Source organism: Molothrus aeneus, chromosome 10 (genome assembly GCF_037042795.1).
Source record: "Molothrus aeneus isolate 106 chromosome 10, BPBGC_Maene_1.0, whole genome shotgun sequence".
In the NCBI taxonomy this organism is placed as follows: domain Eukaryota; kingdom Metazoa; phylum Chordata; class Aves; order Passeriformes; family Icteridae; genus Molothrus; species Molothrus aeneus.
In genome coordinates this window covers 22,420,970-22,564,444 of record NC_089655.1, presented here as the reverse complement: position 1 = coordinate 22,564,444, position 143,475 = coordinate 22,420,970, and the positions used below count along the sequence as shown (strand labels likewise).

Here is a 143,475-nt window from a genome sequence, read left to right as displayed (position 1 = left end):
AAAACCCAAAATACAAATACACAAATGAAGATATAGAAATGACCGACTCAAACAAAATTCAATTTTCCAATTTTAATTGCGGAAAATTAAAATTTTGTGGAAAATTTTCATTTTCCTCAATTAAAATTAACCTAATTAGGTTCTCAGAGCTGTGGCTGTGCCTACCTGGCCATGGCATCCATGCTGCCATCAGGTGAGAAAGTTGATTTTGAGCCTGGAAAGCTTTTGCAGCTCCGTTCAGCTGACTTTCCAAGACACCTTGAACTACAGAGTCGTCAGCACATTCACTCAGGCTCCTCTCAGAAACCCACTGCTCATCTCCTGAAATCCAACATTATTACAGGAAATTATTGGCAGGTTTTGTGTTAATATGCATTTAAATGCAGCAAATATAGGAACAGTCATGTGCAGATTAAAGAAGACACACAATTTTTTTTACAGACATGCAACAGACCAAAAGCCTGATTTCAAGTGATAGATTTAATCAGATTAATGATGTTCACTTGTTGTTTCATATACACCATGGAAAGCAATAGGAACTTCATGGAACTCTATTATCAGGGGATATACCAATATAAATAATTACATTTGTATTATATTATATATTATACATAATACATACTATAATCAATATAATCATATACAGTTTAATCATAATTATAAAGATTAAATTTATGGCACTAGGCTGCCTCAAAGTAGGGACTTTATTTTCTCCTTGCCCAGCACCACTTATGTGGCATGGCTGTCACCCTGAAGTGACTCCTAAAGCAAGCTGGATGGAAGGGAACTGTAAAAAGATGATAAATATGTATATTTTTGAGGATTTATTCACACAACAGTACCTGGAAAAGGGATACTCCTGTCCCTAGGGCTGGAGGCAGCAGACAGGGAAGAAGGGGCCTCCAGCTTTTCTTGTTTAGGGTTTGCACCTACAACAAAGAAACCTTCAAGTCCCTGATATGATGCAGAACCACATTTCTGTCTTTTGGCTACATCCTGTAACTTGAATAAAACAGAGAGATTACAAACAGGAAACTTTATAATTACCCCAGCAAGTTTAGATTAATAAAATGCTCTTTTCATAGAGCACAGACTGATTTGGACAGCCAGCTGTAATAGATATTCATGAGGATGATGTTTTTGCTCAAGATATATGCTTGAAAATCCTAAAAACTTCTCATGTTGTGAGAGCTTCAGTCTGTTTTTTCACTAGGGACATGAAAAGCAGATTTTCTTTGTGTTCACTTTTAGGTACATAAAGGAAGGTGACCACTGTTTACCAATGACTCCAAATCAATGTCCTAACCTTTTCCATCTTTTGTTTTTGCTTTTAATTTTATTTTCAGCAAATGAGGATCTGAATAATTTGTTAGATAAGATAGAGCACCTTATTTGGTCATTCAGACAAGAGGTGAAGTACTGTCAATACAAACATGGGAAGAGCTGCTCCTCCAACACCTTTTTTATGTCTGAGAAGTTTTTGAAGCTAAACAGAAAACCTGACACCACAAAGTGGAGCCTTTCATCCCCTGCATATCAAATATGGCAGGCAGTGACAATCCCCTAAATCTAAAGGGATAAAGCACCATTCCTAATTTATTCAGCAATTAAAGACACCATCACTTACTGCTGAAGATTTTGCAGTTCCAGGCAGGACCAAGCTCTGGGCGTTGCAGACCCTGCCCAGTTCTTGTGGCTCTCTCCTGCTCTGCTGCAGTTCTGTCTCCAGATCCCTGCTGCTCCTCAGGTCAGCCCCAGGGAGATCTTTGCTCACCCCCTCAGTGGGCTCAGAGATCTCCTCAGCAAGTCCACAGGAGCTCAGGGATCCTCTCCCAGCCTTTGGTTCAATGCTCTCCTCCTGCACTGCATTTATTTCAAGATCGCTGCAGACAATCAGTTTTTCTATAGAAGTACAACACAATCATGAAAATAGCAATACTTGTAATGAATATTAATTATAACCTGCAAGTCAACCATTTTTTCTTCATGAATTTATAAAATACAAAATCTCCACTAAAGCTAAAGAAAGGCAATTGTGGAAATTTATTAAAATTTCCTTAAAAGCACTATAAAGTTTGAAATCCATCTTAGCAGGCTGTGAATGATTCTGTAAGTTGGTTTTCTTTGTTATAGGTATTTATCACAGTGCTCACACAGCCCATCAAACTGCAATCAAATCAAATTGTGATAGCCCAGAGAATGGGACATAATTTAATGATCTTTAATTACTTTTCAGCCCACTGTAGTTGACTACCCCAACCTATATGAGAATGATAAACTGAACACATTTATGTATTTTCATAAAAAGAACTTCTCACATTTACCTTGAGAAATTTCTTTGGGAGAAACAGGATTTCTGTTGAGAGGAAAAAGTAAAAACTATTAAGTTTCAGCTGAGGAAGTGAAATGCAGAGAAGACTTTCCCATTATACCCATTTCACTTTTAAGGGGCTGGTTCTGTGTCCTAGTCTGCAAATGCTGAGCTTTGGTAGAGGAGGGGAAAAGAGCAGAAAGATACAAAAAGCAAACCAGGTCACAGTTAATCCAATAAGTGTTGGGAGATCAGAAGAATTGCAGATGCATCAGTTATTGTTTTTGTCTGGAATTACAAGGTCAGTTAAGTAAGAGTATCTTCAACGGGCAGAGCACTGATCCATGGTAAAGTCTGTATGTATGTGAATTCCTGATCCTGCTGAGGTAAGAGCTCAGAAAAGAGAATTTTACTACAACTCAGGACAGGCAAGTGCAAAGAAATGCATCTTACCCATATGGGTTAGGATTTCAAGGTGATGCCTCTCTAGTTACAGGCAGTTAATATTCCTTAGTGGCTTTGAAACACTGCACACATAACTCAAATCTAACTGCCTGCAGAGGCAAAGAAAAGCCTCCATTTCTCAGGAACTAGCACAAATTTGGGATTATTTCCTCTCCCACAGTCTCTGCATTCCTGATACCTTCCACCCTCCACTGGGTCAGTTTTTCCTTGCTTATTCATTCCCACATCTCCAGTTTCCTCCACTGAAGAGTCTGAAGATTCTTCCAAGTCCTCACTCTGAGACTGAATAAAGAACAAAAATAAAAAATAATATAAAAATTTTAAAAAGAAAGAAAAAAAATTAAGACTGCTGAGAAGCTGCCATACTTTATTTGTGTATAAATCCCATACAGTGCAGGTTCCTGAACACAACAGAAAAAAAGCACAGGGAACTTTTGGAACTATCAGTTTTCCACATTTGTATGGAAAACAAACAATGCACCAGCATTCCTCCTTATTGGAAGTTATTTAACTGCTGCTACTTTAAACATTCAACAGATCAAAACTTGAACAAATCAGTTCATTGTTGAGACTCATCAAGTCCTTTATCAGTACTCACATCATCAAGGAACTCAATTTGCAAAGAGGACTCTGCATTTTCAGAAACAGTGTTGGATTCTTCAGCTCTATAAATAGATGCCCAGTATTTCTTCACCTCTTCATCTGTGAAATATAAATAATTTCATGCATTTCAGTTTTTCCTGTTCAAAACACACTCAAAAATGCAACGTTTTTGTTCATTGTGGAAAACCCACAAATTTCTCCTTTTATTATTGCTTTTGGCAAACTAGTTAAGAGTGGAAATGTTCAGCAATCATAGAAAAATCTCAAGGAAAAGGTATTTTGGATTGAATAAATGGAAATCTGTTACACCTGTTAACTCCTCAATGTCATCATCATCATCATCATCATCTCCTTGTCCTCCTCCTTCAGCCCCATCCTGCTGAACACTCAGGGCTTGCACAGGCCTTGAATCTTTCATGCAACTTGCAAAAAATTGATCAACTGGAGTTCTGAAACAGGGAAAAAAAATAAAAATCAATCTTAAAAAGTCATACTTTTAAAAATATATCAAAGAAAAAGGAAAAACCCTACCAGCCAATTTACTGCAGCAGCATTAACTAACTCCTCCTAACTTCATTGAGGTGACTTGCTTCTCAAGAACTCAGAAAACAACTCTGTAATGCCCACAAAAGAATCCTGGAAACTCCTTTTCTCTATAAAACTCCTGTAGCAAATGCCCCAAAATCAAGTAGCCAAATATCATTACCAGTCTTCAAATTCTACAATAAACTGATAGCAAAGAAAATCTCTCTAAATACTTCCTTTGCAGGAATTCTGAACTATCAAGTGATCAAGTCTGGTATTTTATTAAAATAAATCTCCCTGTATACACTCCCCTTGACTCTTGATAATATATCTAATATTTTAAAAGTTTCACTTGGATTTTTGTTAATTCGGTATTTCTGAATTCTCTCATTAGGAGCAGCAAATGCAACAATACCTTCTGTATTTCTTCAGCAGGAGTTTCTCCATGTAGCTCAGGCCATCCTTCTGGAATTCCACATGGATGGGTTCCTTCAGAGCACTAACACTGGTCTGTACCTCACAATTCCCCACAGCTTCTGTCAGAGTTATTTGAAAAAAGAAATACAGCTGTTTAGCATTATAAATGTCCTCTTTACCTACATTGTTTTTGAATGAACATCACATTGAGCCTGCTTAGTTCAGTCTTCACATAACTCCAAAATTTAAATGGCCAGCAATATTATATTTACAGAACACAGGCAGTATTGGGAGCAGCCATAAAAACTCATCTATTACAGATTACACACTGCAGCCATAGAAAGAGTGGGGGAGATGGAAATCCATGACTCCACAGATCAAAACCCCACAGAAAAGAAGAGAAAAAGGAAAAAAAATCAGTTTAATATTATTTTGTACAAAAAGGCACAGAGAAAAACCACCATCCGTGGACTAGAGGAACAAGACACAGATTGGATTTGCACAAATCCAATCAGACCAGAGGAATTTTCCATATTTTTCCATGCATACTTCAGCTGATTGCAGCTTTTCATTGGGACAAAGAAATATTAAGAGCCTGTGGAAGGCAAGCAGAAAATGTACTTGGATAGAACACACAAAATCCTGAGCCCTGCACATTCCTTGCCTCAGTTTGAAACTGGTTTTATGTTTGAGCATTGCAGCTCATGCTGAAGTGCCACGTGAGACACAAAGCCATGGGAGGGTACAGGGACATGGGCTGGACATCCTGGCCACTGCCAGGGATCATTACAAAAACTGAGCTAAACACCCTGAATATCATTAAAAGACCCTTCAGAGATGATTGTTATTAATGAAGACACACTGAGAAAGAGTAAAATGGGTTTTCTTAGCTTCACATAATATCTGCCTTCATTAATCTAAAATCTAACTCTCCCAAAGGGCTCCTATTGTAGTTAAAATGTCCTAGCCAGAACAAACCATACCTGATGGGACCTCACTGGCACACAGGCCTCCTCCAGGATCACTCTCACCTCTCCTCCACTGAAGCAAAGCTTCCTGGAAAGACTCTGCAGATGCCTTCTCATCAAAGGCACCACTCAGCAGCAATCCTTGGTCCTGCTTCCCAGGGCTCACGCTGGTTGATGCTGAGCCTGGTTCCTAAATCAGTTCCACAACGTTACTGATAATGCATTTCTGAGGAGCAGCAACATTTTTAGTGTCAGCTGTGGAACTGTAGCACTCACTTTTCTGGGCTCTGCTGAGCTACCTGGTAATCAAGATCACTCCTATTTTATAGGATCCTGCTCACAATTAACTGCAAAAACCTATCAAGAACTAAATAAGAAAGGCAAAGTTTTTATTACCAGACACACAAAACCCCTGCTTTTAAAGGTTTCTGGTATCAGAGCAGTGGCCATGGACACCCACATCCCATGTTTTGGATATAAAGCCATGGACAGCACCTGTAGGAATGGATTAAATGAGGCACTTAATGCAGCATGTCTCATTTAAAGGAATTTATGAGCTATGTGCTTTACTAATGAAGAGCTGCTTATTGAAGCTTCCCAGTGGACAGGGGCACATCTGGAGAGGTCAGCAAGAGGAAAATGGTCATTTAAGGGGCTAACTGGGATAGGCATTAATACAGCAGTCCAGGGAAGTCCAAACTGTAATTGATGAGATTGATTGAAAACAGCTACAAAAGGAGAAAAACACTCCTACACTGGGACTTTCAACCCAGTGGTTTTGCAACCTTTATTAGAACAAAGAAAATTACTGTGAAAGGTTTTCATTACCAACTCCTGGATTATTATCAAGCAAAACCATGAAATAATTAATGTATTTATGGGAAAAAAAATCCTTTGTCTACACATTCTCCAAGTGAGTGACCTGCTCTTACCACAACAAAGCAGCAAAGGTACAGGCAGAAAGATGAGAGTCAAACGTGGTAGCCATGATATTTTCTGAAAAATCCTTCCCTTAGGATTTTTTCCTCCTGAGAAGCTGAGAGGCCTCAGGAACAAAATGTAACCAATGGTTATCTGCTGCTGTGGAATGCAACAGGTGCATCTGGGATTGGGCTCATGTGGTTGTGTCTAATTAATGAGCAATCACAGTCCAGCCGTCCAGACTGCCTCGGTCAGTCATAACCCTCTGTTATCATTCTTTCTGATGAAGTCATATCTTCTACTCTTTTAGTATGGTTTTAATATAATATATATGATAAAATAATCAATGAAGCCTTCTAAAACATGGAGTCAACATTCTCATCTCTTCCCTCACCCTAAGACCCCTGCGAACACCATCACAAAACATCAGCAGCCCCTACACCCTCAGGATGTTTTCCCAAACCCTTCTTTCCACCTGCCCTGTGCTTTAACTGATCCAGGGGCTGGCTGCACATCCAATGGCACTTGTGGCTCCAAAAGCAATAAACAGTGGCTGTTAAAGGTGTCAGTATCCGCACATCCAGGGCATTCCCCCATCCCCTTACTGCAGTGCGGGGTGAGCAGGGCACGAAGTTCACTGTGTGAACAGAGGATCAGCAGGGAACAACTCCAGCGACTGGCAGCTCACTTCCCCGCAGCAGCACGGATTTCCAGCCCCGTTCTTGCTCCGGCTGGATCCCTGCCAGCGCGGGGTTCCCCGGGATGCGGGATCCGCAGCGTCCCGCGGGGGCGCAGCGCCCTCGAGCGGCCGGCCCCGGCACTGCAGCCGCCCCCGCGCTCCGGGGATCGCTCCAGGGCCGGGAGCGCTCCCCAAAAACCGCTGGGAAAAAACAAAACACGCGCGATCTGCGCTGCTGGGGGTGTGCCAAGGTCTTTGTTGAGTGAAATTAGGAGCACGGCAAAAAAATCCCCGCGGTTTTTTTGTTGGCAAGTTTTCTTAAATTCCAAATCCGCGCGTATTTTTTCCCCAAAGGAAAAGCGTTACAAAGACACGCACAAAATATCAGTTCCTTTGGAGGGTTAGCAGTTCCAACTGGTTTAATAAAAATGGGGAAAAAAAAAAAATCACATCGTGTATTACAGAGAGATCTCCCTCCACACCCTAAGAGAAATTATTCTTTTTTAGAATAAAAATGTTCTTTTCTTATTCAACCATGGAACTTCACATAAATTACTTTAAAATCGAGTTGTATGAGGCTACACCACACTCTGGAGGCTGGCTTTCCTATTTATTATTTGTTTCCTATTTCCTACTTGCTAATAGGCAAAAATACCCTTAATTAAATAGAAATCACCTCGTACTTGATAATAGAAATTTCCACTATAACACAGCTAACGAGGTGCCAGCTTGGAAATCAGTCAGAATTCAACACATGCTTTACGTAAGGATTTAAAATTACAAAATATTCATGGACCACTTAATTTTGGCCCCTTTGCCTGCAACCACACATCTTTCTTTAATCACAAAGTAGTGTTCTTTAGTTAAGGATGAGATCAGCCTCCTTCAGCCATGGCCACATGCTGGGAAAGTTAATAAAAACAGAGTTTAAATAAATTCTTTAACAGTTACCAGTTAAAGAAGTGGTCACAGTTCTGACAACAGAACCATTTCATCTGTTTCTTGCATTCAGGGAGAGCAGTCTGTAAAATCTCTCTTTACTTTACAGGCACTAAGTAATTATCAGAGAGAGAAAGTGACACAAAAACATTCTACACACATTAAATTGTGTTGCTTGTGAGTTGTTTTTAACCATTTACTTACCAGCAGGCCACCCTTAATTTCAGGTGGTCCATAGCCCACCCCCTTTACTCCCAACTTCTCATGAGCTACCACATTTCCTCTTTTAGGCTTGACTGGTTTTTTCACTGGCTCTGAAACACAACAAACAACAAAAATCTCAACTAATCCAGTGTTCCACTCTCTGATTTCTTCAGTGTTTAATTGCAGCAACCTCTACAAAGCAATAATCGATCAGAATTACTTGGTTAAGGAAGATGTCTTTACCTTGAATCTGTTTGAGTACTTGTAACTTCACTCTTTGTGGAGAAACCTAGAGGAAAGAATATTTCCATATATCTGTACAAGGTTTTAATGCTAATGAACAGACAGCAAGTTTTACAGAATGAAAATTCTTTTAGGGAAATAGGGCATGCATTTAAAGAGAAAACTCCATGTATTGCTCATGACAGCCATGAAGCCCAGGACCAGTTTCCCTCCCCAGACACAAAACATTGTCCACATAGCCCTTCCATGATTTAACATCCCAGTAATTCATAATTTTCAGCATTTTTGCTCCTCAGTTTTCCCCTGCAAACTGAGTTCATCCTGCAGCCACACTACCCCTCACTCACCCCTTATTTTAATTTTGCTGTTTTTAAAGTTCTGCCCATTCATCTCCTCAGCCACCCCAGCTGAAACCTCAAGTCCTTGAAGCAGCAACAGCTACGAGTTCCTTGTCTCAGAGAATGGGGAAGGGAAAGAGGTGTGTGAAGAAAACCTTTTCATTCTGATCCTCTCCTCTCACAGACAAGGAGGCAATTTTATTGAGTTCTCATTTTCTGCCAGTTTAAAAAATTTGCCACAGATTTTTCCAAAATAAGATAAGTACCCCATTTGTACTTACTGAAGAAAAAACCAGATTTTTCAAAGATTTAGCAGGAAAGTTCTACATCCCTTCTTTTTAGGTCTGAGCAAGGATGTCATAAAACAAGAGTCAATATAACTGAGTTAAAGACTTGAACTGTGGTGTATTTTATCTGGGAAGGCAGAGAATTTGCACTCCAAGTTTGCACCCAAAGCCTTTCAGTATTTCAGATCCATCCTGGGCACCAGCCAGCCAAAGCCAGGCTCCTGATGAGTTCCACCACTACCAGTGCCACTCTGACAGGATTAAATCTGTAGGAGCAGGGATAATTTGCTGTTCATTGCAACTGATCACCCAACAAAATTTGATGTTCCTCCAGCTCAAAGGGAATCAGAAGCTTGGCAGGGAAATATAAGCAGTCAGGAATTTTACTCTGATGGGGCTCAACCTTTCGGTGTTGCAGTATTTGAAATTTTCCTGTTCTGCAGCATAAACCCAGTTCTAATTCTTGTTTTACTTTAGATAGCTTCACTTGAAAATACGGTTTCCTACCTTTTTCCTGTTTTCATTATTTTGTGCCACAGTTCGGGTTTGGGGGGTCCTTGGTCCTGCCTGCCCAGATTTCCAATGATAAGCACCCAACTTCCTACAAACCAAGGCAAGAAAATACTTCAGAATTCAGCCTTCTGCAAGCAAGAGAAGCACAAAAATTTTCCTTCAGCTTGTTAAATATGAACAAAACATCACAAAAATAAAATTCTTCTCTACAGGACAATCAAGTTCCCAAAAGCACAAATACTCTCTTCCACTGAAACCTGCTTCAAGTCTCCTTTAAAAGCAGCAAATACAACAAATGTGTGAGAAAGTGCTTATCTTTAAACCATTAAATTGGTCCAAGTTCTTAAACTTAGAAAAAAAACCCCAAACTTGTCAATTCTCAAAGGTTGGTTTCAGAAGAATAAAAACAAAAGTACATTTTGTGTGAGCCTTCATTGTCCCAGTTTACTGCAGGACTTGATCCAGCACTGCTAACAATGCAGGAACTCTCAGATCCTTTCCAGCCCAAACCACTCCATGATTGCAGTGCTGCAAATGCCAAAGCCTCCTGTCCTTGGAGCTCAGCACTGCCACCCTATCAGGGGCTGCAGGGACAAGGCCTTGAGAACAAACCAACAACACCATGGAGACAAAAGTGCCACACATCCCCTGGAAAACACTGCCCCAGCAGCTCAGGGCAGTGTTCACAGAGCTGCCAACAGCTCAGCAGCACCAAGGCATCCAAAGCCAAGGCATTTGCATTCCCAGCAGGCAGAAACTCAAGGAAAAGGAAGCAGGTGTTGCAGGAATCTGCCAACACTCAGAGTGACTCAGATTGAAACCTCACCCCAGCATTTGCCTCGTTACACTGTGCCTGGTTCCAAGCCCTGTTTGCCACCATGCAGGAGAGGCCTCCCTGGGAAGCCACGCAAATGTAAAAGGGGATCAAAAATATCAACAGCATCCTCTGCAGAAACATCAGAAATAAACAAGGAGAAACTACTCTGTCTCCTGTTTGAAAACTAAGGGGACAAATCCAGCCAGCCAGGGGAAAAAGGGAGAGGGAATAAATGAGGAAAACAGATCAAATATCATATGGGAGTTACAAATTAACAAAGTCATAAGGAAGCAAGTTTAACATTGGGAAGAAATAGTCAGTCTCCTCTCTGCAATCTAATTGCAAATTCCAAACTTTACAAAAGATCCCACATGGGGAGTTGGAGGTGTGGAGGGAGCATCTCATTGGATTCCTTTTTTCCAGAGAGAAACTGAACCTACCTCCTCTCTTCTTTTTCTCTGCTCATGTTTGACTGCAGCTGCAATAATCTCCTCTCCATCTCTTTGTTTTCTGCTTCTAACTGAGCTTTCTCCAGCTGCAATTCCTTGACAGTTCTGGAGGAAATAGGGAAATATTCATTAGAAGTCACCTGGAAGTCAGTAAGGTATCTGAAGAACTTTAAAGAAGCTGGAAAATTTGTCATTATAGCCATGTCCCTCCTGTATCTCCCAGCAGGACTGAAAACAGCTCTGGAAAATTTAGGGCAGGTCAAGTGCAAATTCCAACAAACAAACTGATACAACTGTGCCTGTACTCAAAGGTTTGGGGTATAATTATATTAAAATAAACAATCCACTGATTTCTTTAGTATGCTTGTATTATCCAGTGGATACACAGGGTTGGTTATAAAACCTACAATTTAATCAGGAAGTAGATTAAAGCCTGAGAAAAGAAAGGCTTGTGGATAAAAGCATAGAGAAATGCTAGAAAAGAAACACATCATGATTCTTCTTGCTCTTCCATTCTTTCAGTTAATGTTGCATTAAACTTATTAAAAACTATGAAAGCACATCTCAATCCCAATCAGATTGAAGGCACTTACTTTGTTTTTAATCTCACTGAGGTTCCAGCTTTTGAGCCTGGGAGAATTACAAAATCATTGACATTCATGATGCCCAGTACAAATTCTCCTAAAAAAAGAGAATTTCAAGGATTTAGAGTTAGGAACCTGTTGGAATGGGAATTTGATTGAAATTAAAACAGTAAAAAACTCATTACACATCCAAAACCACTCATATATAGAGGGAAATGGAGCACAAAACTTGTTTATATGAAGTGCCAATAAAATCCTAGAGCAACTGAAAATTAAATTTAACTGGGAAAAAAACCCCTTTTTTATTACATTTATGATACCAGGGAAAAGATTTCCTTGGCTGTTTCATTTGGGCAATTCCCTAAAGTTCATGTGCAAGCAGATTAATATTAACTAAAACACAGCTTTCTTGAACCAAAACTATAGAAAGCACCAAGGAGAGGAAAATTGTACCAATGGCTAGGAAGTGAAACCATCTCACCTGATTTGGGAAGATAAATTCCTTCTGTCACAGACAAATTGATACAGAGGAACACAATAACTCACAGAGCAGAGCTAATCCCTCCTCTCAAGACTTCAGTGGTATTTTGAATACTTGATTTTTTAATTTTTTTTTTTTTTTTACCCAGGTTGTAAAAAGAAAATACTCTTCCAAAAAAAGCAAATTCATACAGCAGGGGGTTTAAATTGAGGGTGAACATCCAGAGCCTTGCTGGGCTGGAATGTTTGTGGGATAAATGCAGCTCAGTGCAAAACTGGGCATTTCCTGCTGCTGCTGGAAATAATGGAAAAAGAATGGAATAATGGCTAATGGAAAAAGAAACAAAAGTTGACAGTGCAGAGACTTAGAGCTGCCAGGGTGCTTGGAAACTCTTCTGCAGCTCGTGGATCTCAGCCTCCTGGGGAGAGCAGGACCTAGGGAAACGATAAGGATTGGAAATTTCCCAAATGGAAAACTGCCTGAAATTCAGCATTAATACAGATAAAATGTGCTCAAAAAATCTCCACCCATGGGCCCAAACACCTCAATGGCACGTGGAAGTTAAAACACCTGGTGCCACAGAACCTAAAATGAAGCATTTCAGTGCTGACAAAGCATCAGATTTGTGCACAAAACATTTTTCTTATTGTGTCACAAAACCCAAGCACTCAATTTTAACATCATTTCAAACAATTATTCCTTTATCACTTTCCAAGATAAAAGAAGATTCTATTAATTCTGAATAGAAGAAAGTTTTTTCTCTTGGCTAATGTGAGCTGGCAGGACCAGCACAGCTGGACAGGAGGAGGTCACACACTGGATTTGAGGGGCCCAAAGGCTATTTAATAGTAAAATACAGGTCAGCTGAGCAAGCTCAAGGAGGGAAAGTAGTTAATAAAAAAAAAAAAAATACCATTTATACAAGTTAACTTTAACACATTCCACTGAAAGCAAATATTTAAAGGGATAACTTAAAAATGGTGTGATATCAGAGATGCTGTGTGAGAATATTAGAGATAAAAAGCCCTCCAGATTTGCAAGAACACTGGGTAGAGAGAAAACAGCATCAAATTGTAGATAACAAGGGATAGACAGTGATCAACCTCCTGAAGTATTCTGAGAAAATACAGGAATTATTGAACAGATAAAGCATAAAAACAACTGTTAAACACTGAGACTGGAAGAATCAAAGTTAAACCCCATGGGGAAATGCACACCCTAAAATATCCCTGAGCTGGGCCCTCAGGGCTGCCAGGGAAGTGCAGCAAAGGCAATCCCAAACTCCTCAGAAATACACTTGGAATTTAAACACACAGAGGAGTTCCCTCTTTCTGTCTGGTTTTTCTTTAATGAATCCCTCTTCTCTGTACTAGGCAACACAATTTGCCAGTGAGGCAAACACTAAAGCACCTCATCAACATAAATAAATCAAGCACTAATTAGCCACATCCTTTCTGCCTGCTCCCCTGCCACACTGGTACTCAAATTTCATCATTCCAGCAGGTTCCTCTGTGCTGATAATGGATGTACAGCTAAAAGTAACAATCCAAAACCTGCTGTTTGAGCTAAACAAAGTTTGAGTCAACTTTAAAGACTACATAGCTAAAGAAACCCAAACTCCACATAGTCTGTGTACCCCAGCTTAACTCAAATCTCTTCCTAATCAATTTAAAGACAGGCTTGTAACTTACAGACAGCTGAAGATGGGTGTGGTTTATTTCACACTACAAGAGTTTAACCAGGGCAAATTCCAACAGTTTCTTCACCTCAATAAACCCATCAAATCCCAAGGGATGCTGCTGTCTGTGCAATAGCTCACATCCCATTATCAACACCATGAATGTGGATTTCATGCTACACTAACTTCCATCCACTTACCAATACTCAAACCAAATTACTTCCTTTGAAGAATTATTGCAAGTGCATTAAAGAGCTTGTCTATCATCACTCCTCACCCATTTGCTGTTAATTACAACAACAAAGACGTCTGGTGCTTCCAAACATTTAATATTATGCTAGCTACTTTAAAGAAAGAGGAAAAAGAATGACATTAAAAATATAAGAAAAAAAAATTACACATAAACTTTAATTCAGGTATGCTGAAATAATTCCCGCCTTTCAGAATAAATTCATATTCTCCATGCCCCAGCATCTGTGACACCAACCATTTCAAACTCCACTTTCTATTTTTAAACCAATCATCCATTTCTATGTGCAACACTCTACAACACACATGAAGTCAGATCAGGAAAACAACGTGCAACTTACTAAATGCCACTTTCCCTAAGTCATTTTACCATATGTTGCAGTTTCACCACACTCTGGAAGGATGCATTATCTTGGTAACTCTGCAAACTCAACACCTCTTTCTATGGTTTCTGTATCTTCACTGTTGTGGTGGTTTGAAACAGTTTGGTTTTTAGTTAAGGTAAAAAAAAAAAACATAGTCAACCCACTGCAACTGTTTAACCAAGAATTGTAATTTCAGCTGCGTTGTAAATAACTTCAAACACAAAGGCCATGAGCAGGAGCCTTTCCACACAGTCTACTAAAAAAGAAACAAAAAGTAACCAAAAAGAAAAACCACAACAAAAAAACCCCACAAAACCCAAAAACCCACCCCACATTACAAAGCACATTTCTCAAGAGAAAAATCTTACCCACAGTATGGAGCTACAGCAGTTCTGCCCCGAGCAGAGCAGGGGAAAAAAAGCAGGTGGGGTGATAAATAACAGATGGGGTGCTAAATAACAGACAAGGTGATAAATAACAGATAAGGTGATAAACAACAGGTGGGGTGATAAACAACAGGTGGATGATGGCAGTAGAGTCAGAACTTGCCTTTAAAGCTCCGCTCCAGGCCCGCTGTGGGATGGGTTTGTGGGCTGTACTCGGTTCTGATGGTGGCTCTGGGGAAACAGCAGAGCACAAGGGCAGACAGAAAATAAAAGTGTAAAAAGCGTCGTAGTAAAGCTTGGGGCTGTTTGGGTTTTTTTTTCTTTCATTACCGGCGTCCTTTCAAGGCTGATGAAAACTCGGCGGGGCAGGGAAGAACGAGCTGAAACCTAAAACCAGAAAGGCGTGAGAGGAGCGATGAAGAGAACAGGGCCAGCTTTGCGGGTGTGTGCCCAGGGCACTGCCGGGCACGTTTGGGGCATTTACACAACTCACACCTGCCCCGGTACTCTCAGGGCACACTCTGGGGGCATTTACACAACTCACACCTGCCCCGGTACTCTCAGGGCACACTCTGGGGGCATTTACACAACTCACACCGGCCCCGGTACTCTCAGGGCACACTCTGGGGGCATTTACACAACTCACACCGGCCCCGGTACTCTCAGGGCACACTCTGGGGGCATTTACACAACTCACACCGGCCCCGGTACTCTCAGGGCACACTCTGGGGGCATTTACACAACTCACACCGGCCCCGGTACTCTCAGGGCACACTCTGGGGGCATTTACACAACTCACACCTGCCCCGGTATTCTCAGGGCACACTCTGGGGGCATTTACACAACTCACACCGGCCCCGGTACTCTCAGCCTCCCTCGGGCATGGGCTGCGCGCAGGGAGCTTCGGCTCCTGAGGGGAACCCCCTTAAAGGGGCTGGGGGGCAGCTGAGGGCTCACCCCGGCGGGGTCTGTCGCTGTCCCGGGGGGCTGTCGCTGTCCCTGTCGCTGTCTCGAGGTCTGTCGCTATCCAGGGGCTGTCGCTGTCCCGATCCCTGGAGCGGTCCCGGCCCCGCCGCCCCTCGATCCCTGAGCGTGGCGCCGTTGCCATGGCAGCGCGGGAGCGTCCATTGAGCGCTGCCGTGGGGGGGACAAGGGGAGAGATGATTCCGTGTGGGGAGCGCGGAGCTCGGCTGAGGGCAGAGCTTCATTTATCACAGAACTGCGGAATAAGCTGGGTTAAAAGGAACATTAAAGATCACCCAGTGCCACTGCTGCCGTGGCGGGGGCACTTTGCACTTGTTGCTGGCAGCCCCGCCAAGCCTTGGACGCTTCCAGGGGCGCTGTGGGCGCCCTGTGCCAGGGCCTCGCCGCCCTCAGAGGGAACAGCAATTCCCTCCTTATCTAAACCCGCCTTCCCTCAATTTAAAACTATCACCCCCTTGTCCTGTCATCTAAACCCGCCTTTCATCAATTTAAAACTGTCACCCCCCCTTGTCCTGTCATTCCAGGCCCTTCTAAAAAGTCCCTCTCCCTCTTTTCAATGAGCCCCCTCCCGTCTCATTCCAACCTTTATTCCCGAGCTTCTCAAAACATCCCCCTGTTTGTCTTTGAATGCAGGCTTTTCTGTGGTTTCGTTTTAACCTGTTATTTATTCGCCACTCTGGAGGAAGCAATCTGCTCTTCCTGCTCATTTAGTGCCGTGCTTTAAATAGGTAAAATTTAAATCAACCTCGCTGAGCGCAAGGAGGCTTCAAATGGCTTTTTTTACAAGTTATCCCATTATCCACACTAACCTTTAGTTAGTGCTCAGGACCCACAGAGCTAAACATCCTTGGGATGTTTAATTTTTCACAAAAGCTCTATTTATGCCCAGCCTGTAGATTTGTGCAGTTGTAGATCCATGCATCACATCCAGCCCCAGGTATTTATTTATGTCTCTGCCAATAAATGATAATTTGCATGCCTCCCCCTCAAAGGATACCTGGAGTGCATGGCAATATTCGAGTTTTTATCAGTTATATTGCTGCAGTTTATTTGCTTCGAGTCGTGTCCTTCCAGTTTGGGTGGCCTGACCATTATTTATAATTGATGCTCCTTCAGGGGATAAACAGCCTCCACAGAAAAGCTGGAGTTTCAGGGAAAAAAGCACTACATGATCCAAGCCAGGATTTAATAAGGACAAAGTATTATCTGTTTGAAATTTATGCACTCTAAGCTGTATTTCATTTGGCAAATTTGCATTTGTCCCATATATATTCAGGCTAGGAGGCACACAATAACTTACCCCGTTTTTCTTCACTATATAATCTGTCTGGCAGAAATTTTCCTTCATCATCCTGGTTACAGCACAGTTTTCAAGATTTTTTTACTCTGACAGGCAATTTGAGTGGAGAGCCTGTGGAAACACATATGGATTTATGGATTTTTTGATCTTGAGAAGGAACTCAAGTAGTTTGCATAGTGTGTAATCAACCTGAAAATATTCTGTATTCTGGACCTTGCCTGGAGTGTTCTTTTGTAGCATTATAACATGTTCTTCCCTGCAGGAAAATCATGTTCTTAGTAGCCAGATGAATAGAGTTTTTAATATTTTATAATAATGCCTTACTGAAAGGCATCCCATTGTACATGGGATACTTATCTGTTCTTTTCAAAGAAAGTAGAAGCAATACACCATTTTACATAAATTATGTTACAAAACTCAAGACTGCTTTTAATTGTGAAGTTTCCTCTAGGAAAAATGCAATTTTAGATGTAAGGTAATTTCCTGCAGAAAAATTGGCACTCGGCATCCAAAAATTGAATGATTCATTTAAGTTTTGTGAACTTTGTGAGCTCTGGATCGAGGACCTCAGCTGGAAGAGCATCAAGAGCCTGTTTTGTTGAGGTTTGTCCCCTTAGATTTACATGCATGAGATTTGATGCTGGCATCCTCTACATAATCTTATTTATAATTAGATTATTTAACTTCCGGCCATTTTATGTGTCTCCTCCAATGCTCAGTTGTATTTTTTGTTTTATTTATCAAGCTCTGATTCTCATAAACAGAATTCCCTATTTTTGCAATCAGCTTTCACAAATGCAGATCACACAAAGAAGTCGGGGCTTGCCTGATTTCTCCCACAGTCACTTTTATTGGAAGTAAACATAAAGTTTATAAAGAAAATAAAAACTGAAATTCAACTCAGATCCATCTGGTGGAGTTGTACTATAAGTTATAAACCTTCTGTTGCCATTCTCTTCCTTTGTTCTCATACTGCTCCTGACAAAAATGAGCCAGATTTATTAACTCTGGGGAGGCTTTTCATCCATATTAAAAGATTTTCAACTGGTTTTGAAGCTCTGTATTTACAGCCACTGTTAGAAAGAACTCCTGAGCACAGAGGTGACTGAGGGACTGACCAAGAGTGGCTTTTAGGGGTTGTACCAACCCACATTCCTACTTGGATTTGCAATCCCTCACATTTGTTTGAGGCTTTAGGTGAGGTTCCAGATCAAAATTTCTGAGCTTGCAGGGCTATGAGTTGTATCAACACTGGAAATGAAGAATGATCAGGAAATAGAATTTAATTTTTTCCAAACTGCCTTTGATCACTTTCCACAAACTTTCATGCAGTTCAAATCCCACTTTCATTTACCAAAGGCCAGTTTTAGAACCTTGTGAACCAGGATCTGCAATAAATGAACTTTCAATTTGCTCTGGAACTCAGGCAAGAAATAGAAGCAACATAATTTTACTTACCTGATGGCTTTCAATAAATGCATTTTCAATAAAAACAGGGTATTCTTAATCCTCAGGAGGAGATTGTGTTACCTGTTAGTTGTGAATTATTTGCTCCATTTTGGCCATACAGCAAGAACCTTGTTTTCCCTCTTCCTCCCCTGTTTTTGGCTGCAGAGGCACATTGGAATGACAGCTACCAATCAGATGAAGATCTTTTACCTTTAGGCACATCAGATCCCATTTAAGATGGTCTGGAGTATTAAAGCTATTTAAATCTAGGGAAACCCTGGACAGCTCCATCCCTTTTGGTTGATAGTAGAGGGCTAAATAAGTCCATTGGGGAGCAAAACTCAAGCAGGGTTTGATTTACTGCCAAAATTTTCCATCACACTTCCCAGAGCAACACATTAAATTGCCATGTTCAGTCATTTTTTAGCATTCTTCATTAAAAAAAAAAAAAGATTTCTTTGCTCAGCCAGATCTCCTGGTTTGATCACAAACCTTGGGCTCAGCCAAGCACAGGCAGAAATGAACTCAACACCTCCAAGCATCAGAATTTCCCTGATGAAAAGAGAAGTGTTCACCTTGAGGTGTGCAGTGCAGACCAGGCCATTAATTTGTGCCTTGAACTAAAAACACACAGTGCCTTCATTGGCCCTGCTTGACCCAAAACTCAACAAAAAGCAGCCAAAATTGGAGCCAAGTTGGGGGTTTTCTGTGAGGCCAGGAGATTTTCAGGTTTCATGACCACGTTTCAGGCTCTGTGACCTGCAGCCTGCACATCTGAAGGCAAAGCAGGCTGATACCTCCAAGGAAAAGCACTTTGCTCTAATAAATGGGAGGATTATTTCCAGTGAATACAGCTGCTTGGAAGTGTTTTATTTGCTCACTTTATGAGGGCAAAAAAAAATGAACTCGTTTTAAGCCATTCAGGTTTAAGACAGGCTTTATCTCCCTGGTTGGAGGGAAAGATTAGCACTTATTAGAGCCTAATCTTAATGATATCCATTTATAAATAGGGCTTCAAATTGTCTAAAATATTTAAACACGATGAAATGTAAAGGCTTAAGACAGCCGAAGTCTTTAGAGAGAAAAGAAAAATTTCAAAACCTGAAGATTTATCTACAAAGATTAAAGCAGCTTGAATGGCAAAGCCCTTAAAATAAAAGAAAATACCAGGAGAAAGAAAACAGAATCTTTTGCTGTGTCTGTACAAGGCAAATTAAGTTATAGATGTGGTAAAATGGCTTAATAAATTATAAAAATTTAACCATTTAGCTGCTGTTTCATAGCCAAAGACATCACAACTGTTTAACTTTGTCTAATCCTGTTTTTCTGAATTTTAGACAGTCTTTGCTTTTTGTACAGAAGACTGTTAATGCATTGAGGCATTTTCTGGTTTTAAAAATAGAAATGGTTTCGGTTTTTTTTCCCCAAACTGTAGGAAAGAGAGAACACAACTCTTGTTTGTGTGCAGGTATTGAAGTGAAGCAGCAGGGGAGTTCATGGCTGATCACAGGGTGAGGCAGGTTACAAGCACAGCCTTGCAGACATTTCACACTGAAATTTCCACCTCTGCCCAGGATCATCCTTCCCTTTGACTCAAAAGCTTCCCCATCGTGAGGGAAATGGTGTTTTATGCCCAAACCTCGGAGGAGCCTGGCTATGAAAAGCCTTTTCCTGAAGGTTTTCAGTGGAGGATGGGTGTGAAGAGCAGTGTCTCAGTTTGAAAAGCCAGGTGTCTGCTAAGGAAGGCGGGAGCCTCCCTTAAAATGGAAAATGTAAACCCCCTCCCTCTGAATTATTATAAATTTGAAATTATGGGGTTCTCAGGCAAAGATATGGGAGTAGGAATAACAGTTCTTTACTAGGAAAATTAAAATACAAATGCAATAGTTCAAAAAAAGGAAACAAACCAGTGCCAGGGTCAGAGCAGTCCCTGTCCCCTGTGTGTCAGGGGGTGGCACAGCCCCATCCCATGGGGGCTCAGCCCTCCTGCAGTGCCAGCTGTGGCTCTGCTGGAGCAGGGATCCTGCACAAGGGGGGAGTTTTCCTCTGCAGCTCCAGGGCTGCTGGAGATGGGCCTGGGCTCCCTCTGGCCATGCAGGGCAGCAGGAAGCTGCTCCTCTGGGAATGCAGGGCAGCAGGAAGCTGCTCCTCTGGGAATGCAGGGCAGCGGGAAGCTGCTCCTCTGGGAATGCAGCAGGAAGCTGCTCTTCTGGCAATGCAGGGGGCAGAGGCTGCTGTGCTGTCCCAAAGCTCAGATTGTACCCAGGTAGGAATGCTTGGCTCCTCCCCTGGGCGGAGCATCTCCCCATGGGATGATGGGATTGGATCAGCCATGCAGGGACACTCACTGGCCATGGACAGAAGATAATTACTAATTAATGGCCCATGGACAGGAGATAATTAATCATGAATGGCCCATGAACAGCAGAGATCTCCTGGAGGGAGGATTGGCTGTGGGAGAGATAAAGAAAACTGCCCAAAGAGCAGCAGAGAACTGCCCCAGCTCTGACAGGTGGGCATAGAGCACACACCCAGCTAAACCTGAGACGAGCAGGAAGCCAGATAAGTGCAGGGATCTCCAGATCTGAGAGGGCTTTTCCAGCAGGGTCAGGGCCTTTTTCCAGCACTGCCTTTTTCCAGGTGTGCCCGTCAGGAGATGTCCCCATCAGGCTGAAATCCCCATGGCAGCACACAGAGGATCCCAAACAGAGGGATTTTTCCTGTGCAGGCAGGGAATGGGCAGCTGGGTTTTTCGTGGAAGGCTGGGATGAATTTGCTTTGCTTCTCCTCGCCTGATGCATGATGACACATTTGAAATGCCCAGGGTTATACAGATGTGAGCCTGAACTCACCTTGCACCCTTCCTTCTGCTGCTGGGGCTCACAGCCCTGCTGCTCTTTCCTGATATCCCAAATTCCTCAGTGCTGCTTTTCACAGCCACTGCAAGACTTTTGCTTTCTTTCCAAGATTTGCTGCTAATACAGGTCTCAAAGAAGCTCCTAGGTCATTTAGGGCAGCGTTCACCTAAAATCAGCAGAGAATTCTATTGTTTGAAGTGGTTAGTAACCTTTTCCTTCCATTTTCACAACTCCAGCACCTCCGTTTCTTTGCATTCCACAATGAGAAAAACCAGGAATCGGGAAATTGCTTACAATAAAATGCACAAACTGCTTAGAAAGACTCAAACTGAGAAATCCTCAACTGAACTTTATCTATTGGCATTCACTTGGCAATGTTAGTGAGTGCACCTCACTTCTGCAATTCATCTCTGTAACAGATTTGCAGAGCTTCTTCAGAGCCTTGCCAAGTTATTTCGGGTGTCATCATCAATATTTTCTTCAAAAATTGGATATGAGAAACAGTAAATGGGCAGTTTATATGTGAATAATGATTAGTTTGAGCAGCAATACCAAATCATTTCCCATAGCCCTGGTAGAAATAGTTCAACAACTCAACATCTATAAAAGAGGGGAAGACACAAAAAGGAATGCAGATCACAGCCCAGTTTTACAGCCAGAATGCCAACAGGTCATCTTTTAAAGAACTTTCACTGGAATTGCTTACAAATATGAGGAAATGTTGCTTATTTAGCACATCTATAGCAGAGAGAGAGATGCTTCCCTAGAGAAGAGCTTTTTAATATAGTCATTAAAATAATTCTGTCTTGCAAAAGTTTGCAATTTTAGTAGACTGTGTATGAAACATGGATGTTTTGGTCTGCTTGTATTACATTCCTTTTTGTAGCTAAACCACTGCAGTGGCTTATTGAAACATGAAAAATCAAAAGCTCAGATCCTGCTTTTCTGGGCTGGCAGGGATATCAGCCCCCAGAGGTCATGGATATTACATGGATATTACACTGCTTGGATATTACATGGATATTACATTGCTGTCATTTGTGATTTGCTGAATGATTGTGATCAACAGGCAAACCCTACTGGGGGCATTGGGATACAGGAGGGACAGAAAAGGTGGGGGGAGCAAAGTTGGTTTGTGCATCCTCCAAAATCTTAATGGTGTTAAAAAAAGGACTCGCCTCATTCCTGGTTTAAAACTTTCCATTATAAAACATCTCTGCAAGCTCTGTGATAAAGAGAGGAGGGTGAGAGGAGATGCTGGGAAAAATTCTTCTCTGTGAGGGTGGGCAGGCCCTGGCACAGGTGCCCAGAGCAGCTGGGGCTGCCCCTGGATCCCTGCAGTGCCCAGGGCCAGGCTGGACAGGGCTGGGAGCACCTGGGACAGTGGGAGGTGTCCCTGCCATGGCAGGGGTGGAATGAGATAGTTTTTAATGTCCCTTCCAAAACACTCTGGGATTCCATGAAATTCTTGAGTTTCTTGCTGCAGGCCATCAGAATTCCAAATGTCTGGAGAAATGTCTTTTGTCAGTTCTGTACAAGTTTGCAAGATGTAAACTTTGAAAAGCTTTTTCTCCTATATGAATTTAGTAGCAGAAATGTTTGTTTCATGTAGGCACAGGGCTCCTTGAGTGGAACCTGGAGCTCTGGATAAACCATTTAAGGGCAGTGGAAGGGAGAGGAGAACATCTCAGGAAGCTCATCTGAAGCATTGACTGCAAATTCTTTCATTCCATAAAAGAATTCCTTTCTTGATTTAATTTTAAGAACTACAACTGTCAGTATATCCACCCCTCGCACAGTCTGCTCCATACCCCTCAAAAAAAGGGGGAAGCTTTATCTCTGGATCATCTCAATGGAAGGGATCTCCAACATTTTTGACCTCCCAGCAGAGGTGGGATTCTGTGATTTTGGCTTTAAGGTATAAAGGTACATAAGGTACAAAGCCAGGATTCAGTTCTGCCTGAATCCTGCTGGCAATGCCAGAGCTCTTTCCCAGAGGGAATTCCTGCTGTGCTTTTCACAGAGCACTCCTGACAGGATGCCATAATTAAATGTAATCGTTGTAAACACTGGTACCCCACAGGTGAGCCCTCTTTCCATGTAAAATCCCACAAAAAATGTACTCCCTGTCTCACAGCTACATAAGGAGTGTTTAAATTACACCCTTGCTCATGGCTCCACCAGAATTTTAGGGGAGAAATTAGCACATGGTCAAAGTTTGAACAAAAACGCCTTCATGGTGCAAATGTTGTTGTCTGGTTATTGGGTCATTACCAGGCACAGGCAGAAATATCCATCAGGAAGTTGCTGACAATCCTGCAAATAAAGGAGGAAAGGATTCACCTTGTGACCACAAAAAAAAAAATCAACAAAAAACCAAACAAATACAAAGCATCTGCTGGATTAAGAACAAAAAATGGAAAGGGGAAAGAATGCTTCTAATTTAGAAGAGCTTCAGTGGAGTCCTTTTTTTGTCCCAAAAAGCAATAGAAATTAATCATCTCTGCTGGCATGCCAGAGTTAGAGACTAAAACATTGGTCCTGCAAGTAAATACAAGTGAAGGTCTTGCTGTTAAAAATTCATGTAAAAATCATTCCAGCAGAGGAATAAGATCAGATATTTTCTTCCAGTTCCAGCAAGCTGACAAAGGAAAGAATTAGATACCAAGTCACAGCGTGCATGAATTAATCAATATGGATTTCTAATGCATCTCCCTGAGAGCTGCAATAAGAGGAGCAGGCAATTATTGCATGGCCAAAACCAAGCTGCTACAGACACAGAATTCTTATTCTGACATTTAAGTTCCTCATCTTTTTTACAACTTAATGAATAAAAACTGTAGTTAACTATTAATAATGAGATTTTAATTTCAGAAATTAGACCTTATAAGCTTTATATTTCTTAAAGCCAGTGATCTTTTTCAGCACTCCCAAAAAACCATGGGGCCTACATATTCAAAGGAAAGGGGAAATTATTTAATGCTAATCATTACTGTGAACTTTGGGTTTTCATCAGTTGCTAAATGGCCTTGGCATTAGAAAATATCACAGTGATAGTTAATGTCACAGAACATTAACAATTCCATTTTTCTTATCAATTAAGCTGACCTTACCTACACTTGTTATTTATTTGAACAAGAGAAATCTAAACACATCATGGATATTACAGTCCAGCTACCACAGAGTTCTCTAAATGCTTTTCCTTACCCCAGGCTTTCCATAATTCATCTCTGAAGACCCTAATAAAAACAGCAATTATATAATCAGTAAAAGCAGGAATTCTCCCTTTCCTTTCCTTTCCTTTCCTTTCCTTTCCTTTCCTTTCCTTTCCTTTCCTTTCCTTTCCTTTCCTTTCCTTTCCTTTCCTTTCCTTTCCTTTCCTTTCCTTTCCTTTCCTTTCCTTTCCTTTCCTTTCCTTTCCTTTCCTTTCCTTTCCCTTTCCCTTTCCCTTTCCCTTTCCCTTTCCCTTCCTCATATCCTACAAATGATCTGCCATTTATCCAAGCCCTTAATTTAAGAACTAGCTCAGTTTTCACATCAGAAAATATCTTTTTTTTTTTCATTAAAGTCACTTTGTCAGTAATGGTAGTGTGGAAGGGTGTGGGGAATTTTCTGTCTCCTCTTAGCACCCCTTTGGCAAATGGAAAACATAAAATGGCATAAAATAATGGACATCTAAATGACAGTGGAGATGCTCAAGGAAAGGGGTTCACAACTGAAAATGTGTTGGTTAGAAATGAAAATTTGATACTGGCAAACTCCATCATAAAAATGAAGTTAAATTACCTCCAATTCCCTCCCAGCATCCTTGCTGGATGTAATAAATCATTGTTCAGCTTTAAAACAAGATGAAAAGCAGATTAAGGACCAGAAAACTGAAACAGAAATTAACTTAAAGGCAAAATTTACATTTCCAAGGTGTAACAGAAAAATGGAGGCAGCAGTCATGGGTGTCCTGGAGTTGGAGGTTCTTCCTTAATTAAAAACAAATTATTTGTTTTTAATTAAATTATGAGAAACAACCAGGGACATCCTTGCAATTTCTTTGTCAAACCTTGTATTTTTACACTCATAAACCACAAAAGATAATAGAATGAATTAAAATTGAAAAATATATATATTACGTAAGACTTTTTTCTCTCCTTCCTCCTGAACTCCATTAAGCCAGGCTCAGCTGGACTGTAATTCTTTTGTCCTACCACTCCCACAGCTGAGCCCCTCCTCTTTTTGGGACTGCTGCAAAATTTGATCATTCCCATGATTGTGAGTAAAATGGCTCAAATAGAGGCAAAAAAGGTTTGCCCAGTAATTGATGATGACGAAGGCAGTAACTAATATTTGATAAATATGGAGAACATGCATTTAAATTCATTTAAATTAAAATACCAGTTCTTGTTCTCTGGGAAAAATGCAGCATCTCAGGAAAAAACATTTCAAGTCCATCCTTAGAGACTTTTCCAAGACAGAAACTTTTTGCTTGGTGAATTCCCAATGTCCCAATTCCCAAAGCTTTATCAAACATCATTCTGCCTGACAATATCAAGAAATGTTTCTAAGGGTTGGGAATCTTAAGAAAATCCCAGATGTTTTCTGAGCAGTTTGGAGTCCCTGTCCCCTCCCAGATCAGCTGTTGGTGCTGCTGACTTCCAATTGCACTGGGCAGTGCCTTGGATCCATCACAGACCAGAAATTCATTGCAAAGCAAACATTTAGGACATGGGGGAGAGTGGAGAATGACTGGCAAAAAAAAATTATTCTGAAAAAAAAAGAAAAAAAAAAACTGTAGAGGATTTACCATCTGTTTTGTTTTCCATCCAGGTACTTCTGGGCTCTGAACAAGCTTTTGTGCCTTGGAAATTCACCAGTTCTCTGAAAAAAATCCCTTGTTGCCATGGAAATACCATCCCTTCCCGATGAATCCTTCTTGAAGGTGGAGGACATTGGCAAGAGTAAATGTAAACTTTTTGGGGTTTTTTAAATGATGTGTCAGACAAAAGTGGCTGGAGTAGGGAGAATTCCTCATCCCCCAGAAAACACTCGTGGTATCATCACCTGCATGGGAGGAACATGAAGGAGCTGTGGTGGGGTCATTATTCATCCCCAAAACACAACCAGGGTGCCCAAAACACTCTCCATCCCCACATTATCCACCCCAAACCACATCCAGAGTGCCCAAATATCCATCCCCACATTATCCATCCCCAAACCACATCCAGAGTGCCCAAATATCCATCCCCACATTATCCATCCCCAAACCACATCCAGAGTGCCCAAAACACCATCCATCCCTGCATTATCCATCCCCAAAACATATCCAGAGTGGCCAAATATCCATCCCCTTATGATCTATCCCCAAAACACATCCAGAGTGGCCAACACCATCCATCCCACATTTTCCATCCCAAACCACATCCAGAGTGCCCAACTATCCGTCCCCATATGATCCATCCCTAAACCACATCCAGAGTGCCCAAAACACCATCCATCCCCACACTATCCATCCCCACATTATCCACCCCCAAAACCACATCCAGAGTGCCCAAATATCCATCCCCATATGATCCATCCCCAAAACACATCCAAAGTGCCCAACTATCCATCCCAAAAAAAATCCAGAGTGCCCAACTATCCATCCCAAAACACATCCAGAGTGCCCAAACCACTCTCCATCCCCACATTATCCATCCCCAAACCCCTCTCCATCCCCACATCATCCACCCCAAACCCCTCTCCATCCCCACATCATCCACCCCAAACCACATCCCGAGTGCCCTGGAGCTCCTGGCACGGCTGCTGTGCAGAACTGAGGGCTGGCTCCATGCCCAGAGCTCTGTTTTAATGAAACACAAAGTTGAGAGGGATCAATAACGCTCTCCCCTCCCTAAACAGCCCCTCAGAGCAAGCTTTGGGAAGGTGATGGGGAAGGAAATTAGATGTCTGTGAGAACTGGCAACATTCCTGGCAGGTTCACACCATGGAGGCTGCCTTGTCATCCCGCGGCAAACCTCAGCAGGGGGATAGAGAACAGAGTGAAAGACAAGAGTGTGAAAAGAACATGAGAGAAAACCTCTCTTTTTCTTGCCCTTTCCCCTCTCTCCCACTTGATTTTTCTCTCTGCCTGCATCCCAGCAACCCCCAAGTGAAATTGCCCCAGGTGTGACCCTCAAGATGAGCAGCCAGCCAGAATGACAGACCTGGTGATGTTCAAATGCTTCCCCCACTCAGAGCCCTCCCATAAACACAACCTGATGGCTGCTGAGGATGCTATCGACCCTGCAGGGGTAGAGTGGGAAATCAAACTAAGCCACCCCTTCAGAATTAAGCCCTAATCCATCCTCCTGCAGCTCAGACTTGTGCAGTGATTTATGACCGAGTTCCTCCCTCCCCTATGATGCACTCACCATCACAAACAGGCTCAGGGACCACTCAAAAAAATTAAAAGGCAGCTCAGCATAAGCATGGCAAATCTGCCTGTTAACCTCATGAGTTTCTTCAAAGGGTAATACCCAATGAAAGTCATTTCAAAAGCAACACACAGGAAAAAAAGCAATTTAAAGATGGTGCCAGTGAGATCTTGTGGTTCTCTAATAAATTGATGTCAGGAGCTGAAATGTTCACAGAATCCCAGAATGGTTTGGGTTGGGACATTTAGGATAATACAGCTCTACCCCTGCTGTGGGCAGGGACACCTTCCACTGTCCACAGGCTGCTCCAAGCCCTGTCCAGCCTGGCCTTGGACACTTCCAGGGATCCAGGGGCAGCCACAGCTGCTCTGGGCACCTGTGCCAGGGCCTGCCCACCCTCACAGAGAAGAGTTTTTCCCTAATATCCAATCTAAACCTTCTCTCTGTCAGTGGAAAGCCATTCCCCCTGCTCCTCTCACTCCAGGCCCTTGTAAATTGTCCTTTTCCATCTCTTCTCTCAGCTCCTTTCAGGTACTGAAAGGCTGTGATAAACTCACCTCAAAGACTTCTCCTCTCCAGGCTGAACAATCCCAATTCTCCCAGCCTTAGAGCAGAGCTGCTCCTCCCTCTGATCATCCTGGTGCCTCTTCCCTGTGCTGGGACCCAGAGCTGGAGGCAGCTCTGCAGGTGGGGCCTCACCTGAGCAGAGGGGCAGGAGCAGGGGGACACAGGTGGGGTTTTGAATCACTTTGGCTGTTTTTATTGAGAACACTCCTGTTTTGAAATCTTCAGCTGTTTGACTGCAGTTTTTTACGAGTGGAGCCTGAGCCAGCTGCAGTTCCAGAGCACTCCCACTGATGTCACCAGCATTACAGCTAAGCTGCTTTATGCCACTCCATCCGTTCACCTCATTACAGCTTATTTTCCCCTCTCTTCAGCGCCCTGCTCATCTTACTCCATTCTCCTGAGAGTCCTTTTTACAACCCTTTCAGCATGGATCCATGCAGCGTTTTTGCCCCTTGCAGGGAGAGCTCTGCCCAGACCATCTTGTGCCACCAGGCAGCCTGAGGAGAGCCCTGTGTGCCAGGGACACCTGGCAGCACTCACAGCCCTGCTGCTTCCTGCAACCTGCCTGCTCCAATATCTCTACAACAAATCCTATCGGCTGCAAATCACCTGCCAGAGTGGCCAGACTTGCATCACAAACCTTTGCACAATCAATACTTGAGGAAAGCCAAGTGGTCCCTTGGTAAGTTAATTTTTTTTTTCTGAGAGTTTAGAAAGGTCTGTGGAAGGAAACAGCTCAAAGCAGCATTCAATGTGCTGAATACTTTTTATTCCAAGTGCAAATCTGTGACTGTACCTGTTGAGATTGTATTAGAATGATAAAACCAATTAAAACAGATTTATTGCCTTTCTAAGATCCCCTGTTGGGATGGAAGTAGTCCTGCTTTTAAAACATGAATTCATCTGTTCCATACAGGTTGCAGACACTGAAAAAGTACTATCAAAAACTGTGGGATTGCCTTTTGAAGTAATTTTTTAATCTTTCACTGCCAGCCTCACTTGGCTGGAACAAGGCAGTAGAGAACACCTTTTAGGGAAGGCTGAGGAGAAAATGGAGCTACAGCAAATTTCTGACATGGGACCAGCATCTGACACCAGAAATCTCTTGTGGTAGGAACAAATCCTGCCAGGAATGTGAGCGAGGAGCTCATGGGCACAGTTTGTACACACACAGCCCTGGGCTCAGATCCTCCCCTGCCTGCTCCAGCCTGGCACAGAACAGGTCCTTGGTTGTCCCAGGTTGGTTTGGGATGCTCAGGGGAGCTCCACATTCCCTGTGCAAGCTGGAACTGAACTCCAATGCTTGGCCACCCTTCCCATGAAGAAATTCCTCCTGCTGTCCATCCTGACCCTGCCCTGCTGCTCGAGGTCCTTTCCTCTCGTCCCATCACTGGTGAGAAGAGCCACCCCCCTTTTTTTAGAGTTATTTACTACACAGATCTGCAGCTGTTACCATGTAAAAACCAATTTTAAATAATAATCTGCTGCAATTTATGGCAGCAGCAGGAAATCCCTGCCAGAGAGCAGCCAGCAGCAGGACAGGAGACACTCACCATCAGCTCAAAGCTGCTTTTAAGAGCTTGTCCTTTGTCCCCACTGGCCCATGTCAGGCACTGAGCAGCACCAAGGGGGTGAAGAGCCCCATGGAGAGCCAGCCCCAGCTCTGGGAGCTCAGGGACAGGGGCAGGGTCCCAGCAGGGACATCCCAGCAAAAGCAGAGCTCTGCTGTCACACACTTGCCATTATCTCACTGTTTATTGCACTTTTTCCCTGCCAGATGATTGAAACCAATTAAATTATTGGAACCAGGGAAGTGATTTATCTTCAGAGTACTGCTCTTGCCTGAGAAAATTAGATAAAACTGCTGAATTTTCTGAAGTTTCATTGCTCCCTGTCTTTACTCATGGAAGGAAGTTGCCTGCATCTTTTGGGAGAGTTATCTCTGACCTGGAGCAGGACTGGGTGTAAATCAGCCTTCTAATGAAAACTCCTGTATCTGAGTGGGTGCCAGATCTAATCCCACAAAAATCCATCTCAAGGAGAGTTAAAATTCCTATTTAGGGCTTTCTTATCAGTATTATTTGGATAAGGAACACATTCCTTTAAGTGCCCCACTCACTGACACAATAGGAGAGTTCCTTTCCTCCTGTGGAACAAGTTCAGTGATTGTCTCATTTCCCTGATCTGAGCAGCAAATGTTTTATCCACAAATGTTGTATCAGTCTTACACACAAAACCAAGCCCACATATTATTTCAGTTCTTGAGAAATACTGTTTAGAAACACTCTGTAGCAAGTAGAGGGTGGCTCTCATGGCAAATACAAACCTGAACTTTAAATTTTGTAGTGCTTGCCTTCAGAATTCTTAAGTCAAGAAGACTAAAGTCCTGGCAAAAATTTAAAGAATAAGAAATGGGTTTTTTTTGCTGATCCTTGGGAAGCCAAGTAAAACTTTCCTTTAGAAAGGCATTCAGATATTGACTTAGAATTCCACTTCAAAAGGATCACCAACACCCACACCCCCTTTTCTTCCATTCAAAGAACTGCCACAACATATTTATTTTCTTTCATGGGGATCTTATTTATTGCTGGACAAGCAGGATACAAAGAAATAGGATCTCTGTAATGCCTTAACCCAGAGTATAAACGTCAATCACATCAGGGAGCTGAAAAGGGGATTTTAAAAGCATCTCAGCAGCTCTTGGGAGAATCCTGCCCCAAATCCATCCTGCTGTTTATCACCTGCACTGTCCTGAAGGCATCAGCTGAAAAGGAATAAAACCAGAGGGACTCTTCCCGTTTGCTTTAATGGACTTTGGATCAGTGCCCAAGCACATTAAGTTTTAGAAATAAAAATATTTTTCATTCAATCAAGTTTTCTGAAGTTTCTGTTGAGATCAATCAGGAACTCTGTGGTCTTGTGGGAATGAGCAGAAGCCCACACACAGCTCTGCCTTCTCCTAAAGCTTAAGCAAAATTAACCCAGATTTAGGCCCTGGGAATACCAAACACCACTTAAAATATTTAACTTTCCTCTGTTAATGGCTGCTTCTGGCTGCTGTTGCAACTCTGTCCCCTGTGAATCCCATCACTGCCACATTACCTGTTCCCAAAAGCCTTGGGAAGGATTGACATGCACAACTACCCGGAAAACACTGTCACACCTCTCCACTGGTCGGTGTTAAAGCAGGCTTGCCTTGAAAAATAACGCCTAAAACAAGGACACAGATAAGCCTAACATGAAAAACAATTTGATTAATGCACCAAGGGCCACCACAGGCGAGCAGTGAATGCTGGGCTGTCAGGGCTGCCTTTGGAAGAAATTAATGGAGGGAACAAGGTTTCAGTTTAATGGGATTAGGAGACCTTAAGAAATGCTCATTTCTGTCTCAATTTACCTGACGTTTTCGTTTACTTTGCAACCTCTTCTGTAACAGAGTTCAGAGCTCTGCATTTGTAACTAATACATTCCAGAGGGCTCGTGATAATCTTGTCCTGCATGGCTCCCACAGGGAATTGCTCTGTCCTGTGCCCTTTTCCTTCCTTCCTTCCCATGGAGAAAGGAGTCAGAAGCAGCCTGAGAAATCCCCCTTAGTCAGCACGGGGCTGTGGCTCAGCCCAGCCTTTACCCTGCAAACGCAAACCCATCCCTCACTCCATCACCAGCTGAACGTGAACACAACAGCTTTAGGCTAAAAGCAATCTAATCAGAACCAGAGAAATACTGTGACATTAAGAGCACTGGAAATAGATGATAGAACATCTCGAAAGCTTTTAATCTGGATGGGTTGGAGATAAGGCTGTTGTCACTTGCAGGAGGCACGAGCAGCTGGGTGTGACTCAGTGATGGATGACCCAGCCTGCCAGTGCCGGGTCTGTACACAAACATTATTTGTGGCCTCCTTACAAACATTCATTGTCACTCTGCCTGTTTTAAATCTGAGCCTGCTCAAGCTTTAAGGGAAGAGAATGCCATAAATAATGGCTTAGAAACTTCTGAAATCGAGCAAAAAGGCTTTTCTGTGCATAAAGGTGGCACTGGTTTAAAGTCCAATATATTGCCCTCTCCTCGGACTAGAAGTTGTGGGAGAGTGGGAGGGTGGGAATTTGAATTCTTCAAGAGTATAAAGGTTTCATTTTGAGCCCTGAGGACAGAAATAATGAGGCCCAAGTCCCAGGGCCAAGCAAAGCTGTGTCCCATTTTCACCTCAGCCCTGCACAGCAGGTCTGGGGCAGGTGTGCAACGCTGGCTTTCCATTCCCACCAGGCATGAAAGGCCTACAGCAGATCCATTTTTAAAAAACTGGCCTCTGCCTGAAACTCCTCAGGTTTGGAATTGACTTTAACTGATACGAAGAAGAGAAGGTTCAGTGCAAGCATCAGGCAGCCAGAAGGGAAAAGGTCCCTGTGCTCCTGCAGCAGTGGCAGACACAGATTTCTGTCACCCCCAGAGCAGCCTCCCCACGCCCTGTGACCCCAGAGAGCCCGGCCAAACCCCCTGTGCTGCCACCCTGCCACCCCAGGCACACACCTGGGGGGAGGAGCTGCTTCTCTCATTTCCCTGTGCCCTCGGATTATTTTAATGATCTGGCTCAGAGTTCGAGTTTCTCAGAGCAAGGATAATTTTTCACCACTTAGAAAGCATCAAGCATCTACTCTGCGTGTAATTGAGGTCCTAAAGTCGTTAAGGCAATAACACAGGAGAGCTGTAAAAAATTATCAGAGAAAATACAGATGGGAGAGATAAGATGCAGCTCTGGGAAAAAGAACAAAAGTACTTTAAAGTTCTATTCTTCGAGTCTTTGGCTTAATTAATTAACTCTCCTCAGCTTGCTTTGCTTCACAGAAACTCCCCATGCCTGGGAGTGTCCAAGGCCAGGTTGGACAGGGCTTGGAGCAGCCTGGGACGGTGGAAGGTGTCCCTGGAATGAGATGGACTTGAGGATCCCTTCCAATCCAAACCATTCCATGGCTCTCACATCCACAGCCCTGATGCTAAAATGGCTCTGAATTAATGAGCACACATTTGACATCACCCATTATCACGTTACTCTGCAAATGTGTCCTTGCAGGAGGAGATTTTATTTGCTTTGAAGTTTCCGTGATACTGGGAAAAAAAAACAGGCTTTGACCTTGTAAACAGCTCAGCACTTAGGATTTGTTTTTTCAAAAGCATATGTAAACCTGAATAGTCCTCCTGAATTCAGCGTGACTCAAATCTCTGCAGGATTTGGTCTGGCAAATTACACATGCAAATTATTCTACAAGAGGATATTTTGCAGATTGACTTAAACTTGAGGATGAGCCAATATAGTAACTATTGCAGTAAGATATGTAAATTGCTTTGAATAAAGCCCATTTTCTAGTAACAAAATATTTTCCAGGAGAAATGAGATGACAAACACTCAACCAGATACTGCAGAGAGCAGCATCTCCTGAGCAAAAGCTGCCTCTGAGGTAAGAAAGCAGCTCATTGTTTTCTTCCTACAGTCTGACCTTGCTCCTTAATGAACAGCAAAGTTCCCGGCAGAGAAAGAATTAAAGCTGGAGTTTTTAGAGAAAGTACCTCTTAAAACATTGCTGTCAGTTTAGGCAAGCACTGAATCCTCAATTACTTTCCCCAAACTTACGCTGAACAGGTATGAAGCTGGAAAATGGAGGAAATGAGGTTGTCTACAGAGATTTCTTGCCCTTCATATTCAAAGAGGAAATGAGAGTAAAACAGTGCCAGAATAGAGAGATTTTTTTTCATATTTAAAGTCACACAAAATATTTTTTCCTTTTTTTTTTTTTTTTAGTTGAAAAGATCCACAATTGCCATGATTAATGCTTTGCCACCACCTAATCCAATCAAGCATTCAGCTCAGCTGCTAATTCCATTTTCATGTGGCTTCCCTGGTACACAGGGATGGGTTGGTACAAGGCGGAGATCAGGCTGGGGGTCAGCACTTCCTTTCTCTGAATTAATGATATCAAACCTTGGGGACAATCCAGGGAAGAAAATCCCTGCAAACACCAGGTTCTGCTCTGGGCTCACACTGGCATTTGTTTTGTAGGGTTAGAACAGGGAAATCAGGGGAAACCTTAAATTTGGAAGTGAATAACTGAGAAGTAACTTCACTCCAACTATTTGGTTTAAATCAGATGAGGATTTGATCCCTCACGGTTTCAAAACATTCCAAGAGCGTCCAAATGCCTGGAAACATCAGCTGGATTTCAATCAGGGAAATTATTCAAACCACAAGAAATAAAGCATAAAGGGACCTCCCTGATTTTGGTTTCTTTGATGAAAAACCCAGGACGAGCTGGAAGGAGGGGATCCTAAGGGCTGGGTAAGGATGAGATCCCAAGTAATGGCTGGAAATATTGCTCCTAAGAAAAAAGGCAAAAAAAACCCACTAATGGCACAGAGCAAAGACAATTTCCCTGGATCTGCATTCTGTGTACACACCTTCCTTTGGAAGAGGAGGTTTATTTTTCTGCCAGCTTTGCTTGTTGCTTATTTCTTGTTATTTTTTCCTCCGCACTCACTGACAGAGTTGTTTCGCTTGTTTTGCTCAGGATCATGAATTTCTTTGGGAACAGGCTCTTCTCATCAAATATTGCTTTCAAGGCTACAAAACAGGAGTGAATTCCACATCAAAACCAGGGGAACATTTGGTGAGGTGAAAATCAGGCTGCAGGAAGAATTTTGAAAAATGAGAGAGGCAGAGCTCAAGCACTGCCCTGCTCCAAGGGAAACACTGGATTTTCTGCTTCCACTTTTGCTGACAGGTTTAGATTTTTGGGGATTTTTCTCCCAGTTAGGGAACTGAGACTTGTTCAGCCCTGAGGAACGCAGTGTATCCCTCTCTGCCTCGCACACTTTGAGTTCATTGGGCAGATCTGGCACATCTGATGGGATGGAATCATGGAATTTTTATGGTTGGAAAACATCTTTAAGGTCAGGGTGGTCAATACAGAGCCACCCCCCTGTTCACCATTAGACAAGGAAGGGTGAAGATCTCAGGGAATTCCCACAGAGCAGGAATGCAGGGTCTGGATGGATGAGGAGCAGCCCTTGTTCCTGGGCAATCTTCACCCAGAGCCAGCTCCTTTTTGGGCACCAAAATCAAACCAGTCCATCTCGAGGGAGAAATCCCTGGCAATGTGCCTTCAGCAGTGCTTTTGTAACTGCTCATTCCATTTTATTCCTTCCCTTTTGGACTGAAAATCAGCTGCAGATCCTGAAACATCCAAAGGGAGAGGCCTCCCACCTTCATGTGCCGCCCCTTCCAAAACCTTCCCTGCATCAAGCAGAACTTTGCTTTTGACTTTTTCACAGGGGCAGATTAATCCCCTACTTAACTCAGGGAGTCTGGACCGGCTTTTTTTTTTTTTTCCTTTCCTCCTCCAAGTCTCCATTCCTTAAATTTATTAAAACTCCCATCCTGCCATTAAGGACTGAAAAAAACCAATCAAATTATCCTCTACTGAAACAAGAGCTCTAATACTGTTCCCTGAAGGCCTGCATGACTGAGCAGGTTTAGCCTGCAGCCATTTATTTACATGGATCCAGAGGGATGATCTCCAAGGGTTCCTTCAGTCCCGGACAAGATTCCTTCTCCTCACGTGCACCAATCCCTCCTGCTGAAGCCAGGCTAATGCATGAACAGGAATTCAATGATGTTCACTGAGCTGTTCCTATGACACCTGACAGCATCTCAGGAGCAGTGTGGGAGGCAGGGCTGTGCTGCTTTCCTGGGGAAAGGAGCCTGAGGAGTTGCCTGGCCGGGAATTTTGGATATTGTTAACGAGACGATGAGCACGGAACGGGCGCGGATCTCAGATCGCTGCAGCCACTTCAGCTGAGAGTGCACTTGCATTCAACAAGGCAGGAGAGCAGCAGGCAGAGGCTGGACTTGATGCCTGAGTGATTGTTATCACTGTAGAGAGCATTAAATCCAATCAAAGCAAAAGTACACAACGCTCCTGGAGCCCTGCTCCTTACTGGCCAGGCAGGAGTGCTGAGGGGAGAAACAGCAAAGCATCCCAGGCCACTTTCTGTCCACGCTCTGGGATCTCACCTTCCAGCTGTAATTACAGGCATTTAGCTCCTGGGAAAGCTACAGGACTTTATCTATTGATTTCTGTAAGTTTAGGACAAAACTTGCAACGATTTAAAGGACTAGGATTTTAAATGTGTAAACTGTGGTTTTGGCTTCAGTTAATTAAAAGCTACATTAAACTCCCCAACCAAAAAAAAAAGGCTAATTAATACATTACCAGAACTTAATTTCAGATACAAGATAGCCATTTAAACACACCCTCAAATGAGAAAGCTTTTGACTGGGACTTGTTAAAGTTAGCAGCAGAAAAGAATGTGATCCAGATTTACTGCTAGCCTGATGCTAAAGGCAGCAGAGTGGCTTTAATGAGTGATGGTTCAGAGCCTCAAACAGCAAATCAGCTCCCAGTGCCCACATCTGCAGCACAGCCAGAGCAGGAAAAACCTCAATATTCACTCACATAAAAACTGGCCCGACGTGGCAGGGATTTGTGTGAACAATCCAGCTGCTCCCTCTCTGTAGAGGTCACTGAGAAGCCAAGGCCATTTAGAGCTGAAATTCAGATTTGCCAACAGCTGGGCTTATTTGCTTTGGTAATGGGGATATTCACACACAACCAGCACGCTCCACTCGAGTTTGGCTGTTAAAATTGCACTGCCCACATCATTTTAATGGCTTTATCCCTCATTTATCTCTCATTTTGAGCAACTCATGGTAACGTGGAAGTGCCAGACCCATTTTTCTTTTGCTTGATGAGGGCAAGGTCTGGACAATTAAAACTAAATTAGTGAGGAAGCTCTGAAATGCTGGAATTGTCTGAATAAAAATGACACAATGCTTACACCTGGCCTTCCACAGAAAAGCAGAGAGAGCATTGCTGCTATCATCCTTACACAGAAATAGCATCCCCTGGTCAGATAGAAACAGGCATCTGATTAAAAAATTCTCAGCTCATGTGACAATTAAATCAGCTTCAAAGTATTTAATTTAGAGGTTGCACACTTGGCCTTGCTGAGTCAGCTGCAGGGTGTCCAACACAATCAGGTTCTTTCACCTCATTTCTTTCTGGGGGCTGAGCTATCGACCTCTGAAATCCATCTCAGCCACAGTGAATGTGTCTCACAGCAAAAACCCAAATTTTCACCTCCACATTCCCGATCCTGGGATCTACAGCCCTGTGCTCCGCTCCAGCCTGCAGGGTTGGATGTGCCCAAATCCATCTCAGCCACAGTGAATGTGTCTCACAGCAAAAACCCAAATTTTCACCTCCACATTCCCGATCCTGGGATCCACAACCCTGTGCTCAGCTCCAGCCTGTAGGGTTGGATGTGCCCAAATCCATCTCAGCCGCAGTGAATGTGTCTCACAGCAAAAACCCAAATTTTCACCTCCACATTCCTGATCCTGGGATCCACAACCCTGTGCTCCGCTCCAGCCTGCAGGGTTGGATGTGCCCATATCCTTCATCCTTCCCACCATGGGCAGGCTGGGAGCTGTCAGCTTTGGAGAGGAGCTTTTCTAAGGAATAGGACATGCCTAGCAAAATTCCAGAGCCATCAGAAAGCCTCCTGGAGGCTGCAAGGACACTGATGAATGCACCAGTCAGATGCTTTAATGCATTCAATTAAGCAGCTGCACAGACCCTGTCAAGTGGTTTCCAAATGGACCAAGGGAAGTCTCTCATCTTATTAAACAGAAATCACCTGGTGTAATCCCCAGATGTAATTTTCCTCTCATACTCCCATGTATTTCACAAATTAAAATCCTTTTTCTTCGATCAAACCCAATCAGGAGCCAGTATTCCAGACTGGTGTTTTCAATTAACCTGTGAAGTCTGATCCAGTTCCTGATGAAGGAAGTTCTGATGTTTCCATCAAATTCAGGGGGTTCTGGAACATCCCTTTACAAAATAAGGAACTGTTGAGATAGGATTAAGAGTCTCACCACTTACTTGGAGCCTCAAATCAGCTGCTAAGCAATAAATCTTGGAGTTCTCTATTACCTTCATCTCATTTTAGCACAGATGGCAAAAGCTAGTGACCTTTACATTTTTTTGTCTTTCTGTGCTGAGAGCTGGAGTAATGAGAACATAATGAAGGTCTCTTTATTTTCCAGCAGCCCGGGAGGACACAGATTTTCCCAGCCCTGCTCTGCTCTCTTTTCCCCAAAGTATTTCTCAGGGAGAGGAAGAAAGTCAGACTGGTTCATGCCATCAGTCTCCTTGAGGGCTCCAACACTCAGTGACCCAAACACACCTTTCAAATCCAGGTTTGCTGGAGCACCAAATGGAATTGTGCTTCTCTGAGTTAACTTTTCTCATCTCATCTTTGCAGCGCTGCTTTACCAGGCACATAATGTAGTTACAGGCAAAAAGTGTTCGGAAAGTCTAAATAGAGTAAAAACATGTTTTGTTTGGGTGTTTTCCTTTTAGGGGAAATAAAATGTTCCAGGTTTTTCCTAAAACCAGCTTCCCCTTCAGTTAAAAATGCCTGCTCTGGGGGGATTCTTCCCAGCTAAGATGAACACAGGTAAGTGCAGAAAGTGCTGGGAAACTGGGCCAGCCTCTAAAAGATAATTAATTGTGCTAATTACTGCTTTGTTTTGTGCAAACAATTCCATCCTGAGAAAAACTCAGGTGCAACACATAATTTGTTGCTGAGATATTTCGATGTCACTTGAAAGAAAGACACCAAGGCTCAGCTGGGATTCAGTACCAGAAGCAGAAATGCTGTGAAATCAGCTGGAGAATGGAAATAAATCTGTGCTTCCTGTTGGTCCCAGCCCCCGTGGAGTCTCCAAAGGCAGGAGAAGGAAGGCAGTGATGTCTCCCTGAAGGTCAGGCTGAGGAGGATCCCTGGGGATGGATCCAGGAGCAGTGACCTCCTGAGCCTGCCCTTGTTTAGGTCCAGCTTTTGCTGTCACCTTCAGCGCTTTCCTGAGCTTTAAACTGTGAGATCCATCTGTATTTGCAGAGCATTTGGGGGGGAGATTTTTCATATATGCACAGTTTATATATTTATTCAAAATATTGATATAGTTATATACAGAAATATGGCTTGGAGCAGACCTTGAGGAAAGGTTGCAGGATAAAAGGTTTCTGTCTCCAGCCAAGGAGGAGTTTGGGTTGAAAAGGACTTAAAAACTCATCTTATTCCCTTCCACTGTCCCAGGTTGTTCCAAGCCCTGTCCAGCCTGGCCTTGGACACTTCCAGGGATGGAGCATCCACAGTTTCCCTGGGCAAGAAGCTGCTCCCCCCTCAGAGACAGCCTCTGCTTCCACAGGGGGATGAAGGGATGGGACATACAGCTGTGCAGCTTTTTCCATCTGACCTGGTTTGAACAGCCAGGTGTCTGCTAAGGAAGGCAGGAGCCTCCCCTGAAATGGAAATTGTAAACCCCCTCCCTCTGAATTATTATAATTTTGAAGTTATGGGGATGTCAGGCAAAGATATGGGAATAGGAATGACAGGCCTTTATCAGGAAAGAAAATAAAAATAAAAATAAAATGGAATAATACAGAACAACCCTGCCAGAGTGAGAGCAGGCCCTGTCCCCTGTGTGTCAGGGGGTGGCACAGCCCCATCCCATGGGGGCTCAGCCCTCCTGCAGTGCCAGCTGTGGCTCTGCTGGAGCAGGGATCCTGCACAAGGGGGGAGTTTTCCTCTGCAGCTCCAGGGCTGCTGGAGATGGGCCTGGGCTCCCTCTGGCCATGCAGGGCAGCAGGAAGCTGCTCCTCTGGCAATGCAGGGCAGCAGGAAGCTGCTCCTCTGGGAATGCAGGGCAGCGGGAAGCTGCTCCTCTGGCAATGCAGGGCAGCGGGAAGCTGCTCCTCTGGCAATGCAGGGCAGCAGAAGCTGCTCCTCTGGCAATGCAGGGCAGCAGAAGCTGCTCCTCTGGCAGTGCAGGGCAGCAGGAAGCTGCTCCTCTGGCAATGCAGGGCAGCAGGAAGCTGCTCCTCTGGCAATGCAGGGGGCACAGGCTGCTGTGCTGTCCCAAAGCTCAGATTGTACCCAGGTAGGAATGCTTGGCTCCTCCCCTGGGCGGAGCATCTCCCCATGGGATGATGGGATTGGATCAGCCATGCAGGGACACTCACTGGCCATGGACAGAAGATAATTAATCATTAATGGCCCATGAACAGCAGAGATCTCCTGGAGGGAGGATTGGCTGTGGGAGAGATAAAGAAAACTGCCCAAAGAACAGCAGAGAACTGCCCCAGCTCTGACAGATGACAAATAAAACACACACATATTTTTTAACCCAGGACACCCTCAAACACAAGCAACAAATCCACTTGCAGCAATTTAAGGTCACACCAAGAACCTTTTGAATCCAAGAGAAAGTTTCTTCACCATTTTGGAGAGTTTCAGGCCAGGTAAGGAGCAATCTGCAAATCACAGCCTACGCATACAAATACGAAATGTTTAGCAAGTCAGCCAGAAACCCAACTTACATAATAAGGCTTCTAATCATCTTTTTAAAATTAAATTTTAATTATGGAAAAATTAGTAACCGGTCTAGAGGTTTCTGCATTACCATAAATGTCTCCAAAAAAAGCACATTCTGTAAGAAAAACCTCACATTGCTGCAGAGCTGGAAAGTAGGACATGTTGATGGGATCCCAAAGCAATTTTTACTAAAAGCACTATTTCTGAGGAATATGGCTCCAACAAAAGAAAGAATCCCTCGTGAAGCCACTTTCTAGTGAAATATTTACAAGAACACCCAGAAGCCAGTTTCTTCTTCATGTGCTTTTGGTAAAAATGTACCAAAAAGTGGAACAAATTCATCTGTTTCTCTTCCAGGCATTGAAAACTCAGAGAAGGAACTGTCTGCCAGGGTCCCCACTGGGCTGGGAGGTGGGAGAAGGGGATCACACCTCTGCTCCTGGCTGGCATGGTTGGGAACAGGCAAAAAATGGCAATTCCTTGGGAAAATGCACCTTTTGGGCCATTTTCTGTTTTCATATCATAAATAAAATAATAAAATAAATAGAATAAATAGAATAATAAAATCTACAATTCAGGTGTGATTTCTGACAGCTTTATAGAATGAAATCAAGGGAGAATGCTCTGGAACTGGATTCTGGATTGAAAGTGTACAAAAAGTGCTTTTCACTCCATGTTCCTTTTACTTCTGCTCAGTCTTCAACTAAATCCCATACAGAATTAACCCCACATATAACAAAATCTCCTCCAATTCTAATTCATTTTGATGATTCAGATGATGGAGCTGGAAAATCCCATTTCTGGGAAATCCCATTTCCTCTTTGCCCATCACATGGTTCAGTTCCCAACAGAAAGCAAACTTGAGAAAGCAAGAATTTGCTTAAAATCTAATTTCTGTCATGTTAACAGACAAATGGTTCAAATTGAAGGCAGTTTAAGTGTTTTTTCTTTTGACATCAAATCTTGTCTTCCATCATCCTTAAAAAGTTTTATTCTGAAACATCCTAATTTTTTTTGGCTTTTTACCTAACTTTGATATGTCAAAGCATACCCCTTGTATAAGTTGCTTACAAGTAAAATAACTGTTTATCTACAAAATTTGGAGATTCCTCTTCAAAAAAGAGTTGCTTTTCTTCTTGTCTTCATCCTCATCAGCCTTTGTTCTTGTGCTTGTTTTTTACAACATCCTTCCTGTGAAAGACAAGCAAGATTTTCAATTTGCTGATTTTTCTTCCAAAAAAAAATACAGAGGAAATGTTTGCTTGAAGCTTGAATAATTTCTTGTAGTGTTCAAATAAAATCGGCAGGCTCTCCTACAGATAAATACATCAGCTGCCATTCTTTTCCTGGAAGAAAAAAGAGAGGGAGAAGGCTCATCTCTCCCCTGGGACATCTGCAGAGCCACAGTATTTATTTCTACCAGAGAGGTTCTTAAAAGTGTTGTTTTTAGAAGTCAGGATAACTCCCAGACCACAGCTGCCTTTTATTTATAGTTCATCTCTCTACCCAACTGCTGCTAAAGAGGGAGAAGCTGTTCCTAAGGTACTCCAGCCTTCCACACAAATTGTACAGAGAGTGGGGCTGGGACCCAGCATTGGAAAAAAAAAGTTTAAGGAAAGAAATATCCAGAAAAGTTTGGAAGCTTCCCAAGGCCCATCACTTACTGTTTGTCCTGGGTCTGGAGGATTGATAAGGCAAAGTCTCCTCCTCCTGCTCATCTTATTTATCAAATAGTTTTTGTTGAGCTGCCTGCTGGGCACTCGTTGGCTTGAAATGGATCCCTGGACATCCCTCAACAGCTCAGACCTGGAGTTTGAAGCTTTGCTCCATTTTTTCCCTTTGTTAAAACCAAACCAAACAAAACAATATCAAAAATTAAAGCCACGAGTGAAACTTGATTGATTTGCCCTTGCCCTATAGGGAACAAAAATCAGTGGGCTGGTTTGCTTGCACTCTGGCTGTATTTTCCATAATTTCCCTTGCCTGATCTATCAGGAGATCCTGAGTGCCTTGATCAGGGGCCACCCTGGAGCTCCTGCCCGAGCATCCCACGCTGCCCTCAGCCCCTCCCAGGATTGCACAGATTCCATGGGAGCACAGTTTGCTCCAGATTTCTCCTCCAACACCAAAGGGGCTGAGCTGATGCCTCAGGTTTTGGCTTTTCTGTGTTTCACATTCTGTGCTGCTTTAGTGTGTGGGTCTGAGCTTCACATGAGGGATGGTGAGCTCTGTGCACAGAGCAGGGAGACAAAACAATTCCTGCTCCAGCTGGGCACCAAGGACAAATGATCCAAATCTCAGCCCCAGAGCACAAACCCCGTGGGCTGGAGAGAGAAAAACAAGCAGGGTGGGACTGCAGGGGCTAAAGCTGGGATGGGACAATGAACTGCAAGGTGCAAATGGAGCAGAACTGATCCAAGGCAGAGACCCCGGGAGCGCTCGTGCATTTTGGGGCCATTTTGGTTCATCTTGGGTGCAGCCCTGGCTGGGCTCTGGTGCTGCCCAAGGTGCATCCATGGAGGAGATGCTTGGAATGAATCCTGCTTTATTCTGGAGCTCTGCCCAGCCTCTGCTCCAGGGCAGCCTGCACAGGGCATCAGAGAAATTCTGCACTGAAGCAGCCTCTGCTGTGCACAACCTCATTGTTCCAGTCATCCCTTAAACACTGCCTGGGACAAACCTGCAAATCAATTCCCACCACAGGAAATACATCCTGCAGGTGGCTGCTGGAGGGATTCATTTCCCTGCACAGTGCAAAATGAGAAAGAGTTACAGCAGAAAAAAAAGCTTCCTTCAGAACTGTACCTTTATTTCCTATTCATGAATACAGTGCTCCAAAGTAAATCTCACTTTGTAAACAGTTTTCTTTATAGGACTGAAAGCACCTGGTGAAACTGAATGTAGATGGGGAGGGGGAAAAACTATAAATCAACAGCCCAATGGACAGATTTCTTTGAGCATAGTGAATAAATCTGCATGTTTTCAAATTGTTTTACAATTGAAAAAGACACATGGTGCAGGTTCAAAGAATGGCCAGGAGAAACAACAGAGAATTTATTTCACTTTCTCCAGGCAGGAATCAGCTGAAGATCCCACACAAACCCGGATTGTGCTGTCACAAATATCCTGTGCAACCTCAGTGACTTTAGGACTGTTCCATGGGCTGGAGGCTGCACATATTAGGATTCTATGTTTGTTGCCAGGCTGGGTTTAGACTATTTAAATTCCCTGTCAGGATCAGTTATGGTCAAATCATTTCCCATAAAAAGAGAAATGGATCCGTAACGAGACTTAATGCTTTGTTGTTTGAAAAACCATTTCAACACACTATTAAAAACTCCAAGGACTCTAATTGAACTGGTTTTTTAAGGAGGAGACAATTAAAGTTTGCTGCATAATTAATACATCACAGCCATTAATAACCCCTAAATGATCCCTAAATTTCATTTTATTCATTATGGACAAATTGAGCCGACTCATTGTACAGGAAATACTTTAAAACACCTGTCAGTGAAACATTCCCTTCTACCATCTAGAGAGAAAAGCTTCCTAACAGCTCCCTGAAATTGCTGTCACTCATTAAAATCATCTTCAGACATTGTGTGCCTTCCACGAGTCCTCTGAGCACGATCATGGGGCTGCTTTAGTCACCCTCATCTCCGAGAGATATTCCCAGCTTTTATCAAGGAGCTTGTGTTTGTAAATAGGCAGCACAAAAAGCCACAGCTCATTTCCCCACTTTTGTACTGAGCTGCCTCATGAATCCCAGTCTCTTTTGAGGAGAATTTGCACATTCACAGGGTTTTATTTTAACGAGCTAAATCCTGCCATCCCTCGGGCTGCTGAAGGGATTCGGATCCCGGAGATTAATCACGGAGTTTCAGAGGAGCCATTCACTGAGGGATGATCAAACTGCACAAACAAGGCAGCAGATGGTGGCCAGGGAGGCTTCCAGGCCCTTCTCTAAGGAGCACAACACGGGCTCTGCCTCCTCTGCACATCCCAGCCACCACACCCAGGAGCTGCGTCCACACCAGCTGGGAGCGGTGCCTGATCCTTGCAGGACCTCAGCTCCTGGCCCGGCTCCTTTTGGAGCCCCACAGATGGAGAATTCAAGGAGAGTTTGGAAAACACTCCCAGGCACGTGAAGGGATGCTTGGGAACCCTATGATCCCTGAAGGCCCATTCCAGCTCAGGATATTCATGGAGACATGGAAGGGTTTGGAAGGGAATTTAAAGATCATCCAGTTCCTCCTGGGTGGACACCTTCCACTGTCCCAGGCTGCTCCAAGCCCTGTCCAGCCCGGCCTTGGACACTGCCAGGGATCCAGGGGCAGCCACAGCTGCTCTGTGCCAGGGCCTCACCACCCTCACAGGGAACAATTCCTTCCCAGTATCCAACCAAAACCTATTTTGTCAGTGTGAAGCCATTCTCCTTTGTCCTGTCACTCCAGACCCTTGTAAAAAATCCTTTTCCATCTTTGTTGTTGGCTCCTTCAGGCGCTGGAAGGCCACAATTAGATCACCCTGGATCCTTCTCCTCTCCAGGTGAACAATCCCAGCTCTCTCAGCCTTTCCTCCCTTCCATCCCTCTGCTCATCCTGGAGCCTCCTCTGGGCTCTCTCCAGCAGCTCCAGGTCCCTCCTGTGCTGGGGCAGCTCTGCTGGTGGGGTCTCACCTGGGCACAGGGGCAGAATCCCCTCCCTCACCTGCTGCCCACGCTGGTTTGAATGTTGATATTTTAGAATTTGACAAATTTCTGTCACCTCAATGCTGCATTCATGACTTCTGGGGATGTTCTGCGGGCCTGCAGAACCCACGGCACTGGCAGCCCAACTGCTCCCAGCAGCAGGGTGAAGAATAAACCCCTAAAAGCTCCACAAGCTTATTGTTCCTCTGACATATCAGTGACATTCACAGCACCATAAACCTTCCTCATGTGAAATATTCAGCTCCTTAGCAGCAGTCAAACAGACATGCATCCTGCCTGGCACATCCGCACCGTCGAGCACTAATTTATTTCTTACAGCCCTCCTGGGTGTTGTATGTGCTGAGACAACTGCATTCCCAGAAATGGGCATAAATATCTGTATTTATTTTCTCATCATACTGGCTGGGGAGTTGGGGAGAGAGAGAGAGAGAGCCAGAATAAGAATCATACAGAGAAAATGGCCTGAGTGCACTTCCTCCAGCGGAGCGCTCGACATTATTCCTCATCTGCTGTGCCACAGCTCAGAGTGGGCCCTAATTATGGATTTCCAACTGGCATTATGGTTATTATAGATTAGATGTTCGTCTGTAAAGACTGTCAAACCAATGAAATTTTCAGGTTTTGAGTAGCCTCCAGGGCAGGGCTCTGCAAGGCTTGCTTTCCTGAGCCGTTAGTTTTATTTATAGTCCAGGACTAAACAAGGCAGGAATTAAGGGAATGCTCCTCGCTGAAGGTAATGGCATGGAAATGCTGATGTAGGTCTGTGACAGCAGACAGCAGCAATAGCCTTGAGGAAATATTGAAAGTGTGGAGCTGAGCAGAGCAAGCAGCACCTCAAGGCTGCTTTTTGTCACTGTGACAGGACAGAGTTGTAAATAACCCCCTCCCCACTCTGCACTCAATTATCAGTAATTTAGTGGCTCCCAGGATATGATATGCACAGGAAAACACAGCTCTCACCTCGGGTTCTCACCAAAATCTCTGGGATGAGTTGCTTTCTCAGCTGGTTTAGACTGCAGAGGCTTGGGAGCATTGAAGCACAGCTTCAGGTTGGCATTTTCCAGGCTGCTGGGTTTTTCCAGAGGGTGGGCAGCCCTGGCACAGGGTGCCCAGAGAAGCAGTGGCTGCTCCATCCCTGGAAGGGTTCAAGGCCAGTTTGGGTGGAAATTGGAGAAACCTGGGATGGTGGAAGTGCTCCTGCCCACATCAGGGCAGGGAATGGGATGGGCTTTAAGGATTTGGGATTTGGTCACACCTGGCCACTCCTACCTGGGCTCCAGCCAGGACCTTGGGATGGATGTGTGAAAACGGGGACAGATTCCCACTGATCCCTGGGACAATGGATCCATCCTGCTCTCTGTGACTGGAGCAAAAATGCAGCACAAATTTTAGTGTAGGACCCTGATCCCGACCCCCTTCCCCTCCTCCAGCCTGGACAGACAATTGCTTCCCATTGCTCAGGTGGAAGGCTCTAATTACCCTCATAAAAGATGCACAAATAAACCAGTCTCACAGAAATTAATCCACTCACACCTTACTACTTCACAGGAGAGTTTTATCTGCACTGGCTTAAGCACAATTATCATTTCTAATAGGCCGAGCTGGGTTTTGAGCAGAGCTGCCATAAAAGTGCTGCCTGCTGACAAATCAAAGGTGAAGCAGGAACTGCTGCAAAGGCAGCACTGAACAGGCTCCCAGCATGTTCTTATCAGATCATGGCTACAGGGACTCCAACAGGTACAGGAATCATATAAATATCTCACAATAGCTGTTTCCAGCCAAGCACAGTGACACCCTGATCTCAAGGAGATTCAGATCTTCATCTCTGGGACAGAAATCTCCCACCATGAGGAGGTGTGGATGCTTTCCCAGTGATCCATGCCCAGCAGGATGTCAGCACTCACACAGCATTCTGTGAAAGCCAAGGAATGTCCAGTGAAGCCTTTCAGGGGTGGAATTCTTTCCACTGCTGTTTATCTATTGATTGGAGAGAGACAAACTGAACCAGGCTGCAAAATTTGTGTCTCCCCACGGAGTCCCAGTGGCAGGACTGTGTCAGATACAGGTGGGCATGGCCCAGCTCCAATCAGGGAAAACAGATGGCTGCCTTTTCACCAATGGGAATTTAAATGAGACTTTGCCTGATGGAAATAGGAAGCAGAAATAATCACTAACAGAACTCTTATCTTTAATTTCCCCATTTGCTTTTAGGGAGAAGAAAGGGTGAGTCAGTGAAGTGATCCCAGCTGAAAAGTGGCAGTGTTCAATGGCTTGGTAGGAAGGAAAATACATTGATCTTCACCAAAATAGAGACCTTTAGTCCTGCTTCATGTGCAGAATACAAACAGAATTTAGTCTGTCTGCGACAATATTTTACAGAGTGCAAGAGTGTTTTGGTGCCTGTAGATTATTGCTGATTTTCTACTCACCATGCCAAATAAAGCTTTGCTGTAAGTGTCCAAAAATAAAGAAAAAACATAACAGAACAAGCATTTGGAGGATGCAGTTTGAATAAGGTGAAGTTTAGACCCAGCTCTCTGCTGAAAACAAAGTAATGACGAGCATTATTCTTGGTTCACTGCAAACATCCCTGATCCAGGGGTTCAGAGGGAGTTTTGGCTGCTTAGGAGCCATAATTCCTGTGCAGGCACATGTGGACAGCAGCAGTTTGTTCCCATCCCTGGGAGCAGCTGGGAGTTATTCCACAAACCCAGTAAACACTCTAAATACACACTACAAAGCACAGAGAGAGGCAGCACACACCTCTGGCACTAAAGGCATTTCACTCCCAATACCTGGTGTTTTCCTTGCTGAATTTCAGTCCTAAAAGACAAAGATATTTGTTTGGAGAGTTTGAAAATAGACAAGGGCACAAAAGCAATTTATTCCTTTTTGTTCCTCCTCTCACACTGAACAACTGCAGTGCAAGTCTTCTCCTTAGCCAGAGCAGCATCTGCATTCTTGGAAATTCTGAGTTTACAAAATACAATGTTTGGAAATTATGCCTCAATGCTTTTCATAATAATGGCATAAAAACCTAGCAGAGAAGTGCCCTTTACCATTTCAGTGCTCTGATGAGCCTGAGCCATTTTAAAATGCCCTTTCTTGTCTACTGCAAAGCAGAGAGAACAAAGCCTCAGGAAGTCAATATTGGTCAATTCAGTGCAGTAAACACCTGAACATGGACAGACCCATGGATTGAAATGGGATTTATTGAGGACAGCTGCTGCCTTAATTTGCAAGAGCTCTGGGAAGGCATTTCCTCAGTGTGCTGCAGCTTTTAGAGCAATTTAGTTATGTGCAGGCAGACCCCAATCTTCCTCCTGCACCAGGTTCCCAACCAGCCAAGGGAGTTACTCAGCTTGGAGGAAATCAGGCTCTGATAGATTTTTATACCTAAAAAAAAAAAAAAAACCCTGAAGCAAACAATACATTTCAGCAATTTATCTTTGCCTGCTTTTTCTTATAACGTGTACCTGTACCAGCACATCCCACTTTTCATCCTCTTTACTGCCAGTGGATCTGCACTTTCCAACACCAACTTTATGAAATCAAACTGCTAATTAAGAAAGGAAAAAAAAGGAAGAAAGTAGTACAGGCAGAGCAGAAAAATTCTCTGTTGTATTCAGAGTCAATATAGCAAAAAATAAAGCAAAAGAATTATATATAAGCAAAGAAAAATCAGGTGACAAATCAGTAGCTACTGTGGCCACATCACACCCCTCTCACTATGGATTTTTTATCTGTATAACAGTTTTCCCAGCACTGGTCCAACATCAAGCTGAAACCCAATAAAAATAAAGCCTGTACCTTGCTCTGTACCAATATTTGCTTTTCCTAGGCTGTTTTTTGGTTAATTTACAGTCTGGCTCCTGCAGATTAAAACAGCTTTTGAAAAGATGCAGTTTGGGGGGGAAACACTGATAGCACATCTCATTTAGATGCAGTCTAATTCATGCAGTGATAATTTAAATCGACAGGACTTGGAGATAGGAGGTGTTTGCCATTATAAGCTGGAATGCATTTCACCTGCTGGAATTCCAGCATATGCATATTTCATGGCATGAATCGATTTCAAAGGTGTTGCATGTGCTTGTTTTATGTCTGTGAGGTTCAGGGGGGCTCCATCTTCAAGTTTTATTTACAGGACAGGAAAACTGAGATAAGGAATTCCCTTGCTGCTCCTTCCCTGCTGGACTCACTCAACCTCAGCTTTCTGGACAGAAATGTAAAATTCTGACTGTTCTTAAGATTTGAACTTCCAGATTGTTCTTTGAAGAGCCTCACCATTGCACCTGCTTTTTCATTATTATTTAAAGCAGGGCTATGGTTTTGTAATGAGCTTTTTCAAAGTGGAAATGGAAAGCAGGTACAATACTCAGAAGACCTGATGAGACCTAATGTTCTAAGGCAGAACTTTTGTATTTAGACAAGCCCTAATGGAGCACTAAGAGAAGCCTCTTTTCCAGGAAATGCATATTATTATTACCATTTATTAGGGCTTCTCTGAAATAACCTTCCTGTGAGAGCATTTCTAATTAGACAAAGCCAAGAGCTTAATTCACATTAACCTCAGCTGCAGCCTCCTGGATAATGGGGAAAGGCAGAAGGGCTCAGGCTGGATCTTTGTACAGCAAAGCAACAAGAACAGAACATTTTAAAAGAATTTTCATTAGGGAGAGAAGATCCTGCCTGTGAGGCACATCCAGAAGCAGAAATGCATTACAAACCTGTTAATTGTTATTTATTTTTTAACACAGCAGCACCTGGCTGCACACAAGCACCACAGATCCCACTGCAAAACCTCCCTCTGGCAGGGACAAATGTCTGATGCCAGGTCTCCAACTGAGGATTCTCCCCCCTAAATCTCCTGCTGGGGTTTCCAAGAGTCTCAAACAATGCAGGGTTCTGTGGGCACTGCCAAAAAGGGCAGAAAAGCTTTTGTCAGGTTTCTGACACAGCCTCTCTCGTTTAACTGGAAATAATTGAGTTAAAACCAGCAGGATTTCTACCATGTGTTGCCCAGTTCCTTGAATCAAGGATTACAGGTGGTGGTTTTTGTCAGTGACTTGGGGTTTAGGTGAGTGACAAAACCAAACTCCGTTTCCCCACCAGCATTACAGTTCAGCATTTTCCTGAGCAAGGCAGGGCAGAACAATTCCCTGTGGTCTGGCCATTTTGTACCAGTGTGGATGAAACTGTGAGACAGGAAAACACCTTGCAGGGCTAAAGGAGAAGGATGGGCTTCCCCACACCTCTGCAGCTCCATGGGGGGAAGAGCCTGGTTCTGCTGGCTTTGGGGTGCTGGCCCCCAGCATCCCCATGACAACAGCTTGGGTTTGCAGCAGAGGCTGCAGCTCTGAGTCTCAGCTAATTACCTGGGGACAGCAGGAACTGCTCAAACAGAGGCTCTGCCTTGATACATCTTCATTAAAATCATCTCATGCATTTGTGCTCTGAACCTGGGAAAGGCTAAAAGCTGAAATGCACATCACGGAGCACTCAGCGTTTTCGTTAGGGAATTTTCATTTCATTTTCGTTTTGTTTTTCCCCCCACCTTTTCAATGCATTGGGAAGATTTCTGATCCCACAGTGGTGGAGCTTCCAAGGGGGCAGCTGGGTCACTCCTTTGTACCACAAGTGCAGCCCCTGGAAAGTGGAATTTAAGGAGGCTGTGGAGACAGCAGCTGAATTGAGAATTCATTGATAAGATCACAGTTAAAAATCAGGAGAGGTTTCATTGAAAATCCATCATCACTGGGGGTTTTTTCCCATGTTTTGGCCCCAGGACATCACATGTTGTTTGCTGCAAGCTCCCCTCAGAGAGCTGGGTTTGCTGCGGGCCTTCAGTCCAAAGCCAGGGAGTCACCAGCAGGAGGTGGCATTTCTGACTGCACCATCCCAGCCATGGTCCTGGGTCTATAAATTAGAACTGACAGGCCCCTGATGCTCAAGAGCATCTCTGCAAGTGCCCAGATCCAGGCTGGACAGGGCTTGGAGCAGCCTGGGACAGTGGAAATGTCCCTGTTCATGGAGGGGTGGCACTGGATGAGCTTCAAGGTCCCTCCCAACCCAAACCTCCCATGGTTCTGTCATTACCTTCCAAATTCTCTTCCTAAAAGCTTCTCACTGTTTCTTGAGGCTTTAAAAACCAAATTTAAGTGTTGTATTTCCTCCCAGTGCCAGTGAAACCTGAGAATTTATCCTGAGGTTTGCAGCCAGCACATAAAACAAAACTGCTGAAGCCTCACAGCACAAACCAACATTGCTCTTATCATTTAAAGCTGTAAATATGACCCTGATCTATTCTAGCAAAATCTGGTCAAAGCCATCAGAAATCTCTTCTTGTATCCCTGGAAAAATTCATTGAAGTGAGGCAGCATGATGCTGCCCTTTAGAAATTCTTATTTAATTACTGAAGCCGATTTGAGAAGCAATACACTTCATACTTCCCCAATTACAAAGTCTGCTTCTGCCCTTAAAAAAAAAATCTCAAGCAGAGCCAAAACTAAGCTCTGATTATAATTAAATTTCCTTTTTACATGAATGTTGGTATTTTCTTATGCATTTTGAGCTCTCTGCTGATTATTGAAGGATACTGAGAGGGTACAGGGTGCTCAAAAGCAAAAGGAAGAGGAAAAAGAAGAGAAAATATTATTTGATCTACTAAGGAATCATGCAGGTCTGCAAAAATATGCTGGAAAAGTTATGGGGCAAAAAAAAGTTATTTAAAAAAACTCATGGGAGCTATCATGATATTACCACTAATTTCAGAAGGTTTAGCACATATATCTGTATAGATGTAAATTTTTATGAGCAACTAGCAGAATCAAGAGCATTGAAAAGTACAATTGCACAAACATGAATAATAAATAATATATACTATAAATAATATAAATAATAATATATAATATAAATAATATATATTTATATATTATATATTATTTTTATATAATCTATATAAAATATATTATATTAAAAATATATTATATATAATATATATAAAATACATAATATATAATATATAAATAATATCATTATATAATATAAAAGAAATAAATTCATAATAAAAATATAATATTTATATTCATGTATAGTATATAATATGCAGTATATTTGTATTATATATACATATATATATAATATATATATATTATATATATATATATATATATAAATAATAAAAAATATTCAAAGGCAAAGTAAAGCAAGAGCAAAGACAAAAGGGAAACCAGGGGGAAATGTTGGTTCTTTGGAGAAAGATTTCACGAATGCCAAGGCCAGAATGTTCAATCCATTATTTAATTAGTCTTATTAAAGATGTCAAGCAGGGAGTTAACAGCAGGGACAGGAGGGTGAGGGCTGTCCCTGGACCATAATGGGAGCAGACAGATGTTTGCAGAGTCTGAGCACTGAACCTCAAACCCCAACAGCTCTTTGAGGCACCATGGAAAACAGCCCAGGAGCAGCAAATTGAAAGAGGCAATTGTTCTCCTTGCCTGCCAGCAAAGGGAGGACAGAACAACATGACAGCATCATTTCCATCCAGGAAAAAAACAAAAGTAATCAGGGATAACATAATGATGTTAGTGGGCTGCCAGCATGGGAGGTGAGCAGTGGCCAGGACACCCTGAGCAAGGACAGAGCTCCTGCCACAGCCACAGCAGCACAGGGCACTCAGAACTCTGGGCTCTGGACAGGTTCTCCTCATTATTGTGATGCCTCAGGTTTGAGCTTTTCTGTGTTTCACATTCTGGGCTGCTTTAGTGTGTGGGTCTGGGCTTCACATGAGGGGATGCTGAGCTCTGTGCACAGAGCAGGGAGACAAAACAATTCCTGCTCCAGCTGGGCACCAAGGACAAATGATCCAAATCTCAGCCCCAGAGCACAAACCCCGTGGGCTGGAGAGAGAAAAACAAGCAGGGTGGGACTGCAGGGGCTAAAGCTGGGATGGGACAATGAACTGCAAGGTGCAAATGGAGCAGAACTGATCCAAGGCAGAGACCCCGGGAGCGCTCGTGCATTTTGGGGCCATTTTGGTTCATCCTGGGTGCAGCCCTGGCTGGGCTCTGGTGCTGCCCAAGGTGGATCCATGGAGGAGATGCTTGGAATGAATCCCTGCTTTATTCTGGAGCTCTGCCCAGCCTCTGCTCCAGGGCAGCCTGCACAGGGCATTAATTGTGAAGATTGAACCCAGTCAGGAGAGCAGCAGAGCAGGGGTGGTCAGGGCTCACCCCCACGGGAGGGTGAGCTCAGCACCTGCTGGTTTTTGGTGTTTTCAGAAATAAAAACAACAAACAAACCTGGAGCCAGGCAGCTCCAGGTGCCACCTGGGTGATGGCAAGGCTCTGGTGACACGGATTTGGGAGGCACCACCTGCCAGCAAAGTTAGAGATCAGGATTCTTTTAAATGCTGTTCTTTCACAAAACACAGGAGTTAAGGACATATTTAAATATAGAAATATTTATACACACATATTTATGCATATTTACAGTGCTGGAAAGAGGTCCAGCAAATCTGTGGATCAAGGAGACAACAAGGCAGAGCTGTGTGGTTATTTTAGCCCAGAGGGGACTGAGGGAAGCTCTGACCACAATCCCCAGGTACCTCCTGCACTGCAAAGAGGAAATTCCCCATTATCTGTGTTCAGGAAAACTTTGGGGACCTCAAACTGCAGCAAGGAAAATTCTAATTGGACACCAGAAGAAGCTTTTTACAGTTTTTTTTTTATTTTTTAGAATATAAGTGTAGAAGAAATTATTTGAGGAATTCATGAAGGCTCCATTACCTGAAGTTTCTGATATTTTAGAACAACTTTTGATGGCCCAGGGCTGCCTCCTGAGAGCCACTTGTCCTCTGTGGCCAGCACCCAGAGGTTGAAGAGCAGCTCACCCACAGTTAATCTGAACAAACAGTGTGAGAGGGGAGTTCAGATCTAGCCATGAAGAAATGGGGAAAAATAAGTAAAACTGTAAATTATAAGAGCTGACACTGGGAAATGGAAGTTGCTGTTGCAGGTAAAAGGTACAATAAACCAGAAAATGTGGTTGTGCCCCAATATAAAATCAGAGAGGTGGGGAAATTTATTAAGGAATGAACAGTTATGGTCATTGCCCCAGATAACTTCTAGAAACTGAAGTTTCATTGTTGCTGTGGTGAGATTTAATTACCAAAGCAGTAAAATTCAACATTTACTTGCCCTAACAAGCATTTCACAGCCAAGTGTCCAGGCTGGTCACTCCTGCGAAGGTTCTCCCATCCAAGCTCCCACCCAGGATGCTGAAAGCAGCTTTGATTTGAGCCCTAAACTCCAAACTCTTCTATCCCAGCTGGTGCAAACCCCAGTTTTCTGGAGCAGAGGTTACACAAGGCTTTTCCCCCCATTTTAAGCAATTTCCAAGGAAGTGTTTTAGTAACTCATTTATTGGCAGTTCCCACCCATTTTCAGTGTCCAGCTGTGAAATCTGCCCCTTTTAAACCTTGCAGGGAGGATCCCAAGTGGAAAACTCAGATTTTGCAGGACCTGCCCGTGGAAAGGGAGCAGCAGAGCATCCCCCAGCTCTGCTGAGCTCCGAGTGTGGTGGCACCCCCAGAAATGAGCTCGGATAAAATCCAGCTCTGAGTCTACCAAAGGGTGGTGTTGAACATGCCCAACTCCACAGATGGACAACAGCCACTGCTCAGGAAAACCAGCATCTAAAATTGGAATGTTAAATAGCAGAGGGGAAAATAAAGCACAGGACAGGGAATATCAAAACCCAATAGAGCACTGAGGGTGAAAAATGCCCATCTGCAGCACAGGAAACACAAGTTTCACAGGTACCTGCCCTAGATGTATTTATCATCTTCACAACCATGGTTCCAGATACTAAAAAGCAAAAATAGCTTTAGTAATAAAAAACACAGGCCACAGGGCAAGAAAATAGGTTTAAATCTAGATACTAAGAACTATAAACCTCTGAGGGAAATAAATCTGTAATCTAAATCACATCCATTTATAGATGGGAGACAGATTTGCTCTATAGAAGGAGCTGATTCATCTAAATAAACTACCAGGCTTGTATTTACAGCTCTGCTGAGATGACTCTGTTCTCCTTCACGTGGGCATTACTTTATTACCAGCTTTCTTGGAGCAATATTTCATTTCAGAAAAATGAACTGAAAGTCCAACTTTTCATGTCAAAGCCAGGATGCTCGTTCCAGCCAGGATTAGCTGTGGTATTTAATGGTGGCATTCCCAAACCACCACGAAGCAGCACCTTGCCTTGCTCCCTGTGAATTGTGGGGTCATGGAATGGTTTGGGTAGGAAGGGACCTTTAAGATGATCTCATTCCACCCCTGCCATGGCAGGGACACCTTCCCTGTCCCAGGCTGCTCCAATTCCCAGTGTCCAACCTGGCCTTGGCACTGCCAGGGATCCAGGGGCAGCCCCAGCTGCTCTGGGCACCTGTGCCAGGGCCTGCCCACCCTCACAGGGAACAATTCCTTCCCAAAATCCAATCTAAATCCACCACCCTGCAGCTTAAAGCCATTCCCTGTGTCCTGTCCCTCCATCCCTTGTCCCCAGTCCCTCTGCAGCTCTCTGGGATCCTCTTCATGCTCTGGAAATGACTCTGAGCTATCCTTGGATCCTTCTCCTCTCCAGGTGAGCACCCCCAGCTCTCCCAGCCTGGCTCCAGAGGGGCTCCAGCCCTGGGATCCCCACTGATGAAACAGCAGCAGAACTCCTCATCATCAGAGTTTAAAGGAATCTTTTCCTATTGTTCTGAGGGACCTGTTCAAGAACCATTTATTCCTCTCGCCTGAGAGCACTCTGTGCAGAGGGAGCAGATTCCCAGTGATGCTCCCAGATGAAATCACAGCCACTCTCTAACTGATGCAGATATTCAACTTCTCAGCCAGGCTGGACAGGGCTTGGAGCAGCCTGGGGCAGTGGGAGGTGTCCCTGCCATGGCAGGGGTGGCGCTGGGTGAGCTTTAAAGTCCCTTTGAACCCAATCCATTCTATGATTTATGAGATCATTTCCCGTTAAAGTTAGGGCTTGCTTCTTTTCACCCCTCTGACATCTCTGAAATCTTTTCCACACACTTCACACGCTTTCAAACTCTATTTTTTTTGTTTTGTTTTCCAGGGAAATGCAGAAGAAGATCAGTTTGCCTTTTTGCCTTAGCTGCTTCAGCACCCAGGTGCCCAGGATCCAAGCAGAGCTTTGCCTCTGCCCCTGCTGCAAGTCCCCTGCTCCATTTGCAGGAACATCAGCTCATCATTAGGGGAGATGAAGGGGCACCTCTGAGCTTCATTAGGACAGAGAGAAGAATGGGATTTCAGATCTCTGGGAAGAAGCCAGCAATCTCCTGGGTGCACAGCTGATGCTGAGTGCCCCCGATGCTCAACACCTGTGAACATAACAAAGAAATCACCAATTAACTCCAGGTCTTGCCTCAGAATGGGATTCAGGAGCAAATAGCTCACACAGCAGAAGGTCTGCCTCGGTTATTATTTTCCTCATTTGCAACTAAACACATTTTGGTTGGCTCCATAAAGAGTTGTTATTTGTTTTGTGTCAACAGTCAGGGTCCTGCTGTACTATTATTCATTGCATAAACACACATTTATTCCAGCAGCATCCTGCTCCTACTCCAGCACATTTTATTCTCTGGCTTTCAGATTCCTTTACAAAAGAAGAAAGGAGCTGCAGAGATGTTTGTGGCTTGCAACACTTGTGCATCTCAGCTCATCAATCACACTCATTTCCTTCCCCACAGTCTGTGCCTTTTTCACGTGATGTGTCTGCATTAAAACCATTTTTTTTTTTTATAATCAGGTGAATCAGAGGCAGCAGAGCCTCTATTGTGTCTGTGGCTCATAGGCACAGAAGGAAATCAGAATTATCAGAGGGGAGCTGGAACATCAGCCCTGGCAGAGCTGCATTCTGCAAGGGTCTCCAAAGAGCTGGGAGTGTCAGGCGGGAGCTGTGCGGCCACTGAGGAGGAGACCCAGGAAAAATCCCCTGTGGGATCCCCCAGGGGCTGGTGCGGGAGGCCCCGGTGGGAATATCATGGTCTGTGTGCACAGAAAGGGGCAGGCAGGCTCAAACTGGCATTTACTGGGTGTGCTGTGAGGAGCTCTCAAGGAGCTGATGGAGCAGAGGAAATCCTGCAGGGGTGGGCTGGGATCTCTGCAGCACTCCTGGAGCATTCCTGCAGCATTGCCTTGGCTGGCAGGGATCAATAACTGGGTGCAGACAAGGAATAAACCTGCAAGCACAGAAATCAAACAGGGTTTGGCACACACCTTGCCTGGATCACATTCTGCTGTCCAGAAGAGACAGAGATTTTACCTCTTGGGATATCCCATTTCTCAGGAAATGAGTGGATGACATCTTTCATCTATTATGTAAATGAAATCATTTTTTACAGTGGTAATAATATAATTTTCTTTCTTTTAATTCCACCTTCATTTCTGTGTAATTTCACCCAGCTTGTTTTCCAGACTCCATCTTCTCTTTTCTTTCAAGCTGATTTATCAGATGAAATCACAGCCACCCTCTAACTGAGGCAATAATTCACTCTGATGGCTGACACACACACAGGTGAAAAAATATTGGCACAACACACAAAGTCATCTTAATAAATCACAGTAAATTAGTAGGGGGAACTCATTTTCAGGCTTTTAGCATAACAATTAAGATGAGATAGAGGAGAGTGAAAAGGAAGCGCTCAGGGCCAGGTTGGATGGAGCTCTGAACAGCCTGGCCTGGTGGAAGGTGCCCCTCTCCATGGCAGGGTGAAAGGAGGTGACATTGAAGTCCAACCCAAACCATTCTGTGATCCTGTGACACTCCCTGGGCAATCCTGAAAACCAATTCTTGAAAAGAAGGTTCTCTTCTCCACACCAGCAGGAGTACATTAATATCCCTGGCTGCACTTGAGATGGAGGCATTTAAGGAAGAACTACATGCAGCATAAAGCAGTTCAAGAAATTGATCCATACACAAGCAGGCACGTAACTTGAACAGATATTAAACTTCACTGCAAGGCCATGGAGGAATCTGCCCATGGTGAAGTGCATTTAGTGGGAATTAGACCTGGAGATGTTGGATCCTGGGAGCTCCCCAGGAGCTGAAATGTGTTCCTGGAGACCTGCCAGGGATTTTTGCAGGATTTGGTGCAATACATTGAATTTGACAATGCCCTGGGTAGTGGGTGCTCAGAACTGGGGGGAGCCCAGTGGCACCAGCACTCCAAGGTGTGGGAGCCCCTCCGTGGCAGGGTGGACCAAGAAGGGATCCAGGGAGGGGGACACTGCCCTGCCCTGTGGGACACAGCTTCTGCAGCTGGGATAAAGAGTGGGAGTCTGGGAAGCACCACCTCAAACCATTCCTGATCAATGCCATTCCCATTTCATGGCAAACACAGCTCTGGAGGGATTTCTCCTCAACGACCCGAACGTTGTCCATGCTGCTGCACACTTCCCTCAGCACAGCAAACCTGGTACCAGTGTTCACAAACTGCTGGGAAGGATGAAAGTTTGACAAGAAGGTCTCACAGATATGTGTGCTTAGATGAAAGATTTTTGAATATAGAGTCTGATGAAGGAATAGAGATGGAGGCAAGTTTTGATATAGAAGAAAAGAATTGCTGAGCCAGTCTCACTGGCTAACCAAGGAGGCAAAGGGTGTGTTAGTTAGAAGGGGTTTTTATGGCTTAGAACAAAGGATAAACCCACCCCAAACAAGAAGATGTTTTTACCAAGCAGAAAGAGAGCACAGGCAAACAAGGCAGCAGATGTGGCAAGCAGAAAAAAGGTCTCAGAATTTTCCACTGCAAGAAAACTGAAAAACAACTTCCAGCTTAAACTGTAATGTACTGACTGTTAGTGATTGGAGAGCAGTAACATGAACATGGCAATTATAGCAGTTATGATAGGCTATAGATAATAGTTAAGGTGTAGATTGGTTCTACTGTATGGAGATGCTCAGCAAAGAAAAGTCTATAATGCATTGTGACCAAACCAAAGGGTCTCCAGGCCTGGCTGCAGCTGGAGCTGACAGCTGAGGGCACAGCTCTGTCACCCACCACCCTGGGCTGCTGTGACACCTTGGATGGAATAAACTGCATTTTGTATACAATAAACTGCATTTTGGAGAGCCCCAGGAGTCCCCCATCCCTCATTTCAGCTCTTACAACAAACATTTCTTATTCTCCCACAAAGGCACAGCTCTTCTATGGATGATCACATCAGGTTCAAAATGCACAACTTTCCACTCAAAATCCAGGTGCCTTTGTAATTTTTGCTCTGCAGTCTGTACAGAAAGACAAATAAGGAAGGGTTGGAGCCTGATTGTTGCTCCAGGACTCAAATCTGCAAGGTTGTAAGAGGCATTTATGAGAAGTGGCGTTTCATGAGCTTGGTAATTTGCAGTTTGTTACAAAGACAAATTCATTTCTGACTAAATTGTGTTGTAAGTCAGGCTCCTCAGGGAACATCTGACTAAAAGGTGATGTTAAAGTAATTTCCATAACATCAAACTATGAGACAAATTATAAACTTCATAGAGGAGAGAAGTGGGGGAAAGGAGCAGGAGCTGAGATGGAACAAATTCCTTCATGGTAGTGCTGAGAATGCTCAGATAATGCTGTGAAAACTGCAGTGCTAAAGCTGCTTGGAAACAAGCACAGCTTTGGGTTTTCAGCTGTTAGACAGTGACTGACTTCATCCCTGAAACCATTTCTCACACCAGCCAGACACCCTGCAAAGCCTCTCCAGACCCCTGGCAGGGACAGCAGCTCAGCCCCAGGGGGATCTGCCCCCCAGAGATTTCTCATCTTAAACAAGGCAAAAAAAGCAAATCTCACAGGTCAGGAAAGGATTGAACCTGCCAGGGCTCCAGCAACCAGAGCTGCCCCTGGATAATGGGGTATTCTGAGGGGAAGGAGCATTTCATCCATTGCTCTCCAAAAAGGGAACCCCAGCAGTGAGCACAGCTCAGACCTGGCACAGCAAAGCTGATTTGGGATCCCAGGATGGTTTGGGTTGCAAGGACCTTTAAGATTACCCAGTGCCACCCTTGCCATGGAGACACACCTCCCACTGTCCCAGGTGCTCCAAGCCCTGTCCAGCCTGGCCTTGGGCACTGCCAGGGATCCAGGGGCAGCCCCAGCTGCTCTGGCAATTCCAGCCCAGCCAGGAATTCCCAATCTCCCACCCATCCCTGCCCTCTGGCAGTGGGAGCCATTCCCTGGCTCCTGTCCCTCCATCCTTGTCCCCAGTCCCTCTGCAGCTCTCCTGGAGCCCCTTCAGGCCCTGCCAGGGGCTCTGAGCTCTCCCTGGAGCTGCTCCTCTCCAGGTGAGCCCCCCCAGCTCTGCCAGCCTGGCTCCAGGAGCAGCTCTGTGCTCCTCTCTGGGGCCCCAGGGCTGGAGGCAGCAGCACAGGTGGGGTCTCACCTGAGCAGAGCAGAGGGGCAGAATCCCCTCCCTCACCTGCCCAGGCTGATTTGGACTTGAAGAGGAAAACCAGGACTTGTCAGCCTTGGAATTTCCAATCAGGGCATTTATCAAATTGCAGTTACCAAGTGCAGCACAGAGATCCCATCCTACAGCAGTCCTCAAGCTGCAGGTTGAAATCTGCATTTCAATGTTTGAATGTCACTGCTGTGGTTGTTTTCCCTAAGGAGGCAGAGGGCACTGCAGGAGCTCAGTGTGCCCAGCTTAGGTGGGACAAAGAAGGGGGTGACAAAGCCTGGGAGCCACTGGAGGCAGCCAGCACAAACAGAAAAACCCTGTTTGGTGTGGGGCAATGGTTCTAAATGTGAGGAATGGCACACAGCAAGGATGAGAGCAATTCACCCTGAATATTGAAACAGCTCAAACAGTGAGACTGCATTCATGTGCATGTGCCAAGGGAAGGGACTAAAGGACAGCAGAGAGTTCCTTTTCCTCCTGTGATTCCCATCACCTCATGATTCAGTGATAAATTCCCTTCCCACCTCTGCATTTCATTCAGGTCATGCACAGACACAGCACCACAACAAACCTCCACAGCCTCTGATGCTGTGAGCAGCAAAATACAGAGTCTTCCCCAAAAGTTAATCATCTCTCCCTTTGCTCCAACATCAACTGGATATTTTCTTGCTGTTTGGTAATTTCTATTTTCTTCTTACAGTTCCCACTGGACAGCTGTAGCACGGACAAGCTGCTCTAATAAGAATTGTCCACCTAAATTATTCAGGGCCAATTTATATTTATATATATAACTGTACTAGTGCTGGACTTTTACCTGACTACATTTTCCCCACAGCCCTTATTACCCAAAAATATAAATGAATGCCATCACAACCTCCCCCAGCCCAGGAAAGACTTACCAAAAAAACCACTATACTTAAAAATAATACAAGAAAAATGGGCAAGAAAATAATTTCCATTTATATTTTTATATATCTATATCATAAAAATATATTATATTATATTATATTATATTATATCATACTATATCATACTATATTATATCATACTATATCATATCATCTTATATCATATTATATTATGTATATAATGTATAAAAAAATCTTCAAGCTGAATCAGGAGTTTTCCACTGCTGGAGACGTTTTAATTCAGATTTAAAGAAATAAAAATCAATGCCTAAAAGTTAATTGTTTTTAAAAAAGGATAAAACCTTCTTCTGCAAATGTTGAGCTAAGTAATCTTGATTTTTTTTAATAATTTTCTCCCCATACACACACTTCTGTTTCTCTAGTTAACTACAAGCTTTGATCCATTTTTAGAGCTACATGCAATCTGTCCAAAGTGACATTTTTTATTCCAAAAGATTTTTGTGCTGAAGAAGCTCGCTAAGAGTGAAGCTTCAATTGATCCCTGCATTATATCAGCACTCCCCCAGGTCCCAGCCCCCTTCCAAGCAATTCACAATTTCCAGGACCTCTGTAGGGGGAGGAAGGGAATTGCTGCTGTAATGCACACACACAAAATGAGTTTATTTTACCCAGGTGCTTCAGCATTTGCTGCACTTTGCCCCCCAGCCCGGACTCCTGCAGCCAAACCTGTCACTCAGAAAAAGAGAAAAGCCCAGCCATCCCCCCTGCTACACACACAGAGCCCTAAAATAAATAAAAAATAAATTACAGCAGTCGAGGAGGGCAGAAGCAGATGAGTACAGAGTGCCCAGCTGAGGCCTGTGATGGGCACAGAGAAAATATTTCCAGTGGCTCAGCAGCCTTTAAACCTCCTGCCTTGGGTGGAGATTAGCCCCAGGTATTTATAGACCTGATCTCATCTCCTGTCCTGAGTTACACAAGGGCTCCCAAGGACTCCCATGCCAGCTTTGAGCCATTTGGGCTCCTTTTCCCAGCAGAACACAGAATTCTTCCAGGAAAAGGAGGATCTCCCTGTGCCAGGAGCTGTGGGCATGGCCCAGCCACCTCAGCTCGACCCCACAATCCCATCAGCTCCTGGCCCCAGCAGCTCCCCCTTTATCCACCCCAAATATTGGGGGAGAGATTCAGAATCTCTCTTATGAGCTTGAATAGATTTTGAACGAGCCAAGGGCTTAATCTCTCATCACAAAAAGATTAATCAAGGTCCTTGATCTCGTTAGCAGCACTTCCCTGGCTCCCACTGCAGTCACGACAATCCCGGGGAGCAGGGGGAGAACCACAGATCCACAGATCCCCTGTTCCAAATATCCCCTGTTCCACAGATCCACAGATCCAAACATCCACTGATCCAAGCATCCCCTGCTCCAAACATCCACTGATCCACAGATCCCCTGTTCCAAACATCCCCCTTTCCACACATCCACTGTCCCACACATCCCCTGTTGTATTTGCAGGGCGCCCCATGGCAGGAAGGAATGATGAATCTGACCCAGAAGGTTAATTTATTATTTTATTATACTATATTATAGAAAAGAATACCAAACTAAGCTATAATAAAGAATAGAGAAAGGATACAGACAGAAGGCGAAAAGATAATAATGAAAAACTCGTGACTCTCTCCAGAGTCCTGACACAGCTTGGCACTGATTGGTAATTAAGTCAAAACATTTCACGTGAAACCAATCAAACAATCACCTGTTGGATAAACAATCTCCAAACACATTCCAAAGGAGCAAAACACAGGAGAAACAAATCAGATAATTCTTGTTTTCCTTTTTCTCTGAGGCTTCTCAGCTTCCCAGGAGAAGAAATCCTGGTGAAGGGATTTTTCCAGAAAATGTGACAGTGACAATCCACTTTTCCAGACATCCGCTGTCCCAGCTCATCCTGCCACTGTCCCTTTTTGCCATAAAACACTTCTCTGACTCTCCTGAGGGTGCTTCATCTGCCCTGATTCAGAAAAAAACCATGGGAGGCTCTCTCACAGCAGTGACCACAGTGCACCTTTGTCACCATCACATTTTCTGGAAAAATCCCTTCGCCAGGATTCCTTCTGCTGGGAAGCTGAGAAGCCTCAGAGAAAAAGGAAAACAAGAATTATCTGATTTGCTTCTCCTGTGTTTTGCTGCTTTGGAATGTGTTTGGAGATTGTTTATCCAACAGGTGATTGTTTCATTGGTTTCACGTGAATTGTTTTTACTTAATGACCAATCACAGTCCAGCTGTGTCAGGACTCTGGAGAGAGTCACAGGTTTCATTGTTATCTTGTTAAGCCCTCTGTAAGTATCCTTTCTGTATTCTTTAGAACAGTTTTAGTATAATATAACATAACATAATAAAATAAAATAATAAATTAGCCTGCTGAGAAGATGGAGTCAGATTCATCATTTCCTTCCTGCCACGGGGGACCCCGAAAATATCACAGTTCTTTGATCAATACATCCCTGAGATGCTCTGTGTGTACCAGGTATGGAAAAAAATCAGCCATTTTTCCAGCATGGGACCCTCAAAGTCTCATCTTGAGGTGCACTGTGGTCAGGCTGCTTTAAAATGTTACTGTAGTAAAGAGAAAAATACAATAATGGTAAATTATTACATATTTAGGGCAATGATTTGCCAAGATAGGCACCACAGCTTCATTTTTTTATGTTCAATAGCTCAGAAGTTCTATCTATAAGGTAAATAAAACTTATTTAACCATATAGAGAGGGTGGGTAAAACCCTTTTTGTGTTTCCATTCCTCTCTCTGGCAAAAGGGAGCTGAACCAGCCCAGATTTTCACCTGGAACAAAGCAGCACCTGAGCCAGCATTGCCTGGGAGGAGTTTTTGTGTCAGGGATGATGCCACTGCTCTGGCCCAGGAGAGGAGGGAGCAGTTTAAGGTACCTGAGCATCTTCCCGCTCCAGGAAGAAAGCATTCAGCAGATGAGTGAAACAGTTCATATTTTCACCTTCCACACAATCATTTTCTACAAATTATGACTATTTTCCCCCAGTATTTGCTTCTCCCATTTTCTCCTGGCAATATAATCCATGCAGAAAATTATCCCAGCTCTTTAGCTAAAAAGATACTGACTTATTTATTTCATCTCAATTCTGAAATATTTAGTGGATACCATCTAATTTTGGAGTGTTCCCACACTGTAAGTGATTTGCCTTTGCTCACATTAAATGGTTCTCATTCCAAGCACTGCAGCACTCTAAAATGTGACATTCCCTGCCTGCAAAGCTTTCCTTTGTGCTTGGGAAATGCTATTATTATTATTATTATTATTATTATTATTATTATTATTATTATTATTATTATTATTATTATATTTTATTACTATTAGTATCATCATTATATTTTATTGATAATATTATTATCGTTATTATTATTATTAAAATTATTATTATTTTTACAGCAATGTAGCTGAACTCAGGGCCCTGTTGAGTGCAGTCCTTACCTGAGGCATAGGGAGGTTGAGGCACAGAAAATCCAGCAGGGGGTGGAGGTCAGGTGAGGTTTGGGCTGGCTGGAACCACGTTCCTGTTTGGGACAAAGCCACCTTTGTCTCCTGCCAGTGACATGAAAGGGGCTGAGTATTTATTTCTCAAGTGCCACAGTGATGAACACAGGAGCACAGAGGATGGATTTTTCACAATAAGGTGATCCAGGAGAAAAGGAAAATGAATCCTCTATGAAACAGCAAATTACAGATTTTTTTTTTTAATTTTATTTTTATGTGTAGAGTTGCCTTTTGAGGGATGGGGTGGAGGCAGTGCTTGCAAAGCAAAGACACAGCTTAGGAAGGAATTGCTGTGGGCAAGCAAGAGCAGCAGTCCCAGCCCCAGCAACCAGAGCAGATTTCCCCACACTCCAACACTCTCCTCCAGGAGCAGCCTCTAACCCTGAAAACCCCTAAATCTTTCCACCCCAACAGCAGCAGCTCTCAGGAATGATGTTCCACTGCCACCCTTGGTCTAAGGAAAATGTCAAACCTCATTTTAGTACTTAATTACACAATTTCCAGCACTGTCCTTCTAGTTCTCATGCTCCACTGCCCATAGTGTGAGTTCTTGTGTCCAGTTTGAAGTTATTTCACTGAGATAAATCAGCCTAAAAGCAGCTTTTTACCATGGAGACTGAAAGAGAATTGTAGGTGTGTTATGTGTGAGATGTAGCTTGAGGGTTGGCTTTTCCAGCTCTAATAGCTCAGGGATAGAATTCATACAGAATGATCTCTCTGCTTTCTGCTGCTAATTCAGCTACAAAAATCTGAGGGATGCAACAGCTTTCACAACTCCTTTGCTCCATGGAAGGGGAGATTTCAGCAAAGCAGGGACAGTCTGGCAGAGAGAAGGGCAGCAACATCATCCCAACAACAGGAACCATATTTAATATAGATAAAACCAAAATTCTTATCCAACCCCCACTGTGGTGAGTGACCCCACGTTTATGAATTAATATGGAAACATCTTGAGACATTATTTGAATGTTTAACTAATTTGTAATCATCATCCCCTGCCCCCCCAGCAAAAAAAAACCAAAACAAACCCACAAGAGTAATGCTCACTACTTGGGATAGTTTTCAGAGGTCAAGGAAACAAATGTTAAGTCCATGTTTTTAATTAATTTCTAACACATAATTCTCCTCCAAATGGATTTTGGAAAGAGAGAAGTAACAAGTCTTGCCTGCAAGGCAGACAAGCAGCAGGAGGTGCAGGTTTTGAATTGGCTTTTAAGGAGTCAGAGAACCCACAAAGCTGCCAGCTGGTAAAATTTAGTTCTGGGTCCTCAATTTGGAGAGACAGACAATCCAGAGACGAGCAGAAGCAACAGCAGTTTGCAGCTGAAGCGTTCCTAGCAAAATCCATTTACTTGAGGCATTTTTGATGATGAACTTTTCCACTTGCTGCTGAAGTGGGGCTGGAAGGACAGTGACTGATGGCTTGGGGAAGGGCTGGAATGGGAGCAGAGCACAGAACACAGCCCAGTGGCTGCTGCAGTGGAAATAAATGTGTGTGGAGGTGTTCCTGTGCAAAGCAGCCCCATCCATCCTCAGCAGCCTCAAAGGCTTTGGAAATAAACACAAAGTCTGGGCTAAGGCTGAGGGCAGGGCAGGGACACAGGGCACTCTCCAGCCCCAAACCCAGCGACCCCATCAGCTTCACTTTGCAGCCTGTAGAAATAAAGGATGGTTTTGTACCAAATTCTTTAAATAAACTGTCAGTAGGGGGTTTTGCACCTGGTCCTTCTCTACCACTAAAAATCGCAGGAGGAGGATGTGGATGCTGCTTGTTTTGGCCCAAAAATGGGGTAAACAAAGCAGCACCAGCTCCCCCTGAGGGCTTTTGCTTTCCTCCCTCACTGGGACACCAGCAATGTCCCCCTGGGCTCCTCATGCTTGTGGAGCACAGCCTGGGGCAAGGTCACACATCACCCCTGACACCTCAGGAAACGAGAATTGGCCGAGGAGCAGCTTTGATCCTTAATGGCTGCAGGTGCCAGCCTTGCTGTTTAACTCCTGTCTGCCAGACAGAGTGCAACAGGAGCTTTCACACCTCAGCTCTCCTCTCCTCGTGCATTACTCTGCTCATGCAACTTGCTGCCTTCTGTTGGCAGGGAATTACAGAACCATTATTGCATGTTCATGAGAAAAAGCTCCAGATAGCAAGAGGTCAACAGGTTGAGCTTCACTCACTTTGGCACTGTCAGCAGTTGGCACTGCTCGTGTTTCATGACAAAAAAGTCTCTCCTTATGCTGGAAGGAACAAAAAAACTCCGTACTTTGCTTTTATGTCTCGGTAATGCAGACATTTGGTTTTGAAAAGAGCAGCTCAGTTCTCATTCAAATAAAAAATACTGACTTGCACAAGGCCTTACTGTTAAACGTTTGCTTTGGGTTTATATTTAAAGTCATGTAAAAAAGGCAGGCAAAACTCAGCTGAATTACATTTTCTTTGCCCCTTATGCTTTGTAATTCTTACTGAATAGAAATGAGGTGGGATTTTTTTTCTCCCATTACCTGCAGCAACCACAGCTCTTTGTGGGGCTTCAGAGTGCATTAAATTTGTGTCTGACAAGACTCTACCCAGGCTCCTTAAATACTGGGGCTGGGCTAAAGGATCACAGGGGGATTTTATTTAGATGTGGCCATGGCAGAGATTGTGCAGATCCAGAGGATTGAGGGGGTTCCCCATCCCTGGAGGTGGCACCCAGTGCCCTGGGCTGGTGGGGATCAGTCAAAGATTGAGCCCAACTTTGGAGCTCTTTTCCAACCTCGTCACCTGTGATTCTGAGAGCTTTTCTTCTTAACCTTCTCAGGCAATATTTATTGTCCTTGCTGCATTACAGCCTTGAAAGGAATTTCTGCTCTCCCATTCCAAACCACTCAGGAAAATTCTGTTTGTCACTCATTAAGCAGCTGTAGAGAACCACACAAAATTATTAATACCACAGGGCTGTGCAAACAGCAGGGAAAAATTGGTTACAACATCTTCCTTAACAAGCAAGGTAAAATCCTTCCAATTAACATTTTAGTTAAGAAATTCACTCACCATGCCTTTTCTTAAAGGTTGTAGCTCAGTCTTTTAATTTTTTTCACAGCATTTTTCACTGTGGCTCTATTGCAGATTAGATACCCAGCAGCAAGAAGGAAAACTAAGTGAATTATACTTTTAGCTCATACTTTATTCTCTTTACTTTAAAACTTCAGGAACTCAGGCATCCATTTCACCCATCATTTATCCTTGGAGACTAAGGCAGCTTCAGGGAAAAAAGCAATTACCTACTATGGAAAGTCTAGGAGTTACAATTATGAAATAATAAAATGTCAAAGACATGTCTAATTTAGATATAGGGTTTTATACTCAGCTTAGTGAAACAGTACAAAATATTCTCTGAAATTTCTCCATCCATCAGCTGGAATCACTCCTTTGACTGTGATACCAAATGCAAATTCACAAGTGTTTATACAGCAGATCAGAGCGTGCATTAGAAATCAGCAATTGAAAATCTATTTTGCTTACCTTGTCACCAATAATGGGATTACAGCACTAAAAAAAACAATTTTCCTTCTGGATACACCAAGTAGAACACTTCTGTCTCCAGAGAGAGTAGAACACAATTTCCTTTCCTCTTGGTTCTTGGAGGAATTTAATGTCTCTTCCTATCAGTGTCATTGACAGTCCCCCAAAACCAAGCCCACCTCCCCCCATGGCCACCTCTGGGCACTGCTCAGCAAAGGAATCCTCATGATTGATAAACCTTTAACAGCAAGACACAAATTCCAAAGGAGCAGCAGTAGCAGAGTGTAACCAAACTTTTCACTGAAGCTGTCTGAGCAGAGTGATCTTTACCCAGCACCACAAGGTTCCCTGGGATGCTCAGCTCCTGAACTGCAAATTGTGGCTGTGTGCTGCCAGGGAAAGCTTTGTGATCTTCACATGGTGATAAGCAGCACTGCCAGGTGGCAGAGAGAGAGATAAAACCCTTTCTCATATAATCACAGACTCAGAGAGTGCCCAGGTGGGGCAGTGCTGCCCAAGTTCACAGCCTTGCACCTCAGGTGCTGCTGAGCTCCACTCCTGACCCTTCAATGAACATTAAAGCCACAGACTTGCCCAAATCAGGCAAAAATAATTATGAGGATGCCAAGCTAGACTGGGGAAGAGATGCCAGTGACCAGCAAGGAGCCAGTCCTGTGCTGTCCCCTCACTGCAGGAGGGCTTGGTGTGACAAGGTGCTCCCTGAGCTGTCACAGCAGCCAGGCTGGATGGGACAATGGGGACAAGGTGCAAAGTCAGAAATCAGGGAGAAAATGCTCAGGAAATCCAGCGAGCAAACCTAGGGGGAAGCATCCTGCAGTGTCTGTGTCACAGCCTTGTGGGGCAGGAGAAGCACAGGGAAGCCCAGGGACATCTCCAGGTGAGCCAAACCTCCTCCTCTGCTTTGGAGACAACAGCACCACTGAGTTTTGCAACAAAATTCAAGCTTGTGTTACAGCATGAGGAAAAAATTGTTTTGTCTCAGCCTCAAAGGAGCAAATTTAGCATTGCCCAACACCTTGTTTTGTTTAGAGGTCCAACCCCTTGGGACTGTGCATCTGTAAGAATTGAAGCCCATGGTGGTACGAAATTCACTCCAGGACTAAGTGAAGAAAAGGGGAAAAGAACAGTTGGTTGTGGCCAAGGTTAGTGAATTCTTCATCATAAATTAAATTTATGCAGCATATTAAACTTCAATCTTTGAAGAGTTTTTTTATCCTTTCAGACTGTTCTAAAATGACATCTAACAAAAGGTGTGAGGACAAAGAAACTGGCTTCAAAAGAGAACTGGGCAGATTTAGGACCAACATTCTCCAGTACCTTTTAACTTCTGTAAGAGAAGCCAAATGACCCAGGAGCATCTTTTCAGTCCTGTTTTTTAGCACCAAGGCTGCTGCTAGGGAGCCCATTCCCTACTATTCCCTTTCAAAAGCAACATCAGCCCAGATGTGCATGAGGAAAAGCAGAAGATTGAACAGTGCCAAGGCCCAGGCTGATCTGGCCCAGCTCCCAGCACACTCTGCCTGCAGTGCTTCCCCAGAAGGGCAGGCCTGGGGGAAGATGAGCCAGGCTGAGCAGGGCAAAGCAAGAATCTCAGGCACAACTGCCAGGGCCTCCTCCAAGGGCAAGGGATAATCACTGCTCTGCCCAATCCAGCTATTACCATTGCACACTCACTCCAGTCTGAAGGGGAAATCGAATAAATGTAGCAATCTAAAGCTTAGATCTGTGGCAAGTTTGTCTTGACAATCTTCCTTTCCTTCCCCACCCAAGTGAGAGAGGCAGAGCCTCTGGAAAGTGAGGAGGTAACACCTGCAGAACAAACAAGGCTGCCCTGGACACACAGTGTGAGATCTGAACAGCACATTATTAAAAGGAGCACTGTGGTGGAGATCCAGATAAAATAATGTTTAATCCAGACTGACACTATCTGCTGGTGCTTGTGATGGTGTTCACAGGGGTCTGAGGATGAGGGAAGAGACGAGGATCTGACTCCATGTTTCAGAAGGCTGATTTATTATTTTATGATATATATTAAAATTATACTACAAGTATAGAAGAAAGGATTTCATCAGAAGGCTAAGAATAGAAAAAGAATGGAATGATAACAAAAGCTCATGTCTCAGACAGAGTCTGAGCTAGCTGACTGTGATTGGCCATTAATTAGAAACAACTACATGAGAGTAATTTCAGATGCACCTCTTGCATTCTACAGCAGCAGATAATAATTGTTTATATTTTGGTTTTGAGGCTTCTCAGCTTCTTAGGAGAAAAAATCTTAAGGAAAGGATTTTTCAGAACATGTGTCTGTGACAGGTGCTGGCTGGAGCCAAGGAAGGTCTGACACCAGGACACTGTGAGGTTTCATACTCACCACTTGCCCTCAGCTCAAGATAAACCTTGCTCTGAGCTGGGCACCTCTCACAGACTTGGACACAAATCTGGGGATCAGGATTAAAGCTTCCAGCCAAAACCAAGCCAGCCTAAGCTTTTCTTCTCTTCTTTATAGGCTGAGGAAAATCAAAACAAGTGATTAAGACGGTTCTTTGCTTCATTAACAAATATACAAAGTTTTATTTTGTTTATTAGATTGGTTTTCTGTATGTTAACATTATCATAGCAGTTATAACCCACATTCACAGCAGAAATTTTCTAAGAGCATTTTGCAACACTAACTGCTGTATCAGAAATCCTTAAGAGAAACTTATCTTTTAGCTACTCAGGTAACTTGGATAATAAAGTGCAAAACCACAATAAAATTTGACAGACATATGTCCCAGCTCATATTCAGTGGAAAAGAAAGGTTTATAAGACCACTAGATATGGATTCACTGCACACAACAGAAGAGTGTGACTTGAAGACACCAGTTTTCAAGTTTTCCCATTACCAGACATTGATTACAATGAATAATTTTCCATTACTTTTAAGGGTAACATAGAGAAATCACAATGAGGTTATAAATAAAACAGAACACATTGGCCAGACAACCTGAAGCTTAGCCCTGTATTTGGTACCTTTTGCCCAATAAAGGTTTTGGGAAGAACTGATGAACAGGAACAGTTCATTTCTTGATGAAATAGCCTCTGATTTGACAAGGAACCAACTGGCAGGACATAACACAGCAGCTCGTGTGGGACACAAGTCTTAAGTGGATTTTTTATATGTATTTTTTACCACACATAGACATAGACATGGTCTCATTCAACTTATGATTGCCAGCTCTAATTGGCAATTGTCCTGCTCAATCCAAGAAAATAGAGAAAACTCAGAATATTATGGGAATCAGGTCCAATTCATAAACCACAACCCAATCTTCTGTGTTTCTCTCTCTCCACAGCCACTGCTGCAGCCTCTCCAGTACCAAACACTCTTTCCAAGACAGATGAAGTATCACAAACTCCAGGGGCCTTTCCCTTCCTTCTCCCTGACTCATGGATCTTCATGAAGCCCTCTGGAGCTATGACTTAATTGAGAATCACCCACAAGGAGACTACTCAACCCTTTTAGTTACAGAATGCAAAGATGCAAATTCAATATCACTCTAATTTCGTCAGCTCGAACATTGCTGTTCTTCTACCACTCGCCAAAAATGACAGCTCAGCAGGCCAAGCTTTAAGAAACACCAGAAAGTTTGAACTATAAATTGATTCTGCATCCCTTTCCTAAGCTCACTTTGCTAAGGACACAAGACACCACTGTCAGAACAGAGAACAGGCTGACCAGCAAGCTTTAAGGACCACGTCCTGCTTATAGCTCTATGTGTAACCAAAAATTGCACAACATACATTCCCAAAGAACTCATTTGTACACAATACTCTCCTTCACATTGTTCTATTTGACTACAGTCAGTGCTCTCATCGAGGAAACAATTCCATGCACAAATAGACAGCAGAACATCCAGTGCTATTTGGGAGGCTGCAGTTTGCATTTTCCTCCCTTTTTGATCCTTTCAGATCAGCAAATGCAAGGACCCAGCTGTTGTACCTGGGATAAGGCACTTGCCCCAGATGAGCAGTACAGCACCAGGCCAGTGTGCCAGACCATCTGCAGGGACCTTTTCTTCACCATTTACAGCCAAACAAGGAATAGTTCTGGAGCAATTGTGCTCTTTCAGCCTGGAGTGCTCCTCCTGCAACAGCTTTCAGAAGCTGCTTCACATTCTCCCCTAAACTTCCTAGTAATGGCCACAGATTTTGCAAACTTCCAGAGGTTTATTCTATTTCCAAATCAGCTCGAGGTGCACTTCCAAGGGATTCGTCAGAACTTGTGAAACATCACCAGGACATCACAAAGAGAAAATTTCCACCTGGCCAGCAGCAGCTCTTAACCATCTACACAGCCAAGGTTTGTCAGTCGAGGTCTCACATGATTTCAATTCCCTGAAAAAACAAAGTTGCCTTATGGCATGCATAGTATAGATATCACTAGTGCTACCTGGAAGAGTTCTAGCTCCAATCCTCCTCCCTCCCAAAGGGGACAAATTCAAACCCACTCATCTGAATAGTTTTAAATTCAATCTTTGCTGCATATATTTCAAATAAACCTGTGCTCCAAACCTTGGAATAGCCTAGGAAAAAAAAAAAAAAAAAACCCTGTTAACTTGCCATTAACAGAAGACTAAGAAAGAAGTGAGATCTAGTTTCTATCAAAAACAAAAGCACATCTCACTTCTGGGTTTATTTATTACTTTCTCAAAGACATTTTAATATAATTGTTCTGATGTTCTGGTCTAGATAACAGCCAAAATCTCAGTTTTAAGGAAAACCCCTCATTTTACACTGATTTGAACTCCCGGTAGCTTTAAGCACCCAAATAATTTTAATTTCTTTTTCTATTGAATGAATGTTCTGCAGTTCCAGAAAGATGAGTTATGCACTTTTGTTCACATACAAAAAGACAGTCTAACAGATGTAAACTATTTATTGAATATTTGCCACCAATATTGTTAAATACATAATCTTGCAGTTTTTCGCTTTCAAGTTAAAATGTCAGAAACAGAACACCAAATATTTACAATTCTTGTAAGGAATGTTACATAATGACACATTAAGGCGTAAATTCTTTTGGCTTATAATTCTGAAAAGAATGATAATAGCAAAAAGTGATGCAAAATCTTTCTTGTGAGATTATGATTAAGCTACAATGTTTTACAAAAATATGGTGTAAGATGGCAATAATCCCATTCAAAATCCTGCATTAGGCCCCTCGAGAGGGGCTGATAATTTATACAGTCAAAACTTTAAAATTTACATATAAAGGTACCCTATCCACCATTGAAAAGTACAACTCTCAACATATACAGTTTTCAGGCCACAGTTTTGAAGGTCTGGAGTATCAAGTTGGTTTGATGAATTAGTCGGTTGGCACTTATGAACACATTTATTGCCCTGTGGAAAGAGAAGAATATTGCTTCAGACACTTCCAGAAACATGGCAGTGGAGAAAGCCAGCATCACTGGCATCCAGCATTGGAGGACTGGAAGCACAGGGGTGTTCCACCCTGTGCTGACCTACCTGAAGCTCCCTGCTGGCAGCCAGCCAGCCTCGTTTGCATAGCTAAGCCCAGGAAGGCTGCCTTGATTTGGCAGGAATTTAAAAAGAATTTGGCTCTCTATCATCACTGACATCTCAATCCTTTCCTTCTGGGATTCAGATAACCAAGGGAAAACCACGGAGCAGATGACTGGGGCTTGGAACCAGATGATCTTTAAGGTCACGGCCATTTTCTGACTCTGACTGTTAAACACCTTTCCCAAAGCTGAGCTCTTCACCCCTTAGGAATTCCAGAATTGGCAACTCTTCCCTCAGGGAATACTAAACGTGCACACATGTGACAGCAACACACTATTTTAGTTACCTTTCTGCACAGAAAGGTGTGGGGTCACACAAGTTTTCTGCTCAGGAATGACGCCTGAGCATGGCTTGTGTTTCGTGCTGGGGGCAGCAGGGATCTCACCCCATGTGCAGCTCAGACAGAAATTCCTCCTGACTTCCCCAGGATAGCAAATACAGGATGGCATTTCTTACACTACTGCAAATAATTAACACACTTTAAGCTGAAGCTCACACAGTACTTCTGTCCAGGAAGCAAAGCTACTAAAGCCTAAACTTCTCATTTTGGTATCAAATTTAGCCCCAATTTCAGGGGAAGGAGAGAAAAACAAGAATGCTTTGATGGGAACAGGATTGTACTCCCAGCTGGTCTCAAGACTTTTCTCTGCTTTATAATGCACCATCTCCTGGGAGTTTTCAGCCTTTGCCAAGCTCAACAAGAGCTGACATCAAAGTTGGTTCCATCTTTAAACCAGAACATTTTGGCTCTGTCAGAATCTGAGGGGGATCCATTCATCCTCCAAAAGAATCACTACAGTGAATGATACAGGAAAAATGACTGCAAAACCCAAGGTGAAGACCTGGAAAAAGCCTCAGTTTGAGGGCTAAAATGCTCAGCTAGAAAAACATTCAGCTGAATCATTCCAGATACTGTGAGGGTCTATAAAGAAAGGCCAATAAAAATGTAAATCAAAGAGAACCCTGCACAGATGTTTTGTATTTGCAAATGATACTTCAAATAGGTAAATTACTTTCCTCAACCAAAAAATCCATAATTTCTTTGTCCTTTTATATGCACCAAAAAAACCCACACAGGGCCAGGAAATTTAATTTCTCATTCAAATTCAAAACTAACAGCACACATGGATGTTACATGGTGGTGAATTTAACAATTTTCCCTTTCCTCAAAGGCAAAGAAACAGCATTTTAAAGCATCCATGGTAATGAGAGGACATAGGAAAGGAAATAATTAGGCAACTCCTAAAAAAGGCAGCTTATGCCTGTCCTATTTTCCTGTTAGTCATTATGTAAATCATTGAAACAACAGGACAAAAGCATACTTACTTTCCATCTTTAAAATAGGTTTTCAGAGTATCACTGAAACTTTTGGAGTATTTTACAAACTCTTTCTTTTGGTGCTCAAGTGCCTAAAAAAACAAAAACACCAGGAGCAGAGTCTTAGTTCACATATTTCTGGGTGCAGTGAGAACCTTGAGGTTTAACTGATCAGAAGATTAATTAATGTTACATCGGGAATAAAAATTTTGGTTTTTTTTTTTTCCTTTAGAAGAAACAAAGAAGAATAATTTTTTCTCTAGAATTCCTGAGACCCATCATACAACCATTCTGTTGTTAAAGCATGGTCTCATTGACCAGCTACGCTCTGCTGTTCATCCTTGGATCACAACAATATTTCTTGTGTTGCTATTAGAAATATTGGATGGAGAGCTGGTGCACGTACCCGCCGGTTCTGATACTGGTATTTCTTGAAGACATTATTTACTGTGTCAAGGAGCTCCTTTATTGCACTTGCAATGTCCCTGTTGGGCAAGAAAAAGAGAATTTCAATATCCTCAGGAGATCCCATGAAATGCTGGAATTGAATCCTTTTCCAGCAGTCAAGTATTTCTCAGGGCAGTCCCTACAGAGGAAATGTCAGACGTGATGGAGGAGACCAAATTCAGCAAGTTTGGTCAAGTAACATCCTCATCATTTCTAAGTGGGATCAGGCTCTCTGGCAATGGGAACAATGCTGCTACATCTACAGAATTTCAACATTTAGACCTAAATACAAGAAGTTTGACCTCTCCACCTGCAGCAAAATCCATCATATTGTACTTACTTGATTGTCTGAAGAAACCTCACTCTGTCATTGATCTCATCTGGAATCTTACTAAGAATCTGTTTAAGTGCTCGTGCCTTTTCATTAAGATCTTGGAATTCAGGTTCAGGTCTTTCAATCATATACTCTGTCAAAAAGAACATATTCAAAACCACCATTAGTTTGTCCTGAAGTCTGTAGTGACAGCTAAAAACAGGACACAGAATGCAGCAGGATTGCCAGGGTGAATTTGAAGGTGAACAGCAAAGAACTGCAGTGAATAACCCCTGTGTGAATCAGAACAATGCATCTATCACCTTCATTACTGCATGGTGGAGAAAGAGCCCATCTTACTTTATTTGAGGCATTAAAATCATCAAATTCAGTATTAAAATAACTTAAAGCCTGCAGTATATTCTCCTTCTGTGACAGTGTAACTGCTGCTTTTAATTTGAAGTAGGGAAAAAAAAAGAGGATGTTATACTCCATATTTGCCTTTTCCTGGTTGTTAGCATTGCAAAAGGTGAACTATGCACCCATAAAAACACAGTTCTGAACATTCATAAAAACATAGTTCTGAACATTCATTTTCTTTCTTTCCTTCTCTTATTAGTCAAGTGTGGTTTTAAGGGAAATTTAATTTCTCCTATACAGTATTCAAAAATACAAAATTTCCTCTACCACACTGAGAAAATTCTACTAAGAAACAAATAACGTCTTCTGGAAAAAAAAAAGAAAAAATAGAGAATTGCATGTTCCTAGTTAAGAGTGTAATTAAAAATACAGTTATCCAACAGAGGTTTTATTACCTTCTACATCATCAGCTGCCATACGCAGGAGAGACTCTGTGAAATTCACATCCACACTTTTCTTCTCCAGAATTTTCATGATGATGTCCTGTGTAAGACCTGGATTTTCTTTTTCAGCCTGTAAAGCAGAGAAAATTTATATTTTTAAATATGCAAGACCTGGACATTGCAAGCACCAAGATTTTCATGGAAATTGTTTCAGATACTGCAGGAGTTTGCTAGGAACTTTGAATGTCTAATGGCTTTAGACTAGTAGTTTAAAAACATTTCTTCACTACAAAATTCATTTTTCTTGGACTACATCATTGATTTTGCATGAGCAACTTTTCCAATAAGCCCTTGCACTCATTTTAATTTGAGTAAGAAAGGTTTTAATAAATGCCTCTATCCTGTTATATTTTCATAAACAATAAGCTTTGAGACAAAAATATGGTATCCCCTGGAATTGAATTCACTCCAACACAGGTGCTACTCCCCCACCTTCCCCATGACATTTATAAATGTGCCTCTCATGAATCACATCATATGCTCAGACATCATCTGGGAATTGCTCTTTCAGAAAAAACCCAGTTTTTGATTGATGACATATCTAAGTACAGAGCTGCATTAACACTGGAGCTGTTCACATCACCTGTGCTGCTACCAAAAAACTGCTCTGTGTGGAAGAAAAATGAGCCTCTGTGGGTTTTTTAGCTGGCACTACCATTTTTACCAACATCTCAGTTTAACATTATTTGCATCCAGCTTAGCTCCTTCCCACCCATTGTGAAAACACACAAAACCAAGCTACACTTGTAGGAGCTCACTTTGAGACTTCAGCCCATCAAGGTGCATTAGATTTAAGTGCAGGAACAGGGAAGTATCCCAGATTTGCACAGCTCAGATATGTCATGTCTGCCATAATTTTGTTTCAATATTTGAAAAGATCACCACTTCAATAAAGCAATGTAAAGGAATATCTGTATTTTCACTCCTTAGGAATACAATGGAAAAGTCAGAAGAATCTTTTTTTTCCATTTACTGCTGGATTTCTACACAAACACTGAACTTCATCCACAAAAAAATCCCATTACCACTCACTTTGTAAACCAATTTCAAAGTCTGCTACGTGCCTATTGCTCATGAGAGCCTATTCTACAAATCTTGTGGGTTTTAGACTAAGTTGATTATTTATTCACTGACTGCTCCCTCATTTAAGCTTTTGTTCTATATGGACAAGAGAAGAGTCAGTTTAAAATTGCTCATTCAGATTTCTACTCATGACATCTGCAGACATCTCAAACTTCCAGTTCATGCAATTGTCTCCACTTTATTTTTAGACTACTGGATCAAGGATGAAGTCTCAGATAAAAAGACAAGGAAACAAGAGAGCTGACCTTTTAGCTTCATCTTACACAGCTTACTTTTGAAACAACCATTTTTCCATGCAAGTTACTTCTCACCTTAATAAAAGCTGCTCTCAGTGTCTGAGCTGCAGACAGATTTACTCTTTCTAGCTGCAATAAAAGTTTAGAATGAATTATTAGCATTCTGTTGTTATCAGAACAAAACAAGTCAAGTAATCACACCTTGCCCCATAAAGCAGAATGGGAAGGGGGATTGACAGAAGCTTTCAAATTGCTGGTCTCACTTCAGAGATACTATAAAGTTAATCCCAAAGGAAAGAGTTCCCCCCACAAATGAAAACAAAAATCACTGGATGTATTTTGCAGCAAAAGTCCAACAGAAGATTGTGAGAACATCTTGGCAATCTCTGATATTCAGAGAAAAACAAGTATTAAATTACAACCATTAGCAGTAAAATTAAAATGCATCAAGCTGTTCACAGGTTTGACTGTGTGCTATTTCCTGCCAGAGAACACCAGAGCTGGCATTTTTGTCAAAATCCTGTGTTAAAGGTAAGAGAAAAGCTCAGGACCAAGACAACCAGCAACCTTTGATGAGCATGAAACTATTGCTGGCGAGAAGGGTGAAACAATGCAGAGAGAGAAGATGTGTTAGACAAAGCTTTCCCAAGATGAACAACACGTTCCTGTGGCCTCATTTCCCACACAAAGGGGATTACTGCATTCCAAGGTAAACTGGAGCTCACCTCATTAAAGACAGGGTACATAACAGCATAGAGAGGCATGGAAACCATAGAAGTGGTCTCTGCTTCATTCTTCATCTCTTCCATTGTCATCCTCATTCAAAGAGCCACTTCTCAAGGAAAACACTATAGAAGCAAAAAACTCCTCATTCACTGAAATGTCTCTTCTTTTTCCTCGTTGTGCAAGAATTCTTGAAGAACTTGGGAAATCTATTGCCCTTAGGGTGTGTGAGAAAAGAGAAAACAAACATACACAATTACAAATGCTCAAGAAGGGACAAGTTCTAAAAATGACAAGGCACAGATCAATGTGAGTCCTACTGTGTAGAAACCAGGGATTTCTTATTACATGAGTCAAGTAAACATGGAAGGACCACTTGGTGTAACTTCAAAACCCTAACAGAAATCTATCAAATTAATATTTTAAAGAAAAGGTGCTACCCCAAGTGTTTTCCCCTTCAAGTTCTTATGGAATCAATTCTCCTGAAAGCAGGGATTTTATGTGCTATTTACAAAAATCTTGCCACCACTCATAGGCAGCAGCATAAGGTTGCTGACAATTCCCATCCAGGAAAAACTTGGAAAGTGCTATATGCAGCCCAAGCCTCATCCAGATGCATTGTGACTATTAAAACTACCTATAAATAGGTATATTTATAAATACTCCATATTGCACATGCATCAAGCTGTGATTCTGCTGGAGATCAGTGCCTACTTTCCACCCATCTGAATGTGAACACTGCATCTTTGGTTTTATATAAGCTGAAGTCATGTTTCCACTCAGGGTGTGCCACCAGCTATGTTAACTCAATGGAAAATTATTGTTCCAGTAACTGAACCTCTGCTTTGGAAGTTCTCCACCCAGCCCAGCTCATCATATCCATCACTGCTCAGACTCAGAAATTATGTGGAAAAGAAAAAAGGTCACCTTACAGTTGATAAAAAGCCCTTGTTCCAGCCTGCTGTATTTTCTCTTAATCAGATTCTTTAAAAAATATTTTATATGGCATAATTGAGTTTAAAGACCTGAAGTCCAAGTCAGAAATAAAGATAAAAGGAAAGATATTAAGCTTTTTAATTTTTAGATTTGCTTGGAGGATTTAATGCACTAGAGGAAGGATTTTTCCTCCTAGCAAGCTCCAGACACCTGGCATTTGCATGTCTGTGTAATTTACTGACATTTTAGTAGAAAGTGAAAAGAGTGAAATGGTAAGAAACAGCAGAAACTCCTCCAGCAATCAATATCCCTTCCTGAGAGTATGAACAGGTTAAGAACATGCCAAGACATTTCTTTCAGCCATATCCCTCATTATGCTCTGCACTGGCTAAAGATCTTCAGGCTGTTTAAACAGAAGAACAGGTATTTTTTGTCCAGAGCAGATCTATAATTGTTTAGCCATAATTATACAAGTGAAATTTGTTAGTGATTACAGTCAGCACAGAGAAGAAACTGGATAACTACAAATCTTGGTCATTTCTCTTTTGGGACAAGTAAAAGCTGAAGGAAAATTCAATATGACTACAATAAAAACTTTATACAAGTCTTCTAACATGGACTGCAAAACCTCCCTTTGTTCCTCTTGCTGTTCCAGCCTCAAAGTGCCACAGATGAGCTGATTCCTCCAGCCCCAGAAAAGGCTTTAGAAAAGGGTCTGGATGGATGAAATCCATCCACAGGGATGGAACTGCAATAATCAGGGGTCTCACAACTTTATCACCCACCCCTGGTATTTTCCAGCTGTCAAGAACATGGAGGAATACAAGTGAATATTCATCATTCCTCCAAAAGTGGAGTGTTTTCCCAAGAACTTGTTTCAGTTACATAAATTCATGCCAGGTCTGCTCACATGGGGGGAGGGAACTTGTCTGAACAAGTTTTCACTCCCTACTGCAGGTACAAGCTGTCCCATTTATTATCCATGTGTATTCCCTGCTGGATGGAGATTTGGGGTTTTTTTGCTGTTGAATTCCTCCTTTCTGGAAGTTCAGTGAATGTCCACTCACACATCTGCATTCACAGATGAATTTATAGCACGTTTTTATATCTGTAGTCTCAGAGTAACTTTTTTAAATAGTTAAATCAGGTCACTGAACATTGTTCTACCCAAAAGATTTTTATCACAGGAAGAAGGGCAAAAAAGGACAAAATTGCCATTAGATATAATTACTTTGTTTTTATGGGTTAGCAGTATCCACACACACACAAAAGGAAATACTAAGTGAAATGATGGATTTTTATGATGATGAAAACCTATTACACTGTGAGCTACCATGAAGAACTCATTTTCTCCTGAAGAACCATAAGCTATTGTTACTAATCCATGGTACACTTAAAACCCTCATATAAAAACAATTATACATTATCTATTACCCCTTTTCCAGACACTGACAGTCCTAAAAAAAAAAATACAACACTTGGATTTATATTAACACAAAGGATACCAATTTTGCAACTGAAGAGGTGGGTTTATATATATGTGTGCACAAGAAATATTTAAGAACACCAAATGCTTTTGTTGCCAAGGTATGAAAAGAAATATATTCAATTTATCACACTGCTTGTTAATGATTTCAGGAATCTTCCTGTTTTCCAGAAGATACACTAGGAAGCATTACAGTGTCATGAAGGACCTGTGACTGCTAAAATTCTCAAACTGTTTATATTTACAGTCAGGAATCAACTTCACATCTTTTGGATGCAACTTACTTCAGTCTTTGCTAGTGTTAAATAGAAAGAATAATTATCTTTACAAAAACTCTGTGTTCATTGTGTCACTGAAAGTCATTTTGTCATAGCTGCACTAAACCACACCCAAACACCCTTGAAGGTGGTCTCAATCCTGATTAGGGACCAAATCCTCATGAAAACTGAAGTTTCTGTTCTATTTAGATCAATTATCAGCAAGTCTACTAACCTGCAAAATGGCCTGACTCAAGGCAGTTTAATGCACATTATCAGCAGCAAGGAGGAGCTTTCAGCGTTTCTTTTAGGATGTGATCAAAAGCAGCTCAGCACAGCTGCCAGACTTCCTGACAGTGTCTTGTAACAGCTTAACTTCAGTTCCTCCAATCCCAAAAGAGCCTTTTCTTTGAGAGGAGTTTACCCTTAGTTTCATCTGTCATCTGCTTTATTTGACATTCTCAAAAAAGGTGGGAATAAGATTCCACGAGAAAGTGATTTATTAGGACAGCAGAGTTGAGAAAATCCTGGAAAACTGTAAGATGCAGAACAGGTGTTACTCTGCTGGCAAACTTGTTAATTGGTCAGAGGGGGCAGATGAGGAGGAGGCAGCAGGACAGTGGCAAACACTGAGCTGGGTGTCAGCCTGATCCCCCTCTGTGCTCCAGGGACCCCACAGACCCAAATCTCTGGGGGTGCAATGAGAGAATGGACAGAATGACACAGGGAATTGAAACACAACCTGGATTTGCCAACTGTGCTAAACTAATACAGTTAATGCAGGCCTTACTGCTCAGTCCTGAGCCATCAAACACACCAGGCTGGATTCCAAGAGATGCACTAACATGGAACATGTGCTTTCACTGTCAGGATAAATCTCACATTCTAACCTTTAAGTCTCAGCACTAAAATATGATCCCAGCCATCAGCAAACATGGAGAGAGCTGGTATATTTTAGATGAGGAATAGATTTGGAAAGGTTCTCTGACAGGCCTATTCCCCTATAGCCACCCAATGACATTTTAAATCATTCAACTGAACTTTAGCAGAAAAAAAAAAAAACCAAAAACCCAACTCCTGCCAAGAAGGGTGAAGAGCACAGACCACCACACTTCCCAGATGGACAAGCACCATTGTCAGTGTCTAAGGTGACAATCTGCTTTGTCTAATATGTGTCACTCACTGCCAGACTGTTGGTCATGCACAATCAAGCAGAGCTGCTCAATAAGAACCCAACCATCCCCAGGTAACTACAGCAGGCAGGATCCTCCCCAAATCCACACCTGCTCCCAGGCCAGGCTGAAGAGGTTTCCAGCAAAGAAAGGTGTTTGTGTAACACAGTCTTCTGAAGCAGTGCTTAAAGCAAAGAGAGCAGGCTCTCATGATTTCAACTTTTCAAGTTTTAAACCAACAGAAATATTTGGTATCAATTGGCAGGGTTTCAGCTCTGTCATCAGCAGATCTACCTCTGCACTGATGTTGTCTCTATTCCCTTCTCCAGGCTCCATCTACCCTAGATCTGGTAAGTGCTTAGACATTAATATTCTTTTTTAGAAAAATACTACAGAGGAACAAGGCCCAAGGCAGTGATTACAAATATTATTATTATTATTTCAGTGGTTGGCTTCTAGCAAAAATCACAGCTCCAATCCTGCTAGAAAAGACCTTACTGCCAAGAGGTTCTGCTCCACTTTTTGCAGGGAGGATTCAAGAAGAGGTTTCACCTTTAACCTGATCTGAGATCCCTGAGTTACCAGAAAAATTCATTCAAGTCCTGGAAGAAAGAGTGGGGGAAGGGAAATAACAGCATAAATTCCATCTGAATTCGGAGGCAGAGCTTGAATCAAAATGTAAGAGCAATGTGCATGGGAGGAGGGAGTGTACATAATTTACTACTGCTGTTGTAAAGTTTATGGAAGTAAAAAAAAAAAAAAATTGTAGAATTTGCTCTTTTAACTATATACACACCCACACAACCTGTCTTGGTAACTCTGTTTCTATCATTAATGGTCACTTGAATTAAAAAAAAAACCTAACCCACACATCTTTCTTTTTCAGTCAGATGTTACCTTACCTGCCACTGTATTTTAATTATCAATTGCAATTATTTCCCATTGTATAACTTAGATTATTTGATACAAAGCTTCAAAGCTTTGTGTTTCAGATACAGAATTACTTTCCTTCTTTTTAAAACTGAGTATGGGTGGATTCACTGGGATTAGCATACAGATCAAGTATTAGGATAACAATCTGTATTTTAAAATCAGCAATGATAAAAAGAGACTTAAAAGGCATCCTACTGAACTGATTCCACATCCTGCTGATTTTCACACCAAACAGTTTCACTGCAAAGTCAATAAAAGGAATCAGCAAATAATATTGAAGTTTGAAAGTGTCTTCAAATGCCTCTCACCAGAACAGAAATGCAGTTTTCAAACATCTCCACACACGTGTAACAGTCACCTGCAGTGAAATCCACTCTGGCAAAGCAGAACTGCTAATGCATTTGATTACTGTAAGAGCAGTTCTATGACTAATTCAGAAATGACACAGACCTGTGATAAATCCAAGATGTCTATTTTTAGAACCCTATCAACTCAAAAAACAAAACCCAAGCCTAGCCTGAAGTCAGGCTTATAATTAGTCCGTGTTCTTTTGCTGGACTTCAAAATGGAAGTGATTTAATCTGTCCTAATACACCCAGTGTGTGTCTCACATGAGACCCCACAGCCTGTGCTCCAGTTCCAGCAGTCAGCAACACCAGAACTGTTATACAGCACAACTGAAACAGGTCACAGATGTTGGAATACATAACCACAACAACATATCCCCGTTTCTCTTTCTTTTTCGCCTCTTTGGGAATGTGAAAGTGAAGCCATTACTTTACCTAAAACAAATAGGTATGACACAGGTCCAAAGGCACAAAAATACATTCCAACGTGTGAACACATACCAGAGGAGAATTAGTTCCTCTGATAACAGGAACGGCACAAGGTTTCAGCCACGCAGTATGTGCGAGCTACAGGAAAAGCACCAACCCAACTCACCAGTTCAGTGAGCAACTTAATGGGACACCCCAGCCCTGAACACCTGCCCCGAGTGCTCAGCCCCCAAGGGGGGCACAGCCGGGGGGAGCCTGCGGAGGAGGAAGCCCAGGATCAATCAGGCTGGAAAAGGCACCCAAGATCACCGAGTCCGACCTTTGAACAAACACCACCTTGTCAACCAGACCATGGCACCCACTGCCACGTCCAGCCTCTGCTCAAACACCTCCAGGAACGGTGACTCCAGCACCTCCCAGGGCAGCCCATTCCGATGCCTAATCACCCGTTCTGTGAATAATTTCTCCCTAACGTTCAACCTACACCTCCCCTGGCGCAGGAAGGGGGAAGGAGCCGAGGCGCCCTTTCTCCCTGTCCGCCGCAGCCACCTGACAGCGCTCCGCTCCGAGAGGACGAGCTAAAAATAAATACACACAAAAATAAAACACATCCGGGCCTGCGCCCGCCGGGCCCGGCCCGAGCGAACCAGCACCAGGCCGGGAACCCCGGAGCGGGGCCAGGCCCCGGCCCCGCGGCCGCGGGAAGGGCGGGCAGAAGGACAAGCCCTGGGCGCTGCCTCAGGGCCGGAGGAAGGAGGTCACGGCCCGGTCGGGAGGGGAAGGGACACCCCGCGCACCTTCCCCGCACGCCGAGGCCGCCCTCAGCCGCTTCCTCAGCCCGGCCACCCCTCTCGCAGCCCCAGAGGGCGCGGCGGGCCCCGCGCCCAGCCCGCGAGAGCCGGGCAGGGCAGGGCTCGGCACCTCACCTGCCCCGGCCCGCCGAGCCCCCGCTGCTCCCGAGGGGCTTCGCCGCCGCCGCCGCCGCCGCGCCGGAAGCGCCCGCGAGGAGCAGGAGGAGCAGCAGGAGGAGGAGGAGGAGGAGGAGGAAGATCCGCGGTGTTACCACACACCAGGCGTTGTCCGGAACCGCGCACGGGGCCCTGGGGCTCGTAGTCCGCCCTCCGCGACCACAAGCCCCACAATGCCGAGCGGAGCGGGGGCGGGAGCGGGAGCGCTCGGCGGGGCGGGCCGGGGCGGGGATAGTGCCCGGGCGGAGCGGGGCTCAGAGGAGCCGAGCACAGCCTTCCCTGCACGGCAGAGCCGCGGCGGAGCGCGGAGCGGCGGCAGCACCGCCGGGCAGCGGGCGCGGCGGCGGGAGTGCCGGTGAGTGCGCCCGTCCCTTCGCGGGGCTGTGGGACCGAATGAACGGGGCGGCTCCGGCTCGTTTCTTACACCGTGCCGGAGTAGCGGCGGTGCGGAGGAGCCGCTGCCCGTGCGGGGGTCGCCGGCGTTCCCTCGGCGCCGGAGGGAGGGAGGCAGGGACGGGCTGCGCCCGCTGCGGCGGGAGAGGAGGCGTTCGGGATCAGAGCTGCTCCTCCGGCGTGGGATAAGCGGCGGGGAGCGGCGGGCGAGCCCAGGAGCCCCTCGGTGCTCGCTCGGCTGCTGCGGGCGGCCGGGGAGGGACGCGCTCTCCGTCCGGCCCCGCGGAGCTCAGCCTGCGCCCCGGCGGAGTTGTGCTCGGGTGAGGGAAGGGTCGCGGTGCCGTGCCCCAGAGCCCGCCCGCGGTGCCCTGCGGGTCCCTGTGGCCGCCCAGACCCTTCCCAGCCCGCAGCTGGGCTTCGGAGCCCGCCCGTGAGGGGTTCGCCCGCCGCTGGCAGCCCCGTCCTGGCGGCTCGCTCGGAGCGCCGCAGAGCGTGTGTGCGCCCCGGGTGCTGGCCATTAAAACAACTAAACTTGGGCATTATTTGTCGGGGTGGTTCTGCTCCTAGTAAGCTTTGAGGTTTGGAGTCTCGAATTCCATCGTAGGAAGAGCTCAGCGATTAAAATTTGATAGTGATATTAAGGCATCAACTCGGTTCTAGGTCCGAATTTGCGTTTCTGATGTGTCGCTGTTAACGCTCACTTTTTAAAAATGCTGATCGCTTCTACCTAATGTTAAGGCACACGGATTCCCCATTGTGAACGTGAGAATGAATCATTGAACTTGTCAGGCTTTGGCTGTAACTTCTTGCAGTGCTGCTGGCAGGGTGGGAAGAGTTGGGTGCCTTTGGGGACAGAGGGACGGTGTGCAGGTGTCCGTGTGTGTCACCCATCCTCATCTCCTCCTTCGGGGTGGGCAAGGGCTCTGGCTGGGGGAAAAATAGGAAAAAAGGCACCTGGGTTGTTACACGTGTGAATTTTCTCCTTCCCACACCGACTCGTTTTGTTTGAATCAGATCTCTCGCATATCGATGGGTGATTTCTCACATATCAAATACTCTATGTATCCTGGTATTAAAGGGGTGCTTAAAAACTGCAGCAAATAATATGTATGAGTTTTGTAGTCTTAATCACCCTTGAGCTCAACTTCTTCAATTTTCCCCTCATTTTGATCTGGTGATTTGGTCTGACGGAAAATTATGCCCTTCTGTGTTAGGGGAGAGGTGTTTAGTAAAATGTTGTAGCATAGATTGAGCCAAATGTCTGCTTAATGGTTATTTATCCTTTCAGTGAAATTAGTATGTTTTAAATAAAACTACAAAGCTGTAGCCATAGAGCTGCTAAAACTTAAGATAGTTTCCTCTTCCGTCGATTTTGTGATACTTTTCCAGATTCTGTCAGGTCTTGGTTGGAGTTCTTGGGGTTGAACCAGATTCACACTTTGTTATTTTACATCCATTGTATTTTTTAGAATTACTCTGGCTTGGTTGAGTGTGATGAAGAATAATTGCCAAGAGAGGGGAGGGAGCAGAAAAGGGTGATGGTTTTTTTTTTTAAGGTGTGGGTTGTCTACAGAATTACACAGGGCAGCCGAAGATGTAATGCAATGTGAAGGCTTGTGGCAGTGTAAAGTTTCCTGTTAAAGGCAGTCATGAGCTCCAAAATTTGACCTCATGAGACTGTCTGTCCTGTATTTTCACATCCTCTAGTCCAATTGGAGTTGGATTTTTAAATTTGCTCTGAGTTGGTCTCGTCATCTGCCATTGTCAGGGATTTGCTCACACGTAGATGAAAGTTATTCATGAACGTGTCAGTCATCTCCTTTCATATTCAGGGGTGAACAGTTCTAGGAGCACTATTGTTGTAACAACTCTCCTGAAATTTATTCTGTTGATGTCAATGTTGTATTTATGTGTAGCTTAGTTCAGTTTATAACCTTGTGTATCACAGCACATAGCCATGAAAATGGGTTAGTGCTGGTAGAATTCTTCACAGCAAGATCTGACTGCTCCCTGCTCTCTAAAGGCTTTTGTAATTAATGTTTTACTTCTCAAAACTTCAGATTTATTTTTTGGGCTGCTCATCATCACTGAAGACACATTGTTGGCATGCCTGAATACCTTTTAAAATAATTTCTAGCAATTTGTGTTCTGTGTGGGCAATACATTATTCTGTCTGTGTAAAGCACAGGCTGAATTAATATAGGGTACATCTGTCCTGTACTGAGTCTTCAGGCTGTCCTTATCTGAATTGAGCTGTGTGTTCAAAATAACGTTAAAAATTGGTGTGTAAGCATGGTTTCCAAAGTTAATGTTTGGTTTTCCCTATTTTATATCTCTTGCATGTCTCTGATACAATAAAATGGGCAGATGGTAGGGAAAGATGTCTGTATAGTCAGCTGTAATTAGTGATAAATGTGTCTTTATGAATATATACATACTTTGTATATATGAAAAAACAGAGTAGTTTAATTTGGGAATCCCTTAAAAAATTTTGGGTTTAATTTGTGCCTTCCCAGTGTGGTCTTGGGAACTGGATGATTAAACATTAGCAGAATATAGAGGTGGGGAAAATAACATACCATGTATTCCTGCAGGAGGCTGGGAAATACTGTCTGAGTCTTGAATTATTGAATTGACAGGAGGACACATTTTCTGTCAACTTCTTTGTGAAATAGTCCAGGACATAAAGCTGTAGTTACTTCAAGACAAAAAAAATTTAATCCCATAGTTCATTAATAAGGGTGAAGTTTTTGGTGCTTATTTTCCCTCTGTACTTGGCATTTGAAGCAGTGCAAAACGACAGGGCTGTACAGATGTATGGATCCCATTAAGAATGTGTTTATTTCAGGTGTAAATACCTCAGTGCAGGTTGTGTTGGAGAAGGTCTGTAGCTATAAAGTAATGTGAGAATAGTTCCTTGCCTGTTTGTGGCTTGGGTAGTTCTCAATAGCATCTCGTTTGGTGGCCTTAATGAAGTATCTGTGATAAAGAATTGTTCTTATGTGGTGTGATTAAAATATCAGCTCTAAGGTCGTGTTCTGGTTTGTTTAATACACTTCAAAGCTAATGATTATGAGAACTGCAGACCATGGCTAATGGGATAAAAGCTGTGTGAGTTATCCATGTCCTTTTTGGGCTTTTGGAGTCATTGCAGAGCAGCTGTAGCTGTGAGATGGGAAAAGAGGAAATTTCTTATTCATACAAGCTAATGAGTTAAATGTGTGTATGGCTTTTGGGTTAATGAGATTTGACCTCATGTGTTGTAAAGGATTTTTAGTTTAGTTCAGTGTTTAAATATTATGACAATTCTTGAGAAATATTTTTGCAGACCTTGAGACTCCTCTTTCAGGAAGAATCAATAATGACAAGTAATTTACTGCATAGAAGAAGAAAGTTAAAACAATGTAGTTGTATTTAGTTTTAACCAACTAGCTTCCAATTTATAGGCTGGCTGTCTTTGCACTAATTTATGAACTTTGTGTGCTTCAGCCCTGAAGTCTTTCATCATTCCAACTAAAGAAATAATTGCTTAATAATGCTCTCTGTTCCTGCTCTGCCGTGTGAGTCTGACAGTTCCAACCCCGTGATGCCTTGATGGCCTAATGGACAATCTGCTGCTTCTAGAAAGATCTATTCTGTCCCAACCAGAGCTGAAGCTGTGCCATATGTGCAGGGGGGTGTCAGATGTACAAGCCAAGCACTTGTTAGCCAGCAGTGATCTCCCCAGGCTGTGGAAGAGCTGCAGTCCCTGCGCTTTTCCTTTCCTCTAATTTTGTCATGCGTGTTTCTGTGTGTGCAGTGGGTTTGGGGGTGGGGGGATTTCCTCATCTCAGAAAAGAGAACCCTCATTTCCTTTTTAACCTTTCTGCACAACACACTGAAGGCTTTGTTTTGCTTTTGCAGTTCTGAGAATTCTGCTCAGATAATTCCCTTTGCAGTAAGACGAAACGCCCAAACGCTGCTCACCAGTTGCATTCTGCACCTGGTACTGTTTGAGCAGCAGCTCCATTCCAGCCTTGGTTCTCCTGTGGAACTTTGGAGTGAGCTGGAGGACTTGGACATCTACTTTTCACTGTGATTTTTTTGAAGTGCCCTTGGCATGTCAAGGTAGTGTTAAGAGCGTGGGTGCTTTGCCAAAGACAGCCTGTCGGAACTGCTCAGCATCACTCAGCCACTGGAGATTGCCTCCTTCCCTGGCACAGCAGCAAAGTGCCAGGCTTTGGGGACTGTCTCCATGGCTGAGGTGATGTTTGCTGCCCTAGTTTTCCCCATACATCTCAGTTATGTAAGTTGGAAAGAAAGGTCTAAAGATTTAAGGCATCATTTTTTAATTGGTGCACCAAAACTGCCCTTTTCCAATGGTTTTTTTTTCCACGTTTAAATTAAAGCATCTCCCGGAGCATTTAATGACTGTGTACTTCATACAGCAATTGGAGTTCACTGAAGCAACTCATGTTTTCTCTCTCAGATATCTTTTTCTCAAAAGAAGCGTTGCTCCAGTTTCTAAACTATTTAAAGTAATTAATCAAAACGTAAGATGACAGGAACAGCTTCTGTAACATCAGGTCCTCAACTTGAGATGAGGTTGATGCAAAGGGAAAGTGCCCAAGTCCCCACCAGTGTGTGTAAAGCCTGTAGGTGAATGATGACCTTTTCATCTGCTAAGAGATATGAGAAGTGGGAGGAAGAAGACAGGGGAGCCGAGTTATTTTTACTGTAAATATGTCAGTTTATTGACTTGTTAATTTCAGATTTATTCAAAAAAGCAGGAGGAGGAAACACTAATGTCTGCCAAAAACAAAGTAATTAGTGGGAGTTGAAAGATGTCTAATGACTCTTACAAGTACTAAAGAGGAATAAACTAGTCTCTTATTAAACTGGATATGGACGTTTAAAAAACTGTAGTAATTCTATTTTATCTTTAAAACATGTGCAATTGCATATGGTAAATAAAAACCTAAAGTAACATTGTTTATTCACAGTAACATTACAGGCAGAGAGTGGGATTTTAATTTAAAAAACCAAAACTGACTCCACACTTCTAAAATAAGGGTTCAGATAGCACTTGACAAAGCTTGAGTTTGAGTTGAAGATGACAGAAGAGTTTTAGATTAATGCTTAATGTGCCTGCTACACCTCCTTGGTCTAGAGTGACAAACAAGATCTTGTTTCATGACTGCGTGTGCTATGGAGCAGCTTCTTCCTTCTGTGCCAGGGGACTCTGGTTGTGATTAGTCCAGTCCCAGGATCCATCAGCACATCTGCTCTGCTGGTTGTGTCTGTCCAAGGGAGCTGTTGGTGGATCTGCAGGCTGGGGAGCTGGGAAGAGGAGGACAGCAGGGTCAGAGAATCTGGAGAGAAGAGAACCAAGGGTTAGGAAGGGCAGCCATGCAGCAGCTGGAAATGAAACCTGGGAGCCTCAGAGCTGAACCCTTTAATTCAGCACTGCTCTGGTTTGTGGTTGCTGTGATCTCATTTCTATCCTGCAGTAATGCTGATGGAAGTGTGACAGATTGGGATTATGTGTGGTCCCCAACTGGTGATAGTGAAAGTCTGGGAGGGCTCCTCTGCCTTTGCCCTGGGTCATTCTGTGCATCTGAGCTGCTGGCCTGCTTTATCCTGCTCCCTCCATGGCCATGGATGCTCCCAGGGATCTGCCCCTGGGTCATTCTGTGCATCTGAGCTGCTGGCCTGCTTTATCCTCCTCTCTCCATGGCCATGGATGCTCCTCCATCCCCAGGGATCTGCCCCAGGTCATTCTGTGCATCTGAGCTGCTGGCCTGCTTTATCCTGCTCCCTCCATGGCCATGGATGCTCCCAGGGATCTGCCCCTGGGTCATTCTGTGCATCTGAGCTGCTGGCCTGCTTTATCCTCCTCTCTCCATGGCCATGGATGCTCCTCCATCCCCAGGGATCTGCCCCAGGTCATTCTGTGCATCTGAGCTGCTGGCCTGCTTTATCCTGCTCCCTCCATGGCCATGGATGCTCCCAGGGATCTGCCCCTGGGTCATTCTGTGCATCTGAGCTGCTGGCCTGCTTTATCCTCCTCTCTCCATGGCCATGGATGCTCCCAGGGATCTGCCCCTGGGTCATTCTGTGCATCTGAGCTGCTGGCCTGCTTTATCCTCCTCTCTCCATGGCCATGGATGCTCCCAGGGATCTGCCCCAGGTCATTCTGTACATCTGAGCTGCTGGCCTGCTTTATCCTCCTCTCTCCATGGCCATGGATGCTCCTCCATCCCCAGGGCTCTGCCCTTCCATGCTCTGCTGTGCCCACAGTGCTCTGTGCTCCTGCAGGCTGTGCTCACAAATCCCTGCTGCTTTTATCCCCCAGGGCTCTGCCTTCTGCCACCACCACAAGGACTCAGAGCTGTGTTTGTGGTGCTTTGTGGCTGTAATGGTTCATGATTGTTGTTCCTGCAGTCCTGTGCCGTGCACACGTGGCTGCAGCTCCCCAGTTCACTGTCACCTGTGTGGTCACTGCAGGCACCGGCTCTGCTTGCTCTGAGCTGGCTACAGGCTACAGGACAGTGCCTTGGATTTGTCCTCCCCACATCTTTGAGGCACAGGGAATGTCCTGGTGTCACCAAACCCTACGGGGATTTTGGAGCTGTTGGAGTCTCCACTTGCTCAGAAGCTTGGCATCATCTCTAGCTGACAGTTCCCATCTGTTTTTCCTACCATGTCTCTGTTAAAATACTAAAGAAAGCAGGAAATTAGATATAGGGGAAGATACTAAGGAAAACAAATATCAGAAAAAAAGCAAGCAGAAATATTTAATTACAGGGGATATGGAGCAGCAGGGCAGATAAGATACCATGACAGTGAGTAAGAATCAAATTGACTGTAAGTAGATCTATTTTGAGGGGATGATATGCATGAAGTAAAAAATGCCATTAGTAGTTTATCATATAGAAGAAATGTGAGGGAGGAAAATGTGCATGCAATATTAAAACACAGTGCACTTGTGGATTTGACATAACAGATAGCAGGTCCCCATATGTGAAGTGACAGCAAAATACCCTTTAGCTGCAAGGGGACAAGCTTTCACTCAGTCACAATGCAGACAACTTCTTGAAGTGATGGAAGCATATTTCCCAAGAAGAACATGAGGACATCTCGTATTTGGAAGGGGAGAAAAGCAGCAGAAATTCAAATCTGCATCTAGGAATTGTTCCAAGGAGCTGGGTCTCATGAAGATCTTTGTTACCTTTAGTGAAAGCCCTATGGGATAGAGGTATGGAAATGTGTTCCCACTGTTTGTCACCTCAGCATTGGCAGACACCAATTAAATTGATGTGCACCATCCTTTCCTAATCCTTATCCATGTAACTATCCTATTCTGGAGTTATTACTTAATTCCTTAGGAAGTCCAGGGCTTTGGAAGAATCCCTGGGAATATTGCTGAAGCACTAAGAGAGGAAGGACAAAATTAATTTTTTCCTTTCAAAGGCTCTATGATTATCCCAGGAGCTCAGAGAAGGTAACACTAATGGATAGGGTAGTTTTAAGGGAAGAAGGGAAAAAATTTCCTTGTTTTCACATCTTTTGGTAGTGGACAAGTCACTTAATCTTTGCTTAACCTACGTTTCTCCAGTATAAAATGAAAACAGCCTCTTCCTCCTCATAATGGCTGTGAAGCATGTGGGGTTAATTTGTTAAAGATAAAGGTGTGTTTGACTGTGATTTAACAACCTCAGTCTATAGAAGCCATGTAAGCAACTAACTTGGCATCTCATTCATCAGGCTTGGTGATCTTTGCTGGCTCAGAGCAGCCTGGTATAGATTTTTAGAGACACTGGATCGTTCCTATTACTTACTTGAAGGATAAATTGCAACATTTATCATGGCATTCCCATTTTTATTTTGTAAATCTTTCAATACCGTGATTGAAGAACACTTTGAAAGCCAATAAGTGCAAATTCCAGATATTGTTGGGATTGTACCCGATCAAAGTAACAAATAGCATCAATGGACTTGAACAACACATAAATGTTATGTATTTTCAAGGAGGCCATTAGAACACAGCATTCATTTGGAAAATATTTGGAATAATAACCTATCATTCACTCATAGAAAATTTCAGTGTTGGGTGGCGTTTCAGTCAAGAAAATCGTGATATCCTTTAGAAACAAGAAATTGTGCCATCACTGAAGCCTTGCAAGGTTGTGCTGAGACAGGAAGCAGCATATTAATGTGAAATTTCCATCTTTTTCACGCTTAAATGGAGCAGATCTAAAGTCAGTTCATTCAACAAAATGGCAATTTGAATCTATTTTGCAGAGCTCACTTGAGGCAATGTGCTCTTGCTAGTTCACTTTAAACGTGGATTCTGAGACTGTGGAAGACTTTTACATATTTTGATTACCATCAGTTCTGTTTGCTCACATTTTACCTGCTTGACTAGAGAAATAAAGTTTTCCTGGGTATCTTTTGGCATATACAAAATCTAGTTAATTAAGACATGCTATACTTTCTCCCCAGAGTCAAAGTATAATGTTCAGCTGGCCGACTTGCATGAATAATCCATCACTGTGAATCATTAATTTAGAAGACAAGCCATGGTAATTGATGTCTTTATGCAAGCTATGGAAATGCTTAGGGAAATTGCTTATTTTTTCTTGTTAGTTCCCTTTTTTTTTTTCATTTTTTCATTGGAATATTTCTAGGCCTGACTAGTGTGGATTCTGAAATGGACTCACCTAAGATTAAGGTCCTTATGGGAATGGGATCTCCTTCTTGGGTTTGATAAAAATCGGAATGTTTTTGATCTGAAAAACTTTTAAAATCATAACACTTATCCTTGAGCTAATCTTGTGTGCATACACTGGATGAATCACTCTAAGTTTTGGAAGTTTCTAGGAAAAGGAGCTGCCATGGTGGTCTTAGCAGTGGCTTTAATGTGGTAAGAATGCTTTAACAATTCCTGTGATAATTTGGTAATGCAAACAGGGATTGCAAGGTAAGTTGATATTTTGACCTTCCTGTATTACTCAGCATGTTTTTGTATCAAAATAAGCATGTAAAAGGCAGGTGATGTGTGCATATATATATTTAATTTTTTTTTTTGTTGGAATATGTACATTTGAAGATAATTTATCACATAATTCATAAAGCTCACCTATATGCTGCATTACACTGTAACCATTTTGTCTCTGTGGCATGAAAAGTTAACTCATTTTGTTTTCTTTCTGGGAATCTCTTCACTTTCACTCATAGTTGAAATATGAGGGTTTGCTACCAATTTACAATTATTTTGTGTGCCTTCAGAACAAGGAGGAGGCAGTTGGTTGGTATTGAATGGGAGCCAACAGCTTGGTGACATTTCAAAAGTGGGCTATCAATAACCCATATATGACTTAAAGCATATATATTATGTAATAATGTCATATATGCAAAATATTATAAAGTCTTTCAATTGATGTTAATGGGATTTGGACTATAGCTACATAGTATTAAGATGATTTTTATTCCATTGAGGAAATTTCCTGAATATTTCTTGTGTGTTCTGTAGCTGAAATGCTAAGTGGACCACTTCTACAGATAGATTTAAAATGTAACAATTCTGAAAATGATCAGGCAGGCTTGTTTTGTGTTCTCTCTTTTTTTTTTTTTTTACCCTTGAATATTTATTTCCCATTTAGGCATCAAACTAGAGGCTTATTTATCTCATGTGCTTGGCTGCTCCTGTTTGTTCCCAGCTGAGCCCTGATGTGCTGCACTTTGAGAAATCCAGCCCTGAATTTTGACATTTTACACAGGAGCAAAAAGAGAACATGTTCCCAATAAATTCACATTTGAGCTGAATTCAAATAGGTTTTGCTGTTTGGGTTCAGTTTCAAAAGGTAGGAGAGGTGAAATGCTGCTGATAGCTGCAGTTATTGAAAAATGGTAATCACAACTTTCATAAAGTGAGATAAGCCATGTTTATTAATGTTTTCTGTGGCCACAGAGTGACTTGGCCCTGGGACATTAAATGCCTAAATGGGTTGTGTAATTAGCTTTTTTCCACTTACAGATCAAGCAGCTAAACACACAACATTTTCTGAGCAGCTCAAATTATTTTTGTCGTGTTAGTTTAAGCCAAGGGAAAATAATTCTAATTTTTCAGGTTTTTTGAATAAAATCAGAGCTGCACAGTGAACAGAACTGGGGTCCTGAGGAGATTTCTATGCCAGCCATAAAATTCCTAAACCTGGGATGGTTTCTGTGCTCCCACCCCTGATGCAGAACAGAGGTTTGAACCATGCTGCCTTGCTTTGGCCAAGAATTCCAAAATCATTGACCCAGAACCATGGCATGTGGTGGCCATGGGTAGAGACCCCCCCCCCAGGCAACCTCTTCCAGAGCTTTCTTGTGTTTGCCAGCAAAATTCTGTTGTTTGAGGCTGATGTATTGTTTCTACAGTTTGAAATTCAGTCTGTCCCATCCACTGTGCATACACAATCAGAACAATATTTTAATGCCTTTTTTCTTCTCTCTCTCCATGATTGATATCAAAGAGAGAGACTGAAACAAAACATCCCCAAACTGGCCAAGTTTGAGCTTTTAAATCCATATTAATTTCATACTTGGCTACCTCAGCTGGCATCATTGTTAGTCCAATTAAAAAATAAACACCCGCCCTAAAGAAATTGCAGCCAGGCTGTGTCACACTCAATCCTAAGGGAAAATTCCTTAGGCACTGGGAATACTCCTGGTTTTTAAAAGGCTCTGCTTGAGTGCCTTCCAAATGTAAGCTTTTTTCCCCACAGTAACCACTTTGACCTCTTTGACAGTATCATAAACCAGATAAATAAATACACTGCAAAATCCCCAGTTTGATCAGGACATTACAGAGGAAAATTTCTAGTCTGGATTTCTGGATAAAGTAATCTCAGCAGTTCCTGGAGGAAGTGACTGGGGAGTTGCCAGTGTCAAACAGGAGGTAAATATTTCTCTCCCTGAAACAATTCAGCAAAAAGACCTCTGAAAATCTGAACAACCTGAGGACTTTGAGGTAGTTAAGCTCTAATTTTGTAATGTCATGGTTTGACTCTTTCTGTATAAGACAGGTTAAACGAGTAGGACCTTTAAAATGAGAACAAGGAAATGTTTGTTTAATAAGGCCCCAGTAAAGATTTTTTCCCTAATGCAAACTCGCTGAATGGGAGTGCAGAAGTGTTTGAGGTTAGGGATCAGCTGTGGCCATTCAGCCTTGTAATTACAGCTGTGATAAGTGTTTTCAAGTCTTGCAGTACTAAGAGTTTTCTTAATCCATTATTTTACTTGGCCTTTCACTGCTCCTCCTAGCACATTGTAACAATTCCTGAAAACTTCTGAATCATGGGAAAACAAATGTTAGGCTATTAATTTCTGGCTCTATAGAGACATAAACTTGAGTCTTGCCTGGGCGAGTGCGTGGCCGTGTCTGACATCACTAATGTTGTGTTTGGGAGCCACAGTAAGCACACAAATATTGCAGCTCTGTGTGGGGAAGACTGGGCTGTTTAAAGTCAAGCTTTTTAATGTAGCATTGGGGGGAAAACGTAGTGAACTTCTGGTCCGTTATTAGCAGCCTTTGTTACTGTGGGCTTTGGGAGCTGGAAAAGAGATGGCTCCTGGTGAAGGCTCTGTTCCTCCAGTGCTCTGTGATTGCTCTTGTTCATGGGAATTGCTGCTGATGTTTTCTTCTGTTGGCTTCCCTGTATTTTCAGGGAAACAAGCACTGATGTCTCAGCTGTTTGCTCTCTAAGTGCAGGAATTGATGGCACTGAAGGTCCCACGGCTTTGGACGCTTGATCCAGTGGAGCTGCTGTCACCTCTGCACGGGCACTTCACTGCCTCAAACAACAAAACTCAGTGTTGTTCTTCCCTTCAGGGTTGTACAATTCTGTGTATTCTGCCATGGATGAATTTGAACAAAGAAGAAATCAACCTAAAAGTAACTTTAGGTGGATGATTTCATGCTCTGAAGGGGGGGCAGCTGTAATTTTAGTGTCTTGTGTGTCCCAGTGATAAACTTTGATGAGACAGAGGTGGCTGTGCCGCGGTCCGCAAGGTGCCCAGCTGATCTCTGTGTGCTGCCTCAAGGCTCAGCAGAGTTGGGGCAGTGAGGGATGAGCTGCTGCCCATTTTCACCTGGGGGTGTGGAATAACTGTCCTGTGGTGACTAACCAAAGAAATGTGTGTCACTTGGGCACTGCTGCTCATCCAGCTGCACCAGTTCTGTGAGGTCTGTGTGAGGCAAGGCATTCTGCCTGCTTGTTGCCTAATGAGTTTGGTGCTGAGGCAGATTGACTGAAAATTAAAGTTGTTTTTTTTTTTCTGTGACTGTATTGATGGAACTGCTTGGCACAAACCGGGTCTGAATTCCTTGCTTTGAGGTGCAGCTGTCCACCTTGCCTATTTGACAACTTAATTTAGACATAAAAATCGGATAACCCATGTAAAACTTGAAATTTGGGCTCTTTTATACAGGCACAAGGATTCAGGTTAACCTACTTAGTTTGGAAAGCCACGCTAATTAAAAAGATTAACCTCATTTTAAATAAGTGTGTTTGTTACCCACCAATGGAAAATACTGGACACCCATGAATCACAGCTCATCACACAAGAGCTGGGAGTAGTGTCAGAGTCTTTCTAGCACAAGGTAGAATTAATATTAACTTGCCATAAGAAAACATCTGAGACTTGCTGGAAAACAGGCAGTTTGGTTTGGGGAGGGGAGAAAATAAGGTTTCAACTTTCAGTTTTCATTCTGGGTGTTGGAAATTATTCAGTTCCTTTCTTGAAAGTATCGGAGCTTTCAAATTATAAAAATCTGAATGGAAAACAAAACCAAAACAAAACCAGCCAACCAAAAAAAAAAAAAAACCCAGACATCCTCAGATTCCATTCCTTTCTTGAAGGTATTGAAGCTTTCAAATTAAAAAAATCTGAATGGAAAACAAAACCAAAACAAAACCAGCCAACCAAAATAAAACCTCCAGACATCCACCGATTCTATTCCTTTCTTTAAGGTATCGGAGCTTTCAAATGATAAAAATCTGAATGGAAAAGAAAACCAAAACAAAACCATCCAACCAAAACCACCCCAGACATGCTCAGAACAGCACAGCACGCGCGTGTTCCTGGAGCCTCAGGGAGCGTGTGTAGATGTGAGCCAGCAGAGCACAGCACAAGTGCTCTGTTCCTCCAGTGCTTTGCGATTGCTCTTGTTCATGGAAATCCTGCAGCGTTTACAGTCAGGTCTAACGTGATGCAAACTCCTCTGTGTGGGAGAATAAGCAGGATTAAGAGGAATTCAGCTCCCTGCATGTGGTGTTTAAATGGCTCATCGTGGAGCGGGTACTTGGAACAGCGTCAGTTCCCATAAACACAAACCAATGAGGCTTGAGCAGTGAGCACGGAAGAGCTCCAAGGCCAGATTCCACCTTCCAGGCACAGCGTGAGTGCTGGACTCTGAACTGAGCTGTTTTGTCCATGCTGGGCCAAGAGTGATGTTTCAATAGCCACAAGCCTCCAAGGCCAGGATAAATGAAACTATCAGAACAAAAATGGGATTTTATTCCCCCTCAGTAAAATGAGACTTGTTTTTTTACTCTGATTGAAAAAACTATTTGGTGGCTGTGTATCTTCTGTTGTGGATAAGATGCCTGAACAGCAGGAAGTAGTTTTTCTTCCCTGCCTTTCTGTTTCTAACTTTCCAGTTTATCCCTTAAAGCTGCTGCTGTTCCAGATACTCTCTCTAAACAATTCAGAAACACATGTAGGGCACCAAGCTCACTTCTTGTTTTCATGCCCTGCCAGCTCTCCCAGTTGGAACAGCATGAGGCTGCTCCTGTCCCATTTGTTGGCTTTTGGTTTTTTTTTCCTTGAGTTGGTAAGTTCATGGATGCTTGTGAGGAAAAAAGGAGGAAGAACGTGAATGATGATGTGGAGATAAAAGCTTGAGGATTTTAGTGGCATTTCTGGCCACTGTGCCATACTGGGTGCTTCACTCCTCCTGCCTAGATCTGACTTGTCTGTATTGGTGTCTGGAGTCCTGTCTGTCATGGGCAGATGTCCTGGTTGCTTGCTTTTTTTAGATATTTGCAGAGCTGCTCTCAAGTGCAAGCAATATAAAACCCGAGTTGTGGAGTTGTAGAAACCATGGAGATAAGGGAGACAATTGAGAATATTTGAGAATATTATAGCAAAAATAGCAGCAAAGTAAATAGCAGTGATGCTGAGGCCTGAGAGGCAAGATTTGGAGCTGGCCTTAGGGTGGGAGGAAAGAAGAGTTTAATTTTCTTCTCCATGTGGAATTCCCATGCTTCTTACTCCTTTGGGAAGATCAGTGATCAACATCCTTCAGATCAAAAAGAAATTCTTATGGAATGCTTTGTTGAGGTTTTCCACTGTGAAAAATACAGAGTGAAAAAATCCTGCTACTGGCTGAATTTGGCATCGAGATTATTCTGTAGTTTTTAGGAAAAAAATCTGTAAACTTTGTAACAGATGTTATTCTGCTATGTTAGAGCAATATTTGGAGAGGCTTAATGCTGAATTTCCCCTCAGTTACTGATTTTGCTGAAGTGTCCTTGCTCAGCGAGTCCATTTTTCTGGTTGAGAACTGAACCCCCTCTGAGTGACTCTTCTTTCTTTCTCACCCTTTTGTCTCTGGAGCCTTTGTCCTAGACCAGCTTTAGAGCCTTTTTCCATTCTCATTTTGTGCCTCAGCCGTGGCTCTGGCTGGGCACAATTGCCAGGACAGCTCTTTCAGCTTGGTTAGGCCCTGTCTGAGCCCCAGCCATGCCAGGACAGCTCTTTCAGCTGGTTTTAAACCTGGGCTTTGCTAGGCTCTGCCTGGCTCCTGGCTGTGCCAGGACAGCTCTGTCAGCTGGTGCCAGGGCTGCTGCTGGGGCTGAGCTCTGGGCTGGGTTTGCTCTCAGCCCTGGGGCTGTCAGGACTGGCTCCCTGAGGTGTGAGCTGCTCCCAGGAGGGGCTGGAAGCTCAGCAGAGCCTGCTGCAACCCTGAACTTGCCATGGAGAAGGGGAGCATGCAGAAGAGCAGCACTGGAGGAATGGTGCCCGTGCATTATAAACAGCAGTCCTGGTGATGATGAACTGCTGCTGGTAATTAATCAGGGTGCAACATCTACTCTGAGGGCTGGGGTTAATTGTTTGGGGTTGTTTTTTTTTTTTTTTTTCAAAAGCAATCTCTGCCTTATTACTGTACTGTAAGAAAGTAATTCTGATCTCAGAATGTTAACAGAAGTGAATAATAACTCTCCTGGCAAGAGGGATGTTACCCAAATGTAAATGGAGCCCAGTGTTGATTGCAAGGCTGCAGCCAATATTATTTTGTAGGAAAACGAGCTGGTTTGTATGTCACACTTGCTTTCAGTTCATGCACTGACAGACTTCTCTGCTGAAATCCTGATGCATTTTAATTAACTTTCTTCATCATCTTGACATAGCTATACCACAGCCAGATCTCTTTTCTTCTGAAGTCCTTGTGAAGGGAGCTGGACATGGTAAGGAAGAATTAACTCCTGCTTTGATCTTTTGAAATGGTGTTTCACACTATGTGCTTTTTCTATTTAGTTACTCTGGGATGATTTAAAGATTGTCATTGTTCATTGTGTTTTGTTAAGGATATTTGAAAACTTTCCTGAGTTGGTTGATGGGCTTTTAAAAGGCATTCAGCAAAATCTCCTCCAGAGATGCACAATTTCTAGGTACTTCTCTTGCAGTGTTCCCTATTCCAGCAATCCTAAGTAGTGAAGGGTTCCTGTTCTGTTTTTGTTTCTCCTTAATTAGTTGTGTCTTTTAGTCCTCCTACTTTGGAAGGTTTAAAATTGGCTGTGAGAGCTTGTATAATGCCAGGCAGAGTACACAGACTAATGTAATATATCTCAAGTGACTTTATGTATAAATAGGGAGCTGCAAGGAAAATGCTTGAAACACTGCATTCCAAGCTCACTTGCTGGAAATGCTTCCACAGGATGTATTATTAATATATTTTGGTGCTGCTGAAGCTGTAATATCACCATGCATTACAGCAATATCTGTGACATAAGTGACAGCTTTCATCACTTATACAACTACGCTCCAGTACATGCAAGGATCTCGCCTTTAGACTCCAACTGCAGTGATTGCATCTGGCAGTTGCATATGGTGAAACTTAGCTACTGCCCTTTTAATTAAATTATAGTGGGAGCTTGATGATCAGCTGAGTTTCACAGGAAAATAACAGAAATGGGACTTAGTGTAAGTAAGGAAATTTGTGGTACGTGCAAGAGCAGGCAAGAAATTGTTCTTGTGTCTAAAATAACTGATTGCAGTGTTCTATCTCTGCTGCTTCTGATGGAAAGAGGCTATTACAGAATTAGATCTCACCCTTCCTTTCCCAGATAGCCCTAAGGAAATCTGAGGGAGGAAGAGGAATGCTGCTGTCTCATTTGGGGGACCTTCCCTGGAGGGTTGCACCCTGAGTGGAGTACTGCATTGGCCTTTTCACTGAAAAGTCATTGCAGAGGTAGAATGTGTCAGAATTGGTCCTGGAGAGCCTCTGAGAGCCACCTTCCCCTTCTGTGTCTGGGCATTGTCCCCCCTTCCAGCAGTCAGGTCAGCATCTTCACCACCAGACCAATGCACCTGAGAGAGACTTCGTGCAGAGAGCTGTGCAGGACTGACAGCCCTCACTGGGACACAAATGGGGGCTGAAACCACCAAAGCCAAACAGGCTGTGCCTAACTGAGGTCATTCTGTGGAACTTGCCAGGTAAGAGCTGTGCAGGACTGACAGCCCTCACTGGGACACAAATGGGGGCTGAAACCACCAAAGCCAAACAGGCTGTGCCTAACTGAGGTCATTCTGTGGAACTTGCCAGGTAAGAGCTGTGCAGGACTGACAGCCCTCACTGGGACACAAATGGGGGCTGAAACCACCAAAGCCAAACAGGCTGTGCCTAACTGAGGTCATTCTGTGGAACTTGCCAGGTGAACCCCCTTTTGTTCTGCTGGAAGCAGATCCTGTGTAGTGTTTCAGGCTCAAGCTTGAAGCTCTCCCCATCAGACTGTGTTGGCTTTGTCAGAGGAGCCACAGGCACACCCCCAGTTCTGAACCTTTTAGGATCCCCAAAGTTCCATAATGCTTCAAATCTTCACCTTCACAGAGCTTGTGGGTTTTGTGTTTTCTTATTTATAGCTCTTACTTCGTGGGGCACACTGGAGCTGCCAAAAATAAGGCATTATGCCAAAGTATTTCTAAAAATTTGTTTCTCCTAGACAGAAGAAACAAACAGAGAAATTGCATATGAGGCCTCTCAATTGCAGGCCTTAGAGCAGTAGATTTGGAAACAAGACCACCTTTTTTAATTGTCTAGACATGTATTTAGATGTTGGCTTTAGGCTATTCAAATTTAAGTATTTTGGACATGGCTTCTCAGCATCTCTTTTTATTTTTTAATTAGAGCTGAGGGAATATGCTTGAGGAAGTGCAATTAAGACAACTTTGGCTTGCATAATTGCCTCAGCAGGTTAGTGAGTCAGTGCCAAGCTCCATGAAAGTTTAAAAACATTTGGGATTCAATGGAAAAAAATTGTCAATATGAAATTTTTCAGTGTAACATTTGCCCTTCAGGTTTTGTCAATGCTCCTGGTGCCATGGGGTCACTTAAAAAAACAGGAATAAAGAATCCTGAACAGCATGACTTGGCTGTGTGTTGGAGAGCAAGGTTTTAGTGTGGTCCAAACACTTCCTATGGAATGACTGTTCCTTGTCTTAGTCACTCTATACTGGAGTTTTAAACACTCCTCTATTTCCTATATTGTTATTGTGCTGCTCTCTAATGAAATTAACCTCAGGGTTTCCTGCTCCAGAAGGCAATGACACCATAATTGACAGATGGTGACAAAATCCCTTAACTTTTATTAATAAATGCTTGTGCAGCTTGAGATAGAGATGTCATTGCACTGAGACAAACTGATTCCAACAAGGTTCCACACGTGTCTGTAGAATCTCTGCTTGACAAGGTCAGATGCTCACACAGGCTAAGGGCAAACGTTTTTTAGGGATAAACATTTTTTGCAGCACAGAAAATGTAAGTACATCCCCTAACATGAGGGAGCTGCCTTGCTGGCTGAATGGAACACGTGTCACAGCGAGCAGTGATGTGCCTGCCTGCTGTCCAAGGAATGCAGAATTTCCCAGGCTTGTCACCACTCCCAGGGACTGCACTGCTGATACCCAAAGTACTTTGTAGATCCCTTCCTGTGCTGCTTGCACTGGCCCTGATGGCCAGCTGGTTATCTATTCAGTTGTAGCTTGAAGCATTTAATGCTATTTAGTTAGTTTCCCATTTCCCTGGCTGTATTGTGCAGGTTCTAAGCAGTAACACCTCCTGAACTGTGTGTGTGGTGCTGTGAGGATTGGGATTTGTTTTGCTGCTCTCACCTGCAGGCAGGCTCTGTGTGCAGCCCCAGGTGTGAGCACATCCCAGTGAGCTGGGGGATCCCAGCAGGGTGTTTGATCCCTTGCACTGCTGTCCCCTGCACACCTGCCTGCTGTCCTGGCTCTGGAAAAGGAATTATTTCTCAGGCGGAGCCAGCTCAGATTTGAGCTTTATTTCACAGTTCTTGTGCTGGAGGGAGAGAGGGGCTGAGTGCTGGGGAGGAAAAGGGAGATGAACACAGGGAGCAGCTGATGGGAGCATCACATCACTTCTCTGGGTGTTTGCTGTGGTAAAACCACAATGTTCTGGAGGTGAGAATTCTTTTCCTCCAGTATTGCTGGCTGGAGGTGCAATTTTTGCCCAATCTTCAAATAAAAATCTGAGAGGTTGTATTGCTGGACAAAGCAGAGGAAAGGCCATTCTTGTGTTGTTCTGCAGTGGATCAGGTGGGTTTGTGAGCAGCTTGAGGTCTGTGGCAGCAGCCACGTTCCCCTGTTGTTGTAGGGCCTGAGGCAAGCCTGAACTAGCTGGGAGCAAACCGTGGACATGTCTGGGAGCCTCCTCTGCACATCCTTCAGGGTAGCCATGACAACCATCCCTGGTCTGGAGAACAGCTGAGGATCTCACCAGCTGCTCCTGCCTCCCCTGGGCTGGGCTGGGGCTCAGGGGGTTCTTTGTGGAGGGGAAGTTGGCTTCATTGTCTAAGCTCTGTTCATTTTCTGAGCTGTTATTGTTAGTTAGGTGGTGCCTCTCTCTGGTATTTACTGGGAGATGTGATTGCCAACAAGAAATCATTCAGAGTAAAGGTGCCTGCAGCAATTCTCATATTTACCAACTGGCAAAGCAGCAGTGGCTGAATTTCACCAACCTCACATCCTTCCATGACTCACCTGCCACAAGCATGGCACTGTTCTGGTTGGGTTTGGGGAGAAGGAGAATCCCCCAGTTCCTGCCTGCATCCACAGTGGGTTTTTCCCCTGACCCAGCAGGTCTTGTTCCCTGAGCAAATCCATCTGTTACTTTATCAAATTGTTCTGCCAGACTTCTATCTGCTCCTGCAGCTGCTCTTTACAGGAGACAATGTAATCAGTGCTGTTACCACACTTGTTTTCCTCCCAGGGTTTTTTTTTTTTAACTCACTGATCAGGAATCAGCAGTTTTTCTCATTTGTACTTCCCACACCTTTGGTGTTTAGCTTGCAGGTAGCCAAGAGTAATCTCGAAGGCAACTAATCTTAGTTGAGTCTCTGTGTGCTGAGGAACCAAGGCAATGTATCACAGCTTTATTTTGTAGGTTTTTAAAGCCATAAATTAGTTTCTTTATAAAACCCTCTGTAAAGGTGTAAAAGAAAAGGAAATTATAACCCATTTTTTTCAACCTGTCTGACAAGTCCAAGGTACTAGAATTCAACCCTTAATTGAATTTTTGGCACCTTCCTACGCCGAGTCCAGGTCTCGCTGTTTCAAAATCCGTGGTACCTCATGTCTGTGAACTCAGTTGGAGTTTGTTGATAGGATATCTCAAAATATCTCAGCTTCCAGAGAGCTCCTGCCCCTTCTGCATTTTACTGGAACCGAATAGTTCAGAGTTTGTGGGTGTGAGGGGGCGAATTTGTTCTGCTTCCTCTTAGTCATCCCAGCCTTATGCTGGGGAAAGGCAAGAGCTGCAGAAGCAGTCCTGTATTTATCAGATGAATGTTTTTCTTCAGCCATCACAAGGATGGGTGTCCCTTGTGCCCGTGCACAGGAGCACATCTGGGCTGGCCCCAGGGCAGGCGAGCAGCAGCCCTGAGCTGGCTGTGGCCACCTGGGGAAATGTGCTGGGCTGAGTTGTGGGGCTGCTGATATCTTTCCAGCTGTTTTCTGAAATGCTGAATTAAAAAGTTTCCTGGGAATTGAACCAGGTGGACTTCAGTGCCAACACCTGCTGAAGGATGGATATCTGGAATTTTGTTTTAGTGTTCCATCACTGGTTTTTTTTTTTCCCCTGAGAACAGTTGCAAGCCAGAACAAAACTGATATGCTCTGACAAACCTCTGTAGCAAGTGAGGATTTGTGATACACAACTGTTGTTCAAGAAGAGGCTGTGGGAAGGAGAATTTGTTTGCACTGATTCCTTGATTGCCTGGTAGGAGGGAGGTGTTCATGCATCAATTGCTGAAATCAAACAAAATTCAGAATCTGTCTGACACGCCCTCAAATGAGCAATTCATACCTTTGGCCTTAATAACTGTATGGCTGAGGAGTGAAAGCATTTTTAACAGCTTTTTTTAATTCTTATATTTAGTCAGTGAAGGCAAAATGTACACAGCAACATGTGAAACTGATGATTGTTGATTTATAAACATTGTTCAGTGGGGACATTGACTCCTTTCCCACTGCTGCAGGATTATTTAACCAGATTGCATTGATGCAGATCAGCAGTGACAGACTGTACTGGGGATGTCTGAGGAAGACAGAAAAGACTGAGTAAAATTTTGATGATACTCCCAGGGACTGTTTAAGTTTCTGGATGTGCATTACATAATGTTCAGCTTCATTTCCTTCAACTTGAAGTGTGTTTGTGAGTAGGGCCCAGGCAGTCCAGAGATGCTCTCAGTGCTGCTGCAGTGACAATCCAGGGTGCCTTGGGCTCTGACTGGACAGGGATGCTGAGAAGATGCTGCTCCAGAATCAGTGCCAGCTCCTGGTGGGACCCAGCCCTCCTGTGCCTGAGGAAGCCCAGACCCCCAAAGTAACGCAGCCTGCAGTGAGGCAGGATCAGAGGAGCAGGAACTGCTCTGGCTGGAATGGTAATTAAGAGCTGGATTCCCAGCTGTCAGTGGAGCAGTGTGAGCATGAGCCAGAAGTGTGAGAGGAATTGAACCGAGGAATTTACCACAGACATCTCCCATTAGATGGATGAGAGGAGACCATTTTCACTCTGGGAAAAGGATTGATTGATCTGTGGTGTTTTACAGCCTCCTCCCCACTGACCAGCACCCACAGATCTTTGGTTTGCTTTAAAGCACCTTCCCTTGCATTGGACTCATTCATTTATGCTTGTATTTTCACTTTGGAGAGCATTGCCAGCAAAGGAGCTGATAAATTCTCTGCCTGTATCCATGTGTTCATTCCTGCCCCCCTATCTTCCTTTCCCCTTGGTGTCTGTATGGGGAACTTCACTGTGAACTTCATTAGAAAGCATCTCTAGACTAAAATGATGTGGAAGGGCAGGAGGGGAAATCAAAATTGTTTGGGTTTAATTCATTCCTACTGGGAACTTCTGTTCTGCACAGTTCAGCCTCTTGTGTTGCCACCAGTGGGATTTGGCTTGTAGTTAAAAACATAACTTTGGTACTTTGTCTTGTTAAGAGCATTTCAGTATAAATTTTATTTCTCTTCATCTATGTACTTACTCTATTTTCTGTCCAACTAAATAATGAAAAATAATATAACATAATTATTTCACATGAGGAGCTTTTGGTGAGTGATCAGAAAGAAATATGATTTTGATTTGTATATAATGTTGGGGTTCCAGCATTGTCTAATAGCAAATATTTTATTAGCTTTCAGACAGTCTGACCTGCATGTTAAACACTTAATTAAGATGTATAAATTTCTTCCCTCCTTCCCCTGTGCAATTATTTAAGCCTGTCTGGAAGTGGTACATAGGACAGAGATCAGTGATGGAGTGCTGAGCAGCTGCCTCTGCAACTGCAAGGCTGGGGAACTTCCCTTTCTGAAAATTGCAGATTATTTCACATCTGTTTGAACCACGTCAGGTCTCCAAGAGAGCTCAAGCTGCTCTTGATGCAGGAGTGGAAAGCTTCAGCTCTCTGTGTAATTGCATCCACACTGAGCTGCACAACTTGTTTGTATAGATTAGTGTGGGAGAGCTCCCAAATTTGGGCTCATCCTCAACAAAAGCAAGATGAGCTCCTGCTTATCTATTTCCTGAGCACCATTTTTGGTGCCACTACAGACCTGTGTGATGGAGCTTTGTTAAGCTTTTCTTGCCTTGTGCAGCTTTTAGGATAAGAGAATAATACCTGGGCTCAGTCTAACACGGGGATGTGCTGGCTCAAGCCTTATGTAACACTGGCAGAGGCATGCTCCAGGGCTTTATTTAAATAAAGAAATCTACAATGTCCACCATCACAGAGAAATCCAGTTATTTTCTATAGCAGAAACTTGGTTATCTTTAAGTCAATAATTTATAAATGGATAGGTTAAAAAAAATCTACTGGTATTAAGCAGTTTTGTTGGGGAAGTTTGTGGTGTGTTGATAATGTTTGGGGTTATAAATAGTGTCTCAGTGTTTCTGAAATAAATAATGATGGTCAGACTGGTGTTTTGCACTGGGCACCAGTGCTGGGTAGTTCTGTCAGTGCACTGGGACATGCAGGCAGAAGGATTAAAGCTGGTGCTTTAGAATTCTATGACTTTTCTGTGCTGTTCCTAAATAGAATATGAGCCTTCAGTGGACATTTTTGCTATTTTACTAAGAATCAGAGGAAGCTTCATCAAGTAATCCACAGAAGTGAAGTGATGCCACCATAGATAATTTATTGGGAATTTAAGAAGGATAACATTTCTTACATATGTGGAAGGATGAGAGGCAGGGGAGAGGCAAGGCTCTCCTTTTCCCCTGAACCATGTGGGATTGCTGCACTGGTTCATCTCTTCAATTTTCTCAGTTCAGCACTGAACAAAGGGCTGATAGAGGCTGGGGGACAGGAGGAATCTTAACTAGTGCTGGCACCAGTGGCTGCCAAGGCACGTGTGTGTGCCCTGTTGTTCTTTGTATTTTCTCAGCTATAAAATGCCAGTAATAACACTTAAATTATGGATCATTCAGCGCCGTGTGAGTGAATTAGATAATGCTACATAGGCCTTTGAAGATGAAATGCAGAATATAAATGTTGTATAAAGCTCCCTTTGCGCCATGTCTATAAAACCTGGTAATGCAGCCCCAGCATTGCTAGGAAGCATAAGGAGAGGCACTTGGGCTGCCTGCATGCAAATTGATTGTGTGGAGCAGCAGCGTTCACACAAATCTGGGCTGTGCTGCCGAGCCCTGCAGCCTGGCACAACAACTTGTAAACACTTGTGGGTAAAGCTCTGAGCCTTGTCCTGTCCAAGCCCTGCTTCAGGAGGACTTGCTCTGCTGTGCCTTGGAGGCAGAGGGAGGGAGTTGAAGCAGGAGCTCTGCTGGTTGCTGTTTCTCAGCCATGCCAAGGTAGCACAGAGTTTAAAGGAAAATAAAAAAGGAAGGATGAAGTTACACATTCCCTGCTCCAGGAGCTGGGATTCTACTATCAGTGGCTGTGTGAGCTAAACTGGGCTAGAGTGAGAACTGTTGCTTACCCCAGAGCATTTCAGCAGAGCTTGGGGGATGGATTAGTCAGAAGCATCCCCCTTGTTTAAATTTAGTTTCCTTCCTTGTTCCCTCTGGTGGATCTTTCTCACTGTACAGTACCTTTATCCTCTGAGTGGGGGTTGATTCCCAGCCAGCAGAGCTACCCAACTTCTCGCTGTTATTTACTAACAAAAGGGGGTTTATTTGGTAACTAAGGCATGATTGATTTTCCTTTTTTTCTTTCAAAGAATTTTTGGCTGCTTGCCACATGTTTTGCAAGGGAGCAGCATCACGGAACAGTAACTTTGTCACGGGTGTCTGGGAGCTCTCTCACAGTGCTTGAAACTCTTTTACCTGTTGGGGGCTTCAAGTGACTTAGATAAATAAGTTCCATCTTACTAGAAGGTCAAATGAAAGAAATAGCTGATTTCTGGGGTTTTTTGTGGAAAAGTGCAGAAACACAGCCAGTTCCAGGTCAGTGCTGCTAAACAGCCACAGTTCCACAGGGAAGGAGGGAAGGGGTTGCTGTCTTCGGGGTCTTTTCTGTAGAAGCTGTGAGTGTTTTGTTGGTCTGGGGCTGGAAGATTTCACAAACATACCATTACACAAGGGAGGAGGTTATTTTTGTGTGAAAATACATCATCACTTCTCTTCTAATAGTGTCTCCTCCAACTAACTGCACTGTGCATTGAACTCTAGGGATTTTCTTCCCCCACAGATTTAACATTAAAAAGTTGATTACTCTTCTTTCTCTCAAATTGAATTTTATATTATCCAACAACCTTATCTTTGTCTCAAATTCATTTTTCAGACCTTAAAATCTCAAGTCATGTATTTCCTTGGACTGCTGTCCCTGCTTGCTTTGCAAAGCGAAGCCTTCAAGACCAATTTTCCTGATGAAACCATCGCTGAGCTGTCTGTGAACATTTACAACCAGCTGAGAGCCAGCAGGGAGGATGAGAACATCCTGTTCTCCCCTCTGAGCATTGCCATAGCCATGGGCATGGTGGAGCTGGGAGCCCACGGCACCACCCTGAAGGAAATCCGACATTCCATGGGCTTTGACAGCTTGAAAAACGGTGAGGCCTTTGCATCATTTATTACTTTTTGTCTTAGAGAAGCAGGAGCCAGGGTGGGAGCAGCCTGCTGATGTCTGTGGGTTATAAATCACTGGGTTTCTTGGTGGGCAGGCTCAAACTTTGGGGTTCTGCATGAGCTGAGGGATGCTGACATGTCGGAACCCAGGACATCCCTCTGGCTGCCCTGGAGGACTTGAGACCCTGGCAGGGGGCTCAGAGACCTTGGCACGGAGTCACAAACACCTGTGCCTTTGATTTTAACCCATGGAAACAATTCCCAGCTTTGTGTGAGGAGTTACAAGCCACAAGGGTTTGAATAGAATGATGGTTAACTTGTCACAGGGTGAAAACGTAGAATTTTGGGGATTTAGAATGGGGGTTCAGGAGGAAAGATGGAGGACAAGGAGAAGAAGAAGAAAGACAGGACATGCCCAGATTCCTCTGTCTTACCAGAATTTCTGGTAAGATTTAGAAATGGAACCTGTAAGAAGAATTTTTTAAATTGCTTTTTTGGTGTAGAAAGAATTTCCATTGATAGCTTTGCTTCTGGTGGGACTCAAATGTCTCATTAATTAGAGTAATTATAGCTAGTAGAAAAAACAGGCTCTAAGTAATATGATCTTGGAGATTATTCCTTCAGATCTGAAGGTGTGTGTAGGTTTAGAAACAAGTTTGTTTAAAAAAATGACTTTCCTTCTCATAAAACATTTTGGTGAATTTTCAGCAGAAAAGCCATGGAATAATTTTCCTTTCTGAACCACTGAAGGTGTTTTTTTCCTTCCCCAGGTGAAGAGTTTGCCTTCCTGAAGGAACTTTCTGACATGGCAACTGCTGATGAAAGTCACTACGTGCTGGACATTGCCAACTCCCTCTACGTGCAGAATGGGTTCCATGTCAGTGACAAATTCCTGCAGCTGGTGAAAAAATACTTCAAAGCTGAAGTAGAGAATGTAGATTTCAGCCAAAGTGCAGCTGTTGCTACTCAGATCAATAAATGGGTGGAGAATCACACAAATAGTAAGTGCATGTGATCCTTTTGTGCACTTCCTGCCAGAAGTGTTTCTGCTTCCAAACTTGTGCAGTGGTGTTGGGTTGGTTCTTTTTGGCTTTCATCTGTTCTGTCTGAGACTGAAGTTTCTCCTCCCAGGAGAAAAATTCTAGTATTTCTATTTTTTCCTGTGTAGGAATGATCTGTCATAAGTAATATTAGTCATTGTTCATCATGTGGCATCTATTTGAATATTTGTTCTCTGGTCTTACCATCTGTAACATTTGTTGAATGAGACTGTTTTAATGGCAGGCATTTTAATAGTATTTTAATTTTTTTTTTTTACAAAAGTATTATTGCTAATGGCAGAAAAGTTGTCTGCAGAGGGGTTGTTGGCTTGTGCTTTGCATGTGTGGAGAATCACTCCTCCTCTGAGGAGCTCATACTCACAAGGTACTGAGAAACAGAATAGTGGGGAATAAAAAGCTAATTTTGAACCACAAAATCAGAGTGTGTAATGTAATATTTTGCAGTGTGAGGAAACGAGATAGCATGTTGAGAGGGTAGTTGATTTTAGGAACGCTGTCAACAGTTTCACAACACAAATTTGCAGCAGGGGAGTTAAGCACAAAATTACTGTTGTAAATATGCACATGGAGAGCTGCAGGAGGCTGCTTGGCTTGGCAGCTCCCAGAGAGGTGGCATTTCCTGGAGCCATGCACAGTCCCCATATCTGGGAGTCTCCTGGTGGAGGGATCAAAGCTTGTTCTCATTCTGGTTCCCCTGGCCCACTCTGAAGGTTGAGATTTTGGGAGTAATCCAGGGAGGTCTGGCTCTGCCACAGTTGTACCGCTGGGAATTTGAAGGGATTGGAATCACCTGGAAGGAATTAACACATCCCCATGAAGTCTGAGCACTTAAGAATCCATAATTCCGTTTGGAAAAACACAGCTCCAGAGTGGAAAAGCACCTTCTGCGATGCTTTTATTCCCTTTTGAGAATGGTCTGGTTTGTTCCAAGCAGCCATTCTGTTCCTAACAAACTGCCCTTTCTCTCAGGCTGCAGAAATAGCTGGGTGGAAGTGATGCAGCAGATTGCAGAGGGTTTCCATGGTTGTGGTGTCTGGCTGAGGGAAAAGGAAAAGCAGGGCCCACCAGGGCAGCTTGGGGGGGCTCTTGGTGTCAGGTTGGGGTGGTTCCAGTCCCTCATCTGTCCCCTTCTCTCTGCTTTCCCCCTTGGGAAAGGAGCACAGCACAGGCAGGTTTCAGTTCCAGCCTGTTCAGCATCTTGGGAGGCTTGGAGCAGAAAACAGAGCCATCAGAGGTTCCTCTGGGCAGGAAAATTCTTATCATTTCATTAATGTATGAACAAGATGTGGCTGAAAAAAACATAAAGAAATATGAGTACCAGATAGAAGTCTGGAAATGTTTCCCTTTTGTCTTTTTCCAACTCCAAGTGAGTGTTGGTCACACCTCCCTCCTTCGAACATTCGAGATAAAATGAATTACAAACAGCAACCCGGAAGAAATCCAGCCCTGTGATACACAAATTTCACACCAGTTAGTCAGGATCATATGCTCCAGAAAGCAGAATTAATTTGTTTTTTAAACCATGGATTAAGGAGTAATAATCAGATGGAGGAATGTGTTTATTTTAACACTTTGCATTGCGATGTCAGCTAAAAATAGAAGTGAGCAAGAAGACAATCTGAAGGAGGCTGTAATTCCTGAAGAACAGTGACAAATCTGGTCAGTGCACCCAGTTTACCAAACTGGGAACGATTTGGGTGAAATGCAAGGCATTTGAGATGAGCTACAGCAGGTACCAGACTGCATTCTGATGTAAATGACTTATTCAGGAGTAGGAGCAAAGCAGCTGCCATGCTCAGCTGCTGTACCTCCCATGAATAGAGCAGATGCTAGATGGTTTTCCTCTTTTGCTTTTCAAGAGCTAATGCCACTGGAACAAATGCTGGGAATTTATGTGGATTTTTGCTGCTTAGTCCTGGCTTTGAATTCAACAGAAGATGGCTGAAGCTCCTACAGAGCTGGCCCAGGTGAAGCTGCAATGGGTGCAGCTTTAAATCAAGCCCCTTTAAATCAAGCACCCATTTAAGTGCTTCTTTGGATTGGAACCAAAGTTTGTACAGGTTCTGACCTTAAGGTGGAAGTGCTGCACAGTTTCATAGCAGCAGGGTAAACATTCCAAATGTGACCCTCTCTCCACGTGGCTTCCTTGTGGGGTGTATTTAGTAGTGATCAAGAAACAGTTGCCTAACACGTCCTTGATGGAAGGGTTTCCACACCTACACTGTGATTTAGGTTTACAAAACACTGGCACTTTAATTGGAGATTTAATGAAACATCTGAATTGGAAATTACATGTTAACACTGCTTTTTGTTTTCCTGCATTTTTCAAGCTGCCTTAAGTTTGGATTTAATGCTCATTTTGACATGCAGACTGACAGCTGGGTTTCTTTTTAGGTATGATCAAAGATTTTGTGTCTTCAAGAGACTTTGGTGCTCTAACTCATTTGGCTCTCATCAATGCAATCTACTTTAAAGGCAACTGGAAGTCACAGTTCAGGCCTGAAAATACCAGAACTTTTTCTTTCACTAAAGATGATGAAAGTGAAGTGCAAATTCCAATGATGTACCAACAGGGAGAGTTCTACTATGGTGAGTAAGACCTTTAGCAATTTAGAGCTACTAAATCTTCACTTAATGGGTTTGTTGCAGTAATATCCACTTGTATTGTTGTCTCTTCTTCCACCTAGAATTTTTAATGTGCTGTTTGCCCAAAGAAGGGACTCAGAGGTTGTTTTTTTCCCTAATGTGTGTATTATAGCTGGTAGCAACATTTATAATTACTTGCTTGGTGCCACAGGATGGATTTCAGAATATTTATCCATTGGATTGAAGTTCTTTGCAATTCTTGAGCTAATCCTGCTTATCACAAAAATATTTTTCTTGTGCTGTGCTAAACATTCAAATGAGTAATGTTTGTTCTTTACTGTTGGACTGGTATAATAGAGGTTCTTTGAACAGCAGAACTAATGATCATTTTTAGTTGGAGCTTGAGCTCCAAGAGGGTTCTAAAATGTCTGGCAGCATTTTGCTGAATCTCATCACTGAAAAATCCTCTCTCCTGAATAACATCTCTGCCCATTTCCCTGAAAGTCTCAGCAGCGTTAAATTTTAGGCTCTTCTCTGCCTAACCACTGAAAGTTATGTCCCAGAGCTGTGATTATCTACAAACTGTGTGATAGCTTGAGCTTGTATTCTTTAAGAAATCAAATGTAAGCCTCAAATTCTGTGATGAAGAAACCAATTTTATATAAAATTTTATATAGCCTAAAGAGCGTCATTTTTAGTTCCAGTATCTAGTAAATACACTACAGACAAAAGCAAATAGCTCTAACAGGGTTTCTGTTGTTTTCCTCCTCTAGGAGAGTTCAGCGACGGCTCCAACGAAGCAGGAGGGATCTACCAGGTCCTGGAAATCCCCTATGAGGGGGATGAGATCAGCATGATGATTGTCCTCTCCAGGCAGGAGGTTCCCCTGGCCACCCTGGAGCCACTGGTCAAGGCCTCCTTGATTAATGAGTGGGCTAACTCTGTGAAGAAGCAGAAAGTGGAAGTGTACTTGCCCAGGTGAGAGCATGCTCCCGTGTCCTGGAAGGGGGAATTGCATCCCCACTGATGGAGGAGCAGAGTAGGGAACACCTGAGCTGTCCTGCTCGAGCTGGAGTGATGCAGCAGCCACAGGAGGGTGGCTTTGGCAGCAGGGCCTGGGGATGCAGTGCAGGGGGAGGTTATATCAGCTTTCCTCTCTCTCTGGAGAGCTCTCCAGAAAGCAAAGTTCCCTCATCCACCCAGAATGATGCTCAGAGTAGTGCAGAACTCATTATGGATAAGCTCCATTTAGACAGGAGCCACAGAAATATTGGAAGTCTGAACTACCATTTCATTTAGGTGCTAATTAGGTTTCCATGTGCTGCTATTTTCAGAAGTTCTAGTGGTGTGTGTCTGTGTTGACACCAATGGTTGAGTGTTGAGGGGTAATTCCAGTCAGTTTTGGGTTGGTTTTTTCCCAGCTGTAAGAAGTGCTAGTTTTTTTCCTTAGAGCAGCAAAGAATAACAAGACATCAATACCAGAAGAGCTGAAATTTGTGTCAGTCCATTTGCAGCCACAGGCTGTGTGCTCAGGGCAGATTTGCCCACATACAGCATTTGGAGCTTTCCTGGAATCCTGCTTCTTCCACCTTCAGATATTTCTCATTCCTGTGCTCTGCCTGGCTTGGTAGCAGAGTTGTTTACTACCAAATGTCACTAATAATGTACAGCTGGCTCACACTGTCCTTTAAGTGATTCATGATGATTTCATGGAAGTGTTTATGTAACAATAGAGCCCATCTCTGAAAGGAATCACTTCCACTTCTTCTGTTTTTGTGGCACTGAGCAGTGGGTACGTGGCTGCAGAAAAAATAAACTCAAGTGAATCCTTAAATCATTCAAACAGTTCTTTGAGTTCAGGTGACTTGGAGATGTGAGCTTGTTCCATTTCACAGGTTCAGGCTCCCTGCAGCCCATCAGCTCCCTTTCCAAAGCAGAGACCACTGTCCAGGAGCTGAGCTCAATAAACAAGGCCAGCCAGGATAAATTAGGGTGAGGTGGACTGGTGCTGTCAGCATGCCCTGATCCCAAATTGAGATGGAATCCACTCCCCTGTAAAGCTTAAAGGCAGAGTGCTGAGGGTCCAGCAGCATTCTGGGGCTGGTTTTCAGTCCCCTTAGTGAGAGTTTCTCTCTGATTTTAAGCCCCAGTTCCTTTGAAGAAGCAGCAGGAGCAGCCAAGAGCTGCATTGCAGGTTTTATACACACTGAACCTGCTGCTCTCTGTTCCTGGGATTTGTTTCTTGTTTGTTTTCTCTGGGAGCTTCAGGTCCCAGAGGCCTCAGAAAGTCCACTAAGACACATGGGAGGGGATTTTTCTCTTAGGCTGCTTTTGCTGCAGGCCTGGGCAAACCTGGGTGTGAAGGAGAAGAGAAATCTGAGGATTCCTCCATCCTTAAGCTTTCCTTCTCTGCCTGGGACAGCAGCCTGTGCAGCAAGTGCTGAAGTTGGGCATCTTCTCTCCTAGAATTTCCACAGCAGATTATGGAGATCCTCCATTGATTATGGAGAAAATCTGTAAAAACCAGTTTCCATATTGAAGTATTTTTGGTATCTAAACACATGAATGACATTGAAAACAGAATTAATTGTGGTTATGACTTGGATTCAGTTTATATTGGTGATTTGGGGTTCTGTTTGCAGAGACTCCAGGGTTCTCTGTGGCCAGGTTCTCACATGGGGATTTGAGGCCTGGGGTTTGTGTGATCATAAAATGTCCTTATTTATTCTGCCTTCAGGCTGCTTGGTTCTTATCCAAGAACCCCAAAGAATGGGATAAACACCTGCAAATTCAGGCTGTACAGAGGCAAACACATGCTAATCACCTTCAGTGCTTTCAGCTTACAAAAGATAACTATCCTGAGCCTGGAATTGTGTAGGAATTCTGCAGTCTCCTGACAAAAAATCCAGAAATTAATTGCATGCTCCCAAGGTGTTGGATTCCATTAGGGATTCAGAGGTGATCTACAGGATTTTGTCAATGCTCTAAATAAACACTTCATAAATATTTGATGCTGTGACTCAGAAAGGCATGTTATGAAATGTGGCCTCAAGGCTCTGTCCACTGAGAAATTGAAAGCAGCACTGGAATAAAATTAAATTTTTATATCTTGAGAGATGCTATCCAATTATAAAGTGAACATTTTTTAAACTTATACATTTGTAATGGGTCTGAATGACTTGCCAAAGCAGAGTTAATCACAACTTTGCAATTTCTGTCTGCATTATCTGTGTGCAAATGAAATTGTGTATTATTCCTCTTAATGGCAAAGGAGAGATTTGTACAGAATGGTTAAATTATACTTCCTCATTTTCATTTCCAAATCATTGTTTCCAGCTTAACCCAGACTAAAATGATCAACATTTTAATCCACTTTTTGCATAGGAGTGAAACAGACCATGAATCTAATTTACAAAGCTGTTTCTCCAACATAAATTACTTGAAGAGCATGGGAGGAACTGGTACCTAATAGTGGTGCTACAGTTTGCAGATCCCTTCTTCAGCATTGTTCCAGTGTGCCCAGATCTCTGTAACAACCTTCTTGCTTTTTTTGTGCATTTAAAATAGCTTTAAAATCTTTAGATGGTGCCAAAATGATAAGTGGTGTTAGCTGAAGGTTGTTTTCTTTAAAAGAAAAAGCAGCAAGCACTAAAATCCCTCCTCAAAACTCAATATAAATCCAAACCAAAATGAAGAAAAAAAAAATCCTTGAGCTTTCTGGTTTTACTTTTTAACCTGCTGTCTCAAGTCCCCTTTTGATGAGGAATGGGCCAGTGCTGGTTGTCCTTGAGACACAACCACAGCAGAGGCACAAAACTCCCCTGGAACACAATCCCACCCAATTCCTGCCCGTTGAGCCCTGGAAGGAAGGATCCTCCCAGAGGAAAACCCACAACCTGCTTGGCTTCCCCTGCCCAGAGCAGCTGCATGGTTGTTGGTTTTGGGGTTGCTTTTTTTGCCTGGTTTTGCTGTTAGTGGGGGTTTTTTGCTCTCTCACTTGTTTGTTTTCAGAGTATTAAATCCTGGAGGCTGCTCCTAGCACCTGGGGACAAGCTGGCTGAAATTCCAGCCAGGATGCTGGAACTGATAGCAGCTGGCACTGGAGCCTGGGTGCCAGCAGTGCCTCAGTCCCCAGGGCCTGTTCTCCAAATGATGCCTCAGGTTTGAGCTTTTCTGTGTTTCACATTCTGTGCTGCTTTAATGTGTGGGTCTGAGCTCCATATTATGGGATGGTGAGCTCTGTGCACAGAGCAGGGAGACAAAACAATTCCTGCTCCAGCTGGGCACCAAGGACAAATGATCCAAATCTCAGCCCCAGAGCACAAACCCCGTGGGCTGGAGAGAGAAAAACAAGCAGGGTGGGACTGCAGGGGCTAAAGCTGGGATGGGACAATGAACTGCAAGGTGCAAATGGAGCAGAACTGATCCAAGGCAGAGACCCCGGGAGCGCTCGTGCATTTTGGGGCCATTTTGGTTCATCTTGGGTGCAGCCCTGGCTGGGCTCTGGTGCTGCCCAAGGTGGATCCATGGAGGAGATGCTTGGAATGAATCCCTGCTTTATTCTGGAGCTCTGCCCAGCCTCTGCTCCAGGGCAGCCTGCACAGGGCATCACCAGCAGGAATGTCAGGCCCTGCAGCCATTCCTCTGTTTGCCTGTCCTTCTGCAGGATTTCATCCCTTAGAGCCAATCTGAAAACCTGGAATTGTCTTGCTTTGGCTCACTCAGAACCCTCAGGAATTTTTGAAGTGATGGCATTTGGGATGAATCACTCCAGGCTGCAGTTCCCGTCTCCTGATGAGTAGACCCTGTACCTTCATCCTTCTTGGCTCTTGAGCACCTAAAAATCACAGAAAATTCAGTGTTTTAAGGGTTGCATGACACCATAGAAGATGAACACATCTTTATTTCTTTCTTTAAAGGCTGTAAAATAGAAGAAAAGATGACCTGATGTGGAATGTTAATTCTTAACTACAGAATGTCAGTGACATAAATGCATCATTTTATTCTAATGCTTGTGCAAGTTTTAAATTGCATTAAAATGTCCTGATTCTCAGCTAAAATCTCCAGAGGCTTGCTGGTTTCTCTACTTAATCTTCTCTTCAGTGTCTGTTTCTCAGATTTCCCTTTGTGGTTTTTAAAGCTCTCAGTTGCTAGCGTTCCATGATTTTTGATACTGAAGTATTAAAATTAAAAGTATTAAAAAGTTTTCAGAGTATTTTTAGCATCAGGAGCACCTAAAAGATGGTGGGAGAAATCAAAAATGACCATCTGGTACATGATATGCAGCAAAGTGCAAATAACCAAGTGCCAGGGGTAGTATTGTGGAGCTCAGCATTCCCAGAGTGTGGGGAAATGAGCTGGAGTGTCAGTTCTGTGCTCTAGGTTGTCAGCTTTGATTTTGGATATCATCCTCACTGTCTGGGAGGAGTGCACAGAAATCCTGATCTGACTGAGGGGTAACTCCTGCTGAATGTTTATGTCAAACTGCAGAGCCTGAAATTAAATTTCAGGCTGTGGAAGCTGCCCTGTTACTTTTGAGAAAAGGCTGGTCCTGATGTCAGCTGAAATATTGGAAATCTCATTAATAATTGATCTGTAACTCTGCCTGCTTTTCAGAGCATGTGAGGAAAGAGGGGAGATCTCTTTGGAGTGGGGTTTTACCACAAAACTCCAAGAAGGGCAGTAATGAGGTTTGTTTCTGTGAAGGGATCATTTGATATCTGTACAGCTGATGTGGTATTTTGGGTGTGTTTTGTTGCTCACAAAAAGCAGGAACTCACCTCTGCAGATGCTGGGCAGCCCCTCACTCATCCAGCTGCTCAGGATTTGCCTTTCCAGAGCTTCCAGGCAGGGATGGAGCCTCCATCTCCCGTGGCTGTGCTGTCCTTCCCCCAGGCTCTCCTTGCCTTTACAGCCCATCTGTTGGCTTTGCCTTTCCTCACATCCATGCTCAGTGAGCCTTTCCAGGTTTATCTTTTCCCTGAGCCTCTCCCAGGGCTCCCCCTTGCTCAGTGTGCAGGAGCATCCTGTGCCACAGCTGCTTTCTGGGTCGCTTGCATCTCTGAGCAGATGGGTGTTTGCTGTCTGATGGTCCAGAGACTTAAACCCACCTGATTTCCATTTCTGTCTTACTCTGATACTCTGCACTTGGAAAAAAAAAAAAAAGCTTTTTTTGCAGTTATATTTCTTATTTTTTACTTCTCGTGCAGACTTTACTTGCTGCTTTCTTATCCTAATATTTCTTACAAATTTGACACTGCTGGCTCCTACCTAAATCATGTTGAAAGCTTGATGCATTTAATATTGGGGTGAAATAAAAACCACATAGGGAAACAGCTCTGAAAATTCTATAAAATGCATTTTAACAATCATTTGCATTCTCTGTAAAGTAGGTGCAGCTGGAAGTGGTTTTCAAAACGTTTCAATGTAAATAGAATATAGAAGGAAATATTTCTGGGTTTATTTTCTGTGGAACTCTTTAGTGTGCACAGACAGGACCTCTGGACTGGACTGTACTAACCCTAGCATTGGGAATCAAGTCTCAATTCAGCTTTTTTAGGCTTTTTACCAGAGTCTCTGAAGTAGTTGTGGGCATGTTTTACAAGTGTGTTGTGAGAGTAAAAGTGGTTTTAGTTTTGAATCCTAAAGGTCAGGGAAATTTGATTGAATGAGCAGCTTGTAGACTTGTTACCACAGTAACTGATGCAGGATCTGCCAGAACAACATGAGAAGCTTCTTCAGTGCTTGAAGTTTTGTTGGTCTCTTCTGATTCTTTTGAGATCTTTCAAGGCAATAAAACCTCAAGAATCAGTTCCTGTGTTTTTATTCCATGCATGCCCTGGAATTGGTCTGGACAGAGTGCATGAACACTGCTGATGCCACCAGTGATTTATCAGTGCTGAGCTATCTCCAGATCCTATTTTAAGTCCTAAAATTATTCTCTGGATAATGATAATTCTGGATGATATCCATTCCACCCCAGATTTTTGGCATCTAGTGGCATTTCTAAGTTCATTATGAAAGTAGATTATGTACTGGATTTTTTTCAGGTTTGTGCAAGTGAGGAAGATCCACTTGACTCTTATCCAGTTCTGTTTAATGTCCAGATGATTCTTTTTCAAGCTGCCAAGGCTGGTGCATGCCAAGGTTGGACATCTCAGCTCTCCATCAGCTGTGCCCTGCCCACAGCTCTGGGCCAGACTTCCACTAGAAGAGAACATGTTGTTCTCCATGGAGCTGGGGAGTTCAATCCCAAAGAAGGAGATTGCACATGTATTTGTTTCTAGCATTTCTGTGCCCATCACCAAGGACTGAGCTGTGCCTGGGGCTGACTCAGTGGCTGCAGGAACCAGAACAAAGCAGGGCAGCCTCCTACAGACCAGGCTGTGTGCTGGACAGCTCCAGCCAGCACATTGTAAATCACAAATAATTCCCTGCTCATTCTCCAGAGCCCCCAGAGCTCACCCCTCACAAGGATTACACTCACTCTCCTGTGTCACCCTCTACACATCTGCTATTTTCTGCTGGGGGCTGCCATTACTAATATTTTTCTGCCATGTTTCTGTGTTTCTTCAGCTGTCCAGTCTCAGTCTGGCCATGCATAAAGGTGGTTTTTTTTTTTTGTTCTACTGACACCAGGCATAGCTTTTACAATGTTTGAAAATCACCTTGTAAATGGAACAAGCTTCTGCTTGTTTTCAGCTCTCCCAGGCTGCCCAGAATGTTGCCCTCAGGACAGATGTCAGTTTGTCCTTCCAGCTCACTAACCCAGCCTAGAGCAGGGCTTTTGCCAGGTGACACTCAGTGCATTTACACTAACAACTATTTGTTTTCCCTGCTCTTTACTCACAATCAAAACTCAATTACAATTGTGCCACCACACTAATTAGAAGCTGAATCAGCAATGCTTCATAATTATATTCATATTCATAGCTGGTCTTCCTTATATTATCAAAGTGAAAATGGAGTATGTATCTTATTCCTCCTTTGCCAGCAGCTCTCTGGGAAGTTCTGCTGTCCTTTGCCTCATTTGATATTCTGTTCTGGTATCTGCACAATTAAATTCAGGTTTTAGAGAAAACCTCTTGTGTAAAAAGTAAGCATTTCCATTAGCTGCTGCATAATTTTGCTCTGCAGTTTTATGGGCAGGGGGCTGCACATACCATTAGCATATTTTTGATTGCTTCTGTATTAGGAAAAATCCAGCTGTGAGTAAACTCATTTGTTTATAAGCAATTTTTTTTTTTTTGGAAGGTGTCACTAGCACTGGATCACCTACTTTGCATTATTTATCTTGGTGTGTTCACTTAGAAAATTTAATCTTCTAATAACAGTAAGTAGTGCTTACATCTGGCTTTTTGTCATGTTCTCTTCCATTCTCCAGGTTCACAGTAGAACAGGAAATTGATCTGAAGGATGTCTGGAGAGGTCTGGGAATTACAGAGCTGTTCAGCAGCAGTGCTGACCTCACCGCCATGTCTGGTAAGAACTTCTTGCCTTGTCTCTCAAGGCAGATGAGGGAATACATTTTTTCACCTGGGAAAGTTCACTCTGAGTGTTTCAGAGCTGGGTCTCATTAGAGATGGAGACCAAGTGTGATGCCCTGCAAGAGGCAGGCGCAGACTGGAGCAGGGCATGGCTGCAGTGCCCGGGTGGGATTCACGCCCCAGGGGGGGCACTCTGTGTCTCCAGTGCTCTTTGTTCCCAGCATGAGGAGCACTGAGCTGTTGCACAATTAATTCCTCTCCCCACTGTGATGGTGTTCACAGGGGTCCCAGGATGAGGGAAGAGATGAGAATGTTGACTCCGTGTTTCAGAAGGCTGATTTATTGTTTTGTGGTATATATTATATTAAAACTATACCAAAAGAATAGAAGAAAGGATTTCATCAGAAGGCTGGCTAAGAATAGAAAAGGAATGATAACAAAGGTTTGTGACTGAGACAGTTCAGACAGCTGGGCTGTGATTGGCCATTAATTAGAAACAACCACATGAGCCCAATCCCAGATGCACCTGTTGCATTCCACAGCAGCAGATAACCATTGTTTGCATTTTGTTCCTGAGGCCTCTCAGCTTCTCAGGAGAAAAATCCTAAGGAAAGGATTTTTCTGTGACACCCCAGATACCTGGAAGCAGCACAGGAAGGAAGAGTTTGGAGATAAAAACAATTTAGTCACAAATGCCACCTGCATTCAGCAGAAGTTGGAATATCCAATACCTTCAAAAATCCATGTGGAAGTGAGATATTTATGCTTTTAATACCTCCTAAAGCTGTTCATGGAGTCACAGCATGGTTTGGGTTGGAAGAAACCTTAAAGACCATCTCATTGCACCCCTTGCCATGGGCAGGGACACCTTCCACTGTCCCAGGTGCTCCAAGCCCTGTCCAAGCTGGCCTTGGGCACTGCCAGGATGCAGGGGCAGCCCCAGCTGCTCTGTACTGAGGTGGCACCTGTCTGATTTTTGGGGTTTTTAGCTCCATGTGTTGCTCCCCAGCCATCCAGCAGCTCCTTGGCTGGTGGGAAATCCTGTTCCCACTGTCTGACCCTGGGACAGTCACTCCTGTGTGCCTTGGTCCAAGCACTGCTCATAAAGCAAACCTTCCTCACTCACAGAGCAGTGTTTGTGATGTTCACAGCCTTCCATTTTTGCTAAATTTGAAATATTCTTTACAGTCTATCATGTAGCTTATTCCACTGGTTTGCCCCCTTCACTTTTCCAGTGAAATTGAGGAAAAACTGGCTTTAGCTAATATGAAAAGAGTTGAAATAAATGAAAAATCCCTTTTTCAAAGAAATAGCAGTTTTCTGAAGAAAAACATGTTCATTTTCTCTGCCAGCTCAAAGAAAAGTCAGCTTCCCTTTAAATTCTGGTCTATTTATAGGAAATTATTTACTTGAGGAAAAGCTCCAAGGATAATGGAAAATGCACAGGGAACCACAAAGGCAGCACCTGGCTTTTATTTAGTTCCATGTAAAATTCATTTATATATCAGGGACATCTACTTATCAAGAGTTTGGCAGAAAGAACCACATGCTTGTGTCTTAATCCATGTGACTAATGATTTATTTAAAGTTTTGTATTTCTGACAATTGTATTGTACAAAATAAACACCATGTTCTGCCTGGCTGAAGTAACTCCTTGCCATTTAAAGATTTACTTGTTATTTAAGTATAGAGCAGTGTGTAGAGAAAATTCATGAGTTTTACTGTAGCTTTCCTGCTTTTCACTGAAAATAGGTTGTTCTACCTGGGCATGAAAAGGTTATTTGTAAATTAAGAATGAAAAAATGGTTTTGAAGTAATGTCTTTAGTGAAAACCCCACAGTTGATACTGTCTAAATGAAATTTTAAGTAGTCAAAATACAGAATACTTTCCTTCTTTCTAATTTTCATCATTTAAAATATGGATGGAGGAAGGGAAAATAAGTCATGAAGACAAATGGTTTAAAGTTGACTTTTATAGACACCTGAATGGGACATCAGGAAATGGAAGTTGGAAGTTGATGTGGATCTCGGGGTCACCCCTCTGGAAAATCTTGCACTTCATGAGGTCTTAAATGTAGATATTTCAACAAAATCTTTAACTGGACACTTAATTTAGGAAGATATAAATCAAATTAAATCTAAAGAGATTTTTGAGCAATTTGGTTGCATTTACAAATCCTCTCCCCCTGCTGTGCTGTTGCTCTGGCATTGCTGCCAGGAAAAGTCTCCTGAAATTTCAGCAGCAACCCAAATCCTGTCATCAGCTGCAGGCAGATTGGTGACCTCAGCAAAATTCTCTGTGGCTTTAGTGGCTGTAAACCACATTGCAGGATTATTTTTCAGTAGTCAGAATTTTTTGCTGTTTCCCCCTCAATCTGCAAAATGGACCCAGAAGGACCAGCTGTGCCCTCTGGAATGTCTGGGCTCTGAGCAGGGCAAGTGTTACTGAGGTGCACTTTGCAAATGTTGCACCCTGGCAGGAATCAGGCTCTTTGACAATTGCCACAGGTGAGTAGGAGGACATTCCCCTTGGGCTGCCAGCTCTCCTCTATTCTCACTCTCACTTTCAGCTACTTGCATCTGATTCCATCAGCTGTCCAAAATAATCTTGAAACAACCTCTGCTGTTTGAGATGTTACCATTGTGACTTTACCACATCACATAAATTTGCTGCTTGAGTGTTTTAACACCACTGAAGACTTAGCACTTGAACTAATTTCAGTGCTAAAACTCCCCTTCCCCTTCAAATGGTTATAATATTTCTGGCTGTTTTATAGAGCCCTAAAAGCAGCTGCTTTTAATGCAAGGTGACCTGGGCGAGCAGTGAAGGGATCTCAGTGACTTCCTTCTCAATAAGAAGTAGTTAGAAGAGCATCAGTCCAGTAAATAACTCTTGGAAGTCTTGACTGACATCCATATAATTTTTCTGGGACAGCCTAAGCAAGAAGAGCCAATAAACCCACATGGTATTTTTTTTAAAAAATGAGATTTTCAGAGCAGCCAGTTGGCAGCTGAGTGGGAGTCTGCAGACATATGGAGATAGTGACAAATGAAGTGTGGTGCCAGCAGAGTCGTGCTCATTAGGGGGCAGCTGCAGCTCCCTCCCACTCCCCAGGGGTCAGCCTTCCTGCACAGAGCTGAAACTTGGCCACCAGATCCACAGGGGACTCCCCTGAGGTGTTCACAACCGAGCCAGGAAAATCCGCATTTTTCTTATGGAAATCCACATTCAGAGAAGCTCCTGGAGAGGAAGGAAGTGATGGGAGATGCTCATGGCAGCCCCACCTTGTTCCCTGTGAAAGCCATAAGGGAATGTGGGTAATCCTGAGGAGATGGAGCATTGCAGCCAGGGATGGGACAGTCCCAACCTGCAGCAAAGGAAAGGCTGGGACTCTCAGGGACAACATTATGCTTTCACAGGAAAATAGATTCATTCACTGCAGGGAGAGATGAATGAGAAGGATGTGATAGCAGCAATATAAAGAGAAGAATCTAGAGAAGGTAATTTGGGATGTGGAATTGCTCTTTTCATCATCCAAGGACAAAGATACCCAATGCAGCAAATGGAAAACCAATAGAAAGTGCTTCTCTCATGGAAAACTTAACCACAGGGATCTTTGCTGGGTGTTCCTTGAGATTGGCAGGACTGAAAAAATGAAATTGCTCCAGAGCAATCAGAACTCTCTATATTGCACTGAATAAAGGCACTCTGTGGATAGAAACTTGGGTTAGGCTACAAGGCTCATGCTGGTGAGAGGATATTTTTCTCTTGGAAGTTGTGCTGCAGTTTTCATTTACAGGGCTTTTTGTACCTTCTTGTGAAGCAGCAATTCCATAGCTGGAATTGTACTGGGTGTACTGGTCTCATCTGCAGTGGCACTTTTTGTGTTCCTGCCAACTTAAAATGTTGCTTTTAATACTCAGATCCTGAAAGCTCTCACCTTTTGTACCTGATGGCAAATGCTAGCAGTGTTTGTGCTCTCAGAAATAGGGGCTCTGAGCCCACCAGGTGGAGACCAATCTTCTGAGGTGTATTTCTCATCAGGAATACACCTTGGAGTTCCATCAGCACCACCAAAGCACCACCAAACTATGCAAAATAAAGCACTGGAAGCAAAAATGTGGAATATTTCTATGAGTATTACAGGGCACAGGATCAGGCTTCAGGGCTGCAGTAATAAAGAAGTGATTAAAATACATGGTTAGGCTAAATGGGTGTTCCTCCACTTACTATGTTTTGTTGAACATAAAAAATGTGTTTGGATTTAAGATTTTTGCTTGGTGTTAAAGACAAGTGGGTGCTGCATGTCCCATGTTTTAAAGGAACAGGGTGGAAACTGAATCCCAGCTCTCAGGACAGCCTTGCTGAAGGCTTGGGACTGAAGTCTAGACCTGGTACCAGTTTTAGCAGCCTCTGTTTTACTGCACACAGTCCCTGAGGGGATGATTTGGGGCTTTTGTTGGTGAGATTGAAGTGCAGCAGCTGAACTGGGAGCTTTAATTCAGCGCTGAGTGTACAGAGCAGCAAATGAGCTCTGCTGGGGAAAGACTTTTCCAGCTGCTGCTCCTCCTGCCTTTGGCTTGCTTTGGCATTACAGCTGCTGAGGATTCCAATAGAGCTGATCCTTCAGCATCCCACAAAAACCTGTGAGACATTCAGCAGGAGCAGGCTGGGACTGGAATTAAAATACTGACAGAGAAGGATGGAACAGAAACAAGATTGAAAATAAAACTAGCTCTGTGGTGGTTCTTGCAATAAATATTCCCCTTCAGCTTCTTGTAAATATATAACAGAAGAAAGAAAAGACCTCATTTTCCTGGAGGAAGCCTGTGTTGTACCTAGTGCAGAAATGAATTTTTTTATGCCTGTAATGTCATAATCTTTTTTCCCCACTAACTGTATTTAAAATCTTGTGTCCAAGGGCTGTTTTTACCCTCTCTTTATACACTGTGCTCAGCTCAGGGCAGTCCTGAGCTATTTTAATATCCATGGTGTAGGAGAGCACTGCAAATCTGAGTGAGGTAGATGGTGCTGTTAAAAGGCATTGGCAGAAGGTGTTGTAATGCAAGAAATCCCTTCTGCTGCCCTGCCTGGTGTAGAAGGTGGATAATGGTGTTGGGGTTTTGGCAGTGTTTGGGGTGGGTTCTTTAAATGCTTCAATCTTCTTGTTGAGCCACTTGCAATCTGTTCCCCTTTCCTCTGCAGATAACAAGGAACTTTACCTTGCAAAGGCACTTCACAAGGCATTTCTAGAAGTTAATGAGGAAGGATCAGAAGCTGCTGCTGCCTCAGGTACCTGACTGAAAAGCAGAATTAAATCAAATGTCTGGGAATTCTCTGCTAATTAATTTTTTACAACTGATTTGCTGTACAGGCAGGAAAGCTAAATAGCAGCATGGAGACACAGCATAGCAAGTGTGCTGCTTGCAGAAGAGAATTCTGCAAATCAGAAGTGTTGGCATTTCTGTAACATGTTTTACCAAGAGTTTTGAGCATCCTGTGAAAAACCTCTTCTCTATTTTCTGATTGTCAGGAGAGTAGAGTCTGCAATTTACGTTTCCTTCGTGGAACTTGAGCAATTCATCATTTTTCACCTGCTAATTGAGATGGTCAGAGGCATTTGATCCAGGAGAGTTAGAGGGAGATCAGGGTGGTTGTGGCAGCTGCATTTTAATAAGCTCAAGTCCAGGAAAACAGGATGGGAGGTGCTGAATGCACAACCAGAGTTGGTCCCTGTCAATTCTGGGGGCTGGTGCTTGCTTTACAGATTGGCACATGAAAATAAGTTACATTTGTTGCCCATATATATCACTAGGTGATTTCTAGCTGCCTCTTCTTTGCCAGCCTTTGAGGAAAGGAAGAATTGCTTGCCAGGTCTGGGTTGAATTGTGCCCAGCTCTCTCTATGGACATGCTCCAGTCTTTATGAACAGCGGAGTGAAAAACTTAGAAGTAAATGAAACACTAGGAATTAGTAATAACATCCTGGAGAAGTCCACGCACCTCCAAATAAAAGTAACAAAGGGCCAAACTCTGCCTGATTCACAGTTAATTTTACCTTCAGCTCTGCAGCATTTAAAAACACCAGCCAAGAGCTGCAGGATCAGCCCATTTAATTTTTGCATGTTCCCTGGTCATTAAGGGTTCCCTTTCCCTCTCCACTGTGTAAAACACAGAGCTGGTTAATGCAGTGCACCTCCCTCTGTGAGTGAGCAGCACTCACAGCTCCTCTGAAGGTTCTGCATCTTAAAATTTGTATGCTGCTCCCTCAGCCTGGGAAATGGCAGCACTCTGCATTGTTAATCATTCCAAAGCCAGAATAGGCAATTACTCTGCAGGCCTCTTTCCTTTTCTGGGAATATTTTCCTGCTGGTTTTGGTGTTGAGGGTGGCACCTCAGGGGCTGCACAAAGGCGAGGGGAGCAGGAGAAGGGGCAGAGCTGCTTGACAAGGTGCCTCTGTTGTGTTTCCTCTAGGAATGATTGCCATCAGCAGAATGGCAGTGCTCTACCCCCAGGTCATAGTGGACCATCCCTTCTTCTTTTTGGTCAGAAACAGAAGAACAGGTGAGAATATTGCAGACTTCTCTGAGTTTTTCACAGCACATCTTCAAGCAGTCAAAGGAAAATTGCATGTTTTGACCAATGGGCTGGGCCTGTATTATGCATTTCCTTAGTTTGTTTTAAAATACCCAATATTGAAAGACTCACCTTTTCCATGGCCCCTGAATCTTTCTCCAGATAAAACACCAAAACATCTGACATAACCCTGAAAAACACTCCCAGAAAAGAAAAATTCACCATTTCTGTTGTGAGAGCAGTGTTACTGCCCTGAGCATCCATAATCCTTGCACTCCCTGAGAGCCTGGCTGCAGTCAGCCCAGTGAAATGTGCTCCCAGTACCAAAGGATTTGCATAATGGAGGCACATTACAGCTGGGAATGATTCTGTTGTGCTCTCCAAGTGCTCTGTGGCAGGTGAGGGATGAGAGCAGCACTCACCAGCAAAAGGGGCAACAGGGATTAAGTAATTCCTGAGTCTGGTATTTGTAATTTGCTGTAACGATGTGGATGTGACTGGGTGATAAAACATTGCTGTGCACCCACAGGGGTTTTATGGATCTGCTTGGGGAGAGTCACTTGTGGGACTTCATTCCCACAAACTTCATTCCCAGCAAGGCAGGATACCAACTCTTAAGGGTTTTTAATAATAAAATTAAATAAAAATTAATTATAATAAATTAAATATTATTATAATAAATTAAATATTAATTATAATAAAATAAAAATAATTATTAATAAAAATTAAAAATAATAAAATTAAATATTATTACTGTTGTAGACCCACAAACTTCATTCCCACCCACAAACTTCATTCCCAGCAAGGCAGGATACCAACTCTTAAGGGTTTTTTATAATAAAATTAAATAAAAATTAATTTTATTAATTTATTAATTAATATTACTCATTCCCACCCACAAACTTCATTCCCAGCAAGGCAGGATACCAACTCTTAAGGGTTTTTAATAATAAAATTAAATAAAAATTAATTATAATAAATTAAATATTATTATAATAAATTAAATATTAATTATAATAAAATAAAAATAATTATTAATAAAAATTAAAAATAATAAAATTAAATATTATTACTGTTGTAGACACATTAGACAGAAAATATATCTGGAGAAGGGTATCTGGCCTTTATTGCTACTCAACATCCAAAAATCTCCCCAAAAAGAAAAGTTCAAATCAGGACAGAATAAAACTTGCTCACTTTGGGATAGTTCTTGAAATTGCAGGACCCTTGTTGCATGTAGAAAGAGGAGCTGCCAACAGCTGTAGCTAAAGCCTCAAAGCTTGTTACTAGTCCAGAAATCTGGGGTTGGAAACCTTTTGAAAAAATCCTGTTGGTTGCCCTTCCCCTCCAGACAAGCCCAGGTGCTCAGGTTTGGTTGCTCTCTTCAAACAGGGCTCCTGAGCCATTTCCTGTACCAGGTTCTGAGACATTTGTTCCTGTAGCAATCACACAGCGCAGCTCTCGAGGTTATTGTTGGTATTCATCACCTTAAACCCTCAGCTCCTCCTGCTCCTGACACCTTTCCCTCCCTCCTTCCCCACTTTGTCCACAGGTACCGTGCTATTCATGGGAAGGGTGATGCACCCCGAGGCAATGAATTCCAGCGGCCACGACTTTGAGAAGCTTTAACTGCCACCAGCCACCAAAAGGAGGAGATAAGCACATTCAGTTTGAAGTTAATATATTTAAGGTTTGCTGTGTTTTCCCCCAAGACACTGTTTCAAAACGCTTTTGGATCTAACTGTGTGCAAGTCAGTTCCCAGAGGAAAGCTTACAGTATTAAAGTAATGGTTCTGTTTCTGTCATTGTGATTGCTGTGTCCTTAAAATAAAGTTGTGTACATGTCAACAATTGTTTCTTGTTCTAGAGAGTTGTAAAGCAGAAAACTGCAAATCCATTATTTGTAATTTTTTTACAGTCCAAAGACTGACTTGATCAGTGAGCCAGGAGCAGAATGTGTGCAGCTCTGAATAATGCAAATGGCAAAGCTTGGTGGGCATTTCTAGAGCTGAAGAAGCACATGTGGACACTGTGACCTCCTCCTGTCCCTGGCAGAGCAGGAGCATCACAGCCTGTGATGCTCTGCTCAGCACAGAAAATAAATGGAATAACTGAGCCCAGTGGATTTGATCCTTGCCTGTGGTAGACTTTGTGTGAACTGTCCCACGTGATTCTCAAGTGCTGCTTTTTGGATGCTCCTGCATGTGGCTGCCACTGCCCCCCTAAGTGTTGATGAATAAAATGATGCCAATAAAACCCGATCGCATTAATATCCGAGACCTGTCAGTGTAGAAAGCTCTGTGTGTGACTGAAGTAAAGGAGTTCACTAGTAATGCCATTGGTGTGGACATATTTTTTCTCCCCCACAGCAGTTCTACTCTTGAATATCTCATTTCAGGGCTCTAGAATGTTCTTTCTCAAAAAACAAACCCACCCCGACTTCATTTTAAGCGTCTAAAAATGTTCGGTTCGTAAATAAAAATCGAAAGGAACAACATCCTCCTTTTCATTTCCTTGCTTTTCCCTGAGAACAGACTGGCAGGGAGGAGAATGACACCTAGCACAAGGAAATGTTAGCAGGGGAATTAGTTGCTGTTTCCATTTGGAAGAGGAGGAGCAGTACCCACTGTCAGCAGAGAGACGTGTAATTATTTCCTCTCTCATTGTGCAAAATACAAAAAGAACAGAGGTTATTAAAAAGGTGAGAGAGAACAGGAGGGAAAGGAGGGAGGAGCTCCTTTGAAACAGATGATAAATACAAACCTTTGGATAATAAATGGGTTTTTCTCAGTCAATAGGAGTTTTCTCTTTGGAATTCTATGGGAACAAATGCATTTTGGCTGAAGTGCAGCTATAGGCTTCCCTGGCACTCACTCTCTTCAGAACAGCAGAGATTCTGCTCCCAAAGTTATTCGTGCAAGGAGAACTTCCAAAATGTGACACATTGTTCACTCTTTCTGCTGCTGGTGCGGGTCAGAGCAGGACGTGAGGGATGTTCTCTGTGCAGGCTGGGAGCGCTCCCTTGGACAAAAGGGCTTTGGAACCCATTTCCAGCCCTGCCCCTTGAATTGTTTCACAAATGGGGTTCCTGAGTGTGTTGCTGGTGCTTATTACCTTGCTGTATTATAGTCTGGACTTGGTGAGGCAGCTTTTGTATTCAAATGTAGATGGAAATGGTAATTTTAGCTGTGTGTAGCTAAAAGTGTTATGCTGGGGAGGGAAAGGGGAGTGCTGCTCAGAAGGAACAGGGGCTAATTTTACCAAAATCTGCCTTACTGCAGGTAAAATGAGCTTTGGTGTGGGTTACACAAGGGCTGGTTCTTCACATTTAAATAACTCTGTGGACATCCCCTCATGCCTGTAAAAGTCACCATATGCTGAGGATCTCCTGTGGGTTATCTCAGGGGAACCTGGTTTTTAAGCTTTTGAACATTTTTAACATTTTTTTTCAGGCTATTTTTGTGGTGTTCACTCTGACTGAGAAAAGGCATGAGAAACCTTCAGTCGTGTTTATTTTCAGTCCATCAAAAGTTCTTCCTGACCAATTTTGTCTTTTCTTTCTATCAGTTCCTTGCAACATAAATATTCCTTACTAAGGGAAGGGCTGAAAACAGATTGGAGCTGAAGCTTTGAATTTTGGCAGGACAGCTGCCAGGCCAGAAGGGTTTATAGAGGGTATCAGGCAAATGCACTGAATGCCCCTGCAGCTGGATTGAGCAAAACTACAATGGAATGATGCAGAACCACAAATTCCAAATCCAATTCCCAGGATTGCCTGAGTGGGCACAGAAATGCAAACACTTGTGATTTCACTTGCTGTACTCCCAAGCCTTACAGATGCAAAATAACCTTGAAAATTGAGAATTACCTGGTTTGCAACAACATGAATTGATTTATTTCCATAGTTTTCAGTAGTAGTAAGATTTTAAGTATTGTTGCCAGTTCACAGGTATATGGATGCTGTTCCATGATGGTTTTTACTCCAGATTTTGTATAATGTTCCTTTCAAAGGTGCCACTGCTTTTTCACTACAAAACTAGCAAAATCATTTTGTCTTTTTCTAGCATCTTTTTTTTTTTTTTTTGGCAGGGGGAATTTGTCAATTGTAGCTCGTCTATGAGTTTAGGTGTGGAGCCTTCAATTGAAAACTGTTTTGTGTTGGAGGCTCTGTCAGAAAGCAAAGCACTGGCACTTGTGCAATGGTGCTGATGGAGTGAGCCAGGTGTGACCGTGCTGAGCTCCTGTGGGTGCAGCTGGATTGAGGTCCCTGATGGGATCCTCCTCTCCTCCTTGCACAGCCCTGGAGCCCAGCTGGGAATGATTGCCAGAGCTGCCCTCAGAAAGGCTTTCCCCAAGAATCCCTTCAGCAGAGGTGCTACAACTGAAAATGATTTATTTGTTTGCTAGGATCTCACTTGTGCGTGGCCTTGAGCACCTGAGGGGTTTTGTAGAGTCTGTATTCAACCAAAATCTAGCATGTTGTGTGAATTAGAATGGATTTGTTGCTGTTCCAAGCACAAATTTTCGTTCTCCTTCCACAAGTGGCAGAGTGAGCTTTTGCATCAGTGTGGGAATCAAGGACATGAGATTCCTCAGAGAAATGAGATCTTGGTGTTGCACCAGAGACAAACCCAAACTTACTCAAGGCTCTTCTGGCTAATTTTTATTTGTCAGTGGTGGACAAAAGAAGAAACCACAAGATGTCACTCTATCCTAAGGAGCTGAGAAGGACTTTCCTTCTGACAGGAATCCTGTGGGAGTGTTGCAAAGCTGGATGTCATGAACAGAGCTCAGGCACAGGTGGATCTCAGTTCATGGGAGATTCTGAGTTTGGAGCATCATTAGCCCCAGTTCCTGGGATTAATAATCACAGATGGGAGGAACAAACCCCCACACACCTGCTTTGTGTTGCAGTCCTCACTGATCTTGGTGAGGGATTGCTAGAAGGAGTCCATTGCTCCCAGGGGAATTTTTGTCCCGGATGATGCCTCGTGTGCTTGGTGTGAAATGGCAGGAATGGGTTGTTCTCTAACCCATGGACAGCCCCAGAGCTGTGCTGGGGTTACTGCTGAGAGCCACTGCTGCAGCAGCACCCAGAATTTCTTTTCTGCCAGAGATAAATAACTGGGATTGACTCATTGATGTGCAGTTCTCTTTTGGTTGTCTCCTAAATTCCCCCCTTCCCTCTCTGCCTTAGAGAGTCCCTGGAATTCCAGTCTGAGCAGATTCCCTGGCACAGCAAGATCCCATCGCTGTCAGGGCTTCTCCCTGCCTGGGGAGGAGGCAAGATTGTCCCTAAAATAACAAATGGTGTTTACAAGCTCATTCTTGAGTTCTTCCTGTCCCTTTTATTGGGCAATGCTTGCTGTTGTCCCTGCAGGGAAAACAGGAATACACGGATTAGAGATGGAGGAGGCAGCCCCAGCCAGGGGCAGGCAGGAGGGAAGCAGTGCCTTGCAGCAAGGAGCTGCTCTGCCCGCCCTGGGTTGATTTAGCTGGGAAAACTCTCTGGAATTCCTGAGGTTTACATCAGGCTGCTGCAGGCTCAGGGCTCCTGTTGTCATTCTATTTCTCTAGAGTCCCATACTGCTGTTTTTATCAGATTTCTAAAGTCCATACCTCCTTGGCATGTTCTTATGGCTGCCGATCTTCACAGCACAGCCTCTTTCTTCTGCATGCTGTTCTTCCTCAGTTCAGGACCCCTCCAAGGCTCTCCCTAAATGGCTAACCTGCCCCCTTTTATCCCAGTGATCTCCATTGGTCACAGCTGCAGCCCAATTAAGGACATGGCAGCTGCAGCCCATCAAGGACAGCCGGGACCTCTGGGGCAAAGCCTCTGTACAGATATTCAAACACAACACATGCATTTTGCTAGGACTCAAAGGCCACCTCTACCATATTTCCCCCTTTTCTTTTACTTGAGTTAACAGTTATACAGATATTCAAGTACAATATTTCAAGTACAACACATGCATTTTGCTAGGACTCAAAGGCCACCTCTACCATATTTCCCCCTTTTCTTTTACTTGTTAACAGTTATACAGATATTCAAGTACAAGATATTCAAGTACAATATTTCAAGTACAATTCATGCATTTCCCCATGACTCAAAGGCCATGCACAACACACATAGCTCCTTGCTCAAAGGCCACCTCTACCATATTTCCCCCTTTTCTTTTACTTGTTAACAGTTACACAGATATTCAAGTACAAGATATTCAAGTACAACACATGCATTTTCCCATGACTCAAAGGCCACCTCTACTACAGGCTCCAGACAGGGAAGGCTCCGTCTGCTCGCTGGGACCTCTGCTCCAGCAGCTCCTGGGGCTTCCAGCTGGGCAGGCTGAGGGCTGTGGAGCAAAGTTCCACATGAGGAGCCATCCTCAATGCACATGGGGACACTTTGGAACTCATTGACACTCTGTGTCTGTGGCCCCCTCCACAAGGGCTTCTCCAATGACATTCCTTTCACACAGCCCTGCCTTCCAACAGCGTCCACAGGAAGATTTTCATTTTACAGCACTAATTAGAAGCCCCAGTCGTGGGCCAGTTGCTGTGGGCATGGGGCAAGCTGCATGAAGAGCTGGGCAGAAGGGAGGGGTGGCAGTGCAGCTGGAAATGCAGTTCACAGGCAGCAGCACAGTGGGGCTGTGAGGGATGCTCAGCTGGTCACTCCGAGTCATGGAGAAAGGTGGGGAAGATAAATAAGTGAGCCCAGATACAGATATTGATTGTAAAATTCTGTGTCTGCCCAGGGCTGGCTGAGGGAAGAATTGGAATTGTCCCTGCAGCTCAGGAATTGAGCCCATTGCCTGGGTTTTTATCTTTTCAGGCACACAATCACAATGGGGATGATGGCTCAGGTATGAGTCAGGCTTTGCTGGTAACAAGGTGTTTTACTGGCTCTCATAAACACACAGCCTCCCTGGGGAAGAGTGATCCTTCTGGACAAACTGAGGGAAAATTCCTACAGAAAAAAACTATTCTGTGTTTGTGTAGAAATGCTTTTAAGTAAGGAAGGGAAAAGATACAGAGGAAATCTGGGTTGTGTCTAAATCACGTTTTGAATGTTCTCATTAAAGAGTTGGAATTGCTTGTGGAAAAAGATGAGCTTCAACCTTTCCTTCAAGTATTCCAATGCTACCAAAAGAGTTTGGAGCCAGTTTTCCACAGTTTTTCACTCTATCTACTCTTTGTTAAAAGTCATGTTTTGAACCAAAACTGAAATCCTGGAAGCTGGTAACTGGGTGATAATTCTGCCTGAACATAGTGAATGAAATATCTTAAAACTTGATAAAAATTAAAGCTATCAGGAAGATTGCCCTGAGACCTGTAAGCATCATGCTCTGGGCAATGCCAAACCTCACTGCTCACCAGCAGGGTGGCACAAAATTCTGTTTATTTGGGGCTTTTTGTCACTGTATTTTGTAAAGGCACGTTTCTAAAGGCAACAGCCAAAAAGTCAGCAGAGCTTAACACAGGAATAAAAACATTCCTGGAGTTTATCACAGGACAAATGCTGGTCTCCAAATTCTTTGTGTCTGCTCTCCTTGTGTCAGGCTGGGCTCAGCAGTGGGCAGTGCCAGCCTGGCATTCCCAGGAGCAGGGCTGTGTAAAGCTCTCCCAGCTCCAAACCAGGGATGTTTCCTCATCAGCTGAGCTGCTTTTGCCAGGACACCTGGAACGAGCTCAGCCTCAAGGTCTGCTCCAACCCAAACCATTCTGAGATTCTGTCATTGTGTTAAAGCCCTCAGCAAAATGCAGAGAGGTAAAAGAGGCCAGTTCTGCTGCTGCTGCTGCTGCTGCTGCCTGGTTTTCATCTGTCTGCATTGATTTTTCCTTCACAGAGTTTTCTCCTTGGTCTGTACAAAAAGAAAATCACAGACAGCGTGTTCCAGTTTATAAGCTCACTCCAGATTTTTTGATCAGAAATCGTTTGTGAATCATCCCAATATTTCTGAGCCAGTCTCACTGCTGCACTTCCATGGGCAGCAAGGTGACCAGGCTGACTGGAGTGATTAAATTCATTTATTTCCCAGGGGCATTCCACGTTTAATGTGCATATCCTTAGAGATAAATTTGTTCTGAGGAGGTGAGCTCTCAGTTACTGAGCTTTTGAATCTGAGCACATGTGGGACAGAGTTTGGGACCGTGAGCAGAACAGCCTTGTGTCAGCCCTACAGAAAGGCAGGGATGTCTCCAGCCCTGGTGAGCACATCCAGCACATCCTGAGGGAGAGATGCAGTGAGCTCTGAGCAGGAATTAGAGAATGTCTGCCTCCATAACATGAAATGCTTCAGCTGGGCAGACAATCTTGCAGTGCCAGAGCAAAGAGCATCAGCAGAAAAAGCCACATTGTCATCTGCAGCCTGTTCCAAGCCCCTTTGTGCTCCCTCATGAAAAGATTGCCATCGCTTCAGGCAGCTCTGTGCAGATTCCTCTCAGGCCATGCCCTGAAGCCTGAGTTCAAACAACTGCCTGGGAACTGACACACTTGGCACTTTTTTTGTGACTAGAAGAATTTTTCTCAATTTGCCCAATTTTGCCCAATTTGCTCAATTTTGCCCAATTTGCAAAAATTACTTTAGGACACTTACCTGAAAACATGAAATGGGCTTCTAATCACAGTGTTTCTACAGAAAAAAAGGTGAAGACTGTATGCATGCAAGATGTAGAATTCAGAAAATTGCATTTTGTCTGTGTACACATGCACTCATTAAATGTGGATGCATTATGGGAACCACAAATCCTGTTATTACTTTGCTATTAAAAGTAAGCAAAACCTAAGCTATTACTGCATGAAAGCATGAGAAAATTCAAAATAATGAAGCCAATCCGTGCCTCTTTCTTTAGAGGTTAGAGGGCTTTTCCTTGGTGCCTGGAAGGGAATAAAAAGGTTTTATTAAAAAGGAAACATCCCTGGTTTGGAGCTGGCAGAGCTTTACACAGCCCTGCTCCTGGGAATGCCAGGCTGGCACTGCCCACTGCTGAGCCCAGCCTGACACAAGGAGAGCATTCCCCAGCAGACACAAAGAATTTGGAGACCAGCATTTGTCCTGTGATAAACTCCAGGAATGTTTTTATTCCTGTGTTAAGCTCTGCTGACTTTTTGGCTGTTGCCTTTAGAAATGTGCATTTACAAAATACAGTGACTAAAACCCCAAATAAACAGAATTTTGTGCCACCCTGCTGGTGAGCAGCGAGATTTGGCATTGCCCACAGCATGATCCTTACAGGTCTCAGGGCAATCTTCCTGATAGCTTTATTTTTTATCAAGTTTTAAGATATTTCATTCACTATGTTCAGGCAAAATTATCACTCAGTGACCAGCTGCAAGGATTTCCATGTTTTGGTTCAAAACATGACTTTGAAAAAGGAGTTATTTTATCCAAATAAAGAGACATTTTGTGCCACCCTGCTGGTGAGCAGTGAGGTTTGGCATTGCCCAGAGCATGATCCTTACAGGTCTCAGGGCAATCTTCCTGATATCTTTAATTTTTATCAAGTTTTAAGATAGCTGATTCACTCTGCTCAGGCAGAATTATTCTTTCCCCCTTCCCTTCTTAGTCACTACCTTGGCTGGGTTCCTCTCCTTCAGTGCCCCAAGTTTAATGAGGAATTCTGGCCTCTTGAAAGGGATGGCAGCAAATTCCCCTGCCTGCCACCCCTGCCCAGGGAACCCAGCAAGGCAATGGGAGCAGCAGAGGGGGAATAAATGGACATCAGGGTTTGACACTGGGGCACTGGCAAAGCTCCCCAGCCACTGAAGAGGAGCCACAACCCCTGGCAGAGCTCTCCTGATGGAATTGTTTTGGTATTGCCTTGTATTTTCTAGACAGAACAACTTTCTGGTAGATTTATTGGCAGGGCACTGAGTGTCTTGAGCACAAGTTAATTCAGGCTCTCTTAGCCTTGATAACACTTGCTTAAAATATGCTTCCTCCTCTGGGTGACAAGAGCACAGAGATGATATTTTGATAGTTCCATGAGAAGTGGCTTCCAAAAAGCAAGCTGGAAGGCTATTTTTCAGAAGGGCCATTACCCAGCTGGCAGCCTGCTTTCCACCCTTCATGGCAAGCATGATAATCTGAGCAGCATCCAGGAGCAGGGCTGAGCAGAGCCTTTGCTGTTCTCCCAGGAAATGCATCCTGATGGCTCCATGGAGAAAGGTTTTCAAGTGGAAAGGTTCTTTTACATTTCTATCTCCCTCAGTGCTGCCTTATTTTTTAGGGTTTCTGTACAAAGCCCTTTCTTTCCACTGGAGCTTGGAGAGTATTAATTTTGCAAGTGTGCTCACATTGAGCACAGACATCTGAAGACAGCATCTGATAAAGCAGGGGGTATCTGTGACAGCCTGGTGCCTTTGTGTGCCATGGCAATGGTGATTCAGTGCTGTAACACTATCTGAACCTGCCCAGGCTCAGCAGCTCGGGCTCATCCCTCCCCAGCACAGCTGGCAGAGCAGATAAAATCAGAATTTACTTCTGGTCTCAATCTCAGAGCTTAACCAGCCCCTTGCTGTTAAAATTTGGCTTCAGTGGGGAATGGAAATGCTCTTTTCACAGCTGGGCACAGCTGGAGCCCAAGGGAGGGGCTGGCTCAGCCTCTGCTCTCAGGAAGGCTCCCCTTGTGCCCTCCCCTGCAATCCCTGGCTGGAATTTGGCTCAATCCAGGTTTGCCTCCCTGCCTTTGCTTCCCCTGGCAGGGACTGCAGGGGGAAGGGGGCTGGGGTTGGGGTTTGGGGTTTGGCTCCAGGGGCAGCTGGGGCAGGGCCAGGGCTCAGGACTGGGCTGTGCTCTGCCCCTTGGGCTGCAGGGACACATTGCCCTGAAAAGTGCATGGAATGGGGAGGGTGGCTGATGCCCTGGGGCAGGAATGGGAGAACCCAGGAATGGGAGAACCCAGGAGTGGGAGAATGCAGGAGTGGGAGAATGCAGGAGTGGGAGAACCCAGGAATGGGAAAACCCAGGAATGGGAGAATTCAGGAGTGGGAGAATGCAGGAATGGGAAAACCCAGGAATGGGAGAATTCAGGAGTGGGAGGACCAAGGAATGGGAAAATTCAGGAATGGGAGAATTCAGGAGTGGGAGGACCAAGGAATGGGAGAACCCAGGAATGGGAGAACCCAGGAATGGGAGAATCCAGGAATGGGAGAACTCAGGAGTGGGAGAATGCAGGAGTGGGAGAATGCAGGAGTGGGAGGACCAAGGAATGGGAAAATTCAGGAATGGGAGAATTCAGGAGTGGGAGGACCAAGGAATGGGAGAACCCAGGAATGGGAGATCCCAGGAATGGGAGAATCCAAGAATGGGAAAATTCAGGAGTGGGAGGACCAAGGAATGGGAAAATTCAGGAGTGGGAGAACCCAGGAGTGGGAGAACCCAGGAATGGGAGAACCCAGGAGTGGGAGAACCCAGGAGTGGGAGAACCCAGGAGTGGGAGAACCCAGGAATGGTAAAACCCAGGAGTGGGAGAATCCAGAAATGGGAGAATCCAAGAATGGGAAAATTCAGGAGTGGGAGAACCCAGGAATGGAGAATGCAGGAGTGGGAGAACCCAGGAATGACAGAATCCAGGAATGGGAGAATCCCCTCAGCTCTGGCTCTGGGCTAAGGTCCCTGCTCCCATACACTCCCATGATGTCTCTCTAACGCTGGAAATGGGAACAATATGAGGCTGTAAATTGCTGAGTGTAAAACAAGATTAAGGCCGATGTGCAGAACATCAACCTGCTGGCCAAATCTCCCACTGGCCAAATCCCCCACTGGCCTGCTCGGGCCAAAATGCCAATGGATTTATGCAGCAGGAAAAGCCAGTGAACAACCAGAGCATTTCCAAACAAGCTGACAAATCTGCAGCACTTGGGAGCAGCAGCTGATGCTCCCTTAGAGATGTAACACGATTCCTGTAATCACAGAAATAGATTTAATTTTGTTTATTTAAACCAGCCCCGTGTTTTGCTGTGAGCAATCATCTGGTGTCATGGAGCAGAGTAGGAAATGTCACCCTTTGAGTCACATCCCCAGTGACTCTGTTAGCACTGCTCTGGCTCTACTCCACAGCTGGAGAAAAAAGGGCTTCATGTCTTGCTGGCTGTGGAGCAAGCACACTCCTGCAGCTTCATTTTGTATTCAGCAGCTCTCCAAAACAGCCAAGGCAGCATGAAAAATGAGGAGGAACACAACTGAAGCTCAGCTGCTGATCCTTCACAACTCAACTGCAAAAAAAAAAAAAAAAAAAAAAAAATGAGGGCTGGAAGGAGACTTTGAAGAACAGGCATCAGCAGAAATATTAACCTGCCCTAATCAAGAAAAGAACAACTGGTCACTCAGTCATTTAATAAAGGAAGACAGGGCTCTCTTCTTCCCCCAGTGTGAGGCAAAAAGAAAATTCTAATTTCCCAGCTGGGAATTCAGTATGGAGCAGGCAGCAAAGTGAAAGATGTTGTGGTTAATGGCTGGGACTGGTTCAGTGAGCTGGCAGGCTGTGGCTGGGGAATATTGCAGTATATAAACACAAAGCAGTTCAACAGCACCTCCACAGCCCCTCTGGGCCAGCACTGGGCTCGGGGCCCCTTTAAGTCCAAAGATCGAGATGGATGTGAAGTGTCTGGGGTTTAATCTCTTTTACTTTCCCTTACAGAAAAGCTGCTCCTTCTATCACCTCATCTCTGTTAAAGCACAAACGTGAGGTGGGGAACGACCTCTGGAAAACAGAGATTTGTCTGCAGAGGGGATTTGGGGCTGAAAAGAGCTGAAGCAGGGTGAGGCACTGGCTGAAGTCATTCCACAGAAGTGTTTTTCACTGAAAGAATAATAAAGTACTGGAATGCCCTTCCAAGGGAGTGATGGAATCACCATCTCTGGATGTGTTATTAAAAGACTGGACATGGTGCTACAGTCTAGTTGAGGTGTTGTGGCACAGGTTGGACTTGATGGTCTTAGAGGTCCCTTCCAACCTCATTAATCTGTGATTCTGTGATGTAAGAACCTAAATGAGGGATGTGGGACTCCAGGGGCTCTCCAAAATGCAGTTTGTTGTATCCAAAATGCAGTTTATTGTATCCAAAATGCAGTTTATTGCATACAAAATGCAGTTTATTCCATTTAAGATGTCACAGCAGCCCAGGGTGGTGGGTGACAGAGCTGTGCCCACAGCTGTCAGCTCCAGCTGCAGGCAGCCCTGGAGACCCTTTGGTTTGGTCACAATGCATTATAGACTTTTCTTTGCTGAGCATCTCCATACAGTAGAACCAATCTATACCTTAACTATTATCTATAGCCTATCATAACTACTATAATTGCCATATTCATGTTACTGTTCTCCAATCACTAACAGTCAGTACATCACAGTTTAAGCTGGAAGTTGTTTTTCAGTTTTCTTGCAGTGGAAAATTCTGAGACCTTTTTTCTATTTGCCACATTTGCTGCCTTGTTTGCCTGTGCTCTCTTTCTGCTTGGTGAAAACATCTTCTTGTTTGGGGTGGGTTTATCCTTTGCTCTAAGCCATAAAAACCCCTTCTAACTCACACACCCTTTGCCTCCTTGGTTATCCAGTGAGACTGGCTCAGCAATTCTTTTCTTCTGTATCAAAACTTGCTTCCATCTCTATTCCTTCATCAGACTCTACATTCAAAAATCTTTCTGCCAAGCACACACATCTGTGAGACTTTCTTGTCAAACTTTCATCCTTCCCAACACTGTGATTCATTTCCAGCCTCCATGGGGCTCTGAGTGAATCCCAGGAAAAGCTGGTGCCCATGGAGGGAGCCCTGCCCTGCCCAGGGGTTCCAGGCTGGGCTCTGGGAAGTGCAGGAG

At 43.6% G+C, this 143,475-nt stretch overlaps 3 protein-coding genes and 1 long non-coding RNA gene across 6 annotated transcripts in view; 2 read left to right on the top strand and 2 right to left on the bottom strand.

Annotated features, from left to right (window-relative positions):
- Nucleotides 1–11,361, bottom strand: part of ZBBX (zinc finger B-box domain containing) — a 14,357-nt gene extending 2,996 nt beyond the window's left edge. Inside the window, exons 1-14 of the mRNA XM_066556679.1 lie at nt 11,273–11,361; nt 10,671–10,784; nt 9,408–9,501; nt 8,276–8,321; nt 8,033–8,142; nt 5,305–5,479; nt 4,320–4,440; nt 3,689–3,828; nt 3,375–3,478; nt 2,955–3,058; nt 2,325–2,356; nt 1,628–1,902; nt 843–1,002; nt 166–321 (exon numbers count right to left, since the gene is read on the bottom strand). Coding sequence (XP_066412776.1) covers nt 166–321; nt 843–1,002; nt 1,628–1,902; nt 2,325–2,356; nt 2,955–3,058; nt 3,375–3,478; nt 3,689–3,828; nt 4,320–4,440; nt 5,305–5,479; nt 8,033–8,142; nt 8,276–8,321; nt 9,408–9,501; nt 10,671–10,784; nt 11,273–11,340 — 1,699 coding nt within the window. The 5' untranslated portion in view covers nt 11,341–11,361. The remainder of the gene's footprint in view (nt 1–165; nt 322–842; nt 1,003–1,627; nt 1,903–2,324; nt 2,357–2,954; nt 3,059–3,374; nt 3,479–3,688; nt 3,829–4,319; nt 4,441–5,304; nt 5,480–8,032; nt 8,143–8,275; nt 8,322–9,407; nt 9,502–10,670; nt 10,785–11,272) is intronic.
- Nucleotides 11,362–28,311: 16,950 nt separating this feature from the next.
- Nucleotides 28,312–39,569, top strand: LOC136560735 (uncharacterized). Of its 2 annotated transcripts, none has more exons than XR_010784199.1 (4): nt 28,312–28,666; nt 33,371–33,440; nt 38,463–38,559; nt 39,202–39,569. It is a non-coding gene; the product is annotated as an uncharacterized lncRNA (long non-coding RNA). The 2 variants fall into 2 exon arrangements; XR_010784198.1 differs by having other exon boundaries at nt 33,368–33,440.
- A 33,949-nt stretch (nt 39,570–73,518) lies between these two features.
- On the bottom strand, nt 73,519–85,768 carry PDCD10 (programmed cell death 10). 2 transcript variants are annotated; one of them, XM_066556238.1, is made up of 8 exons: nt 85,655–85,768; nt 79,171–79,385; nt 78,521–78,574; nt 77,079–77,196; nt 76,291–76,417; nt 75,910–75,988; nt 75,513–75,595; nt 73,519–74,003 (listed from the first exon to the last, which is right to left on the bottom strand). In XM_066556238.1, the coding sequence occupies exons 2-8, from the start codon at nt 79,264–79,266 to the stop codon at nt 73,922–73,924; spliced, it is 639 nt and encodes a 212-aa protein (XP_066412335.1). In that variant the 5' UTR covers nt 79,267–79,385; nt 85,655–85,768; the 3' UTR covers nt 73,519–73,921. The 2 variants fall into 2 exon arrangements, with proteins under 2 accessions (XP_066412335.1, XP_066412336.1); XM_066556239.1 differs by having other exon boundaries at nt 79,171–79,377; nt 85,655–85,757.
- A 153-nt stretch (nt 85,769–85,921) lies between these two features.
- Nucleotides 85,922–131,988, top strand: SERPINI1 (serpin family I member 1). The gene is made up of 9 exons (XM_066556237.1): nt 85,922–86,051; nt 110,662–110,929; nt 111,716–111,946; nt 114,401–114,595; nt 115,366–115,570; nt 122,976–123,073; nt 128,285–128,371; nt 129,554–129,643; nt 131,208–131,988. Exons 2-9 carry the CDS (start codon nt 110,680–110,682, stop codon nt 131,282–131,284), a joined length of 1,233 nt encoding a protein of 410 aa, XP_066412334.1. The 5' UTR covers nt 85,922–86,051; nt 110,662–110,679; the 3' UTR covers nt 131,285–131,988.
- The last annotated feature ends 11,487 nt before the right edge of the window (nt 131,989–143,475 follow it).

Coding starts and splice junctions, on each gene's coding strand:
- PDCD10 (XM_066556238.1), bottom strand. CDS start 79,266: ATGAGGATGACAATGGAAGAGATGAAGAATGAAGCAGAGACCACTTCT. Junction 78,575..79,170: donor TGTACCCTGTCTTTAATGAG/GTGAGCTCCAGT, acceptor CTTTTATTGCAG/CTAGAAAGAGTAAATCTGTC. Junction 75,596..75,909: donor ACCAGTATCAGAACCGGCGG/GTACGTGCACCA, acceptor TTGTTTTTTTAG/GCACTTGAGCACCAAAAGAA.
- SERPINI1 (XM_066556237.1), top strand. CDS start 110,680: ATGTATTTCCTTGGACTGCTGTCCCTGCTTGCTTTGCAAAGCGAAGCC. Junction 111,947..114,400: donor GGTGGAGAATCACACAAATA/GTAAGTGCATGT, acceptor GTTTCTTTTTAG/GTATGATCAAAGATTTTGTG. Junction 115,571..122,975: donor GTGGAAGTGTACTTGCCCAG/GTGAGAGCATGC, acceptor TCCATTCTCCAG/GTTCACAGTAGAACAGGAAA.